Here is a 143,122-nt window from a genome sequence, read left to right on the forward strand (position 1 = left end):
TTCTTGTTGCTAACATACCTGAAAAAACCCTTCTTGTTACTCTTAACATCTCTTGCTAGTTGCAACTCCAGGTGTGATTTGGCCTTCCTGATTTCACTCCTGCATGCCCGAGCAATATTTTTATACTCATCCCTGGTCATTTGTCCAATCTTCCACTTCTTGTAAGCTTCTTTTTTGTATTTAAGATAATCAAGGATTTCACGTTAAGCCAAGCTGGTCGCCTGCCATATTTACTATTCTTTCTACACATCGGGATGGTTTGTCCCTGTAGCCTTACTTATTTGTAAGTGGAGCAAGTTTATCTAAGTACTTATATGTACCCTATGCCCCCCGCCCCCACCAGTGTAGTATCAGAGTCCATAGAAAACCTACTATTGTATTTTTACACTTCGCTTTCAGAGTAGAAATGTGCTTTAAACTTAGCTTTTATGTAGAAAAGTTATATAAAAACTAAAAATTTAACAAATAACTAAGCAGCTTACATTAGTCATGCATTACGAAAGCCTTGTCTGTCTTTATTTGGTTTTCTATACTTGGCTTAGAAAAGCCCATGGCAAAAATATCAGAAAAGGAAGGCAATTTTCTGTAGGAAGACCTCTCATTTAATGAATTTCAATAGAGCAGAGGTATATTCTTACTCCAGACCTCCCCCACTTGTCTCTAGTTATGGGTTTTGGATGCTGCCCCCATGGCCATTTTAGACATTACATATATGAGACATATTTGTGTGCATAATTTTGAAACTTTGGTGCTGAGAAACTGGCTGCCTGGAGCTGGACTCTCTGCGCAAAGCTGACAGCCTCGGTTTTCAGCATTGGGTAGCTAAGCTCCCAGCCTGGGCTGTCAGCATTCCACGCTGCCCCCGACTTAACGACACACACCACTAGCAGAAGGGGGGTAGTGGAGACATGAAAAACAGCAGTAATTACTGTGGTGGCTGTAAGTCGACATAACTTTGGTCAATTTAATTGTGTAGCAGAGTCAAGGCCTTTATTAACCCTCCACTGGGGTTACCAGGCCTTGCTTTCACAGGTCAAAACACTGAGCAGAATGCAAGAACAGGAGGACACCCCTGCAGACTGCTGTGTATGTGTAAAACTAGACTTCTCAGGGTCGTCATCACATAGATGGTTAGACAAGAGGTATGAAATGTGTGTGTAGATTTTTTAGTTGCTTTAATCCTTTTCACTGAATGCTTTGTTCCCATAGCTAAATAAACAATACTTTTGGCTTTAAGAAGGCTGTTTTGGGTCATGGAATGAGCTCCTGGTTGTAAGCTCTCAGCAGGAAGAACTGCAGGTATCCAAACCCAGTTGGACATGCAGTGTAAGAACTGCTAGTGCCCATGGCCCAGTTTGAGAGTGGAGAGTCACATGATTCCACCTTGAGAGATGTGCAGGTACAAACCCCGATACTTGAGAAGGGGTGTCCTCAGAGATCAGAGGTGGGACAGAGCCTCAAGGAGCCCTGAGCCATAACAGGCCTTGTCTATGCAATAACTTTGTTTCTGTGATCTAGAGGTGTCAAATTTTACAGTTATACCAGTATAAAACCGATCTGGGCACTCTTTTTTCAGTAGAGTGCCCTTATGTCTCCTGGGAAGGGGGTTAAGATAAAATCACTCTTACAGTGGAATAATAATGTCCACAAGGGGTGGGCGAGATGGAAATTATACTTGTATAGCTGCTAAGACTTTCCCCAGGTAGACAAGCTCCTCAGGGTAAAAGTGCTAAATGGTTTTTTCTCTCCTCCACAAGTGCTTGGAGACCTCTGACTGCTAGAAGCTGGGACTGGATGATGGGATTGCTCACTGAAAAAAAATATTGTTCTGTTCTGCTCACTCCCTCGGAAGCATCTGGCACCAGCCACTGTCACAAGATGGGATACTGGGCTAGACAGACCATTGGTCTGACCCTGTAGGGCCATTCTTAGATAAGGGCCATACATACAAACACCAGAACTTGGAATAGCCCATTATTCCAGTGACTGCTGTGCTCTACAGCTCACTGTTTCACACATTTGAAAATAGTCTTTCCTTTCAAAAAAACTATTCTACCCTAGCAAGCTGGGGAAGCTACCCTTTATAAGTGACAAAAAGAAAATCCCAGTTGGGAACTCACAAAAGTAGCTACAACTCAGGTGTAGCACATTGCTGACTTCAGCTAGACCTATAAACAGCCGTCAAACAACTTCAGCAACCCACAGTATTTTATTTACATAATTTATCCATGTTTGCATGGAAACCAAAGTCTCAGCTCATCCACAGCCTCATTCACTTTAGACAAAACCACGGGAGAAGAGACTAGATCACTAAAACCTGGATCAATGGGGTCATTTCCTGGGAGGAGGGTTGTAGCTACTGTGCAGCACTATGCCAACAGCCCAGCCACAAAATGGGAATGTCATGTCTAATCTCCTGACGACATGTAGGGATACTGAAGAGCATCCTTGAAGCATAGTTCATGTGTGTCCTGGACAGCAGTGATACTCCCATCCCATTGAGCAGGGAAAGAAATTTCCTAGTTCAGCTCCATAACTGGGGGTGGGGGAAGGGAGCCCCACAGATGGGGACTGACCTTCCAGCGATTCAGAGCTGCCCTGCACAGGCGAAGGGCAGATAGATTCTAAGGACAAGTTTCCATGGAGGTTCTGGATATGTGAGGATGCTCACAAGGCTACCCTCAGCAAGCCTGAACATAGCAAATTGCTGAGTCAACTTGCAAAGGCATCTGGGCATTGGGCAGGACCCAGCAAGTGTGAATTCCTTCAAGATAGCGAATTAACTCTGCGCTAAGGCCTAGGTCATTGCAAGGGAATCTGCCTTACTGCAAATGTAGGAGCTCTGCTTTGACCAATGAGCTTGCTACCATAATACAGACACATTAAAATAGACCCACTCTTCATGCTACTTAACCTGAGAGGTGAACAGTTGGTAATCTGCCCTATGCCTTTAAAACCATGTCCACTCCCTACAAATGGAGATGCTGTACCAAGTCATAAGATTGATGGGGCAAGGTTAATCTCAGTGCAGCAGGATGTACTTCAGCCCGATCAGCACTACCCAAATCCTCACAGAATCATGGCCTAGCAGCGCATCCCATGGCTGGAAACAATCCACATGGCAGGAAACAGGTCCAGTGAGTCAAGCTGTTGTGCACAGAAGGGCTCTAGGACTCCACCCTTTTTCTGATTTCCTCAGCAAGCTTCTCCCTAGGGATATCGACCTGCACAACAAACAGGAAGGAACTGGTCTCAGCAATAAAACTGTCTCATGGGAAGTGACCTGAGCTCCCAACAATATCAGGATGCCCACTTACCTGTCTTCTGCCATCCCTCAAACCCTCCTCTCTGTGAACTCCCACTGGAAGTGCCACCCCATAAAAGTCCATCCCCTGACCACCAAGGAGAGACTTGTGGAAGGAGTGAGGATTAGGGATTTCCTGTTCCACACCCCTGAGGGACAGGATTAGACTGCTCAGCAGAGAGCTTTAGTGATCTGTAACTCTGAGGAAGGTTCGCTGTGGACTTAGACTAGTTTGTAAAGAGGATTCAATCTGTACTGGAGCCTGGTTAACTCTAGCGATCTGCAAGCTCGCAAAGAGGCCCTAATAGCCAGGGAGAATGTTGTCTAGAACCTTTCAATGGGTTTTGGAGGCAGCCTTTGAACCCCTTAGCCTATCCCCAATATCAAAGGACATCCTCACCTCTTCCCTGCTAGCTACGACTCGTAGCTTGACAATTCCATTCTTCAGCTCCTGCTCTCCTACGATGGCTGCGAGAGGGATTCCCATGTCTTCACAATATTGCAGCTGGTTCAGCAGCTTGGGGTTCTTCTTATACAGCATCTCTGCCTAGAGGGGCAGGCAATGTGGTTGTGTTCAAGAGGTTACATAGAATATGAAGTGACAGACCCTACCCAGTTCTAACTCATTGCGAGGACGGGCTGGAAATTTGCCGATGGTTTTCTGGTGGAGAATGCAGATTAGTTGAAATCTAAACATTTTGTGGAGGTGGTTTGATTTCGACTAAGCTCCAGTGGAACCCAGGCAAGTTTTGAAACTCATCTGCTAGGCAGGTTTTCCTACCAGCTGGCCTGCCTCGTGGGCTACCAGTTCTTCTGCAGCCTACCTAGCAAGCTGACAGGGCCAAGGCCCTGAGAGCACCAGCTCCCAAACTCTGAGGCTCCTGGCTCAGCTAGAGCTCCCAGTTCCCCTTCAGCCTGCTGGGTGGAATTTCATCTGGAAATGATCAAAACTGTGATTTTTTTGGGATTCTGTTTTTGTGGGTTTTGAAATTTCTGGGTTTTGTTCCAAATTGGAACTAAACCAAATTTTGAAATTCCACATGCCTCCATGAAACAGAATTACCATTCTCCTCAGAGCTCTAGCCATTAGCACAGAGTCCCCTGGGGCAGATGGTTCCAACAGGCTCAGTACCAGCAGCTGCCTTTCTCAGTCAGAGCGAAACAACGAAGAGGTTGGCAAGTTTGGTCTTGCTGTGCCACCTCTCCCCAGAGACGCTCTCTCTCCCCCCATTCTAAGGGCTGGCTTTGAGAAGCACAACTAGGCCAGTCCAATTGCCAAGTCTTACCTTGATCCCAGAATCCCAGAGCTCAGAGATGAGTTTCAATCTTACATCAAGGAAGTTCTTCTGCGGGGTTGCCACCAGCACCTGCGTCTCAGTCGTCCGGATCTTCTCCTTAGAAACCTGGGAGCAGGAACAGAGTTGTGAATGAAACATATGGAAACATCCTATTGCTCATGAAGACATGCTGCAAGGCACGTGACAGTTGCTCCTCACCCACCCCTTGTACCTATTACTGGAGAATGCTACCATATTCCTAACACAGCCTATATAGGGGAGGATTACATGAAAAACAACAACAAAAACCCACCAAACTGTGTTCAAAGAATGTTATTTTGCAATGTCAAACTTGTGCAACCTTAATTTATCTCCCTTGGGCACATGCATCATGACTCTGGATTTCATTATGTACTATTTTTTCCACAGGATCCCTGCCTCATTCTGAACACACACTGGACTTGTCCTGGGAATGAGGCAGCTGTTCAATAATTTTTTTGAGCCTCACCAGACAATGAGTTGCCTCTGTCTTATTTACCACACATCACCCCAACACTAAACTAAATAAAGAATTATTGATTTCCTCATGGGTTTTTCCGCCATCTATCATAGTAGTATGACGTTCACAACCATTAAGTTAATTATCTTCATAATGCCCTGGGAGACAAGTATTTTACAGATGGAAAATGTTAAGGAAAAGTTAGCACATGTGACTCCATTTTGGTTTGGGGCCCACCATTGTTTAAATGCCAGCACATCATACACCAGGAGGAGTGATCCTTAGATACTGAATCCCTGTGAAAATCCTCCTCGTCTCCAGTCTGCCTTGACTCCCAGTATCTGGTTTTTGTCAGTCTCTGCCTGCCTGTCTCTTGGCCTTGATGTGAGGCCTCCCATTCTGATAATAAAAGTTACTGATGCATGGCTTTAGGACCATGCTGTGTAATTAACATACTGGTTTAGCACGAGGAATGCACCAAGCAGGGATAGGTGGTAGATAAGAAAAAGGTTTGTTTATTGGCTAAGGTTTCCGATGCACGAGGGCAACATGCTTTGCTAAAAAGTATATAACCTTTGTATAATCTGTATTCAGGGTCCCCTCCTGGCTAGCAGGGGGGCACCACGCTCGAGCGTAATAAACTTGGTGTTTTTTGGGAACTCTGCAGTTGTGGACTTTGTTTATGTGCCTCAGCCTAGATTCGAACTGTGCGTGTCCTACCAGGTTAATTCGTAGCATTTGTGTGCATGTCCTACCAGGTGTAATTTGTAGCATTTGTGTGCATGTCCTACCGGCCAAAATGAGGATGCCAATTTACAGACAGGGAAATTGACAGAAAAGCAACTTGGTCCAAGCTTCAGCTAAGGAGTGGAAGAGCCCGGAATAGAACTCAAGACCTCCTATGTCCCAGCCCTACCTTAGTGAAAATTCTAATTCAAGGGATATGCCAAGGAAACATGTAGCAGAGGACTCAGGTCTCCTGCATTTCAGTCAACCACAAGCCCATCCTTTCTTTACTACAGTCCCATGCCTCATCCACTACAGATCTTCCAATTTCTGCAACAAACGTGTCAGGTATCCTACAGAAAGTGGCCTCCTTACCTGCACCCCCTGGCTGGTCCCCACAGTGGTGGGCCATTCTGCGTACTTCTGAGTGGCACTCACCTCCACTTTCTGCTCCATGATGGAGAAGATCCGCTCGATTCCGATGCTGACTCCCACACAGGGCACCTTCCGCCCCTTGGGATCGAACATCCCCACCAGCCCATCATAGCGGCCACCTCCAGCCACGCTGCCCACGCTGAATGGCTCCTCCTTGTGGTCGTTCCAAGACTGCAGCAGGATGGCCTCGTAGATCACCCCAGTGTAATAATCCAGACCCCGTGCCAGGCTCAAGTCGAAGGAGATCTGTGAAACAGGAGGGGAATCCCATTACCAGGCACAACAAATGACCCAGTCAGGCCTGCTCAGTGTTTCTCCATCACTCACCTTATCTGCAATGCCAAACAGGGTCAGGTACTCAAACAGCAGCTTCATGTCTCCCAGCCCTTCCCGGGCCAACTTGTTCTGGGACAGCTTAGTGTCCTGGAGCAGCTGCTCAATCAGACCCAGCCCACCTGCTGAAATGAGACACACCTGAAATATACTAGGGAGGGAGACATTGTGTGGCCAAGCTCCTATGGACTCACTCCACCCAGCCTGGGTTACACCCACCTCCTCACTTCTTCAGCCTTGTGCATCTCTATCTTCCTCCCAGGGGATACCGACCTTGCATCCCACCCGGGACACCCAGGCTGCAAGTCAGCTCGGCCTGGGCAAGAGCAACTAAACAACTGGGGAACCCTGACACGCCCCATGCAGAGACCAAGGAAGCTGGAATAGCTGCTGGGAAGGTGAAGTGACCCACATGGACTCTCAGCTGGCCTGGGTGAGGCTGGACAGGGAACCAGGTCTCACAGCTCCACAGAACTCACCATGCAGTTGAACGTATTCCCCGATGCGATCCACAGCCTCAGGTGAGAGACCTTTCTCTCCAACCATCTCACTCTTCACATCCTCCCATGTTGCCTGGGGTGGAGGAGATGAGAACATTAATCACAGCTTTCCTGGCTGAATCTGCTGCTCCTGGGAATGCAAAACCCCTTCCCCAGCTTTCCCCTCCACACCAATACTACCCCATGGGTTCAGAACACACACTGAGGAAACTGCAGGAAAGGGGAGACCACTGCCTGGTGGCTAATCCAGTTAGGGATCTCCCATTTCTAGCCTTCCCAGAATAATTAACAATAGACTTCACTCTCATTTGGTGCCTTCAGTCTAACCTCTCAAAGCTATTAATGAGTTAGGCCCAGATCCTCAAAAGGTATTTGAGAGTTAGGGGCTTACTTATTTCACTGGAAGTTAGCAGACCTTTGAGGATCTGAGCCCTAATCCCTCCAAATCCCTGGAGAGGCAGGAAGTCTTATCCCCATTTTACAGACGGGAAAGCACAGGCACAGAGAGCGGATGCAACTTGCTCAAGGATAGAATCCAAACTTCTTGGCACTTGGGAGAGCCAAAGAGAATGTCAGCTCTGAAAGTCCTGCTTCAAATACGTGTTTCCATCCTACACATTTGGAGATGGATCACAGTCCTCCCACCAGAGCATGCACAGCTGAGAGCTAGGGCAGTGCTAGACAGCAGTCAGTGTCTTCCAGCCAGGGCAGGGAAATCCGCAGAGCATTACCTTGTTCAGTTTGTCCACAGTAGAGCAAGTGCTATGGAACAGGCTGTCTGGAATGCCACATACTGCAAAAACTCCATGCAAAATGCGCCGGTCGTTGACCTGGGGGTGGGAAGCAGAGTCACTCTGAATCGGAGCCCAATGGAGCCTCCCAGTAAGATTGAATCACTTCCACTTGGTTTCTATATGGCTCCAGAGGTCTGTGAAGCAGCTGTAGTCAAAATCCCCCCAGCCTCTGAAGGAAGGGATTTCTCGTACGCAGGGCACACTAGAGTAGGGGGTGGGAGGGCAGGCTCATTCTGGCCTGGGAAGACATGTAACTTTATTAAACCAGTGGGCTATGGTTTTACCTTAATGAGGAAGTCTCCGAGCTGCAACATGCTCAGGATCTCATGCACGATCTTCAGACACTCAGCATCAGGAATCATAGGGTCAAATTGGCCAGCGATGTCAAAGTCCTGGGATACAGGAAGAGGCAGTGAGAATCCAGGCAGTGTAACCCAGCTGGGACACCGCAGAGGCAGTCATAGAATATCAGGTTGGAAGGGACCTCAGGAGGTCATCTAGTCCAATCCTCTGCTCAAAGCAGGACCAATCCCCAACCAAATCATCCCAGCCAGGGCTTTGTCAAGCCTGACCTTAAAAACTTCTAAGGAAGGAGATTCCACCACCTCCCTAGGTAAATCAGGGTCCCCAGACACACAGCTCCCTGTGCTGCACCCCATTCCCTGTACCCAAAGGGGAGCCCAGGCACGTAATGCGGAGGCCTGTACTCTAAACTGTTCAAGGTAACAGAAATCCAACTCAGCCTGTTACAGAAAGCCATTGTTTATGAAAGTTAGCACAAATTGGAGGCAACCAGATTAAGATAAACTGGACTGTTTAAGTTAAACCACTGTGCTTAGGGAACTGCAAAGCTCCTGGTAAAGAGAGGGATGGAATGGGACATGTCGACTGTAAATTGTGAGCTTTACCATCATGGTTGCCACCTCCACCATCTCCTGGAATCCACCAGGACACCATTGGGCCTTCATAAACCTGATGCTGAGACAGGGCCTGATCAGACTGGGCCAGAGAGAGGGAACTGATGACATCATTGTCTCCACCCGGAACGTGAGATTTGCATTCATGCTGTCGCACTCCCTCATATGTCATTTTCCTTCTTCACCTTATTTCTTCCCTCTCCTCTCCCTTTCCTTTTTCTGTCTAAAGAGTCTGATTTAGCCTGCCAAGACAACACCATCTTTTGCAACACTGATTTGAGCCTGTGACCAAAGAAGCAAGCTAAAAGCAATGCCTTCAACAGCCCAATGCGGGTACAAGTTTGCCAGGACTCTGAGCATACTGGGTCTGATTTTCACCAGCAGTGAGGTTGTAAATGAGAGTCAGCACCCAGGACAGAAGCAGCATTTTCTACCTTTGCACTTCTGTTTTCTCTCCTTGGGTGTTTGTCTTCTTTTCTCTTAAAGAAACAAGAGTGGACTTCAACAACAGTTCCAGCCCATCTTAACTAACTTTTTCTCTTTTCCCCCAAAAGGACAGTTAGTAACATATTTAATTGAACCTAAAAGTCTGTCAAATAGGGGGTTTCCCCTGTTCAAACTCTTCAGCTAAAGGGAATAAGGCAGTGGCTCTCAAACTTTATTACTGGTGACCGCTTTCATATAACAAGTCGCTGAGTGCGACCCCCCTTATAAATTAAAAACTTACAACTTTTTTATATATTTAACACCATTATAAATGCAGGAGGCAAAGCCGGGTTTGGGGTGGAGGTTGACAGCTTGCGCCCCCCATGTAATAACCTCACGACCCACAGTTTGAGAACCCCTGGAATAAGGGATATTGTTAAGTCTGACTTAATACTTTGCATTTCAAATGCATTAACTGTTTTTCCATCTTTTCCTGTATTTTTAATAAAAGGTTAAAAAGACTGTTATGGTGGTTGTTACAATGGGAGTCACAAAACCTTGGACCACACTTAACTGTTTGATATTGTAACAGTAAAAAGGGTTTCACTGCATCTTATCCATGAGACACTCCCCTTTTCAGCACAACAGGCCCCAGACACACATGGAGCCCTCTTCCTCCCTGTCCCCTTCCCCATGCTTTGTGGGGAGCCAGAACCCAAGACCCCACGCAAGGAATTCTGGGCCCAGAAACAGATCCTGCTGCATGGAGAACACTCAGGCTCCTGGTACTCACACACTGGTAGAACTCCCTGTAGCGGCCCTTCGTCATGGCCGGATTATCCCGTCTGTAAACTTTGGCAATGTGGTAGCGCTTAATGTTGGTGATTTTGTTCATTGCCAAATAACGAGCAAAGGGCACCTGAGCACAAAGGGTTAAGGATGGAACCTAGAGATAATCTCCTGTGGCCTGGAGAGTTCAGGGCCAGTCATTCAGCCCCATTATCACTCTACAGGCAGCTGCTGGGCCAGTACAACACAACCCCACAGCAAAGCCTATGCTAAAGGTCACCTGCAAACTGTGGCCACCTGTCCTAATGGACAGTAAAATCTCAGTCCCTATGAGTGCACCTTCTTAGTAATCACACCATGTTAACAGCTAGAACAAACAGCCTCATTGGTGGGTCATTTGAACAGATGTTGCAGTCTTTTGCTGCTATGATACAAACTGGGATTACATACATAATATAGTGACAGATTAAGGGCCAGAGATAAGGGAGCAAAAATGCTTTCAGGTGAAATTTTGACAGAGCTGCAGTCAGTAAAGCACGGTCCTGGATGGATGACCCATTTGGCAACAGTAACAAAGGCAATGGCTCTTTCACTGAGAATAGGGAGGTTGTGTGAAGAATCAGAAAGGAGGCTAGCCAAGATGAGCACAGGCAGATGGGGAAGGCAGTAGAGAGAGGAGATTCAGTGTCCAGGGAGTACACTGGATGGAGCAAGCCCATGGGCGGTTTCTATGTACAGACCCTGAGGTCACCCAGAACCTAGTTTTGAGGATGGGGTGATTTAGTCACCATTCTGTGTGTCTAGTGGTGAATAGTAATTCTTCAGGTGCTGGAGTTGGAAAGGCTGGGACTTGAGCTTATCCTAGAGACGGGAGCTAGGTGGCAGGGATGGAAGTTTGGATGAGGATGAGTTGAGATAGAGGTGTCCATGGGCAATGGCATGGAGGCAGTTACAGGTAGGCTTAGAAACAAGGGAAACACTGGAGAGGAATGGGATGAATGTATACAAAGTGGCATTAGCATGCATGTTCCTCCCCAGTTAGGAGGAGGTGACAGAGACTTCAGTATGTCCTCACCTCCACCCCATGTACTCCTGCCTAAGAAACACCAGCAACCCCTGGATGAGATGGTGCTTCCCAAGGCCCGGGACTCTAGCAGGATACAGTCAGGTCGTAGCGAAGAGACAGCAGCTCTCCACCCTGGTCTTTCAGGTCATAGATGAGCTTTGAGTCCTCCCCGTATTTCCCCGTCAGAGTTTCCTACAGAAAAGCAAGACAACTGTGTCAGGCAAGAGAGGACGAGCTCCAGAAGCAGAAAGCAGGAGCAAGAAGCTCCTAGAAAGAAAGCAGGGAGAATCCTTGAGCCTGATTTTAGAGGTGATCAGTTGGATCTAACTCCGGTCAGATGATCTAACCCCCCCCTCCAGCTTTACCACAGAAGCTATTCACAGCTGAGTTCTTAGTCAGGGCAGCTGCCCTTCAGGTCACAATGAAAGCAGCTACTGCCATTTAAAATGCACCCAATAATTACAAGGGGCATAAAGCCACAAACCTATGGATCACATCTGACTCAGGGATCAGTGCCTCCAGCAGCACAACTTCCTCCTCCCAGATGTCACATCACAGACCCTACCCTCACCTTCAGCTCAAACACAGGGGTGTCGATGACCTCAGCCCCATGGCGCTTGAAGCAGCTGATGATGGTGTTGAAGACTTTCTCCCGGATGGCTGTTTGCTTGGGGCTGTAGTCCCTGGTGCCCTGAGAGCCCAAACCAAAGGGAAGTGGGTGAGAAATGTTAAAAGTGAAGAATTATAACCACCAACCTGCAACAGTAAAACCATCCAATATCTAAACTGTTCCCAGCTCCTGCGGCTGCTCAAAGCTCTGAGCCCAAAAGTTTGGCGCTATAACAAAGGTCAGCTAGGCCTAGAATAATGGAAGTTGATGATTCATTAGACCTACTGCTGTTTGAAACACTAGGGAAGTTTTAGTGCACAGGGTCCACATGAACAGTTGGCTTGCTGGAGCATTGTAGATTTATGCCCCCATTTGCTATGCACTAATTCCTCGTTTAGATATGCCCTTAGGCATAAGAGTCAATTGGGAAGAGGCAATAGAATGGGAAATGGAGAAAGAGCCATAGGCTTGAGAGGCTGGAGCTGAGGAAAAACTGTGCACCCTACCACAAAGTGCAGGATAACAAGCAGGAAAGGGGCAGTTTGTTTCAGTGGTGAAAGCACCTAAGTCATATGCAAGTAGAGATGGGGTAACCAGGAGAGGAAGCAACCCATGAGAGACCCAACTCCCTGAAGGAGGTGGGGAGTTACCTTGGGGGTTTTCAGAATGAAGTTTTTTTTCCCCTCATCAGTTCCCAGCTGTGGCTTTGGCTGCTGGAGCTTTACCACACCCTCTGCCACCTGGGGATAGAGAAAAGGCTTTTGATTAACAGAATAAGACACTGACCCCTGAGTGTCTGTCTGATGTCAATTCAACTGGTGGACCTACAAGGCTTGCAGGAGGTTTCCCTAGTTTCTAACAGCTCCACTATAAGGAGGTGGGAGTTACCTTTGGGGTTTTGAGAATGAAGTTCTTTTCCCCTTATCAGTTCCCAATCTGATTTCCTTCCCCAGACCCGAAGAAGAGCTCTCTGTAACTTGAACGCTTGTACCCTCCAACAACTGAGGTTGATCCAATAAAATATATTATCTCACCCATCTTGTGTCTCCAATATCCTGGAACCAACACGGCTTACAACAATACTGCAAATAACAGCTCCACTGTAATTCAAGTCCTTGCTTGTCCTAGTTTTTCTTGCATTTGACGTTTTAAGTTAGCAGGACAGCCAATGGATTCTTAGCAGCCCCCATTAGAATGCACAGGAATCTGGGAGCCATTGACACCCACTGACTACAGAGTAGAAAATATAGTTAGTTGTTTTAGCTAGATAAACTAGAAGGCTCCCAAATCTGGATTATCATCACTTTCTATCCAGCCTGAATAATCCCTGCCAGAACTCCTGGGGGACTCCAAACTTTGCCCACCAGAGGGCTGCACTGGCAATTTGCCTGGGATCTGCTACCTTCATCTAACCCAGTCCTTTAATCGGGATCAAGATAGAGCATCACACACTGGAACCTCTAGTCTGTGCACTCAGGTCACATCCTGGTAATAACTGTTGGTGCTCACATAGCACTTAACACCTTGAAAATCAGTTGGACACATTAATTCCCTCGGCATAGAGTTCTGTGGCACTTTATAGACTAACAGACATATTGGAGCATGAGCTTTCGTGGGTGAATACCCAATTCGTCGGATGCCTGTCATTAATTACCTCATTAACATTCACGACACCCCAGGAGATGCTTTCGCCATCAATAAAGATGGCAATAGGAGCGACACGGAGAGCGTGTCCAGCTACCCAGAACCACACAGCGTCAATATCAGAACTTGGGTTAGGGTCCAAGTGCCAGCCCCTGTTTCTCTACAGCTTCGCGGGCTCTGCCAGGCTTAGGCTCCAACCTCCCACGTCTCCTCCCGGGAATCAGAGCCCGCCTGAAAGACAAAGCCTTGTCCGCTGGGAGCGGACGGACTCTCGGGGCTGGAGCAGGACCCGCCACCCGGAGCGAGACTCACCTGGTTTTGGGGGTGGGCAGCAAAGGCCCGCAGGGCGTAGGACGGTGCCAGGTGCTGGCCCCCCAAGGGCACCCGGCAGCCCCCCGCGGCGAGGGGGCGCAGCCAGTTCATGACTCAGGAGGTAGCTGGATCTTGGCTGGAACTCGCCCCGGCCCTGCGCTGGGTGTGGGGAGACCCGAAGCTACGCAGCCGGGAGCGGGGAAACGGGGGCGAGACACGCGTAAGGGGTTGGCGCAGGCACCTCAGCTCCCCGGCCCCAGCGATCTCCGCAGGGCCACAGGCTGACAGGGAGCCCCCGGGGGAGGCAAGAGCTGCCCTGGAGCCAGGGACGCTTTTCTGCACGGACACCCTGCCCCGGGGGACTCAGCCTCACTGCCGCCATAGAGTAGAGAGTGGCTACGGATAGAAAGTTCATCCTCTCTAACCATAGAGCCTCAGAACCTCTAGTGCGTTTCCGCAGAACTAGAGCGTCCCGGAGCCAACCGGACAGAGCTGTTCCGAGTCAGCACCGGGGAAGACTATCTGGAACCATGGAGTCTCAGGAGACTTTCTAGAGAGGCACAAAAATAAGTTCAAAAGTTACTCATGCTCCAAGCACCCAGCCTGAGCAACCTTGAACATCCGCTTCCGCCAGTCACTTGCCGTCTCATCTCAAAGAACGATATTACGCTCTAGCTACCGCGGCCGCCACTCTATGGTACTCGGGAGGACTGGCTCACTTTACGACTCTTGCTGCCAGAGCACGGCCCTTTCTGGTTCCTTATTCACTTCACATTCAACATGGCGTCGGGCAGCGGGGTAGGTGTTAAGAAGGGGGCGCGAGGGGAAGTCCAGGGCTGTTCTCTCTCCCGGCCGGGGCGGAGACCCCCACTCCGAGCCTGGAGGCGCTTGCCGGGATGCTCTGTGCCGCCGCCCGCCTGGGGCCGCTTCCGGGCCCTGGCTCGGGGCCAGGTTCTGTCTTAATTGGCGCTTGCTCACTCCCTTCCCCGTGCGCTCGGGGCAGCCTGAACTCGTGGCCGGTCTCTTGAGGCAGGTTCTCGCCCTCCGTCGTGTTTCGGAGCCGCGCTCCCTCTGGCTCAGCCTCTTCTCTGGCTGGAGGGTTGTTCCCCTCTCCGGTCGCGCTGTGCTTTGTCTCTCCCAGCGTCCGCCGCTAGCTTTTGGACAGGATTCGTATTTGGTGGGAGCCTGCTTTAGCTCTTCCCATTCCGTGGCAGGGATGTTAGTTGCAGTGTAGTGTGGAGATTTTGATCTAGTTTTTCCAGATACATTAATTGAGTGGCTCTCAACTGTCTGGACGACTGTACCCCTTTCAGGAGTCTGATTTGTCTTGTGTACACCCAAGTTTCCCCTCACTTAAACTACTTGCTTACAAAATTAGACATACAAATACAAAAGTGTCACAGCTCACTGTTACTGAAAAATAGCTGACTTTCTCATTTTTACCATAGAGTTATAAAAAGAATCAATTGGATTATAAATTTGTACTTACATTTCAGTTTATAGTATATCGAGGAGCATAAACAAGCCATTTTCTGTATGCAATTTTAGTTTGTACTGACTTTGCTAGTGCTTTTTATGTGGCTTATTGTAAAACTAGGCAAATATCTAAATGAGTTGATGTACCCCCTTGTTGAGAACCACTGCATTAATTAGTGTTCTGGGTTTTGATGTAGTGTCCTCATCACTGTTTGTTTCAGTTATTCTGGGAGAAGTTTCCTCCATTGGTTGGAGGTTAATATTGGGAGATCTGGGACTGCTGTTAATCCATTCATAAGTGCTTATTCAGATTTAGATTTTGCTCCTTCACTATTTTGCAGTAGGATTGTTGCTGTTTTGGCTGAGATGGAGCTAGGAGTGCAGTGGTTGGGTTTTTTTGGATATGCTAATGAGGGTGAGGTTCATCTCACTTTTGGTCTGTGACTCCTATTCTGCTGTACATATAGAATTTTGTTTGCAGGACGGTAGGTGGAAGGTTTCTATTTAGGCTAGGTCACCACTACAGACTGTAGTCACTGTAAGGTTTCGCGTGTAGCTGCTCTATGCTGACAGGAGACAGCTCTCCCATCTGCTTAATTAAGCCACCCCCAATGAGTGATGGGAGAGAGCCTCTCCTGCCAACATAGCACTGTCTACACTGGTGTTTTTGTTGGTGAAACTTATGTCAGTCGGTTGGGTGTGTTTTTTCACACTCCTGATGGACAAAAGTTTTACCGACTAAAGTGCTAGTCTAGACATAGCCTTGGGGCTTGTGCCATTATGTATGCTTTTTCTGACAAAGTTGGACCCCAGACTTGCTCCCTTAATCAGTAGTAGAATGGGAGGCGAGTGTATCTGTCTAGTGGTTTCTTTGTGGCATAGTAGGTCCTGCAGGGGTTTCTCTAATTCTTTTATAACTAGTTTGAAATCCCCTCAACCACTTATTATGTGACTTAAGTATATGTAATTTAAGATGTCTTAAATTGCTGTTTTATTATAAATACTTTATTTGTTTTGTGGCTTTTCCTGAAAGATCAGAACTCTTATTTTATCAATGTTAAACTTTTATGTTAATATGTTGAGATCATAGAATCATGGAAGGTTAGGGTTGGAAGAGATCTCAGGAGGTCATCTAGTCCAACCCCCTGCTTGAAGCAGGCCAACACCAGGAAACAAATCCCTACTGTGGCAGTGAGAGTGCCAAATCCTAAGCACTAGACTACCAGATATGTTTCTAGTAGGTGTAAATGCTTCTACAGGTATATGTGGATGACAGCATGCTTAGATCATTCATGTGCATGAGTGTAGGTTTTATCAGTTGTTTAGTGGGAGTCTGGGTTTTGAGAATTGCTGTAGTAGACACCTGACAGGTTATAGTCTATGTAGAAGATGGTAGTGCTGAGGGGCAGAGGGACAGATTTGGGGTAACTGCTTCCTTCTTCCAACTTGAACTTACAAAAAGATACCTAGGGAGAATTCACCATTCTCTTCCCCCTCCTCTCAGAAACAAAATGAAACAAAAACCTGACCTGAGCAGAAGACAGACACTGTTCTCTGTCGCACTTGAAACCCTGCTCTTCTGAGCCACAAGTAGAAGGGGGTGGAGTTCCCCCATAAAAATGCACTTGGGCAAATATATTTATTATCCCCTGTAGAAGAGACTTTATTTTCACTAAACTTCAAGCAAAGAAGCTTGGAGATATCTTATCCCCAAGCCCAGAGATAGACTTATGCTTTCTGAAAACCCCTCAGTGCTGGGGAACCTTTCCCTGCAAATTCAGGGAGAGCTCTTAGATTCTGAGCTACTTGAGGGGCTTTTGGGGGACATGAGTCTCTCTCTCTCTCTCTCTCTGCACTTGGGGATAGGATTTCCAAATCTCTCATGTTGCTGCTGTCTTCCCTTGTTCCAGCCCTGTGTTTCTCTGGCCTCTTTTTTTTTTTTCCTTTTAGCCCCTCTGTCCTCTGATCTGTGAAAAAAGTGACAGCTTCCAGATTGGCTTTTGTGTTACTGTGTATACAGTAACGATTTTTGTTGTTCATTGCCCATCTGCTAAGTGGAGAAGCCTCACTCCCCTAGACCATATTCTTCCTGGTGCCTCAAACTGCTACCAGTTCTTTTATCCCAACACTCAGTTTAAGGGCTTGTCTACACTGGCAACTTACAGTGCTGCAACTTTCTCGTTCAGGGGTGTGAAAAAACACCCCTCTGAGTGCAGCAAGTTTCAGTGCTGTAAAGCACCAGTGTAGACAGTGCACCAGTGCTGGGAGCTACATCCCTTGTGGAAAGAAAAGGAGTACTAGAGACTCTCTAAGGTGCCACAAGTACTCCTTTTGTGGCACCTTAGAGTCTCTAGTACTCCTTTTCTTTTTGCAAATACAGACTAACACGGCTGCTACTCTGAAACCCCTTGTGGAGGTAGTTTTTTTTAGAGCGCTGAGAGACCTCTCTCTCAGCACTCTGCCGCAACCACACAAGCCACGTTAAAGCACTGCTGTGGCAGCGCTTTAGCGTTGCCAATGTAGACTAGCCGTACGTTGCTGAATCCATGCTATGTGGTTGTGAGGAGGCCATTCTGACTGCATAAAAACCCTTCAGGGCTTCATGTTGAAACTGAATGAAAGGAGCATTGGGGTCACATGGATAAGGTTGAGATAAAAGTTAAGGCATTCATTAAAACCACTTGCTAACTAGAGATCAAGACTGTTGTTTTAACAAACAAAGGTAATGCCAAAGAATCAGTTGTTAGCACCACCGGGGCGCTTATATATAATTTTCTGCTTCCTTGGCGAAGCTTTCCATTGCTTTGAGTCACATAGTGGAAAAAATGAGCAAAACAACTGGAATATTCAAGGGGCAGAATGGTCTAATGGTTGGTGCGGGAGACAGTCAGGCCCTGAATTCTATTCCTGGCCATAGGAGGATGTGATGGTCATTCGTTAGAGCAGGACTAGAATCAGGACTCTTGGGTTTCGTTTTCAGCTTTGTCTCTGTTTTGCTATGTCACATTCACAGCCATTCAACTTGTCTGTGCCCTACAATTAACATGGGGCCTCGGGTACTTTTCAGTCCTTAGCAGATGTCATCTACAGGGGAAATATCATCTGTAACCTATAAGCAATTGTTAATATAAAGATTTAGGGGCTTGCGGCAACCTCCATCCCCTGTTAGATCAATCTGAAAAAGTTCCTTTAGAATCACTAGGTAAGCCCTTGTTACAGGTCATTCAGAAGTTGGATCTAATTCATTTCACTGTGTCTGGCCTGGGGATGCTGGTAAAATATCTTCAAAAGACTACATACTTTTTATTATAAAAAGAGAGTGAAGCAGCAACGAGGTTGCCTTCTCTTAAGGCTTCAACTGACTTTGATTCGTGATAATACTGTTTTTATGTGGAAGAATCTAGAGTCTGGAAAATACCCCCAAAACATAATATTTTGCACTTTGTGAATTTCCCTTTTTTTTTTACATGGGGAGGCTGCTAATAATCTTAGTTCTGACATGTTTTACAATGCTTAGGAAGCTCTGGGAATAAATGAGAAAAGTTTTCTACCCCTTTCCAAGACATTTTTATTCCTATCACTGGATGTTCATTCCATTTTAAGGATTGCCAGGAGGGGGAAGTTTTGAATGATTGTATTGTTGCTATAATTTCAAATGTTTGTTATTTTTTATTTTTTTAATCATGATTGGAGTCTTCATTTGGTTAAGTAAGGAAAAGGTGTCATGTATTGAGGGTATATAGTGTTTCTTTTTGTTCCCCAGCTGCGAGCAGAGAAACCACTATTCACATAAATGTTTTTCTTTTTATCAAAGTGAAATTAAAAGCATGCATGCAAAATAAAATTAGAGAACAACATATATTTGATCCTAATCATCAGTTGAAGTTGTGGGGGTACACTTTTCTACAAAATGAAGTGTCTAAGCATTTACGAACCTCTTTCTTAGTCAGTGTTCCTAACTTATAACCATCTGGGTGTTGGGTCTGGTAAAGAACCTCATCTTTTGGAGCAAATGGAATATATAACTGCACACACAGAGAGTAGATACATGAGATGGAATACTTACTGATTAGAATATCCTATGTTGGCAAATATAATAGCATATTAAAATTAATTGGCTACTTAAAATGAAATTGTCTCACTCTTGGCTATAATCCTGCATGTGTTTCCTGCCAAAAATACAGTGAACTTGAGTTAAGATTGCATCGTCTACCAATACAAATTGTAAAAAGCAAGAAAATAAGCAGTTGTGATTTTTAAAGCTCCATCTACACTTTGCTTATCTGTTCACCATCTCAACTTGAACTGTCTCCACTCTTATCCTGAGCTGCAATTCTTTCTCTTTTCCACTTTACCCCCAACCTTATATCAATAACAGGCTGGGCTATAGTGAAAGGGAGCATGAAATGGTAGCATTCATGATTCTAAAGAATTGTAGGAGGGAAAACAGCAGAATAAAGATAATGGATTTCAAGAAGGCAGACTTTAGCAAACTCAGGAAGTTGGTAGGTAAGATCCCATGGGAAGCAAGTCTAAGGGGAAAAACAGACTGAGAGAGTTGGTAGTTTTTCAGAGGTGACATTAAGGGCACAAGAGCAACTATCCCACTGCGCAGGAAAGATAGGAACTATGGCAAGAGACCATGCTTGCTTGACCAGGAAATCTTCAATGATCTGAAACTCAAAAAAAAAAAAAAAAAAAAAATCTAAACAAACTACACAAGCATGCAGGGCTGTGTTCCTTGTAAGCTGTGTGGTTGGTCACGTGTGGTCGCCCAGAAGAGATTCAAGTGCTGCGCAGTTGATTAGCAGAGCCATGCACATCCAGCCAGCAATGTGTTCAGGTGCCCCCCCCCCCGCTTCTTTTCAGCCATGTTGCTCCTGCAGCTGCTCCCAGTACCCTTCTGCTGGCTGTGCAGAGTGGAGAAAGGAGGGTGCTAATGTCAGGGTGTCCCCCAGCCCCTGTACCGTATCTCCACAGAGCAGGGTGGAGGGGACAGGGCTCAGGGTGAGTGAGTGCCTTAAAGAGATAGTCCATGGTCTCTCAGACTTCCCCAGCAGCCAGCACACAGACTCTCTCTGTCTCTCACGTGCACACACACTCTGTCTATTCCCCTGCACATGTACCCCATCTCTGCAGAGCTGGGGAAGGGGGCCATGGTTCAGGAGGAGGAGAGCTTTCAGTGGGTGCCTTAAAGAGACAGCAGATGGGCATCTCTCAGAAACTTCCCTAGCAGCTGTATCTCTCTCTGTGTCACACATCTCCCAACTCTGTTGTTGTTTTTACTTCTTGGTACTTCCTGTAATGCACATATATTGTCTCTCATCCGATGAAGTGAGCTGTAGCTCATGAAAGCTTATGCTCAAATAAATTTGTTAGTCTCTAAGGTGCCATAAGTACTCCTTTTCTTTTTGCATATATTCTCTGTAATATTATTCTTTCAAAATGTGTTTTAGTTTTTTGACTGGTCTATGCATTTCATAATTTTTATTTCTGGCTGGAGTAATTATCCCTATTGGTAACTTTTTAAAAATATATATTATATCTAGGTTTTTTGTTTCTACTGGTAGCGCACATTCACACATTACCTTGGTGCACGTAACAAAATTTATTCCACACATGGGTGGAAAAAATTAGAGGGATCATTGATGTAAGGACAAAATTAGAAAGGCCAAGGCACAAAATGAGTTTAAACTAGCTAAAGTCACAAAGGGTAACAAGAAAACATTCTACAAATACACTAGAAGCAAGAGGAAGATCAAGGACTGGTTAGGCCTGTTCCTCAGTGAGGGGGGAAAAGATAATAACAGAAAATCTGGAAATAGTAGAAGTGCTAACTGATTTTTTTGTTTGTTTTTCACCAAAAAGGTTAGTCATGATTGGACGTCTAACATAGTGAATGCCAGTGAAAATGAGGTAGGATCTGAGGCCAAAATAGGGAAAGAACAAGTTAAAAATTACTTAGATAAGTTAGATGTCTTCAAGTGGCAGGGCCTGATGAAATACATCCAAGAGCAATGTTTCTCAGATGTGGCCATCAGGGGCTTTTCTTGCTGCCACAGCCTTCTGGGCTGTGATGGGTGGGTGGGGCTCCCCTTCCCTGTTGCTTCTGGATGCATTGCCTTGATGTTGGTTGCTGGGGCTACCAGCAGGGATTGGGTCCTGCCCCCCTCTGGAGTCACCTGGGGCACAATGCTGGAGGACCAGGCAGCCAGTGAGTTCCCCGCATTCTCAGGGGTGTTGGGGCTCAGGCTTTGGGCTTCAGCCCTCGGGTGGCAGGCTCTGGACATGGGGCTTCAGGCTTCGGCTTCGGGCTCCTGCCCTGGGCTCTGGCTGCGTGAAGACAGGCCCCAGACTCTGGCCACACGGCTTTGGGCTCCATCCCTGGACCCTATCCTCCAGCCACAAGGCTTCAGGCTCTTGCAGCAGGGCTTCAAGTTCCAGCCCCCTGCTACCTCCCCCAACCCCCATCTCCCCTGGTTCCCCCTGCCTTCCCAGGGCTTAATTTGTCCCCAAGCTTGCCAGGGCTGAGTAGGACTGCTGTGAAAAGTGATACTTGTATGTTTGTTAATATCACTTCACAACAGACTTACTAGCTAGCAATAAATATCTACACATCCAAATCATTGTAATTTGTTCATATTTATTTGGTTTTCCTAAAGCTAATTAGTATTTTATGGAAAAAGTGTGAGTGCGGCCACCAGCAAGAGTTGGTGGCCGTATTCTGAGGCCACCAAAATATTTGTCCTGAGAACTCCTGTTAGAATACTCAAGGAGCTGACTGAGGAGATGTCTGAACCATTAGCGATTATCTTCAAAAACTCATGGAAGACTGGAGAGATTCCAGAGGACTGGAAGAGGGCAAATATAGAGCTAATCTTAAAAAAGGGGGGAATAAGGACAATGCAGGGAATTACAGACCAGTCAGCTTAACTTTAGTACCCAGAAAGTTAATGGAGCAAATAATCAAGCAATCAATTTGCAAACACCTAGAATATAATGAGGTGATAAGTAACAATCAACATGGATTTGTCGAGACCAAATTGTGTCAAACCAACCTAATAGCTTTCTTTGACAGGGTAACAAGCCTTATGGATAGGGAGAAGTGGTAGATGTGGTATATCTTGACTTTAGTAAGGCTTTTGATACGGTCTCACATGACCTTCTCATAAATAAACTAGGGATATACAGCCTAATGGAGCTACTCTAGGATGGGTGCATAACTGATTGGAAAACCATTCCCAGAGAGTAGTTATCAGTGGTTCACAGTCAAGCTGGAAGGACATAGCAAGTGGGGTCCCGCAGGGATCAGTTCTGGATCCGGTTCTGTTCAACATCTTCATCAGTGATTTAGATAATGGCATAGAGAGTACACTTAGAACATTTGCGAACGATACCAAGCTGGGAGGGGTCACAAGTGCTTTGGAGGATAGAATTACTATTCAAAATGATCTGGACAAACTAGAGAAATGGTTTGAAGTAAATAGGCAGAGCCCTGTATGGACACAAATTTATGTCCGTGGAACCACAGGGCTCTCCCAGGTACCGCAGCGGCGAAAGGAGCAGAATATGGGGCTGCCGCTCCCAGGAGCCAGCGCCCCCTGCCGACAGCTCCTCCTGCATGGCTGTACCATCCCCCGCTCTGCCCCTGTTCCTTCCACGTAGCTGTCTGTATCTCCTGTCTGGGGATGTGCACGCTGTTTGAACACAGGAGCGCGACCAGGGACCGGTCGCAACCGGTGAGCCTGGTTCCAGCCCCAGTGGGTGGGGTTGGGGTCAGTACAGCCATGCCAGCGGAACTGCCGGTGCGGGGCGCTGGCTCTTGGGAGCAGCAGCCCCATGTTCTGCTCCTTTCGCTGCCATGTTTCCTGGGATAGCCCTGTGGTTCCATGGATACCGATTTATATCCATGGGTATACATTTGTATCTGCGCAGCACTCTATAAATACGATGAAATTCAGTAAGGACAAATGCAAAGTATTTCACTTAGGAAGGAACAATCATTTGCATGCATACAAAATGGGAAATGACTCCCTAAGAGAAGGTATTGTGGAAAGGGATCTGGAAGTTATAGTGAATCATAAGCTAAATATGATTCAACAGTGTAACACTGTTGCAAATAAAGCAAACATTCTGGGATGTATTGGCAGGAGTGTTGTAAGTAAGACATGAGAAGTAATTCTTCTGCTCTACTTTGCGCAGATAAGGTCTCAGCTGGAGTATTGTGTCCAGTTCTGGGCGCCACATTTCAGGAAAGATGTGGACAAATTGGAGAGAGTCCAGAGGAGAACAACAAAAATGATTAAAGGTCTGGAAAACATGACCTATGAGGGAAGACTGAAGAAATTGGGTTTGTTTAGTGTGGAGAGAGGGAAACAGGATAACAGTTTTCAGGTACATAAAAGGTTGTTACAAGAAGGAGAGAGAAAAATTGTTGTTTAATCTCTGAGGACAGGGCAAGAAGCAATGGGCTTAAATTGCAGCAAGGGAGGTTTAGGTTGGACATTAGGAAAAATCTTGATAACTGTCACGATAGTTAAGCGCTGGAACAAATTGCCTAAGGAAGTTGTGGAACCTCCATCATTTGAGGTTTTTAAGAGCAGGTTAGATAAACAGCTGTCGGGAATGGTCTAGTTATTACATAGTTCTGCCTTGAGTGCAGGGGACTGAACTAGATGACCTCAAGGTCTCTTCCAGTCCTACACTTCTATGATTTTATGGTAGGAGAGGGAGATTAGCTACTTGAGATGCCTCAGGCATGGGGAAAGCACCACTCCAGTTGGCTGCTGCCTTTAGTGAACCGTTTGTGGTTTGCTAGAGGGACATATATGATTAGATCAGTCTGAATGGGGCTCTTCTTTGTGTTTTAACAATTGTGGATAGGGCATAGGTGGGGGAGAGGCTCAGAGACTGGCAGAAAGGCTGAGCAGAACAGTTATCTGAAAAATAATTGTGGCAACGTGGAGACTGAATTGAATCACAAGTGCATATCTTGTCACAACCTTAATTTTGGCATCACCACTGATGCCTAGATAAAATTTGCACATCATGTGTGCAGAGGTCATATCCATGTGATGAATTATTTTCCATAATTAATCCTGTATCCTTGAACATTTGACAGTGTCACTGCCCATCTTCCCTGGCACTCACTTGAGCATTCTTAGTTTTTGATCAAAAGACATTTAAAAAAAAAAAATTCCGTTCCAGAAATGTGTTTTCTCTTCCTGTTCCCCTCCTCTCCCCCATTTGTCAGAGACGCTGGAATAGGAGAGTTACGGTTTTGGACCTGAGACAGCTTTTCTGCAAATAAAAAAAAGTAATGATTTTAAAGTCTGATATGTGACTAGGGCCCTACCGAATTCAAGGTCCATTTTGATCAATTTCATAGCCATGGGATTTTAAAAATAGTAAATTTCATGATTTCAGCTATTTAAATCTGAAATGTCACTGTGTTGTAATTGTAGGGGTCCTGACCCCAAAAAGAGCTGTGTGTGTGTGTGGGTCACAGGTTATTGTAGTGGAGGTTGCAGTACTGCTACCCTTACTTCTGTGTTGCTGCTGGTGATGGTACTATCTTCAGAGCCGGAGAGCAGCGGCTGCTGGCTGGGAACCCAGCTCTGAAGGCAGAGCCACCGCCACCAGCAGCAGCGCAGAAATAAAGATGGCATGGTATGGTATTGCCACCTTTACTTTTGCACTGCAGCCTGCAGAGCTGGGCCCTCAGTCTGCAGCCGCCACTCTCTGGCTGCCTAGCTCTGAAGGCAGCAGCGCAGAAGTAAAGGTGGCATGGAATGGTGTTGCCACCCTGACTTCTGTGCTGCTGCTGGTGGGGTGCTGCCTTCAGAGCTGGGTGCCTGGCCAATAGCCGCTGTTCTCTGGTCACCCAGCTTTGAAGGCAGAACAGAAGCAAGTGTGGCAATACCACGACCCCTCTAAAATAACCTTGCAACCCCTCTGCAACTCCCTTGTGGGTCAGGACCCCCAATTTGAGAAACATTGGTCTCCCCCGTGAAATCTGCATAGCATAGGGTAAAAGCACCCAAAGACCAGATTTCAAGGTCCATGACATGTTTTTCATGGCCATGAATTTGGTAGTGCCCTAGTGATGACCTTGCAGGGCTGGAATCAAGAGCCTTATCCCGTTGGAAAGGGGAGGTCCCTAATTTCCCATTGAAACCCAACACTCACTTCTAGTCGTGGAAGGACCAGGGATACAACTGTAAATGTGAAATGTTTATGCATAGAAGATCTATTCTAGGTTATTCTTAAGAGGCCATAGCTCACCAGAAATATGTGCAGTTGGTCTCCTGGTATTTTTGGAATCTGGCCTTTGCAATTGCAGGGATACAAAAATTTCAGGGCCCAATTAATTTTTTTTTTAAGTGCTTAGTTTTTCTACAACTTGTATTCTGTGTATGCCATACTTAGTTGGAATATTCTGTATAAGTCACTTTGGCTTTGTTTCTTGTGAATAGGGCGTCCATCTCATAATCATGTTGATTAAACCTCTGTACCACACCATCATGTACTCTATGTGTACAGGTATAGACATATGTGCACACACACCTTTGTATGCATTTATCTCTCAAGAAAAGGAGTACTTGTGGCACCTAAGGTGCCACAAGTACTCCTTTTCTTTTTGTGAATACAGACTAACATGGCTGTTACTCTGAAACTTATCTCTCAAGAGTATCTCAATCTTAGGTTTATCAGCATGATCTTTTGTGGATTCAGATTTAATTGACTTTGGTGAGAGAGATGTCACTTTTTCTGTATTATTGGGCTTTGTCACTTGGTGTTTATAAATATTTGTTTCCATAATTTTTAAAACCCCATTATTTGTCTCATAAATGGAAAATGGGGATTATTATCTCAAGAGCTCCCTAAGCTTTCATTTTTGCAGAGCCATGAAATCCTCTGCTAAAAGGTGCTGTACGACTGCAAAGCGTTATTTTCCTACACCAGCCCGCCTGCTCCTGGCTGTGGGTAAAGAGGAAGTCATTGGAGTGTGCACTTTTAGTGCACTTACTTGTTGCCATGGCCCAACAAGCCACACAATTCCAGCTTTGTCCAGGATCAGTCTTTTCTTGCTGCTAGTGGAGTTGTGCAGTGTAGCCTCACATTTTGTTTCCCTTGCAGACTAAAAACCTGGATTTCCGTCGGAAGTGGGATAAAGATGAATATGAGAAACTTGCAGAGAAACGGCTCACGGAAGAGAGAGAGAAGAAAGATGGTGAGTAGTGCACTGACTCCAGGCAGACTGTTTTTCTTGCAGCAGGAGTGTTCAAACTTTTTGGCCCAAAGACCACATCTGGGTATGGAAATTGTATGGCGGGCCATGAATGCTCACAAACTTGGGGGTTGGGGTGCAGGTGGAGTGAAGGCTCCGGAAGGGGGTGTGGGCTCTGTGGTGGGTCCAGAAATGAGTTCAGTGTGTGGGAAGGGGCTCCGGGCTGGGATGCGGGTCTGGGGATGAAGGAGTGAGGGGGTACAGGAGGGTGGGACCAAGGGGTTCAGAGGGCAGGAGGGGGATCAGGGCGTTGGGGCGCGGGAGGGGGTCGGCATGCAGGCTCTGGTTGGCGCTTATCTCAAGCAGCTCCCAGAAGCAGGGGCATGTCCCCTCTCCGGCTCCTACACAGAAGCGTGGCCAGGCAGTTCTGCATGCTGCTCCATCCGCAGGCACTGCCCCGGCAGCTCCCATTGCCGTGGTTCCTGGCCAATGGGAACTGCAGGGCTGGTGCTGGGGGAGGCAGTGTGCAGAGCCCCTTGGTTGCCCCTACGTGTTAGAGCTGGAGGGGGGGACATGCTGCTGCTTCCAGGAGCTCTGTGGAGCCACGGTATGCATGGAGCAGGGCAAGACCCCTCTCCCTGACTGGAGACCCAGAGCGGGGCAAGTCCTGGACCCTACTCCCTGGCAGGTGCTCAAGGGCCAGATTAAAATGTCTGAAGGGCTGCAGTGTGCCCACCTGTGTCTTACAGTGACTCATCCAGCCCCTTTGAGTGTGAGAGGGAAATCAGCTGGAAGCAAATAACAGGAATTCAGGGCCAGTTTGTCCTCTGTTCCTTTTCCTTTGTTTGTCATAGAATATGTTTTTGAAGGGAAGAAAAAAAAAAAAGGCCAGGAACCTTATTCCTTTCCTGTTCTATTCCATATAGAGATGGAGGAATGATCAACATCTGGAAATGGGAAGAGCTCAGATTGTGGCCCAACTGGTTGACTGGGGATTCTTTAGCAATCTTATTAATTATAAACTATCACTTACTCTTATGTTCCCTACAATGCAGGGAAGAATTACTCTTTTAGAAATGGAATCCCAGCGTGAACCAGATGGCCCAATGGTTCTCTATGGCCTTCTCCACTGTGAGCAACTTGTGATCCATTGTTTTAGGTTCCCAAACCTTTCTGAAGAAGTTCTGTTGTGTGTTTGTTTTTAGGCAAACCAGTTCAGCCTGTCAAGAGGGAACTTCTGCGGCACCGAGACTATAAAGTGGATCTGGAATCCAAGCTGGGGAAAACCATTGTCATCACCAAAACTACCCCTCAGTCAGAGATGGGAGGGTAAAGCACCTTTATTTTTTTTCCAGGCTCTCATGCGTTCAGATGTTAACAAAGAAAAAGTCTCAGGATAGTCTTACGTGCAACTAGGGTCATGGCAAAGCAAGGAACCCTTATAGAGTGCCAGTTTTTGTACGTTCTCAGCAGCACAGGAGGAAGACTTTTTAGTTACAGCAACTTCGACCAGCGTCTATATTGTGTTAAATCTGGAAATTAACTTTCTGGAATTATGGCCAGAAGTGCAGCAGTACAAGCTTCTTCCTCCCTTACCACTCCACATCAGTGTTTCTCAGCCACTCTGGGAACAACCTCTAGGCAATCTATAGCCTGGTCAGTTCTTGGCTAAGACTGGCAATAGGAGGCAAGTTGCATATTAAGATGCTTTGTGATCTAGATACTTCTCCACTAGAAATGGGGCTGAGAGCTGTTTGCGTTACAGAAATCCCCAAAGGTCTCTGCTGTAGTCGGGACTCTTGGTTACTATTGACAGGCGTTACATTTAAGCTAGTGAAAGTCTCCTTAACCCATCACCAGTATTCTGAGCCATCAAGTCTCTGGAACAAGGAGCTTTAAAGATCGCCTAGAGTAGTAATAAGCATTTCAGTAGCCTGTTGTCAGAGGAAGGTAGCAAAAGGTACCAAGAGAAATGTATGGATGGGAGAGAAGGGGTTTCCTGTTAGAAAGGGGCTGACTGAAAGCAAAAATAAGCCATCATACAGCTGCAAAGATGGGTCAGTTTCTCTTCCAGCTTTTCTCTCACCTCACCTCCCCAAATGTGGGAAGTAGGACGTGGGAGCAATCCCTTCAGACTTTATAGGGTGGTGATTCTACTAGCTCACATTGTTTCTTGGGCTCTCTATGATGTAGATAACTTCCCTTTCACCTGGAGCTATTATCCCAGAAGCTATTATCCCAGAATCAGGCTTATCAGAGTCCAGACAATACAGTTCAATGCTCCTGTGTAATGCTGGACTCCTACTTACCATATTTCTGAATACTTAGCTTACTATCTAGCATTCTAGATTTCTTTCGGTGCAGTATTTTGAATCTAGGGCTGCTGTCTGGAATTGAACCAGGTCCAGGTGAACTTCTCTCTTTAATTGGCGTGAAAGGAAAATTCTTGCAGGATGAATTTTGTTTTGTGCTTTGGAGCTGATCCCTTCTCTCTTTCTCCCCAGATATTACTGTAATGTATGTGACTGTGTGGTGAAAGACTCCATCAACTTCTTGGATCATATCAATGGCAAAAAGCGTAAGGATAATGTATTTTCTCTATGCCATGTTGTGTGATCACTAAAATATTGTTACAAGCCTTTCCCCTACCAAATGTACTTCATTCTGTGTGGCCAGGGCCTACAGTGTCAAGTGTTGGCACATGTGGAAATAAATGCTTTTGATATTAGGATTTACTCAACATTTGCTGGTGAGGGCCATGGAAATGCTGACCTGTTATCTCCTAACAACTTCTCCATGGTGCTGGAGGCCACTGGTGTGAAATGAGCTCAGGAGAAATTGCAAGAGTTATGTCCTTCATTGGATTGGGAGTGAGAAAATGCTTCAGAATTTCTGTTGTTCGAGAACCCCATTGTCAGCAAGCTGTGCAGTTCCTCAGGGAACTTTAAAAGTGGATGATAAATACCATTGGAGCATCAATGTTGGAAGGAGATTCCTAAGGAAGGAATAGGGATATGTCCCCTCATGTCTAGATCCCTCTGTTAGACGGAAGTGGTGTGAGCATAATGAATTCCTGAGCTCTGTTACCAACTCTGACCCGGTCTCCCTCCTTGGCTCTGAACAACCTCTGTGTCTGTTTCCTCATCTGTAAAACATGGATCAAATACACAGGGGTGTTGTGGGGATTAACTACTTTGTTTATAAAGAATTATTGAATTGCCTTGTAGAGCTATACTGTGCAAGCCATGTACCGGGCTCCTGTTGATAGCAACACAACCATTCAGGAGATGCTTGTGCCGAGATGGGATCAAAAGGTTCCATGACATGACATATAAAAAGCTACCCCGCATCCTCTGGTCCAACTCTCATTTCCTTTTTCTATTTGTGTGATCATTCATGGAAGTAGGAACTCCTGTTCTCTCAACTTTATCTTCTGGTTAGTTTAAATTTCACATTGGCTTAGCTTTCCTATTTTATAATTAGGTATAGCTGTAGTGTTGAATTTTTAAAATAAATTTGTAGTGACTGAGCAATTCTGTTGGTCTTGACTCTGTTGGAATTGCAGCTGACCCAGAATGAGAGGCTGGATTCACAAAGTATGTTTCTTGCTGAGTAAAATATCTGCTGTAGATCAACCTATTAGTGAGTAGAGTGCTTAGGAGAGAAGTACTGTCCCAGCAGGTGTTCATCCTGTGTGGGTTTGTCCCCCGTAAAGCATGATGGGAGTGGAGAAGGAGGTCTTCCTGATGGAGGAGGATTTGACTCCATGCCCCTACTCTTCAAAGCTGATTAATTTGTCAGTGTCTAAGTCCTCAGGTTGGAGCCTGTGTTCTCTGCCTTTGAGGTCAGCATTGTCCAGACGTTAATCAGAGGCCATCATCATCAAGGCAGGCACAGATATCGTTTTATTCAAGGAAACGGGAGAGAGTTGGGATCCATCACCTCAGGTCAGAAGTGAAGAAGGAAGGCAAGACAGATTTCTCCATTTGTTGCTATGGGAAAAAAAGTGGTGGAAAAGGAGATCTCAACATCCTAGTCCAAAGTGATCAGTCAAAGAGTTCTCAATCTAAGTAGTCCTCAGTCCTGAGTGTAGTAGGAAGAGAGCCTGAGATATAAACCCTTGTATCAGAGGCCGGGTATGAGGCCTGAGCTAAAGCAGTGGGCAGGCTTTGCTGATATAAAGCAAAGGTAGCAAAAGTCAGGCTGTGAGAAAACACCAGGCTCTGCCTGCTTGCAGGCTCACAGAGCCCAGCAAGAAGGGGGTGGGTATTGCAGAAACACACATTCCTAAGCACTGCTAGGCACAGAGCACTCCCGCAAACACTTCCCAGAAGAATGGTACCAGAATATCCCGATATTAAGGATGGTGTAAAAACATTGCCCATGGATAACAGGAACACAGTGTCCCCTCCTGAAAGATAAGGTCAGGATGACAGTGTGATGAATTGAGATGTTTTGATCGAACCACCATGTACAAGGGGGATGGGTGATAACTAGCACGTCAGGGGGCAATAACTAACTATGTCAGAGGGCAGTACATAACTTGTTTGTATCAGGGTATAAAGCGAGTGTCTTGGTCCAGCTGAGGGGGAAATGGAAAAGTCCGTCCATTCACTGAGCTCCGTCCGTTGTCGTGGGCATACATGTCTTAGTATCCTCGTAGAGTCTGCCAGGTGCTGTTACTGTGTTTTGTCGACAATATACCTGGCCTGGTGCTTTTGTACCTTAATGGATCTCGTGGACATTGGATGGTTCACTCGAGGTCTGCTGTGCCAGCTGTCTGCGCAGAGCTGGGGCAGCACACGGAGAACACACACACGCAGCCGAACATCTAACAACACTGAGAACCCATCTGTTCTGAGGAAGTTACCAGGGGTGATTTCATCAGTTCTTAAAGGTTTTGACAACTCGTTCTTCTGTGGGGGGTGACCACTGGGATTTAGTTTCCCAGTCTACACTAGTCAAGTCTTTACACCACCTAAAGGCAGAAATTTTAGAGGACATGGAGGACATACTGTCCTCTCAGTGGAGGAGCTGTTCATCTGACTTTGGAGCTGGAATGTGGATCTATAGCTCATAAGGGATTAGTATAATTTGACTCTGCTATGGTGCATAGGCACACAGAAAGATTTGATCAGTCCAAGTTAACAGAAACATACTTTGGTATTGTTCCAGGAACTGACTATAAACAGTGCCACTTTCACTAGTAGGTCCCTTCCTCATATGCTGCTTTTATGTCTGGTGCAGTGTCATACAAGAGTGACACAAACCACCATTTTAGGATGCTGTGGCAGTTGGAGGCAGCCACTGTTGCATTCATCATAAATATGGTCTGTGCTGTAACTGGCTTCAGCATCCTCTGAGTATTCGAAAGAAAGTCCTTAGAGAGAGTTTCTGATTCTAATTCCCATATTACTTTAATATCCCCATCTCCTAGAAAGAAGGAATTGGTTAAAAACTGAGGAAGGAGGAATAAGAGGAGGAAATAGAGGATTGTTGTCTTCACTGTCTGTGGAAGCTATGGTCCTTTCTTCTGTGTCACCACCCGAAGATTCCAAGGCCTTTCTAGAGATCATAGTCTAGATGCCCAGGGCTCTGGACTTTCCCCTCTTTCTAGCCCAAAATGAAAAGTCTCCGAATTTTTGATACGTTCTTGGGTGTGCACAGAGCAAAAAAAGGTTTCTGACCCAATATTAAAGGTCTTTTGGATATGGCTAGGAAGTTGTGGGCTCATCTGGCCACAGTACCAGCAATAGTAAAGGAAATGAATTGGTCAAATTCAATGATATTTGTGGAGTACTTCAGTGATACAGTGGTGGGGGCCATATAAAAATGTAGATAGATCTTCAGTCTTCCTGTTCTAAAGACCCAAATATCAATTATCTATTTTTGTTTCATTGTGGATCTCTCATGCGTTTGAAAAGGAAGATAGTGGGAGTGTAAGTCCGTTATGTCCCACTTTCATAGAGACCACTTTTTCCTCAAAGCCATTGTTCCTCAAAGCCATTGTTCCTCTATCAAAGAGCAGGTTTCATGGCATCTATAAAAGCCCCAAATAGTTTCTTTCCTCATCTGTTCCCCTTACAATACTTTTTGGGGATAGACTGCTTCATGTTTCCTTTTCCATTTCAGTCAGACACATGGGTGCTAGAAATGATGGGAAATGGCAGTTGTTTTGTATTTTCTCTCTCTTTTTAGGGGTCTTTCTCACAAGAAGGTGCTGTGGGGAAAAATTACTTCCCTTTTAAAGATTGGTACTATGGGAACAGTGTCTGTTGAGTTCAAAGGCAAAGGCTTCTATTCCCTGTACTTGTATTTTTCTTAAGTCCTTAAAAAAAAAAGTGCCTTTGTCTTATCTCTATTCTAAAAAGCTAAACAAATACATTAAGAATTAAGTCTTACATAGTTTCTCTGTCAAATATTCCTTCCATTATTTCACAGCACAGGTTTAATGTGCTCAGACATTTATTTTTGTATTTTTATAAGAGAAAGACCCAGGAAATGTCCAAAGTTCCAGTTCAGCAACAAGCATTTCCAATACAAGGTATTGGCATTTTGCATTTTCCAAAGCCTCAGGGTATTTATCTGTGGTGGCTCCTCACTTAAGAAGACAAAGTTTTCAAGTGTGTCTGCTCTTAGGATAATTTTGGCTTAGCCAGCCAATTGGCAGAGTGGCTCAAGATCTCTTGCAATCTGCCTGTTTCAGAGGCTGATCAAATGCAGAGAAAGTGCTGTTGGAGCCTAGTCAAAGTCTGACTTTCACAAAGCAACTCTGGATTTCTCAAAGGGACTGGCATTGCTGCTGCTTGATACATTTGAAGAGTTAGAGACAGTGCAGCTAGTCACAGAGCAACTAGTGCACCAGCCAGATTTTACCTCATGGTGCTGAGTGTCATGGTGCCATGAATGCTCTTAACTCCCTGAGCAAGATTATGAATGACACCTCTCCAAAACGGGTTACATTCTGGACACCGTCCAAAGTTACACAGTTTGAACGGGATTCTCTGTTTAATTAGAGGCTCGTTCAACACCGCTCTTTCGCTCTGATGTTACTTTCTAGTCTTCTGCAATGAGTGGTTTCAAAGACAATCTTTGAAGGAAAAATTGACATTATTCACGCACTAACTTATATTAATAGAATGTGTTACCTCCGCAGATCCTCGCTAACCTTGCCGCCTCCTCTCTTCCTCAGAGACATTCCTTTTGGGATGTTCTAAGTCAAAGAGGAGCAGAGTACAGATTCTGGGTGCAGTCCTTGTTTACAGTTGGGTTCTGGAACATTTTTGTCCTAGATAAGCACAGGCATCCTGGATGAATCACAACTTGAAAACCTCTGAATTCATGAACCACTGTGGGGTCATCAAAGTATTTGAATTGTCTATGGATCTGCTTCCTTACTATTGATGAAGGATGTGAATTGAAATGAGGCAATTCCACTGTTCTAGAAAGTTTAAATTGTGCATGCATCAGTTGTGAACATTTTCACCCCATGAGTTTACAATAGCAACTATATAAGACTTTGTTGTATTGCATAATAACAAATCTGAGTTTTGTGATTCTTTTTCCGTTGTACACAAAAGGTAAACTAATGGAATGGGACTGTGTAGTCTGGGATAATCTTTGGACCAGTTGCCCAATTCTGGGGAGCTAAAGGGGCATGGGAGAAAATCATAGGAGAATACTGCGGGAAGAGACGAACATAGGAAATCAGAGGGAAGAGAGAATGTTGGAAGTTTTGAGTATGGAAAAATGAACAATGCAAAAAATTTTCAAAATAAACCTATTGAAGTGAAAAGCAAGAAAAATCAGGGAAAAAAAGGGATTTTTAAGAGTGTTGAGGGTAAACCACTGTAGTTTGTTGAAATGTATTTAAATATGGCTCTGTTAGGAGAACAGGCCTATATTTGACACACATTGCGGGTCAGGTGGTGAGAGATGAATCTACATTTCAATAGAATTTGGAAGTAGAAATTCTGGGACACATTTATTTCCTCCCTGCATGATCTTCACTTATTATTAACCTCTATCCTTTTTGTAAGATCCTGGGGGAGTTGCTGATTGGGAAGGGAGGTGGTGTGCAAGGGTATCTCTCTTTTTATAAAAACTCATTCACAGAATGAAGTTTGAGAATGCTGGATGCAAAGTGAAACTGCCTAGTATCTCTGGACCACTCTGAAGCTGGTTTCAGACATGTAGCAATCTTGTGCCTGAGCTTTGTACTGCTCCTTAACTGCTGATGGCATTGGTGGTTCCAAAGCAATCTGCTGCCCTAAGGCATGTCCCAGACAGGCAGCAGACTATCTGGCAGTGTGGTGGCAGGACGCCAAGAATTCATGGTGAATTGGCCAGGCATAAGTGCTTTGGAAACACTGCCACATGGAAACTTGTTCATAATCAACTCCACTTGTTATAGAGAGCGTTGAATTACCCTAATCAGTTTCTATGAATCTGTTATTTATAATTATTTATCTTGGTGTTTCATTGGAGGATGGGCAGCTCTTTAATCTCGCTGCCTGCATTTTACCAATGACTAGAAATTCTCTGCTTAACACTTTTCAGAGTAACAGCCATGTTAGTCTGTATTGAAGTGAGCTGTGGCTCATGAAAGCTTATGCTCAAATAAATTGGTTAGTCTCTAAGGTGCCACAAGTACTCCTTTTCTTTCTGCTTAACACTGAGCTTCTACAAAATGCCACTGATTTTTTTTTCTTTTTGCTCTGTCATCACTGAAGAGGTCTGCTGCTATGGCAGAACTTGATTCTGATAAGTAGTGTCTCCCACATCAGCACTCTACATCTCTCCAGTCACTTGCACCTTTTGTGGACAGGACAGAGTTGGATTTCCATTCTCAACTCCCGACATTTCAAAATATCTGGGATGGGATAGGGGCTACCATCGTGGCACCTTTAAAGGAACAAGTCAACTTGTCACACTTTTGTGTGTAAATATTTTGTTTCCTATTATTATGAGTACTGACTAAGATTATTGTCACTGAAAAAATGAGACATGGGCCTTTCTCTCCCAACCCTCCTTTTTTAGTTTACATGTGAAACTGCTTCTTTACCAAGTGCTGTCAAAAGCACAGTTTCCCTTGTATAGTCATGCAGTTTCCCCCGTTTCATTCATAGATTCCAAGGCTGGAAGGGACCATTGTGATCATTATGTCTGACCACCTGTATAACACAGGCCAGAGAACTTCCCAAAAATAATTTCTAGAGCAAAGCTTTTAGGAAAAAACATCCAATCTTGATTTTAAAATGGTGATGGAGAATCTACCACAACCCTTGGTAAATTGTTTCAATGGTTAATTACCATCGCTGTCAAAAAAATTACACTTTATTTCCAGACTGAATTTGTCTAGCTTCAACTTCCAACCATTGGATTGTGCTATATCTTTCTCTGCTTATACTGAAGAGTCCATTAGTAAATATTTGTTCCCCTTGTAGTTACTTATAGACTGTAATCAAATCACCCGTTAACTTTCTTTTTGTTAAGCTAAATAGATTGAGCTCTTTGATTATCACTATAGAGCAGGTTTTTAATCCTTTATCATGACTCTTCTCTGAACCCTGTCCAATTTATCAACATCCTTCTTGAATTGTGGGCACCAGAACTGCACACAATATTCCAGCAGCGGTCACACCAGTGTCAGATACAGAAATAAAACTTGGTAAGGCAACTCCCATCTTTTCATGTGCTGTATATTTATACCTGCTTACTGTATTTTTCACTCCATGCATCTGATGAAGTGGGTTATAGCCCACAAAAGCTTTATGCCCAAATAAATTTTAGTCTCTAAGGTGCTGTAAGGACTCCTTGTTGTTTTTAGAGCTAAAATAACCTCTCTGCTCCCACTTGAGAATTCCCTTTTTATGCATCCCGGGATCACATTAGCTCTTTTGGCCATGGTGTCATTGGGAGCTCACGTTCAGCTGATTATCCACCATTACCCCCAAATCTTTCACTCATTGCTTCCCAGCATAAAGTCCTCCATCCTGTAAGTATGGCCTCTGTTCCTCGCTGTATACAATTTACATTTAGCTGTACTAAAATGCATATTGTTTGCTTGCGCCCAGTTTACCACGCAATCCCAATTGCTCTGAGTCAGTGACCTGTCCTTTTCATTTATTTACTACTCCCCCAGTTTTTGTGTCATCTGCAAACTTTATCAATGATGTTGTGGTTTTCTTCCTGTTTGTGTGGCTCTTTCACACAGACATGGAAGAGAGAGAAACAATAAAAAATAGATACAGGTGATTGTAAATCCACACACACTGGTTTGGGGGCTCAGGTGCAGGTGTGGATCTTAAATATACATTTTAATTTTGACTAGGTTTTAGAGCAGCGGTCCGCAAACTGTGGGGCGCGCCCCCCGTAGGGGGATGTGGAGAAACATTCAGGGTGCAGCGGAGCCTGGGTCAGCCCCCCCTTCTTCCCCCCCCCCCCCCGGGGTTGGGAAGGAAGTGCCACCCAGCCCGACTCCCAGCTGAGGTCTAGCTGCAGCACCAGCCCTGTTCCTGACTGCAGCCCCTGGCCCTGGTTCCCAACTGTAGCTCCAGGTGCGGGGGGCAGGACTTGGACAAAAAAATGTGGGGAACCACTGTTTTAGATTGTGGAAATATCCCTTTAAAACTCATCACCTGTCAGACACTGCAAACTGCACAGAATGTGGAAACCAGGGGCTAAAATGGAGACCGGAGCTCTAATTTGCTGTCTAGTAGCACAGAGCTCTACCAGCAAATCACTTCTGGGGCATTTTTCCCTAATTGATCTTTCAGAGGTTGCACTTGTGAAGCATTGGCAGTGAGCACATTGTGGGCTGGATTTACTGTTGCCCTGTTAGTGCGAAGTGGGTATAAAGTGCTACTAATCAGAATGGCAGCATTTTACATCTGCTTTGCATTTGAGTAAATGACTACACAAAGTACAGGGCAACAGTTAATTGGGCTCTATGGTGGCACTCAAAATGGGCTGGGGAACACTGGTGCAAGGGGATGTATGGGGGTGGAATGGGAATTGGAGGAGGTTAAAATGACACTGTGTGTTGAAACTTCTAATTTTGGGTCCTGGAATAGGCTGTCTGCGGATATTTAATGGGCACTGAAGTAGAAGTAACATGGCTGCTCTGTCCATTCCTGTCCCCTCCAGATCAAAGGAATCTGGGCATGTCCATGAGGGTGGAGCGCTCCACACTAGATCAAGTGAAAAAACGCTTTGAAGTGAACAAGAAGAAAATGGAGGAGAAGCAAAAGGACTATGACTTTGAGGAGAGGATGAAGGAGCTCAGAGAAGAGGTGAGGCAATGGCAGCATTTCAACAATTTAGCATGACCTGAAAGAAATGACATCTTCATTGAAGGAATCATAGAATATCAGGGTTGGAAGGGACCCCAGAAGGTCATCTAGTCCAACCCCCTGCTCGAAGCAGGACCAATTCCCAGTTAAATCATCCCAGCCAGGGCTTTGTCAAGCCTGACCTTAAAAACCTCTAAGGAAGGAGATTCTACCACCTCCCTAGGTAACGCATTCCAGTGTTTCAGCACCCTCTTAGTGAAAAAGTTTTTCCTAATATCCAATCTAAACTTCCCCCACTGCAACTTGAGACCATTACTCCTCGTTCTGTCATCTGCCACCATGTGTCTAACTATCAAACAAAAATGTGCAAAGAATGTTGGCAGCAGGTGCTCCCAGTACACCAGGATCTCTGCGGGGTTAAAAGAAGGTCTTCTCTTCTCTCTCCCCCAAAAAAGTCCTTTATCTGAATTGTCAGAGTAGTTGTTTTCATACAAAACTGTCATCCTCATGTTTTCAACCATAGTGACACTGATCAGAATATATAACATTCAATATATAACTCCCATAACCTGCATGTGGTCCCAGGGCTCAGAAACTGGTAATTAAAGCTGACTTTTCATATATTTCCTTATATATTTCCATACTGCCATGGCTTCTGGTGCTGAGGAAGGAGAGGAACTTCTCCTATGTTTACCGCATCTATGCCACTCCCATGGGTGCCAGAGCTTTAAGAAGCTTGAAATGTGCACACAGGAACTCTGTTAAAATCAAATGCCCCATGTTACTTCCTTCCCTCTTGAACATGTTTTTAAATGGCAAAAGCAAAGCCCTAGAATGAAGATTTGCCTCAGATTTCATTTCAAAATAACCAGGAAAGTTCTTCTGGGAGTTGAAAAGCATCTTGTACGTGCCTGAGCTCTTTGATGCTTTTATTTCCTATGAATGGTCATTACAAAAAAAAGCTCCTGATACATAAGGCTCCCCTGCCACCTTGGTTTCCAGATTCTCTGAGCTTTATTCTACAGCAGGGGTTATCCACAGGGCCACCAACGGAATCCTAAAACATGGCCTCCAACTGTATTGGCTTGGTTGGGACAAAGCTGGTCAACTGCAGGTTTTGTTGCTGATGAACCCAAGGAATTTTTATTAATCTATTTAGGGAAATACAAATGCAGAGACATATTAGGGGTGCAGGAAATTCCTTAGGATGAAAAACTGATGGAAGTCTATATATTCTAAAAAATAAGCAGCTTATTGCTGTCACATACTACTGAGTATGGCTGTTTTAGACTAAATCCCCTGTGTTGGAGTTACAAAGCGATAGACATGCAGGTGGTGATGGAAAACACTGAGAGACCTTGAGCTCCAGCACCAACAGGAACTGCTGCTGAGTTGGGGGCTGAAGTCACACTTCTGCATACCCCCAGCACAAGTCTGGCGCCGTTCCAGGGCCTGCGATCTTTGTAGAATGCTCTAATCAGAATGTTTCAATGAAAAACCCTTTTAAGCCACCCTTTATTCCCCCGAGCCACTCAGAACTCAGCTTATGTTCCACTGAGCAGCTCTCACTCTGCTGCATCAAAAGCCGTCAGACAGTGACATTGTCTGTAGCTGTCATTCAGCACCACAGTTGTTGGAACAGGGCATCAGTACAAGATAAATGTCTCCTGTTTTAAAAACAACTCTCCTTTTGCCTTGTTGAATTTCCGATTAAGTCTTTGGCATTTGTTTAACAGGGGAAGCTGAGAATCTCACAAAACTATTGCAGTATAATCCTCTTAGGTGTAATTTACCTGTTAGGATCACCGGACCATGGCCTTTCCCTGTGGGAAGCCACTCTCCTCCAAGTCCACCATTTTCCTTCCATCCATTGTCTGTCCTTCAGACTGAAAAGAATCCTGTCTCCCTATGTTGGTGATAGAAATTAGACTGACTGATAAGTGTCCAGACCTTCTATCTTAAAGGGTTTGTGGTATAAGAAAGTTAGAATCACACTGCATTTCTTTCCTTGTATTGCAGGAGGAAAAGGCCAAAGCCTATAAGAAGGAAAAACAGAGAGAGAAGAAGAGGAGGGCAGAGGAAGACTTGACATTTGAAGAGGATGATGAAATGGCAGCTGTGATGGGTTTCTCTGGCTTTGGCTCTACCAAGAAGACTCACTGATCAGTTCTGGACTTTTCTCTTTCTTTATAAAGATTGTTTATACCCCCAGGACTCTGGAAAACTCTTCAAAGACTTGACGGAGAATTTGTATGTAATTCTCCCCCTAGACGTTGGCTGGAGGAGTTGGGAAGCAATTTCACGTTCAACTTGTGCTGCAGAACAAGCTCTGTCCCCAGTCATTAGTGCCCCACTGCCTGCAGAGATACCATAACCTTAGCCTAGCTGGCAAACCTCTAAATTCCAAATACAGACCTTTCAATTAGCATCTTCTCCACAAACTCCCCCTGTCCCATCCTGCAGTAAATTCTGTGGAGTTCTCCTGGTTTCTGTCTTTGATTCTTTTCATCTTTTGTGAGGAGTCTGCAAGCTGAATGTTTCTTTTGGAAACCCCATTGGCCTTTAGCCACCTCATTCTTTGTACTAGTCCTGGCTGCTTGTCACTTTGTGTTCTGTGGCCTTGTGTGTGTGCCGGGAAACATCCTGTTGGGTACCTTTTAGTGTTAAACTAATAAAATTCTGTACAGATGGTATGGTTCAGGAATTGCTCGTCCATCTGAGAAATGAGTATACTTTTTGTTTGCTTAAAATACAGATAATTCTTTAATATTTTTTAGAATGTGTAACTAAAGGAATTACACTGTAATGAGTGTTTAAATATGGATTGTATAGGTTGAATTTTTATTTCGTTTGTTGAGAAGAGCTTGAGGTTTTTTGGACACTGGGTTTGCTGAAACTTCTTTTTGTATTTTATCTGCAATGGGCTCTATTTTTATTTTCACTGTTTTCCTTGTGTTCAGTGGTGTAATCAGAATTTCTTTAGCTTAGGTAACAAATACCTTTCTGGGACTTACCTAGGATAGAGCTAAAGGGAAAACAGCAGAGAAATATGTGGAATTTTGCCTAAAATAAATAATTTTTTTTTTTGTTGCTGGAAACTATCAGATTGTTTTGTAGGGAATCTTGTTTTTATTCTTTTTAAGTAAGGACTTGAGAACAGAACAGTAATGGCTTTCAAAGCGTGTGTGTGTGTTTGATATGTGGGTTTTGTTTTGTGTGGGGGTGGGGGGGGCGTTGGCGGGGGTGGAATCTTTGGGTCTCCTATGCATGTTGGTAGGAAATCCCAGATTGGAGTTTCTTGCCTCAGCTGCAATTAATGGACTCTAGTATTTAATGGCCGTTGTAGTATGTCCCTAAATATTTCTGATCTTATTTGGAGCTTTTTCTTTCCCATCTTGCATCTGGTTGGGGACCTGCTTTCTGAGCAACTTCCGATCTCCTATTCCCCAAATCCTTTTCATTGCTCCTTTTATTTACTTCAGTCCAACCCTCTGTGACTCAGCTGCTTTTTCGGGTTAGGAGGATTTACATCTCGTGTCGCTAATTTTCATAGTGCCATCCTTTTTATATTGATGGAATCATTGTTCTTTTCGCTCTCTGTACCTTTGTGAAGTCTCAGACTCAAGGAAGGGCTGCAGTGTATTTAGCTTTCTCTTTCTAATACACACAGAATAAATCCTGTAATGTTTTTCTGCTGTTTTTAATTCCTTAATTTTAGACTGCTGACAGCTTCATTGCCTCAGATATTTCCACTTCAATTCAGATTATAATCCCCATTGAAGATGCTATTGAAATGATATACAGCCAGTAGCATTGCCAGCTGAGATACAACTGTCCTTGGTGATTTGACCCTTGAAACCCAAAAATCCTTTTACTGTGGCTCAGGAATGTCCTCAGTGCACAAAGTGGAAAAATGAATTTCATTCCAGCCACGTACCTGTCCCTGTTCAAACCAAAGCCTCAAACTACATTTAAATGAGCAAGAGAAAGGAAGCTTGTGATTGTACCCACAGTGCCTATTGGGTGGGGGAGAAGGGATTACACTGCCATGGAGCTGTTTCATGCACATTAAAAGTTTCGGATGTTTTAGATGAGATTTTTTACATCAGCCATTTTACCCTGGGTAATGGCTTTGCAGCAGGCTAAGGCCCTTCGATCTTTTGCTCAGACACATTTGCAAACCACTCATGACTGCAGACTGAACTAATTAAGTTTGGTTTGTGCTGATGAAAAGCAGCATGGTCCAGTGGACCATGGATAGAAGTGGGAACCAGGGCAGACCTCCTGTGTCCCTGGTGCTGGCTCTGTTCTTGATTTGCTGCATGACCTTGAGAAAAGTAACTTCACAGGTAGGTGCCTCCATTTCCCTTTATGTAAAATGAGCACGTGCTGCTATGGGGATTAACTAATTAATGTCTGCATAGTGATTATGTTGTAGATTCCCTGCCCCCAAGACACACAGCCCTCGCTCCTTGGAGCAGGCAAAGAGGGTGGCGTAATCTCTGAAGGAATAGTTGGCAGTGCAATGGGGCAGGGTTGTGGCCATTCTCCGGTTAGTCCAATTAAAGACGTTACGTCACCCAGCTTGTCTCAGGTTAGCACAAGACAACTGAGGTCTAGGTGAGTTCTTGACTCAGTTTGGTAGCACTTGCGGATGTGGCCAGTAAAGGATTACCAGGCCAGGGATGTTACTTTAGTGGGAGAGCTGACCCCCAGTGTCACCGTACCTGGCTATCTTTGGGTGTGTGCATCGTATTTCACTAGCAGGGATGGATACAGCTCTGTCTCCCAGCTGCCCTGGAGAAGGGGGGAATCCCTTGGAAGAATAGTGGGGGGTGGGTAGGAGCTGTTTTTCATTTGCATTTCTTCCCCCTTCTGCATTAAAAGCCTTTTACCTAAACCCAAGCCTGAGGCCATTTCCCTCTGCTGGGCCTAAGCTTCCGCCTACACATGCCAGTATCTCTGCCTGCTTCCTCAGTCCCAGTGCTGGGGCTATGCTCTCAGGGGGAAGGCTCTTTGTCTTGGTTACTTGCTGGGAGCGGTGGAGTGTGCAGTGGCAGAGATACAGGCTTGTGCTGGATTCCCAGCAGCAGGAGCTGCCTCCAGCCAAGGATGAAAAGCCAGTTTCATGGGAGGAAATAATATTTAGCAAAAAAAAAAAAAAAAGATAATCCACTGCACTGAGCATTAACCCTCTGCTCCCCTGCCTGCCTGGCACTGAGCATTAACCCTTCATTTCCCTCCCTCCAATCCCCCAGCACAGAGCATTAAGCTCCTCTCTCTCCACCCCCCACCCCTGATGAGTATTAAACCAAGACCCTGTTGGGGTGATATTCCTGGGGTGGGGGGAGGGAGAGGCACAGCCTTCCTACAAGGCAGGAAATGCTTTCTCCAGGGTTTAGATCTAGCACAGGACTGGACATGCTCCTTCCCCAGATAGCCATGCACAATGCCTGCTTGCCTCTTGCAATGCCGAGGGCGGTGGCTGCTCCCCACTCTTCCCCAAGCCTTTATGCCACACCAATCACCCCAAGAAAGCTGGAAGGCATGGAGCTGGGGGGGAGGCCCCCTGCCATCACTGCCCACCCTACTCCCAGAGCTTGGGGCGCCTTTCCATGGAACTCTCACACTAGCTTGGACTTGGACATGGGTGGGGGTGGGGTTCACAGCCGCATCTCCTGCCCTCTTCACTGCACCCCACCCCATATTTGCATGTATTTTACCTGGAGCAGGCTGGGTGCTTCTCTTCACCAGCTGCTATAGCTTCCCCAGGCACTTCTTGCTTCCCGGCTGGCTCTAGTTCAGCCATTACTTTGTAAATGCTCTGGCTGAGCAAACTCTGCTTGGATTTCAAGTCCTGTGGGCACTGCCCTGGCTTTCACCTCCCAGGAGACCATTGGGAGCCTGGAGTCAGAGTAGCCACCTCAGAGGAGCTGGTCAGGGCCAGGGATTGACCCTGGGAGCATGAGAAAGAGTGGAATTTGCATCTGTAGAGTAACACTGTAGCTGGGTTAGTTCCAAGATATTAGAGAGACAAGGTGGGCAGGTGAGCCAGACCTGAAGAGCTCTGCATAAACTCAAAAGCTTGTCTCACCAACAGAATTTGGGCCAATAAAGGATATTCCCTAACTCACCTTGTCTCAGCTCTATAGTAAAATACGCAATGGGTGTGGCTGGAGCCCTGGCCAAAGCGGAACTGCACTGAAGGGAAGGGTGCTGTGTTAGGCAGGGAAAATGACCAATTACCCCCCTTTCAAATACCCACTCAATCTATTGTGATTTGTGCCAGCCCCAGTCCTGTAGCCCTTGCTCAGGTAGAGCTGTCTCTAGCTTTGCCTGAGAAAGGACTCAGGGCTTCAGGATGTGGCCAGCTGTAGGGGATTCTCGTACTGCTTAATGCAATGAAATATTTATAGGAGCACTTGGAAAAAAGCATAGGCTTTTATGTCAGCCTATGAAAAAAACCTCAGCTTTCACTATCTCTCTAGTTCATCTAAGCCATCTATCCCAGCACTTATTCTGGCCTCATAACCATGATAGCTGAGTGCCTTACAGAATTACATAGATCTACCCTGTGGCCTTATCACTGCTGATGTTCTCCACACTCTCCTCCCCACGAGAGGGCAGAGTGGATATCGTTTTTAATATTGCTGCTGTGAGAAAGCTCAGGTGATGAGAAACCCTACAAAACTCTTGACAAGGGTGAGAGAGCTGCTGTGCTGCACTGGCTGCTTATTACACTAATCGAAACGGCCTCGCTGTTACCTTGTGGTTCCACATCTGTTTGTTGTAACCATCTTGTGTGTCTAATGTTTTATAGGCAGACTGTAATCTCTTTGGGGCAGGGACTTTCTTTGTCTTATATGTGTGCACAGCACCTAATACATATAGGGCCCTGATTAGGCCCCATGGGTGCTGCTACAATACAAATAATGATAATAATGTATGTGTTTTGCCCTGTAGGAGGTGCGAGTTGTGGTCATTGTGACTTCTTGGGCAAGGGAATTCCATAAGCTGGAACCGTGACCCAGCTTTGCAAAGGTATTTAGGTGCCAGAGGTGGTGCTTGCCCATTGGGGTCCTAAGCAGGAATATTTTTGGTCCCCTCTACACAAATTAAAAAAGAGAATAGGGGGCCCTCTTGAGCTGCTCATGGCCCTAAACATATACTTAGTCTGCTTATACCTAGTGCTGGCTTGGTTAGATACCTAGCTCCTATGGGAGTTAGGTGCCTTTGTGGATCTGGGCCCATGTTGCTCGATGGCTTCTAACCTCTCTTGCCTTTGATCAAAGTCACTAAAACCCCATTGCCCTTGGCATGAGCCTGAAGAATACCCAGATGAATACACCTCAAGCTTTACTTGGCAATTTTGGTATTAAAAGACAAGATTTTAGTATTTCACACCCGTTTAACACCTACTGACTCAGTGTTTAACTACTTGGTATTAGCTACATTCCTTCCCAATTAGACAGAACATATGCTAATCCTGTCCCAATTAAGTAACAGCTATTCACTATCAGCTTTCATGGGAGACATCCTGGTAAAACAGCCATCCTGATTTATTTTGTCCCAGTAATGTTGCATATAGAGTCTACCTGCCATACTAAAGCACTTTGGAAGTTACATATATTCAGCAATATGGAATTGCAGCAGTGTCTGGGGGTGAGGGATGGAAAGGGTAGCAGATAACTATCTGGTAAGACACTGCGCAACAGTAGGGCAGGGACCAGTGGGCAGATTCTTACGCTTACTAAATACCCCTTGTGTGCTGTGTGTAGACATTAAAGAGTCTATGATGTATGTCTCTATCCAGGACTCAGACTCAGGCTTGAGCCCAACCTCCCCTTCTGTCTACACACAATTCTATCTGACTTGAGCCTAGCCCCCTGGAGCGAGCAGGAATGGAGGGTTTGAGCCCAGGTACTCAGGTCCAAACTCCATTGCTTTGCGGTGTGAACACAGCTCGAGCCTGGGCACCCCCAGACTTGGGTTGTGAGAGTCCACTAAAGCTATACCACAATCCCATGGGACAGTGTCTTTAGTTCTTTCTAACCCAAGACTGGCCAATTGACTCTCAGGAAATGGAAGCCTCAGCCCTGGTTCACGTAGAGCTGCTCAGTGTTTAATCCTTCCATTTTATCTGGCTGCTGAGCGGCAAGGAGAGTGAACTTTAGCTATGATCACTGACGCTAAGAAGTCCTTTGCCAGTATGCTGCTAGCTGGTCAAAGGAGCTGTGATGTTATCTGATTAAAATATGACCATGTAGATCATTGTTGCTACCACTGTTCTATAATTGCAACACATCTTGTACAAAGGTTGTCAGGTAAGATGTCCCTGGAAAGGGTATGACTTGCTGAATATGATTATGCTATTTGTATGCATGTATCATTTTTTTATTTGAAGTTATGACTGTTGGCTTTATACCTGTATTCAAAATGTTTGCTCCTGGATAGCACCCACAAGATAGTTAGCCAGCTCATCTTGGAGGGACTATTCAAATTGAGTGGCCCATCAAAAGAACATTTAACTCACAATGGAAGATTCCCATCTACCCTGAATGGACTTTCCTGTGAAAGTGCTGTTTGAGGTATAGGTAATGACTTCTACTATGACTAAGGGCAAGATGCAGATGTAGAGCACTGTGAGTTTAAACCAGCCCTCGGCGAGCGCAGTAGGGAAAGTGCTGCAGTGTGTCCACACTGTCAGATTCAAGTGCACTGGCGTGGCCACATTAGCAGCTCTTGCAATGGCCACAGAGAGCAGTGCATTGTGATAGCTATCCCAGCATGCAAGTGGCTGCACCGTGCTTTTCAAATGGGGGGAGGGGTGGAGTGTGACAGGAAGTGTGTTGTGTGTATGGGGGGGGGAGAGACCATGTCAGCATGCTGTGTTGTAAGTTCAGACAGCAACACACCCCTCTCCCCCCACCTCTTGAGCAACATTTCACACTAATGGTTGCTTTGTCCCGGAGCAGATAAGCATGTCGGCTTTCAGAAATGGAGCTTCAAAAGGGCATATCCACATTCCTGCAGCCGATTCCAAATGATGACAAGAGTGGCCACTTGACTTCAGGGGATTATGGGACCGATCACAGAGGCTGATCACAGCACAGTAATGTAACGCCTCATTCACACTGACGCTGGGGCGTTTCAGCCGAGATGCACCAAGCGTTATGCTTCTCGTGGAGGTGGATTACCAGGAGCGCTTCAGCTGCAGAGTCCAGGCGCTCTAAGTGCCTTGCCAGTGTGGACAGGTTGTGAGTTAGGGCATCCAGGGCTGCTTTAATGTGCTCTAACTCTCAAGTGTAGCCATGCCCTAAGCGTAATCATGCATGGACATGTGACTTGCCCATGTGACTCCAAACACCATCTTGTCACCTAGCTGGGCTGAGGGCTTTGTTTGAAACAACAGTTTTCCCTCCACATAGCAAAAGCTATAAAAGGCCCTGGAAACGCCTCCATTTTGCCTCTTTCCTACTCCAGCCTTTTTCCAGCTCAAACCTCTGGACTATGGATTTATACTAATGGGAGCATTCTAACCAATGGACTGAGGACCTTCCAATGATTTGGAAGCAACCAGAGACTTGACTTAAGCCAGCAGTTTATTCCATCCCTGCTACAATCCTGAATCAAGAACTTTGAGGTTACTGTATGCATTTGATTCCTTTAACCAACTTTAACTCTCACCTTTCTTTCTTTTTATAAATAAACCTTTAGATTTTGGAAACTAAAGGATTGGCAACCGTGTGATTATTGGGTAAGATCTGAGTTACATATTGACCTGGGTAAGTAGGTGGTTTTTTTGGGATCAAAAGTACCTTTTTGTTTGATAAGACTAGTTTTAAAGAACCACTCATCTGTAAGTCTAGTGTTTTGGTGGTGATACAAGGACTGGACTACCTGAGGAAACTGCTTTTCTGACTTCTTGTTAGCCAGTGGGGTGAGACAGAACTTTACTTTTGTTGCTGGTTTGGTATATCTTATGGGGGAATACACCCCAAAACTGGTGGTTATCTGCCCTATTTCTCAACAGTTTGTCCTGAATTTGGTATTCTCAGTTGTGACCCACTGAGGCACCGTTACAGGAGCAGTCGGATTTTGGTTAATCTCCAGTGTGAGGTGAGCAAACAGTTCAATTTTAGCCTGGGCAGCAGGTAATGGAGGCTGGGTGTGGGTAAGCCTCCCCAAACCTCAGCTAATACTTCCCGCTGCAGCCCCAGGGCCAGGTCGTGGAAGGACTCCGAGCTCCTCTGGGTGGCCCAGGCTCAGGGCTCATCCCTGGCTGGGGCTTGGGGCTCCTTTGGACTGCTCTGGGGGCTGGCCCAGGCGTGGGGCTGCTCTGGGCACTGGTGGGCCAGCCAGGGTTCAGGGATGCTCTGGGCACCAACCACATTTCCAGGCTGCACCAGTGGGCCAGCCAGCAAGATCAGGGAGGGGGACGCCTTGGGCAGAAGAGGCAGGGCAGGAGGGCTAGCCTCCTTGAATGGGGGTGCATGTGCTGCCCATGAATTTTAGTGAGAGTTTAATGAAATAGCCAGGAAGCTGGAAGCGTTGGGGATTCATTGGAGCAGTGACCAGTACGGGGAGCACTTTAATCAGCTCGGGAATGACTGCTGGAAAGCCAGGCATGAGAACTGCACCTCTGGGAAGTTGCCATCATCCTACGCCTTTTACGAGGCATTTGACCAGGTGCTGGGTACTGCACCGAGCCACTAGCAGTTCACGGTAGCCTGGTCAGCCAGGATGGCAACCTTCACAGCCCTGAATACAGTGTAGGAAAGCCAGCAAATGCCACATGAGGTTGCCAAAGTGATTCTTGTGCTCAAACCCATCCCCAAGGACAGAGGCACTGACTTTCCACTTTCCCCAGGGGTGCTCGACCCCTGCTCCTCCCCAGACCCTGCCCCCATTTCACCCCTTCCCCCAAGGCCCCACCCTGCCCTGACTCTCCCCACTCCTCCCCCTCCCTCTAGTGCACCCCACTCTCACTCCTCCCTCTACCCCACAGCACCTCCTGCACACTGCTGAACAGCTGATTGTGGCAGATGGGAAGTGCTGGGAGGGAGGGGGAGCCACTGATCGGTGGGGCCTGCCAGCAGGCGGGAGGCACTTGTGGGAGGGGGAGGAGCTGATCAGTGGGGCTGCCAGTGGGTGCTGAGCACCCACTATTTTTTTCTTGTGGGTGTGCCAGGCCCAGAGCACCCATGGAGTTGGCACCTATGCCCAAGGAGGCTTTGCCTCTGGAACACATTCTGGGTCCCTACTCAGAGGAGCTTTTTGAACCCCCCTGGAGTAACAGCCTGCCACAGAACTGGCAGCAAAAACCGAAAAGGCAGAAATAGCCCTTCAGCCTGGTAAGTTTCTGGTTCCATGTTTGTTGTTACTGATGTAGGGATGAGAGGATTTCTGGTTTATGACTCAATGCAAAATGTACAACAAGCTGTGGGCAGCAACAGGTATCTGCTAGTGGCGGATCACACATCAGTGCCTTGGTGTCACTCCCCTTCCCCTATATGAAGTGCATCTGGGCCCCCGGAGCACGAGCTTAACAAGGAAACCTAGCAAAGTGGACCATGCCGGTAAAGGTGAATGGGATAGAAATGCTGGGGCTCATGGACTCAGGGTATGCCCAGACCCTCATGTGGAGCTCTGTGATTCTCAACTGGGGGCAGCATCTTGTTACAGCATGTGCATGGAGACATTAAGTTGTATCCCTGCATTTAAGTGATTTTAGTAGTGGTGGAGCATACAAACCCCCTGATGGTTGGCCTAGCCCCACCGTTCGCCTGTCACGTTATTATCAACCTAAACTAGAACTATTTTGGGGAGTTGTTTAACCCTCTCCAGAGATCAGGCCTCCTAGCCTCCACCCAAAAGCCTGCCTGAGCCAGTGAACTTGCAGGGGTTGGGGAGATTGCTGATCCTGGGGAGGGAACATTCAGCTAATCAAAGTGACCCTGCAAGACAAGGCCCCATTCCAACCTTATGGGAAGGCTATTCCATTACTTGAGTCTGAGATTCTGACCCAGTTGTCCAACTTCGAAGAAGAACAACAGGCAGACGACACTCTGAGCAAAGCATGCACCCATGTGGCAGCAGTAAATGGGGAAACCATCAAACTCCATTAAGAGGCATTGTCCCCACACTTAGAAATTCAGGGTGACTGCCTATATCACATTGAGAAGGACCGGCAAACCGAAGAAGTTTGGAGACAGATTCTGGTGCCCTGACCTTGTCAGAGGGAGGTTATGTGGGTGGCTTATGCCATACCCTTTTTGGGACACCTCAGGAGGGAGAAGATGTTAGTCCAAATTCTAACCTAGTTTTTTCTGGCCCAGACTCTACAAAGATGTTCTGTATTTTTGTGCCTCATGCCCAGAGTGACAGCTCACAGCCCCATAGCCAACAGAGAAAGCTCCCTTGATTCCCCTCCTGCTAGTAGGCACACCCTTTGAGCAGATTGGAATGGACATAGTTGGCCCACTGGAGAAGAGCACCATAGGCTACATAAGTTCTTTTTAGTTATAGTGGAGTATGCAACCAGGTATTCTGAAGATGTACCATTACACTCTATGAATGCCAAAGTGGTTGCTGCTGAACTTAAAAAAAAAATCTTCATTTGGGTTGGGGTGCTGCGGGAAATCTTAATGGATCAGGGAACAAACTTAGATGGACATCGTACCAAAAGGACTGAAGGTAAAAAATCCATTACAATCTACATACCACACAGACTATGCTGACAGCTTGTGCCACACGCTCTCAAAGAAACTGCGGAATCACCTGATCAACATCCTCTACAGCAAACAGGGAAAGATTAAGAATGAGCTCTCAAAAATGGATACTCTCATAAAAAACCAACCTTCCACACAAACTTCTTTGTGGCTGGACTTTACTAAAACTAGACAAGCCATTTACAACGCACACTTTGCTTCTCTACAAAAGAAAAAGGACACTAAACTTTCTAAACTACTACATGCTACAAGGGGCCATAGCAATGGTTCCCTCAACCGACCTAGCAATATTGTTAACCTATCCAACTATACTCTCAGCCCAGCAGAAGCAGCTGTTCTATCTCGGGGCCTCTCCTTCTGCCCCTCCACCCCCACGAACATGATACAGTTCTGTGGTGACCTAGAATCCTATTTTCGACATCTCCGACTCAAGGAATATTTCCAAAATACCTCTGAACAACATACTAATCCACAGAGGTCTCCCTACCAACACTACAGAAAGAGGGATTCTAGGTGGACTCCTCCTGAAGGTCGAAACAGCAGACTGGACTTCTACATAGAGTGCTTCCCCCGACGTGCACGGGCTGAAATTGTGGAAAAGCAGCATCACTTGCCCCATAACCTCAGCCATGCGGAACGCAATGCCATCCACAGCCTCAGAAACAACTCTGACATCATAATCAAAAAGGCTGACAAAGGAGGTGCTGTTGTCATCATGAATAGGTTGGAATATGAACAAGAGGCTGCTCGGCAGCTCTCCAACACGAGTTTCTACAAGCCATTACCCTATGATCCCACTGAGAGTTACCAAAAGCAACTACAGCATTTGCTCAAGAAACTTCCTGAAAAAGCACAAGATCAAATCCGCACAGACACACCCCTGGAACCCTGACCTGGGATATTCTATCTACTACCCAAGATCCATAAACCTGGAAATCCTGGGCGCCCCATCATCTCAGGCATTGGCACCCTGACAGCAGGATTGTCTGGCTATGTAGACTCCCTCCTCAGGCCCTACGCTACCAGCACTCCCAGCTACCTTCGAGACACCACTGACTTCCTGAGGAAACTTCAATCCATCGGTGATCTTCCTGATAACACCATCCTGGCCACTATGGATGTAGAAGCCCTCTACACCAACATTCCACACAAAGATGGACTACAAGCCGTCAAGAACACTATCCCCGATAATGTCACGGCTAACCTGGTGGCTGAACTTTGTGACTTTGTCCTTACCCATAACTATTTTACATTTGGGGACAATGTATACCTTCAGATCAGCGGCACTGCTATGGATACCCGCATGGCCCCACAGTATGCCAACATTTTTATGGCTGATTTAGAACAACGCTTCCTCAGCTCTCGTCCCCTAAAGCCCCTACTCTACTTGCGCTATATTGATGACATCTTCATCATCTGGACGACGCTACAGTGCTAATAAACAATGGTCACATAAACACCACCCTATACCGGAAACCTACTGACCGCTATTCCTACCTGCATGCCTCCAGCTTTCACCCTGACCACACCACACGATCCATCGTCTACAGCCAAGCTCTGCGATACAACCGCATCTGCTCCAACCCCTCAGACAGAGACAAACACCTACAAGATCTCTGTCAAGCTTTCTTACAACTACAATACCCACCTGCGGAAGTAAAGAAACAGATTGGTAGAGCCAGAAGAGTTCCCAGAAGTTACCTACTACAGGACAGGCCTAACAAAGAAAATAACAGAACGCCACTAGCCGTCACCTTCAGCCCCCAACTAAAACCCCTCCAACGCATTATTAAGGATCTACAACCTATCCTAAAGGATGACCCAACACTCTCACAAATCTTGGGAGACAGGCCAGTCCTTGCCTACAGACAGCCCCGCAACCTGAAGCAAATACTCACCAACAACCACATACCACACAACAGAACCACTAACCCAGGAACTTATCCTTGCAACAAAGCCCGTTGCCAACTGTGCCCACATATCTATTCAGGGGACACCATCACAGGGCCTAATAACATCAGCCACACTATCAGAGGCTCGTTCACCTGCACATCCACCAATGTGATATATGCCATCATGTGCCAGCAATGCCCCTCTGCCATTTACATTGGTCAAACTGGACAGTCTCTACGTAAAAGAATAAATGGACACAAATCAGATGTCAAGAATTATAACATTCATAAACCAGTCGGAGAACACTTCAATCTCTCTGGTCACGCAATCACAGACATGAAGGTCGCTATCTTAAAACAAAAAAACTTCAAATCCAGACTCCAGCGAGAAACTGCTGAATTGGAATTCATTTGCAAATTGGATACTATTAATTTAGGCTTAAATAGAGACTGGGAGTGGCTAAGTCATTATGCAAGGTAGCCTATTTCCCCTTGTTTTTTCCTACCTCCCCCCCCCTCCCCCCGATGTTCTGGTTTAACTTGGATTTAAACTTGGAGAGTGGTCAGTTTGGATGAGCTATTACCAGCAGGAGAGTGAGTTTGTGTGTGTATGGGGATGGGGGGGTGAGAAAACCTGGATTTGTGCTGGAAATGGCCCACCTTGATTATCATGCACATTGTAGGGAGAGTGGTCACTTTGGATGAGCTATTACCAGCAGGATAGTGAGTTTGTGTGTGTGGTTTTTGGGAGGGAGGTGAGGGGGTGAGAGAACCTGGATTTGTGCAGGAAATGGCCCAACTTGATTATCATGCACATTGTGTAGAGAGTTGTCACTTTGGATGGGCTATCACCAGCAGGAGAGTGAATTTGTGTGGGGGGGTGGAGGGTGAGAAAACCTGGATTTGTGCTGGAAATGGCCCAACTTGATGATCACTTTAGATGAGCTATTACCAGCAGGACAGTGGGGTGGGAGGAGGTATTGTTTCATATTCTCTGTGTGTATATAAAGTCTGCTGCAGTTTCCACGGTATGCATCCGATGAAGTGAGCTGTAGCTCACGAAAGCTCATGCTCAAATAAATTAGTTAGTCTCTAAGGTGCCACAAGTACTCCTTTTCTTTTTGCGAAGACAGACTAACACGGCTGTTACTCTGAAAACTGTCTGAGATGATACAGCAACTTTCCTAATTATTGAAAACCAAGGTCCTCAGAATGTCTGGCCACCATCCCCAAATAGACAACTTGGTGGAATGGTTCAACAGACAAAAGGGTGTTGGCAGATCCAGCTCACACCAGAATCCCAGGAAAAAACAGCTTTTTCCACCCCCTTCGTGCTCTTCCAGTTCTGAACAATGCCCTTTAGACTACATGGGGCACCAGCCATGTTCCAACAACTAACGGACCGGGTCCTCCAACCGCATAGCCATTATGCCACCACATACCTAGATGTTGTTATAATCTATAGTTGAAACTGGCAAGACCACCTAGAACATGTGACAGCCATATTACAGTCCCTCAAGGAAGCCGGCCTGACAGCGAACCCTAATAACTTTAACTTTGGCAAAGATGAGACCACCTATCTCAGGTACACTTTGGGAAAAGACACAGTGCGACCCTTGATCAATAAGGTCCAGGCCTTCCAGACATACCCCACACCTTCCTCGAAGAAACAAGTACACCGGTTTTTAGGACTAGCTGGGTACAGCCATCAATTTATTCTGGGGTTCTCAACCATTGCAGCCCCTCTTACCAATCTTCTCAAAAGTCTATCAGAGGATCCAGTGGACCAAGGCTTGTTCCCTAGGGAGAGAACCCACTCTGTGATTGAGAAAGAGGCGTTGGCAGTGCAAGGGGCTATGGGCTCCCTCCGCTACCACCTTCTAGTCACAAGCCATCCTACGGAGGTGCATGGATATGTGCCATGAAGGATACTAATCCCTGAATTCTGAGGTGGTACCTCTCCCTCCAGCCCTTCTCTTTCTGCATCCAACACCGGGCAGGAAGAACCCACATGAATGCTGACTTCCGTTCACAAGATGGAGGAGAGCAGATGGGGGGACTGAGGAGTCAAACTCCAAATGGGTTCATAAAATGTGGGGATGTGTGATGAGGCAGAGAAACTGCCCACAAGCATGCCAGGGGTAAGGAGAGCCTTTGGGCCCAGCTAGCCCCACCCTGTTATGCCTGCTTTCAATGCCAGGCTTGGAGAGGGGAGAAAAGGAGACAGTCCGGCTCAGTTCGGGGCTTATTGGCAAAGAGGCAGGAGCTAGCTGCCTCCCTGCCAGAGGGGAAGGGTCACTAGCCTGCCAGCCAAGGCAGTCACCAGGGAGTAAGTACCTTCTCCCCAGCCAAGGGAGACTGTGGAGGAGATCTAGAGCCTTTGGCAACTGAGGTAACTGCGTGACTGAAGCACAGAGACATTGCAGGTTTGGCCTCACCAAACATATAGCTGCTCCACCCATAGGAGCCTGGGACTGGGGCAGGGTATCGCCCAAGATCCACGAGGGGATGCTCTGGGGAGGGCCCCCTGTTCAGGGATTGACTCACACAGGGCCCTGGGCTGGGATCCAGTGGAGAGAGAGGGCCCAGGTCACCCTACCCCACTGCCTGAAAGGCTGAGGCACCTTGACCAGGAAAATGCAGGGCCTGAGGTTGGGTGCTCCAACCACTAGGACGCCTGGCCCTCCAAACACTCTGCTATACACCTCTTGGGGCAAACTAGTATTTTACAGTTGTTAATGCTTCTCTCCTATCTGACAATTTACAGTTGCAGAGCAAACTTGTAAATATTATCTGAAAGATGGGATACAGATGTTATAAGTGAGATTAATGCATGCAGCAACTCACAAGTGTTCCATAAAGTCTAAACACATTTTTAGAACTAATATCTATTTTAATAATACTAACATGCAGGTGAGTGTGAGTGGTTCCAGCTATGTATGTCAGGGTTCAGTTGGGACCTAGGGGCCTTAGCATGAGCTAGTATCTGGTCTGCCAGCATCACAGAAGCACTAATACAATAATACACTGTTTGATGTCTGCTTTTATGCCCTTCAATCCTCTGCTGATCCTTCCACCTCGGCTGCATGGGCCCACTCCAGCAGGTCCCGACGATGCAGAACTGTCACAGACCACTCCAAGCAGAAGTGTTTCTGTGGTGAACTTATGGTCAACATTCTGGCATGGGCCACTCAGCAGGTGCAGTTCCAGAGGGAGAAGGATTCACAGCTAGTGGAAAGGCACAGCCAGGCTGCAGAGTGAAAGGAGAGAATTTCAGCGTGCAAGGAGAGGTTTCTAGCTCAGTTTCTGGAGCAGGAACGTCGGCTGAGGGAGTAATATAGACTCAAGCAGAGAGACCTGTTTGAGAGCTGCTTATACTTATGGCTGCCAGAGTGCAGACTCCTGCTGTACCTGTGCCACATCTGGAGTTCGCTGCACAGTACCATGTGCTGCAGACCGGAAACACTTGAGACAATTCCATGGTCGGGCCTATACAATTGGGATTTAACAGCAGTGGGACAGGGCAAATCTACCCCATGCAGTGCTCCCCCAATGCAGGCCCCTTCCTCCTTGCATTTGTCCATCCCCATGTTGACCCCCTTTTCCCTGCAGTTTTCCACTCCAATGCAAACTTCCACTTCTGTGAATACCTCCACCCAACTACAGAGGTGCCAAGTAAGTGCTAAACATGGAAGGAAGGAAGGGAAAGGAGAATGGGGTACCAGGGGACACACAGCAGTAGGGGGTTTAGTTGTTGGCACTGGTTTCACTGTTCATCGTTTGATTTATGCACTTTGTTTTATTCCTGGTTTGCTGTTGGTTTATTACTGGTGGTTTAGTTTGCTAATGGCTGCTGGCCTGTCTGGCAATGGTTTAATTTTTTTTTTCTAATTCATGTTCAAAAATAAAGGTAATAAAATTTATACAATGTGTATTGCAAATAGTAAAGGTAAACGTGATGGAAACCAGTAAGCGGTATTGTGACAAAGTTCCTCCTCTACCTTATTGGGTCTCGCGCTTATTGGCAGATTTGCTCGCCTTGGAGCTTCACAGCAGCCCTCAGTTTGGCCATTTTCGTGAACCCACAATCCAGGTCAACTCCTCCTGTGTCTGACCAGTAGTTGGGAGTTTTGGGGAGAACCTGGGCCCGCCCTCTACTCCAGGTTCCAGCCCAGGGCCCTGTGGAATGCAGCTGTCTAGAGTGCCTCCTGGAACAGCTGTGCGACAGCTACAACTCCCTGGGCTACTTCCCCATGGCCTCCTCCCAACACCTTCTTTATCCTCACCATAGGACCTTCCTCCTGGTATCTGATAATGCTTGTACCCCTCAGTCCTCCAACAGTCCGCATTCTCACTCTCAGCTCCTTACAAACTGAAGTGAGCTCCTTTTTAAACCCAGGTGCCCTGATTAGCCTGCCTTAATTGATTCTAGCAGCTTAATTGTGGTTGGCTGCAGGTGTTCTAATCAGCCTGTCTGTCTTAATTGTCTCCAGAAGGTTCCTGATTGTTCTGGACCCTTCCCTGTTAAGGAGCCGGAATCGTTCTTCACTCGCTCCTGAGCTATTTGCTTTCCTTTCTTTCCTAAAGCCCCCCGGCCCGGATTTTTCACACTTTTCCTTTTGCTTAGTTTCCCCCCCCGCGTTTGGGCCGGACGCTTTGTTTTTTTGGTTTCGTTTTTTCCCGTTTTTTTGAGCTGCGTTAGTGTGCTGGCCGGTCGCCAGCACTCCCCCCCCCCGATGCCTGCTTTTGGACTTTGCTCCTTGCTTACTTGAAACCCCCGGAGGAGGGGGGGAGGACTGCCAACCTGCTGTCCGGAGAGGGGAGTGGACCCCCCCAGACCCAGCTGTTTTGCTTTTTGCCTGGACTTTTTCCGAGAGCCTTGGGACAGAGCCAACAGCTGTAGCAGACGCCAGAGGCCGGAGAACTCCCGGGCAGCTATGAATCATCGTGGAGAGAGGCCGTAAGACTGAGGGATTTCTTTTGAATTTCTACCCTCGGGGGGGGGAGTTGACTGCATTTCAGCTGCGCCTGCGGCGGCACAGGGGTGTAGCAGGGAGCTACCCCCAGATCCATCGGTGCCCCCAACCCCCCCCCACCACTATTACAACTATCACGGCCCCCGCTGCTTCGTCCCTGCTGGCAATCTGCCATCTGCCTTCGGATCCAGCTGTTTGCTTTGGACTTTGCCTTTTGGACCAGGCATAACAACCAACCAAGCGAGACTCTTTGGACACTTGTGGTGGGTTGTCCTCCCCCCCCCCCCCCCCGGATTGTTTACCCCATAGCCTACCCCTACTACCGGACCCCGATTTTTGCCCCCCCCCCCAGTGTTTCCCTGTCTCTCCCTGCTTACAATGGCAGAGAAGGAGGGACGCAAGGCCCCTCCACCGAAATTGGTTGCCCCTTCCCCATCTACCCTCCTGCCCACCCCTCAAGATTTCCCCACCGCCTCCATTGTTAGAACCCCTGCCACCGCCCCCGCTGGGGCATCGGCAGTGGGAGGCACCGGGGCGATTACTACTGCTGCTCTGGTTCCTGCCCCACTAGATTCTAGGAACGCCCCCCCAGTTAGACGGAAAAATCGAAGCGGGCCAAAAGGGAAGGGCCCCGCTAATGCCGCTGGACCCTCCGTGGCAGAGGCCGCCCCCACCACAGTGGCCTCGTCATCGATCGCGGCACCCCTCCCAGCTGTTCCCTCCACCAGCTCTGCGACCATCCCTCCCCCGGCCCCCAGGACGTATGCCCGGGTGGCGACAGGCCCCCCCTCACCTGCCGCCTCCTCATCTCGCCCTCCCACTGCCTCCGCTGCCATTACCAGTAGTCGGGGCCCTCTTCCCGCCCTGACCAGGAAGCACGGTGTTCGTTGCCTCTTAGTACCCGCCTCGCCCCACGTGGAGGCATACGTGCAGGCGTTGGCGAAAGTGGTAGGACCCATGGCCATTGTGGCGGCCTCCAAGATGTATGGGAAGGTCGTTCTCTTTCTGGCCTCGGAGACTGCCGCCCAGGAGGCGGTGGAGAAGGGCCTAGTGGTGGGGGGGGTGTTTCTCCCCCTAGAACCGCTAGAAGATCTGGGCGTTCGCTTCGTCCTCACCTCCGTTCCTCCCTTTTTACCTAATGTTGCCCTGTTACCTGCTCTTTCTGCCCTGGGGAAGCTTGTTTCTGTTATTAGCCCTCTCCCGTTAGGCTGCAAGGACCCCGCCCTCCGTCACGTCCTATCGTTCCGCCGGCAAGTGCAGATTTTACTGCCGGCGGGGGTGCGTGACGGAGAGGCGCTCGAGGGGTCCTTCCTAGTTCCCTACCAGGGAGCCCGCTATAGGGTCTTTTATTCCACCGGAGAGGCCCGGTGCTACCTCTGCCGCTCGGCAGGGCATGTCCGCAGGGACTGCCCTTTGGCCCGGGGGAGAGGGGCACCTGAGACCCCCGAGACCCGGCGGGATATCGGCCCTGTTGTTGCCGACACCCCTGGCCACCCGGCACCCGACACCACCCCCCCTCCCACCCGATCCACCGCTGCCCCCGTCCGGGCCCAAGAGGCACCCCTCCAACAACGCCCGGGCGACCACGGGAGTCCCACTCTTGCCGTAACCACCTCGGCAGAGCCTATGGAGGGGGGTGTGGCAAAGCTTTTACCGGGTGCAGGAGAGGGCTCGCCCCATGGAGAACCCCCCGCCCCTAATGCTGCCTTACCGCTACCCCCCCAAACCCCTGAACCTCTGCCTCCGCGCCCCGCTCCGTCCCCTGCTACTCAACCCCCGGACGACGCCATGGAGGGCTGGACTGTAGTCCAGGGGAAGCGAGGCAAGCGGAGGGCTCGAGCCCCGCTGCATTCATCTGACGCGGAAGCCCCCCGGAAGACCAGGAAGGGAGGTGCCGACCCTGAGCCTCCCGCCTCGGCCACGAGTGAGATCCATTCGCTGGTGTCGGGAGGTGAAGATAGACCAGCATTGGAGGGTGGAATCCCCCCTCCGCGGGGGACCCTCCCCTCCGAAGCCCCGGGGGAAGCCCCTTCTAACCAGATACCACCTGAACTCCCAACGAACCCCGACGTGACCGCCGAGGCGGGCCCTAGCGGAGAGGCCCCTGGGGTGGTGGGAGTTGGCCTCTCCTCTGTGTACGCAGAGATTGAAGCCCTGGATTTGACCCCGGTCACCCAGGGAGGGGATGATTTACTGCCGGCCGGCCTCGATTTGGGCAATCTCACCCCAGGCCCCCTCTCCCCATGCCCTTTCCCCCTGACTGCCTTTCCGGGTGAGCACCCCACGGAAAGTGGTTTACCGCCTGGGGCCATGGCTGCCACGACCACCCCGGAGCCAGTACCTAGCATTCCTCGGAGCCCCCTCCCTTGCCCCTTCACCCCCGACCCTGCTCGGGAGGCGCCTTCTTTTCGCTGTGCGCCTCCTGAAGCCCAGGGCCTTACCTCTGCCCCTGCCCCCACCCCTATTCCGGTTCAGTCTCCCTCCTCCTGCAAGGCTACCGCCGCCCCTGGGGTTATTTCTTTTCCGCCTTTTGCAGATTCCCCCCAGGGAGCAGTCTTTATGTTTTCTAGTTGCGACTCCCCAGGAGTTGCACCTTTCCCCCTGCCATCCCCGTCCGCCCCAAGGCACGAGATGGAGTTAATAACCCCAGCCTGTCAGACACCCCGTCGGCGGTCCGCACCCTGCCTACCCGCCTTAGCGGACCACGAAGCTGCATCAAAAGCCCCACCAGGGACTGCTCTGGGAGTTGTAACCCTACCCCCCCATGAGCTGCAGCATGCATTACGGGAGTTCTTGAAACGATGCCGTGGTGCCCGCGATAGGGCACAGCTGGCTCTCCAGCAATGGGGGGACTTTGATCGACTCCTTCGGGCCGCGAGAGCCCTTATGAGGGAGGGTAGAGGGCAAGGGAGGGGCGGTGCCGCGGCCTACGAGCGGGCCCGCAGCTTCCGGAAAGAGTTACTTACTCACGGGATGGGACACGGGTTGCTACGCGACCCGCCGGGGGCCATGAGTACCCCCACCCCTGAGAACTCCCCACCCCCCCAGCCCTCCGCATGACACCTCTCATCATTGTAACCCTGAACACCAGGGGCTGTAGGATGGCTCTCCGCAGGTCCCAGGTGCTCTCCTACCTTCGGGAGGGGAGGTACTCTGTGGTTTTCCTGCAGGAGACCCACACGGACCCAACCGCCGAGGATAGGTGGCGGCTGGAATGGGGGGACGGGGTATACTTTAGCCACTGCACGGCTTGGCAAGCTGGAGTGGCGACCCTGTTCTCCCCCACCCTGCGGCCCGAGGTGCTCGGAGTCACTGAGGCCGTGCCGGGCCACTTGTTGCACCTCCGAGTTCGTTTGGAGGGGCTCGTGGTCAATTTTGTTAATATCTATGCCCCGCAAGTGAGCTCACAGCGGCCGCAATTTTACCAGCAGGTGTCCGAATTTCTCGACACCCTGGATTCACACGAGTGCCTGATCCTGGGAGGGGACTTTAACACCACCCTCGAGGAACGGGACCGCTCGGGGGCCGAGCCGAGCCCGGCCGCCGCGACCATTCTTCGAGACATAGTCGATTATCACTCCCTAGTGGACGTCTGGCGTGACCATCACCCAGATGATACTTCCACGTTTACCTTCGTTCGGGTGGAGGCCCGTCGGTCGCACCGCTCTCGGTTAGACCGTATTTATCTATCCCGTCTCCATCTTTCACAGGCCCACTCCTCCACCATTCGGCCGGCCCCTTTTTCCGACCATCATTTGGTTGCCGTCACGGTCTCCCTCCGTGCAGAGGGACCGGGGCCGGCTTACTGGCACTTTAATAACAGCCTGTTGGAGGACGAGAGCTTTGTGATGTCCTTCCGGGAGTTTTGGCTGGCCTGGCGGGAGCAGTGGCGTGCCTTTCCCTCGGTGCGGCGCTGGTGGGATTTAGGGAAGGTGCGCGCCAAGCTCTTCTGCCGCAACTACACTCGGGGCACCAGCCGACGGAGAAATGCGGCGATAGAGCAGTTGGAACGGGAGGTCTTAGAGCTGGAGAGGCGCCTGGCCGCCAGCCCCGGGGACCCGTCCCTCTGCGGAGCGTGCCGGGAGAAGCGGGAGGAACTTCGAGCCCTCGAGGACCACCGGGCCCGAGGTGCCTTTGTCCGGTCCCGCATCCGCCTCCTTCAGGAGATGGATCGCGGCTCCCGCTTCTTCTACGCCCTGGAGAAAACGAGGGGGGCCAAAAAACACGTCACCTGCCTTCTAGCGGAAGACGGCACCCCCCTCACGGATCCGGAGGAGATGTGTGGGAGGGCCCGTGACTTCTACGCAAACCTTTTCTCCCCGGATCCGACCGATCCTGGCGCTTGCGGGGTGCTCTGGGAGGAACTCCCCACGGTCAGCGTGGGCGACCGAGACCGGCTAGAGCTGCCTCTCACCCCGGCCGAGTTCTCGGAAGCCCTCCGTCGCATGCCCACCAATAAATCTCCGGGCATGGACGGGCTGACCGTGGAGTTTTACCGCGCGTTCTGGGACATCCTTGGCCCAGACCTAGTCACTGTCTGGGCTGAGTCCTTGCAGGGCGGGGTCCTCCCTCTCTCGTGCAGACGAGCGGTGCTCGCCTTGCTGCCGAAGAAGGGGGACCTCCGCGACTTACGAAACTGGCGTCCCCTCTCACTCCTTAGCACGGATTATAAAATCGTAGCGAAAGCAATCTCGCTGCGGCTAGGGTCCGTGATGGCGGACGTGATTCACCCAGACCAGACCTATACTGTCCCGGGTCGCAGCATTTTTGACAATCTCTTTTTAGTCCGAGACCTTTTGGAACTCGGGCGGAGAGACGGTCTGTCGTTCGCCCTCCTGTCTCTCGATCAGGAGAAAGCGTTCGATAGGGTAGATCATGGGTACCTCCTGAGCACCCTGCGAGCGTTTGGATTCGGACCTCAGTTTGTGAGTTTTCTCCGGGTGCTGTACGCCTCCGCGGAGTGTCTGGTTAGGCTCAACTGGACCCTGACCGAACCGGTCAGCTTCGGGCGAGGGGTGCGGCAGGGGTGTCCCCTCTCAGGCCAGCTGTACGCTCTGGCGATCGAGCCTTTCCTCTGTCTCCTCCGCAGGAGGTTGACGGGGTTGGTGCTGCGGGAGCCGGAGCTGCGGCTGGTCCTGTCGGCGTACGCCGATGACGTCCTCCTCGTGGTCCAGGACCCGGGCGACTTGGCGCGAGTGGAGGCATGCCAAGCCATCTTTTCGGCAGCCTCCTCCGCCCGAGTCAACTGGGTCAAGAGCTCTGGCTTGGCGGTGGGGGGCTGGCGGCAGGTAAGCCCCCTCCCACCCGCGCTTCAGACCATCCGGTGGAGTGCCGGCCCTCTGCTCTATCTCGGCGTTTATCTTTCTGCCACGCACCCTTCTCCGCCGGAGAACTGGCAAAATTTGGAAGGCGGCGTGATTGAGCGGATCAGGAAATGGACGAGGCTACTCCGATGTCTCTCCCTTCGGGGGAGAGCACTGGTGCTTAACCAACTAGTCCTGTCCACGCTCTGGTACCGGCTCAACACCCTAGCCCCGGCCCCGGGTTTCCTGTCCCACCTCCGGAGATTGATTCTGGAGTTCTTTTGGTCAGGATTGCACTGGGCCCCTGTCGGGGTTCTCCACTTGCCCCTGAAGGAAGGAGGGCAGGGCCTGAAGTGTCTGTACACTCAGGTCCGCGTTTTCCGCCTCCAGGCCCTGCAGAGGCTCCTTTATAGTGCAGGTAGTTCGCCGTGGAGCATATTGGCGCATGCCTTTTTACGCCGCTTCCATGGGCTCCGCTATGACCGACAGCTCTTTTATCTTTGTCCGAGAGGTTTTCCGCGAGACCTCTCCGGGCTGCCGGATTTCTACCAGGACCTCCTCCGGGCCTGGAAACTGTTTTCAACGACCAGGTCCGTGGCGGCCATCGTGGGGGCAGATCTCCTCACGGAGCCCCTGCTTCACAACCCCCAACTTTGTGTGCAAGCGGCGGAGTCCCGCACGGTGCGCCAGAGGTTGGTCCTGGCGGGAGTTACGAGGGTCGGGGACCTCCTGGACTACGACCGGGGGGACTGGCTGGATCCCCTGACGCTCGCTCGACGCATGGGGCTCTCCAGCCTTCGCACCCCCCGGCGCGTGCTTCAGGAGGTGGAGGCCGCTCTGACCCCCGCCGCTCGGGCTTATGTTAGCCGAGCCTTGTGCGAGGGCGCGCCCCGCCCATCCCTTACCCCAGGCCCGCCGGACCTTTCCATCGGGCCCCTACTCTGTCGATCCCAACACACCCCTCATCCTTTCACTGCGAGCCGGCTGCATGAACTGCAACCGGTCGGTTTTCAAGTTGCATCACGGAAATATCTATATACACTCACGCTCCATACCCTTCATGCCCGCACCCTGGTGTCCCGCCCCGATACAAAGTGGCGAGATCTCTTACCACCTTTGGAGGGTGAGCAACCTCGGTGGGCCAGCCTGTACTCCACCTTGGTCCCGAGGCCCGTCGGGGACATCAGTTGGCGGCTCCTTCACGGGGCTGTGAGCACGGGCGTGTTTTTGACACGTTTTACCTCCCTTCCGGAGACTTGCCCTTTTTGCAACGTGAGGGAAACCCTGGCGCACGTCTATTTAGAGTGTGCCAGATTGCAGCCTCTTTTTCGGCTCCTCACAAATATTCTTTTGCGCTTTTGGCTTCATTTTTCTCCCCACCTCTTTATCTATACACTCCCCATCCGTGGCCCCACCAAGTCGCGGGATCTCCTGGTTAGCCTCCTCCTAGCCTTGGCTAAAACAGCCATTTATAAGACCAGAGAGCGGAGGTTGGCTCATGAGGCGTCCTGCGATTGTGAGGCCGTTTTCCGACTCTCAGTACATTCACGTATCCGGGCGGAGTTCCTCTGGGCAGCGTCCACCGACTCCCTTGACACCTTCGAGGAGCGGTGGGCGCTGTCCGGGGTTCTCTGCTCGGTGACCCCGTCCGGTTCCCTCCATCTGACCCTCTGATTGAGGGAAAGAGCGAGAGCCGCCAGTCACAGCCGTTAGTTGCTGTGAATACCATCATTACTGTTTTCTAGGAGGGGTCCTATAATACATGGGTGTACCCCCCTCCCTCCCAACCACCCACCCCGCAGCCGTGCCCATCTTGTCGGGCACTCTCAGGAGAGGGAGGGTCGGTGACCCTGGGCGCGGCGCTAGGTAATTCGAGAGCCCCCCCCGCTCTAGGCCACCAGGTAACTCAGGAGGGTGGAAGACCACGAGTGTCGAGGAAGCCCCCCCGCTCTGGGCCTGGGCTAACCTGAACACCTCTCCCTCCTGAAAGCTGTTGTGTTATACCTTTTGATTGCGTTGTTTTGTTGCTAAGTTTTTTTTTTATCCCTTTGTATTCTTTGTAACTGTTACAAATAAATTTCCTTTCTGTTTCAAAAAAACCTTCCCTGTTAGGAAACGGAATGTCTTTTGCTTGCTCCTCAGCTATCTGCTTTCTGTTCTTTCCTAAAGCCCCCTGGCCTGGATTTTTCTTACTTTTTGCACCTGCCTTAGTCCCCCCCGACCGGGTCAGACGCTTTTTTGTTTTTCTTTTCATTTTTTGTGTTTTTTTTTTGTCTACGTCCTTCGCCGGCCATCCCCCCCACGCCTGCTTTCGGGCGCAGCTATTTGCCTCAGCTGAGCCCCCGGAGGGGGGGGGGGGAAGATTGCCGATTTTGCTGTCCGGAGGGGGGAGTGGAAACCCCCAGACCCAGCCGTTTCGCCAGTAGCTCGGACCTTATAGCATTCTTAACATACCGGAGGACTTGGAACACAGCCAACACAGCCGGAGACGGAGATTCCATCGGACAGAAGAAATAATATAAATCATCGTGACGGAGGCCGTAAGACTGAGTAACTTTCTGAATTATACTCTCGTGGGGGGGAGTTTGACTGTGATTACTTGCGTTTGTGGCGGCACAGGGGGTGTGGCGTGGAGACCCCCACCCCCGATCCATCGGTGCCCCTACTCCCCCATCGTTATTACAACTGTCACGGCCCCCCCGCAGTCTGTCCCTGCTGGCGATCTGCCATCTCCCTTCGGATCCAGCTGTTTGCTTTGAACTTTGCCTTCCGGACCGGACCTAACAACCGACCAACCGAGACTCTTTGGACAAACGTGTGTGGGTCTGCACCCCCCCCCCCGGATTGCTTATCCCACAACTTGCCCCTTTTATTGGACCCCGATTTTGTTCCCCCCCATCCTCCCAGCCCCCCTCCCTCGGCATTTTTTCCCTTCCCGTCCGCAGCCAGCGGAAGGAGGGGCTATTCCGCCTTTTTCCCTCCCCCCTCCTTCTTCCGGTGTCTCCCTGTCTCTCCCTGCTCACAATGGCGGGGAACGAGAGAGGCGAGACTGCTTTAATAAAATTAGTTGTCCCTTCCCCACCACCACCCCTGCCCAACCCCCAAGGGTCCCCCCCTACTACTATTGTTAAGGTACTTACCACCCCCCCTGCTGGGGCACCGGTAGCAGGAGGCACCAGGGTGATTGCTGCTGCTGCTGCACCCCCCCCCCCAGATTCTAGGAAACCCCCCCCGGTTCGCCAGAAGGGCCAGGGCGGGTGGAAGGGAAAGGGCCCCGCTAAAACCACCGAGCCCTCCATGGCAGGGGCTGCCCCCACCGCTGCGGCCTCGTCATCAACCGTGGCGTCCCTCCCAGCGTTTCCCTCCACCAGCTCTGCGATTGTCCCTCCCCCGGCCCCCAGGACGTATGCCCGGGCGGCAGCGGGCTCCCCGCTGCCTGCCGCCTCGTCATCTCGCCCCCCCCCCCCTGCCTCCGCCACCATCACCAGCGGCCGAGGCCCTTTCCCCGCCTTGACCAGGAAGCACGGTGTCCGTTGCCTCCTGGTGCCCGCCTCGCCCCACGTGGAGACATACGTGCAGGCGTTGGCGAAGGTGGTAGGACCCACGGCTATTGTGGCGGCCTCCAAGATGTATGGGAAGGTCGTTTTCTTCTTAGCCTCGGAGGATGCCACCCAGGAGGCGGTGGAGAGGGGCCTGACGGTAGGGGGGGTGTTTGTCCCCCTAGAACTGTTAGAAGATTTGGGCGTTCGCCTCGTCCTTACCTCCGTTCCTCCCTTCTTACCCAATGCTGCCCTGTTACCCGCTCTTTCCACCCTGGGGAAACTTGTTTCTGTCATCAGCCCTCTCCCGTTGGGCTGCAAGGACCCCACCCTCCGTCACATTTTTTCGTTCCGCCGGCAAGTGCAGCTTCTACCACCGGCAGGGGTGCGTGACGGAGAGGCGCTTGAGGGGTCCTTTCTAGTCCCCTACGAGGGAGCCCGCTATCGGGTCTTTTATTCTACCGGAGAGGCCCGGTGCTACCTCTGCCGTTTAGCGGGGCATGTCCGCAGAGACTGCCCTTTGGCTCGGGGGGGAGGGGCACCCGAAACCCCCGAGACCCGGCAGGACATCGGCCCCGTCGCTGCCGACGCCCCTGGCTGCCCAGTACCTGAAACCAACCCTCCTCCTGCTCGACCCATCGCTGCTCCCGTCCGGGCCCAAGAGAGACCTTCCCTACAATGCCCGGGCGAGCAAGGAGTTTCCACCCTTGCTAGTACCAACCCAATAGAGCCCATGGAGGAGGGTGTGGCAAGGATATTATCGGGTATAAGAGAGGACCCTCCCCAAGGAGAAGCCCCCGCCCCTCATGCTGCCCCACCGCTACCTCCCCGAACCCCTAAACCATCGCCTCCGCCCCCCGACACGACCCCTGCTAACCAGCCCCCAGATGATGCTATGGAGGGCTGGACCCTAGTCCAGGGGAAGCGAGGCAAGCGGAAGGCTCGAGCTCCGCTGCATCCACCCGACGCGGAAGCCCCCCGGAAGACCAGGAAAGGGAGCACTGCTATCGAGCCTCCCGCCACGGCCATGAGCGAGATCCATCCGCCGGTGTCGGGAGGGGAAGACGGACTGGCATTGGAGGGCAGAATCCCCCCTCCACGGGAGACCCTCCCCTCCGAGACTTCTGAGGACACCCCTTCTGCCTGGACGCTACTCGAACCCCCCGCGGACCCCGAGGCGGACGTTGAGGCGGGCCCTAGAGGAGAGGCCCCCGGGGTGGCAGGAGTTGGCCTCTCCTCCGTGTATGCGGAGATTGAGGCCCTAGATTTGACCCCGGTCACCCAGGGAGGGGATGATTTGCTGCCGGCTGGCCTCGAGCTGGGCAGCCTTACCCCAGCCTCCCTTTCCCCATACTCCCTCCCCCTATTTGCCTTACCGGGTGAGCACCCTGCAGAAGGCGGTCCACCACCTGATGCCATGACCGCTAAGACCACCATGGAGCCAGCACCTGGCATTATTGGGAGCCCCTCCCCTTCCCCCTTAACCCTTGACTCTGCTCAGGAGGCACTTTCCTTTAGCTGCTCGCCTTCTGCACCCCAGAGCCTTACCCCTGCCCCTGCCCCCACCCCTGCCCCCGCCCAAGGTCCCTCCTCCTGCAATGTTAATGCCGCCCCTGGGGTTATTTCCTTTCCGCCTTTTGCAGACTCCCCCCAGGGAGCAGTCTTTGCACTTTCTAGTCGCGACCCATTAGGAGTGGCAATTTTTCCCCTGTCATCCCCCTCCACCGCAAGGCGTGAAATGAATTTCATAACCCCAGCCTGTCAGACGCCCCCTCGGTGGTCCGCACCCTGTCTACCTGCCTTAGCGGACCACGAGGCTGTATTAAGAGGCCCATCAGGGAATACCTCGGGAATTGTAACCCCACCCCCCCATGAGCTGCGGCATGCGCTACGGAAGTTCCTAGAGCACTCCCGTGGCGCCCGCGATAGGACACAGCTGGCTCTTCGGCTATGGGGGGACTTTGATCAACTCCTCCAGGCCACAAGGGCCCTTATAAAGGAGGGCAGGGGGCAAGGAAAGCGCGGTGCTGCGGCCTACGAGCGAGCCCGCAACTTCCGACGCGATCTACTCACCCACGGGATGGGTCATGGGTTGCTGTGCAACCCGCCGGGGGCCCTGAACCCCCCCGCCAATACGAGGCCCCCACCCCCCCAGCCCTCCGCATGACGCCTCTTATTATTGCGACCCTGAATACCAGGGGCTGTAGGATGGCTCTCCGCAGGTCCCAGGTGCTCTCTTACCTTCGGGAGGGGAGGTACTCTGTAGTTTTCCTGCAGGAGACCCATACGGACCCGGCCGCCGAGGACAGGTGGCGGCTGGAGTGGGGGGATGGGGTATACTTTAGCCACTTTGCGACCTGGCAGGCTGGAGTGGCAACCCTATTCTCCCCCAACCTACGGCCTGAGGTGCTAGGGGTCAATGAGGCCGTGCCGGGCCACGTGCTGCACCTTCGAGTCCGTATGGAGGGGCTCGTGGTAAATCTTGTTAACATCTATGCCCCGCAAATGAGCTCCAGGCGGCCACAATTTTATCAGCAGGTGTCCGACTTTCTCGGCACCCTGGATTCGCACGAGTGCCTGGTCCTGGGAGGGGACTTTAACACCACCCTCGAGGAATGGGACCGCTCAGGGGCCGAACCGAGTCCGGCCGCTGCGAATATTCTCCAAGGGATAGTCGACCATCACTCCCTAGTGGACGTCTGGCGTGACCATCACCCAGATGACACCTCCACGTTCACCTTTGTCCGGGTGGAGGCCCATCGGTCACACCACTCTCGGTTGGACCGTATTTACTTATCCCGTTTCCATCTTTCACAGGCCCACTCCTCCGCCATTCGGCCGGCCCCATTCTCCGATCATCATTTAGTCACTGTAACGGTCTCCCTCCGTGCAGAGAGACCGGGGCCGGCCTATTGGCACTTTAATAACAGCCTGTTGGAGGACGAGAGCTTTGTGATGTCTTTCCGGGAGTTTTGGCTGGCCTGGCAAGAGCAGTGGCGTGCCTTTCCCTCGGCGCGGCAATGGTGGGACCAGGGGAAGGTGCGCGCCTGGCTCTTCTGCCGTGACTACACTCGGGGCACCAGCCGACGGCGAAATGCGGCGATAGAGCAGCTGGAACGGGAGGTCTTAGAGATGGAGAGGCGCCTGGCCGCCGATCCCGAGGACCCGTCCCTCTGCGGAGCGTGCCGGGAGAAGCGGGAGGAGCTCCGGGCCCTTGAGGACCACCGGGCCCGAGGTGCCTTCGTTCGATCCCGCATCCGCCTCCTTCGGGAGATGGACCGCGGCTCCCGCTTCTTCTATGCCCTGGAGAAAACGAGGGGGGCCAAGAAACACGTCACCTGCCTTCTTGCGGAAGACGGCACCCCCCTCACGGGTCCGGAGGAGATGTGTGGGAGGGCCCGTGACTTCTACACAAGCCTTTTCTCCCCGGACCCGACCGATCCTGACGCTTGCGAGGTGCTCTGGGAGGAACTCCCCACGGTCAGCGTGGGCGACCGAGACCGACTAGAGCTGCCTCTCACCCTGGCCGAGTTCTCGGAAGCCCTCCGTCGCATGCCCACCAATAAATCTCCGGGCATGGACGGGCTGACCGTGGAGTTTTACCGCGCGTTCTGGGACATTCTCGGCCCAGACCTAGTCACCGTCTGGGCTGAGTCCTTGCAGAGCTGGGTCCTCCCTCTGTCATGCAGGCGAGCGGTGCTCGCTTTGCTGCCGAAGAAGGGGGACCTCCGCGATTTACGAAATTGGCGTCCCGTCTCACTCCTTAGCACGGATTACAAAATCGTAGCGAAAGCAATCTCGCTGCGGCTAGGGTCCGTGATGGCGGACGTGGTCCACCCAGACCAGACCTATACTGTCCCGGGTCGCAGCATTTTTGACAACCTCTTTCTCGTCCGAGACCTTTTGGAACTCGGGCGGAGAGATGGTCTATCGTTCGCCCTCCTGTCTCTTGATCAGGAGAAGGCGTTTGATAGAGTAGACCATGGGTACCTCCTGAGCACTCTGCAGGCGTTTGGATTTGGACCTCAGTTTGTGAGTTTTCTCCGGGTGCTGTATGCCTCCGCGGAGTGTTTGGTTAGGCTCAACTGGACCCTGACTGAACCGGTCAGCTTCGGGCGAGGAGTGCGGCAGGGGTGCCCCCTCTCGGGCCAGTTGTATGCTCTGGCGATCGAGCCTTTCCTCTGTCTCCTCCGCAGGAGGATGACAGGGTTGGTGCTGCGGGAGCCGGAGCTGCGGCTGGTCCTGTCGGCGTACGCCGATGACGTACTTCTCGTGGTCCAGGACCCGGGCGACTTGGCGCGAGTGGAGGCATGCCAAGCCATCTATTCGGCAGCCTCCTCCGCCCGAGTCAACTGGGTCAAGAGCTCTGGCTTGGCGGTGGGGGACTGGCGGCAGGTGAGCTCCCTCCCACCCGCACTTCAGACCATCCGGTGGAGTGCGGGTCCACTACTCTATCTCGGCGTTTACCTTTCCGCCACGCATCCTTCCCCGCCGGAGAACTGGCAAAATTTAGAGGGCGGGGTGATAGAGCGGATCCGGAGATGGACGAGGCTTCTTCGATGTCTCTCCCTCCGAGGGAGAGCACTGGTGCTTAACCAACTAGTCCTGTCCACGCTCTGGTACCGGCTCAACACCCTGGCCCCGGCCCCGGGTTTCCTGACCCATCTCCGGAGATTGATTCTAGAGTTCTTTTGGTCAGGACTGCACTGGGCCCCTGTTGGAGTTCTTCATCTACCCCTGAAGGAAGGAGGGCAGGGCCTGAAGTGTCTGTACACTCAGGTCCGCGTCTTCCGCCTCCAGGCCCTGCAGAGGCTCTTTTATAGTGCAAGTAGTTCGGCGTGGAGCATACTGGCGCACGCCTTCCTGCGCCGTTTCCAAGGGTTTCGATATGACCGGCAGCTCTTTTATCTTTCTCCGAGGGGTTTTCCGCGAGACCTCTCCGGGCTGCCGGTCTTCTACCAGGACCTCCTCCGGACCTGGAAATTGTTTCTAACAACCAGGTCCGTGGCGGCCACCGTGGGGGCAGATCTCCTCACGGAGCCCCTGCTACACAACCTCCAGCTCCGTGTGCAGGTGGCGGAGTCCCGCTCGGTGCGCCAGAGGTTGGTTCTGGCGGAAGTCACGAGGGTCGGAGACCTCCTGAACTACGGCCGGAGAGACTGGCTGGATCCCCTGATGCTCGCTCGGCGCATGGGGCTCTCCAGCCTTCGTACCCCCCGGCGCGTGCTTCAGGAGGTGAAGGCCGCCTTGACCCCCGCTGCTCGGGCTTATGTTAGCCGAGCCTTGTGCGAGGGCGCACCCCGCCCATCCCTTACCCCGGGCCCGCCGGACCTTTCCATCGGGCCCCCACCCCGTAGATCCCAACAAACCCCTCACCCTTTCACTGCAAGCCGGCTGCACGAACTGCAGCCGGTTAGCTTTCAAATTGCTCCACGGAAATACTTATATACACTTACGCTTCACACCCTTCACGCCCACACCCTGGTGTCCCGCCCCGATACAAAGTGGCGGGATCTCCTGCCACCTTTGGAGGGTGAGCAACCTCGGTGGGCCAGCCTGTATTCCACCCTGGTCCCAAGGCCCGTCGGGGACATCAGTTGGCGGCTCCTTCACGGAGCTGTGAGCACGGGCGTGTTTTTGACACGGTTTAACTCCATTCCGGACACTTGTCCTTTTTGTAATGTGAGGGAAACCCTGGCGCACGTGTATTTAGAGTGTGCCAGATTGCAGCCCCTTTTCCGGCTCCTCACAAATATTTTATTACGCTTCTGGCTTCATTTTTCCCCCCACCTCTTTATCTATACACTTCCCATCCACGGCCCCACAAAGTCGCGGGATCTTCTGGTCAACCTCCTCCTAGCTTTGGCTAAAACAGCCATTTATAAAACCAGAGAGAGGAGGTTGGCCCATGAAACGTCCTGCGATTATGGGGCCGTTTTCCGATCCTCAGTACACTCACGTATCCGAGCGGAGTTCCTCTGGGCGGCGTCCACCGACTCCCTTGAAGCCTTCGAGGAGCGGTGGGCGCTGTCTGGGGTTCTCTGCTCGGTGACCCCGTCCGGTTCCCTCCGTCTGACCCTTTGATTGAGGGGAAGAGCGAGAGACGCCAGCCCCAGCCATTGCCGCTGTGGATACCATCATTCCTGTCATCTAGGAGGGGTCCTATAATACATGGGTGTCTACCCCCCCCTCCCTAAACTGCCCACCCCACAGCCGTGCCCATCTTACCGGGCACTCTCAGGAGAGGGAGGATCGGTGACACTGGGCACGGCACTGGGTAACTCGAGGGGGTGGAAGACCACGAGTGTCGAGGAAGCCCCCCCGCTCTGGGCCCAGGCTAGCCTGAACACTTCTCCCTCCTGAAAGCTGCTGTGTTATACCTTCTGATTGCGTTGTTTTGTTGCATAGTTGTTTTGTTTCCTTTGGTAATTTTGTAAGCGTTACCAATAAACTTTCTTTCTGTTTCAAAAAAAAAAAACAAAAAAAAAACAAAAAACCTTCCCTGTTAGGAAACGGAACGTCTTTTGCTTGCTCCTCAGCTATCTGCTTTCTGTTCTTTCCTAAAGCCCCCTGGCCTGGATTTTTCTTACTTTTTGAGCCTGCCTTAGTTCTCCCCCCCGACTGGGCCAGACGCTTTTTTGTTTCGCTTTATCTTTTTGCCGTTTTCTGCTGCCGTTGAGTGCTGGTCAGCTGCCAACTTGCCGCCAGCACCCCCCCCACGCCTGCTCCCGGGCGCAGCTATTTGCCTCAGCTGAAACCCCCGGAGGAGGGGGGGGAAGACTGCCGACCCGCTATCCGGAGGGGGGAGTGGAAGCCCCCAGACCCAGCCGTTTTGCTGTCAGCTTATTTCTGCAATTTTTCTCGGCCTGCTGAAAGCCTTGGAACACAGCCAACACAGCTGGAGAAGAAGAAGATAACAGACAGAAGAAATCACCCAGGGAAGCTACAAATCATCTTGGAAAGGGCCGTAAGACTGAGTAATTTTTTGAATTATACTCTAGTGGGGGGGAGTTTGACTGTGGCTTAATTGCGTTTGTGGCGGCACAGGGGGTGTAGCATGGAGCTGCCCCCGATCTATCGGTTCCCCCCCCAACATTATTACAACTGTCACAGCCCCCCCCACCGTCTGTCCCTGCTAGCAACCTGCCATCTGCCTTCGGATCCAGCTGTTTGCTTTGAACTTTGCCTTTCGGACTGGACATAACAGCAGACCAAACGAGACTCTTTGGACAAACGTGCGTGGGTCCACACACACCCCCCCCGGACTGTTTATCCCACAGCTTGCCCCTATCACCGGACCCCGATTTCTGCTTTTCCCCCCCTTCCAGTCCAACCCATTTGGTAACCCCCCCCCACCGCCTGCAGCCCAGCAGAGAGGAGCGGTTAATCTGCTTTCCCCTCCCCCCTCCTCCTTCCGGTGTCTCCCTGTCTCTCCCTGCTCACAATGGTGGGGAATGAGAGGGGCGAGGCCCCTTTACCAATATCAGTTGTTCCTCCCCCCCTACCCAACCCCCGAGCCCCCCTCACCACTGTCAAAATACCTGCCACCGCCCCCGCTGGGGCACCAGCAGCAGGAGGCACTGGGGCAATTACTGCCACTGCTACGTCCATCACCCCCCCAGATTCTGGGAACCCCCCCTCAGCTGGCCGAAAAGGCCAGGGCGGGAAGAAAGGAAAGGGCCCCGCTAAAACCACCAGGCCCCCCATGGCAGGGGCTGCCCCCACCGCTGTGGCCCCGTCATTGACCGTGGCGTCCCCCCCTGCTGGTCCCTCCACCAGCTCTGCGAATGTCCCTCCCCCAGCCCCCAGGACATATGCCCGGGCGATGGCAGGCTCCCCCCTGCCTGCCGCCTCGTCATCTCGCCCACCCACTGCCCCCGCTACCATCTGAGAAAGACGTGGTAGCACCAGAAAGTAGTGTCTCCCCTCCATGGGAGACCCTCCCCTCCGAGACCCTCGAGGAAGCCCCTTCTGTCCTGACACTACCCGAAGCCCCTGTGAACCCCGAGGCAACCGTTGTGGCGGGTGCCAGTGGGGAGAACCCCGGGGTGACAAAAAGTGTCCTCTCCTCCATGTTTGAAGAGATCGAGGCCCTAGATCTGACCCTGATCACCCAGGGGGAGGACAACCTTTTGCCAGCAAACCTCGATTTGGGCGACCTCACTCCACCCCTCTTTTCCCCATGCTCCCTCCCCCTAACTGCTGTTTCTGATCCCACCTCCGAGGAGCCCCTGAACTTCTCCATCAACCCGGCCGCTGATGGCACCCCGCTGACGACTACCGAGGCTGCTCAGGTGACAGCCAGTGCCACACGGCCGGGGCACGAGCCACGAGGGGCACCCCCCGTTGGTGCGGAGCAATTGATTTCCTTCCCTGGCGGGGGCCCAACAGAAGATAATCCACCTCCTAATGCTGTGGCCGCTAAATCCACCACAGAGTGTGTGCCCAGTGTCACAGAGAGCTCCCTCCCCACCCCCTTAACCCTTGAGCCTGATCGGGAGGTGCCACCATCCAGCTGCTTGCCTCCTAAAACCCAGAACCTCGCCCCTGCCCCTGCCCCTGCCCCTGCCCCTGCCCCTACCCAGTCTACCCCCTGCGATGTTATCGCCGGCCCTGGGGCTGTCTCCTTCCCTTTTCCAACTGATGACCCCCAGGGAGCGGCCTTTGCATTCTCCTGCCCTGACCCATTAGGGGCTGCTATTTTCCCTCCACTGCCCCCTATCGCCCCAGAGCTTGAGGCAGGCCTGGAAGCTCCAGCCCCTCAGGCACCCCGTCGGGGGTCCACACCCTGCTTGTCCATTTTAGTGGACCACGGGGCTGCATCAAGGGCCCCGCCGGGGAACAACCTGGAAACCGTAACCCCACCCCCCCATGAGCTGTGAGGAGAGCTGCGGAAGTTTTTAGAGGATGTCCGTGGCTCCCGCAACAAGGTACAGCTTGCTCTCCAGTGATGGGGGGATTTTTTTCAAATCCTCCGGGCCACAAGGACCCTCATGGGGGAAGGTAAAGGGACGGGGAAGCAGGATGCCGCGGCCTACTGGCGGGTCTGCGTTTTCCGTGACCAATTACTCACCTACGGGATGGGTCAAGGACTGTTGCGCTGCCCGCTGGGGGATGCGAGCGTCCCTGCCAGTGAGGACCCCCCCCAGCCCTCCCCATGACACCTCTACCATCGCAACGTTGAACACCCAGGGTTGTAGGATGGCTTTCCGCAGGTCCCAGGTGCTCTCCTTCCTTGGGGAGGGAGGGTACTCTGTGATTTTCCTGCAGGAGACCCATACGGATCCAACCGCCGAAGATAGTTGGCGGCTGAAGTGGGGGGACAGGGTCTACTTTAGCCATTCCACGATTCGGCAGGCTAGAGTGGTGACCCTGTTCTCCCCCGACCTACGGCCCGAGGTGCTAGGGGTTGCCGAGGCCATTCAGGGTCACCTGCTGCATCTCCGGGCCCATATAGAGGGGCTCGTGGTTAACCTCGTTAACGTCTATGCCCCGACATCGGGCCCGGAGCAGCTGCAATTCTATCAGCAGGCGTCCGCCTTCCTTGGCACCTTAGATTCTCATGAGTGCCTGGTCCTGGGAGGGGATTTTAATACCACCCTCGAGGAGCGAGACCGCTCGGGGACCGAGCAGTGGGTGTGACCACCACCCAGATGACACTTCCACGTTCACCTTTGTCCGGGTGGAAGCCCACCGGTCGAGCCACTCCCGGTTGGACCGAATTTATCTATCACGCTTCCATCTCTCATGAGCCCACTCCTCCAGCATTCGGCTGGCCCCATTTTCTGACCATCACCTAGCCACTGTGACAGCGTGATCACTTAAGGTGAGCTATTACCAGCAGGAGAGTGGGGTAGGGGGAGAGATTGATCGCGTGACCAGAGAGATTGAAGTGTTCTCTGACTGGTTTATGAATGTTATAATTCTTGACCTCTGATTTGTGTCCATTTATTCTTTTACGCAGAGACTGTCCAGTTTGACCAATGTACATGGCAGAGGGGCATTGCTGGCACATATCACATTGGTGGATGTGCAGGTGAACGAGCCTCTGATAGTGTGGCTGATGTGATTAGGCCCTGTGATGGTGTCCCCTGGATAGATATGTGGGCACAGTTGGCAACGGGCTTTGTTGCAAGGATAGGTTCCTGGGTTAGTGGTTCTGTTGTGTGGTATGTGGTTGCTGGTGAGTATTTGCTTCAGGTTGGGGGACTGTCTGTAGGCAAGGGCTGGCCTGTCTCCCAAGATTTGTGAGAGTGTTGGGTCAGCCTTCAGGATAGGTTGTAGATCCTTAGTAATGCGTTGGAGGGGTTTTAGTTGGGGGCTGAAGGTGACGGCTAGTGGCGTTCTGTTATTTTCTTTGTTGGGCCTGTCCTGTAGTAGGTGACTTCTGGGAACTCTTCTGGCTCTATAAATCTGTTTCTTCACTTCCGCAGGTGGGTATTGTAGTTGTAAGAATGCTTGATAGAGATCTTGTAGGTGTTTGTCTCTGTCTGAGGGGTTGGAGCAAATGCGATTGTATCCCAGAGCTTGGCTGTAGACAATGGATCATGTGGTGTGGTCAGGGTGAAAGCTGGAGGCATGTAGGTAGGAATAGCGGTCAGTAGGTTTCCGGTAATCTCTCTGGTCACGTGATTACAGACATGAAAGTTGCGATATTACAACAAAAAAACTTCACATCCAGACTCCAGCGAGAAACTGCTGAATTGGAATTCATTTGCAAATTGGATACAATTAACTTAGGCTTGAATAGAGGTTGGGAGTGGCTAAGTCATTATGCAAGGTAACCTATTCCCTCTTGTTTTTTCCTACCCTCCTCCCCCTCCTCAGACGTTCTTGTTAAACCCTGGATTTGTGCTGGAAATGGCCCACCTTGATTATCATACACATTGTAAGGAGAGTGATCACTTTAGATAAGCTATTACCAGCAGGAGTGGGGTAGGGGGAGGTATTTTTTCATGCTTTGTGTGTATAAAAAGAGCTTCTACACTTTCCACAGTATGCATCCGATGAAGTGAGCTGTAGCTCACGAAAGCTTATGCTCAAATAAATTGGTTAGTCTCTAAGGTGCCACAAGTACTCCTTTTCTTTTTGCGAATACAGACTAACACGGCTGCTACTCTGAAATTTAACATCAGTGTTATTCCACTGATTTCAGTGCAGCTAAGCCAGTGTACAGCTGGAGTAACACCCTTGTGAATTAGACCCTGACTCTGTAAAGGATGACTGTAGTGGGAGACACTGGTTGCCTTATGTAGTGTGTTGTCACCTTGCGCTCTCAAAGTGCCTTAACCATTAGCCCAATTTCACAGCTAGGGAAACGAAGGCACTTAATTTAACAATGTATTTGGAGCTTATCACAAGTAGCTAAGATGTGTGTCTAACTGAAAGGAGACCTGGGTTCCAAGACCAGCCCTGCTTCTCTCTGTTATCTTAATCTTTAAGGGGGGAGGGATAGCTCAGTGGTTTGAGCATTGGCCTGCTAAACCCAGGGTTGTGAGTTCAATCCTTGAGGGTGGCATTTAGGGATCTGGGGCAAAAATTGGGGATTGGTCCTGCTTTGAGCAGGGGGTTGGACTAGATGATCTCCTGAGGTTCCCTTCCAACCCTGATAGTCTATAAGACTCCATAACCCTGGCCCAGTTCTTCAAAGACACTTAAGTGTTGCAATGCCTAACTTTTAGGTGCCTAGCCACCAGGTGGAATCCACAAACCCTGGGTCCGTTGCCTAGGCTTCCTACACCATGCATAGGGAGAGATAAGCACCTGAGAATAGGATCCACAAAACCCCTCTGAAACCTGTACACTAGGTGGGGAGCTGCCTAAACTAGCCAATAGCAGATGCTGATGAGAGGAGTGTCCTCTAAGCACCGCTCCTCTCAGGGAGTTAGGCGCCTAAGTCCAGGCTAAGGGAGGCACTTATATCTGCTTGCGATCAACAGCGAGAAGGAATCCCCTCCGGGAGTCAAGTGCTGAAGTTTTTTGGTAAGAACAACAGTGATACGTGCTCAGGTTCTTACAAAATGACCTGGGGGAAGGGTAACAACTTCCTTATGGTTATGGAACTTACCCAGGATGTGGGAGACATCCCCCCCTTGTCTGATGAGGAGAAGGGAGTTGGACATGGGTCTCCCCATTCTCAAGTGAGGGCCCTAACCACTGGGCCATGGAATCACTCTCTCACTCTTTCTGGCCCAGTGCATATTTAATTATTTATACAAAGTGGAATGGCTTCAAGAGGAGAGATTGAGAGAGCCCCATATCAGAATATCGCATAGTCCTGTGGTTAGGGCACTCAGCTGAGAGGTGGGAAACCCTTGTCCTCATCTGGCAGAGGGGGAAAATTGAACCAGGGCCTGCCATATCCTGCATGAGTTCCCTAAGCACTCAGCTAAAGGGAGGGCCTCCTTTGCTTGCCCTCCCTGGCCGTTTGATATGGAGTTAGGCATGCTCTGATCAGGCCACCCAGGGGAGATAGGCAGGGCAATGCCTCCCTTCACCTGGTTTGAGGATCTCACTGGGGCTTAAGTGTGAGGTAGGCATCCAGGCGCCTATCTGAGGCAGCAGTTTGCATGCCCAGAGGCAGAAATTTACTGTCACAGGGAAAGGAGTACTTGTGGCACCTTAGAGACTAACCAATTTATTAGAGCATAAGCTTTCGTGAGCTACAGCTCACTTCATCAGATGCATATCGTGGAAACTGCAGCAGACTTTATATATACACAGAGAATATGAACCAATACCTCCTCCCACCCCACTGTCCTGCTGGTAATAGCTTATCTAAAGTGATCATCAGGTGGGCCATTTCCAGCACAAATCCAGGTTTTCTCACCCTCCACCCCCCCACACAAATTCACTCTCCTGCTGGTGATAGCCCATCCAAAGTGACAACTCACAAAGAGTTGTCACTTTGGATGGGCTATCACCAGCAGAAGAGTGAATTTGTGTGGGGGGGTGGAGGGTGAGAAAACCTGGATTTGTGCTGGAAATGGCCCATCTGATGATCACTTTAGATAAGCTATTACCAGCAGGACAGTGGGGTGGGAGGAGGTATTGGTTCATATTCTCTGTGTATATATAAAGTCTGCTGCAGTTTCCACGATATGCATCTGATGAAGTGAGCTGTAGCTCACGAAAGCTTATGCTCTAATAAATTGGTTAGTCTCTAAGGTGCCACAAGTACTCCTTTTCTTTTTGCGAATACAGACTAACACGGCTGTTACTCTGAAAACTGTCACAGGGGACTTTCTGCAACAAAAACTTAAGTGCCTATAGGGTTAGGTGGCAGCTGAGCAGGGGCTTTGTGGATGACAAAGCTGCCAAAATCTTGGCTTTGGGCTCCTAATCCTTTTGTGGATCTGGGCCTCTATCTTTAAAGAGGGATAATTATATTTTCCTACCTCATAGAGATGGTGTGAGGCCTGTGAATATTTACAAACAGGTTTGTAAAGTGGCAAATATTATAATGCCTGTCACTGGTAGAAGTGGGAATAAATATCAGTTGCTTCTGACTCCCAGTCTTAAACTTGCTCACCCAGGGTCAGGGGCCAGTTGGGAGGCTGAAGGAGAAGGATATATATGCTAGAGATGAGCTCCTGGTATTGGAAGTGCTGACAGGTTCAGAGCAGGCCAGTATATTAGGCCTTTTTTCACTCATACTCAGCACGCCAGTGTTTAACACTGACTCAAAGTAGAAGGGACTTTTCTACTGGGCATGTGCTGGGGCACATGGTAAAATGGAATCAATATTCATTGCTCAAAGTCAACTAAAAATCATCTTTATTTCACACTTTTAATTCACAGGCCAAGCGTGAACATTTTCAGTCTGAAAGGTGGTTTCTAAAAGTTTTGAGCATCTGAAAATGGGGGGGGGGGGGTTAAGAGAACTGATTTGTTGCTTTAACTAGTTTTTTGCTGCCAGATGTACACTAAAATAATTTTTAACACATAGTGTGCATGTTCCCAATGTGTTTGTTTATTTATTATTAAAATTGTACCTAGAGGCCTGCGTCAAAGATCTGGGTTCCATTGTGCTAGGTGCTGTACACTCATTACAAACGTGGTCCCTGCTACAAAGGTCTTACAATCTAACTGTAAGATAAGAGACAACATGAGGGAATATAGCAAACTAGACAGGACACTGGGGTGTGGGGAGGAGCTTTGGTCTTTCTTTTTTTCTGTCTTCACTTCTCTCACTCTTTCTTTCCTCCTCTTTGTCCATCACTTTATCCCTCTCTCTCTTTCTTGGTACTCTTTGCCTCAATCTACGTGCCTAAATTGCATATCTAAAAAAATCAGTTTCCCCTCACCCAGCTTCATCCCTCTTCCATCCCTTCTTCAAATGCTGCATCCCTTCAGCTTCTTCCCTTCTCTCACTCTTTCTCCAAACACATTCTTGTTTCATTTTTCTGTTGACTTTCCCATCACTTTCCTCCCCTCCCTCCTCGCTTTCACCATCCCCTCGTTTTCTCCCATTTCATTCTCTCACTTTGTCTCTCTTGCCCCTTCTGTGACAGTTTGGGGATCTGTCTGTGTAAACTTATGAATTCTATTTTATTTATTGGCTGAGTGAAGCGAGATCTTACACTCATTTGTAATGGTCTGTAGATGGAAGAGCCGGGTGATGGCAGCCATTAACACCTTCCAGCATAACACCACCCTATCCCAGCTCCACTCATCCACCCAATGGAATTTAAAAGGTTGACAGCCTGAATGATTTATTTCCCAGACAGAAAGTAGAGAAATGACGATGGGGGAGAAAGCAGGAATGGAGGATAAAAGAGGGGACACAACCCCCCTGGCATGATGGGGTGGGGAGAATGGGGGAACTTGGTATAGGGAGAGGTGGTGTCAAGTTGCTTGCAGTGACTCAAGAGCATGAGTACCAACCTCAGGGCAGACTGTTAAGAACCAGGGCACAACCCCCAAATTGGTTGTGAATTCTATACTTAGATTTCACCAACCAATTATCAAGTGGAAACTCCTCAGGCACTGTAACAGCCTTATCATGAAGTCACAGACAGTCTCCTTGGGTACTCTAATCTAGTTAGCAAACCCAGAGGAGCATACATTTGTGACAGATGGTCTCTTACACCTAGCATCCCAGCAATATGCAGGTTACACAAAGGACTGTGCACTTACCCCAGGTCAATTGCTTCTAAGAGCTCACACCAAAGACAATGCTTGTAGCTAATTCTATAATAAAACTATATACAAATGTATTAATTACTAAAAGGAAACAAGAGAGTTTTTACAGGGCTAAAGCAGGTAAACATATCTACACACAAATGTGTTCCAATCTTAAATTTCAAAAGGCAATAGAAGCTTCTATAATGAGCAAGCTCTGTAGGTCCTTTAGGGCTAACCCAGGCTGAGCACTGGGGATCGCTTGCTTATGCGTGATAAACCTGGCACTCCAGAGTCCAAGCAGCATAGACATACAGTTCCTTCTTGTTAGAGGTTTTTATCCCCCTCCTCCCATGTGCTCTGAGCTGCAAACTCAGCTGATGGGAGGAATCCACTTGCTTGACTCATCTCTATGAGGCAAGGGGAGCTGGCAAAACAGCAAATGTCTTTTGTTCTCCTTATCATCTCACGATAGTCCATCTGGTGTCGATGGACCTTTCCTGTTGGGCAAGACATATCACCTTTTGTTGGAGATCAGCACTTCACATTAGTTAATGTGCCTCTCCTGTCCGGTGATTTACACAGTCACAGAGGCTTACAATACAACTGCTCAAATATTACTTTACAGTATGGGATACAGATGTTATGAGATTAATGCATGCAGCAACTCAGACGCATTCAATAAAGTCTAAATAGTAAATACATTCTTATAATTCTAACACCCAGGTGAGCCAGATGGATTCCAGCCATGTATTTGAAGCATGGGGATCTTGGCATGAGCTGGCACCTGTTCTGCTGCATCATAGGGTGTAGAGGGGCAGAGAGCCCCTGGCATTGTGGGGGAACTGGGGGACCTTGGTATGAAGAGAGGGGGAAATGGGAGAACAGAGAGTAGGGTCAGTGTGAGGGAGAATGGAAGACCCTGTTATTGGATGAGAGGAGAATTGTGGGACACAAGAGCCCCTGGCATGTGGCAGAGGAGGGAATGGGATGGCACAGGGCTGCTGACATGGGGGGAGAATGGTTAACCCTGGAGGTGGGGGATCAGGAATGGGGGACCCACAGAGCCCCTGACATGAGGGAGGGCTGGGAGGATAGTACACAGGGTGGTTGTAGGCCAGATGAAGGAATACAAGGAGCCCCTGGTGTATGCAATGAACTCGGCCTAGAGAAACAGAGTTTGCGACCCTCTAGTGAGTATAATCTTTAGTGTGGATTAAAACTTCCATTTTGTGGCAGACCGTATCAGTGAATCAGAAACAGGGCCAGCAAGCACCACCAGCAACGGTACAAGCCTACCCTGGTGGGACAATGGGGATTGCTAGAACTCTCTGCCAGCACTCCTACTCACGGGCTGGAGAATGGAAAAATCCTCCAGAAGAAAGGATGAAAAGGTGTCAGAAACCAGCTGGGAGGGAGTGTGTGCGCACATGTGCGGTAATCCCCTCACCCCACTCCTCCCGCCCCAGCCTGAGCATGTGGTTCGAAGAGCTGCCATTTTTCTCCTTCTGATCACATGACATGGCCTTGCAGACTGTTTTGTACTAAAAAGACGTGACTTCTGATCGATAGGGCCATTCCACCACCACCAGCAAAAGACACAGCAACAGACATGGGGGAAGGAGGGACCTGCCCCCCTAACGGACACTGACCAAAATCCAAAAGACTCTCAAGAGTAGTGAGGGCACTGGAAGGAGGGGTTTGGATCAGGTGTTTGTTGCGTTTCCATAATCTGTACCTCTCCTATGCCTTCTAAGAGTAAAGTGTGTGTGTGTTTAAGAAATTCCTTTGTAAAGTTTGTGCATTACTTTCTTTAACTGTCACATGGTCCCCAAAGAGTTAAGCTATACACCAGCATGCCCAAAAGGGACAAGATCTGGGGAAGAGTGTGCATAAACTACTGGTGGGGCTCAGGAGGGCTGAAGCACTGGTCCCATTGCCAAGAGAGATGTCAGATCTAGTATCTGCACCTGAGGAGCACACCTGAGTGATCCAGAGCTTGGAGCAATGACCAGTCACTCACCAGGCCAGGGAGCTTGAAAGCATGTGGGTCTAAAGGCAGGGTCTGGTTATAACAGTCTGGCAACTGCTGGCAACTGCCCACAAGGGGGCAGACAGGGCTATGATACCTTCCCCTTTCCATATCTTTTATCACTTGATATCTTGACTCATAGAATCATAGATTATCAGGGTTGGAAGGGACCCCAGAAGGTCATCTAGTCCAACCCCCTGCTCGAACCAGGACCAATTCCCAGTTAAATCATCCCAGCCAGGGCTTTGTCAAGCCTGACCTTAAAAACCTCTAAGGAAGGAGATTCTACCACCTCCCTAGGCAACGCATTCCAGTGTTTCACCACCCTCATAGTGAAAAAGTTTTTCCTAATATCCAATCTAAACCTCCCCCACTGCAACTTGAGACCATTACTCCTCATTCTGTCATCTGCTACCATTGAGAACAGTCTAGAGCCATCCTCTTTGGAACCCCCTTTCAGGTAGTTGAAAGCAGCTATCAAATCCCCCCTCATTCTTCTCTTCTGCAGACTAAACAATCCCAGCTCCCTCAGCCTCTCCTCATAAGTTATGTGTTCTAGACCCCTAATCATTTTTGTTGCCCTTCGCTGGACTCTCTCCAATTTATCCACATCCTTCTTGTAGTGTGGGGCCCAAAACTGGACACAGTACTCCAGATGAGGCCTCTCCAATGTCGAATAGAGGGGAACGATCACGTCCCTCGATCTGCTCGCTATGCCCCTACTTATACATCCCAAAATGCCATTGGCCTTCTTGGCAACAAGGGCACACTGCTGACTCATATCCAGCTTCTCATCCACTGTCACCCCTAGGTCCTTTTCCGCAGAACTGCTGCCTAGCCATTCGGCCCCTAGTCTGTAGCAGTGCATTGGATTCTTCCGTCCTAAGTGCAGGACCTTGCACTTATCCTTATTGAACCTCATCAGATTTCTTTTGGCCCAATCCTCCAATTTGTCTAGGTCCTTCTCTTTATCTCCTTCCTCTCCTTCTCCTGAACTCATTTTCTTTGCAGTCCATTCTTCTGCCCTTGGAAGGTGACAAGGGGCTTTCTTCTGCTCTCAGCCTTCCATACACAGAAGGGAGCTGGCTGGGTTTCCATGGGGAAGTTCAGTTATCAAGAACTGTTGGGATCACCTCTCCCAGAGTACAAATGGGGAAACTTCATAGATTCATAAAGTTTAAGGCCAGAAGGGACCTTAGATCATCTTGTCTGATCTCCTGTATTATTGAATTACACTGTTACTCCTGTACTGAGACAAATAACTTGTGTTTGGCTAAAGCATCTTCCAGAAAGGCAGCCAGCTGGATTTGAAGACATCAAGAGATGAATACATTACTTCCCTTGGTTATTTGTTCCAATGGCTAGTCACCCTCACTATTAAAAAATGGTGCCTACTTTCTAATTTGAATTTGTCTGGCTTCAGCTTTCAGCCATTGGTTCTTGTTCTGCCTTTCTCCTCTAAAGGAAAGACCCCTGTAGTACCCAGAATTTTCTCCTTGTAAAGGAAATCATACACCATCATCAAATCACCTCTCAGTCTTCTTTTTGAAGAACTAAACTGACTGAACTCTTGTCTCTCACCGGGCTTGTCTCCACTTGAAATGCTACCATGGCACAGCTGTGCCGCTGTAGCATTTCAGCGTAGTCACTGCCTATGCTGATGGGAAGGAGTCTTCCATTGGTGCTGAGGCAGATTATGGTTTTGTCAGGCCCCTGGGCCACAGCAAGTGGGGCTCCCCACCCCTTCCACCTGCAGTCTCCCCAACCCCATTTTCCCAGCAGGAGTGCTGGGGAAATGGGGTCAAGGCACAGGGCTTGCCCTGCTCCACCTGCCCACCCAGCAGTCCTGCCAGGAAGCGGGGTTGGGTCAAAGGGGCACCCATTCCCCCCAATTCCACCACTGCATTGGTGTAGGTAATCTCCTCCCTGAGAGGTGGTAGCTAGGTTAATGAAAGACTTCTTCCATCAGCCTAGTGCTATCCACACCAGGGTTAGGTTGCTCAAGGCACACCCCTGAGCAATGTAGCTGGGTCAACTTAGCTTTTTAGTGTTGCTCAGGCCACTGTAAGGCATTTTCTTCAGCCCTCAAATCATTTTTGTGGCTCTTCCCTGCACCATCTCAAATTTGTCAACAACCCTTTAAAAATGTGGGCATCATAACTGAATTCAGTATTCCACTATCAGTCTTACCAATGCCATATGCAGAGGTAAAACCACCTCCCCTACTCACTAGTCTCCTGTTTATACATTGTGACAAGATGGCAGATGGTAATATGGTGGATCCTGCACTTTTCTTGGCAGGGGGCTAAGATACCCCCCTTCCCCCTGCTCTTGGGGCACCAAGGGCCTGGCTAGTAGCCCAGGAAGGTGATAGAGGAGGGAAGCACAGGAAGGATCTGGATTTGCTCCCCAGCCCCTGCAGGTTCTTATCCTCCTCCCCCTTAGGTGGGATACCTTTAGTCCTTAGACACTGGGGAAAGGGCACACTGGTTTTTCAAAACACTCCTCCTCCTCGACTACCTGAAGCAGGGAGGTTTATTAGGTTCCTGACAGGGCCTTAATTGACTACAGGTGCTCCAAGTAATCTGTAGCCACCCTCCCTAGTCTACAGGGAGCCTCACCTTAATTAGCCTAGGGTTTATATATTTCTCTTCTACCACTGCTCACTGGCTCTCCTGTATCACAACATCCAAAGATCATTAGTCCTTTTTGCCACAGCATCACACTGGAAGCTCCTGTTGAGTTACTTGTGCATTATGATCCCTAAATCATTTTCACATTCACTGCCTTCTGCCTGGGGATGTATAATACTCACCGCTCCCCCAGGCAGAAAGCTGTTGTGTGGGCACACTGAAGAGGGGGAACACAAAGACAACATCAGGATAAGGGAGAATAGGGAGTTGTCTCTCCCTGCTTTTAGCAGAAGGGGCTTATGCTCCTTTAACAGGCACCAGCAGGGAGGGGGGAGTGTTGACCTGGAAATGTGGCAAGGGAGTTAAATGGAGACCTGAGAGCCTTTAACTGGAGCCAAGAGGGGGAGGGGGAGGTAACACCTCTGCCCAGGAATGTGAACAGAGGCTGCAGGAGAGAGCCTGCTGGGTGGGGGGTTAGTTTCAGTTTGGTGCTGGGTGGTGGAATGCAGGGAACCCCAGGGCTGGGGTCTAAGCTCCCTGCTCCCCCAGAAGAACTTGACTGAGGGGTCCTGGTTGTACCCACAAGCTCTGCTTGAGACTGTGTTCCTATTGTTCAATAAACCTTCTGTTTTACAGGCTGGCTGAGAGTCACAGTGAATCCCAGGAAGAGGGGTGCAGGGCCTGGACTCCCCCACACTCCATGACACCCCCTCCCCATGGAAACTGCTGCTTCTCTGGCAGGGACTAGCACCTGCATCTTATGGGGGAGCAAAAGAAAACTGCTGCTTCTGATTCAGGTGGAAGCGGAGGAAGAATTGCCCTTATGTAACCTGGAGGGAGTAGATGGCAGAAGACATCTACTGAAGATTTGCCCTGTCTGTTGCTGAGAGAGGTCAGTGCCTCAGAGACCTGTTGGATCCATCACTGCTCCTGAATTCCAAGACCGTGGGGATGTTTTAATGCCACTTCCCACCTATGGCTGGCCAAGAGGATGCAACTTGTCCTCTCTAATAAAAGGAGTACTTTTCTTTTTGCGGATACAGACTAACACAGCTGCTACTCTGAGTCCTCTCTAATGTGGTCCTTGTAGCAGTCATCCACCTCTCTGGCTCTGCAGTCTGAACTACTGCATTTTGCTTCCCATGCGACTTCTCTGTAAGACCTCCTGGAAGCTTCAGAGAGGAAGCAGACAATTATGGACATTCCTGCAAGGTGCTGAGCAACTCCTGGTGGCTCTGAGTGCTTAGTAACAGGAGTTAAGGATGCTGAGCACTTCTCACAGTTGTTCAGCACCTTGCAGGATCAAGTCTGTGAGGTCAGGTTTTCTAGGGCTCAGCGCCCTGCAGCTCCCCCAGTGATAGTTATGGCCAGGCTTTCAAAAGAACTCACCTGAAAATCCAGCCACTTACACTGATACAGAAGCTGAGCTCTTTTGGAAATGTGGCCCTTAATACCATTGCTCAGACCTTTGTATCTCTTCCCTGCTTGCTTTTGAGCACAATTCAGGATGTTTATAACAACTATCAGGGCTCTGATGTGTCTAGGAGCTGGCTCCCTGAGAGAGGCCTCACAGATTCTGCCCCATTGTGGCAGCTGAAATCAGCTGATCCTTTTTGCTGTAGGTAACTGGAAATGAACTCTCCAGGAGGGCACCATCCCGCCTTTCAAGCCAGAGCCTGTGCTTGGGACCCTTCAGGGCACAATAGAAGACATATTTATTTGCTTTTTCACTTGATTGCATTTCATTTCTGCCTTTCATCCCTGACTAACATGGGTTATTAGAGACTGTGGCTCTGAGCACTGGTGCTGCTAGCATTGTCTGATGTGTGTGCCTTTCAGATTTTGCATCCCAGCACATGGAGGCAAGAAATCTGCCCTATAAGAGTTAATAAATACAAATTCCTCATTGACACAGTCACCTCACTCCCCTAAAGGCGCTGCTGTTTATTTTACCAATTTAATCCAGGGAGTCAAAGCTCCTGGAGGGAAGGATGGATGACGATTAACTCACAGAGGCACCTACTTCACATAACATATCCACTTAGCGAAAGCAGCCCTCACCAAAGGGGAAATGGCCTGCTTGTCATTTGGCTCCACAAATGCAACCTGCAAATGAGTCACCAAATTAATACAATATTGTGGGTCTCACAAACAAGCAGTGGCCTTTATAATCTCCATATATGTGCTCCCTGTGGCAGCATCTGCCTTTCAGGCAAGTCTCAAGCTTTACACTGCTGACATTTCAATGGGAAAATAGAGTAACACACACACACACATTTGTGTGGATGGTGGATTTTATACCCAAGTTAGAATGTTCAATACAGGCATAAACAGTCAGCTTTTGTTTAAATTCCTCAGCGATTCTTCTAATGGTTTGTTGAAACAAATAATGTTATAACTGTGGTGTGCATGGAAGTGGAATAACAACATAGGCCAGGCAAGGCTGAGTGCCAGCAGGCAGCTGGAGAAGCTTCCCCCATGCAGCTTTGCCAAGGCAGCTCAATCCTAACCTGCAGCACCTCTGCTATTTCCAGCCTGGTCCCTCGCACAACTCTGCCAATGCACATCAATGCTGACCTGCAGCATGCCTGCTCTTCCAGCCTGGGCCACCCACACAGATCTGCCTGGGCACATCAATTCTGACCTGTAGTAACTGCTATCTCAGTCCTGGGATCACCACACAGGTCTTCAGTCCTGATCCGCAACCCTCCTGCTGTTCCAGTCCTGGGCCACTTCCAGAAATAGACTTTCAGTGGTTCAGTGGTTCTGCGGCACAGACAAACAAACCATGGAATAGGATGAAGCCAGATCTATTTCCATGTGTGACGTAGTCAAAATTGACAGATTTCAGAGTAGCAGCCGTGTTAGTCTGTATTCACAAAAAGAAAAGGCGTACTAGTGGCACCTTAGAGACTAACCAATTTATTTTATGCTCAAATAAATTGGTTAGTCTCTAAGGTGCCACTAGTACTCCTTTTCTTTTGGTCAAAATTTGAAGTTTAACTTTACAGGTGACATATAAGTGCATTGAACCAGCACATGGCCTAACTCCAGGACCTAACCACCACTGTGCCACACTTCTTCTCCCCACCTCTGCAATGGACTCCCACACCCCCCAATCCACACGCAAGAAGCAGTGGAGCAGAGAAACTCGCTCTACACTTCAATCCGCCAACAATCCTCCTCAGTCACTACATGGAGCCTCCCACGATACAGAGCAGTTCCAGAGCCCCTGTCCCATTGTGCTTTGGACCCCCTGGTCCCCCTCCAATACCCTTACCTCCCGCACTGTGCCCCTTCTGCTGAATCAGGACCCTTGTGTTCCACACTCCACTCTATGGAGATCTCTGGTTCTGCACTTCCTTCACTGCGCTGTGCAGCTCCTATCCCCAGCCTTCACTCAGCCAGCACCCCCACTTTCCCTTGCTCTAGCAAGCCCTCTACTACTCCCTTGCCCATGGTTTCTCCATTGCGTTAATCCCCTTAGATCCCAGATACAAGGGGAAAATAGAGATGGGGTGACAACAGGAAAGGGGGTAGTTGTGCAACAAGTAGGGAGCAGCAGAGAGCCATCATAAGAACATAAGAATGGCCATACGGATCAGACCAAAGGTCCATCCAGCCCAGTATCCTGTCTGCCGACAGTGGCCAAAGCCAGGTGCCCCAGAGGGAGTGAACCTAACAGGTAATGATCTAGTGATCTCTCTCCTGCCATCCATCTCCACGCTCTGACAAACAAAGTCTAGGGACACCATTCCTTATCCATCCTGGCAAATAGCCATTAATGGACTTAACCTCCAAGAATTTATCCAGTTCTCTTTTAAACCCTGTTATAGTCCTAGCCTTCACAACCTCCTCAGGCAAGGAGTTCCACAGGTTGACTGTGCGCTGAGTGAAGAAGAACTTCCTTTTATTTGTTTTAAACCTGCTGCCCATTAATTTCATTTGGTGGCCCCTAGTTCTTATATTATGGGAACAAGTAAATAACTTTTCCTTATTCACTTTCTCTACACCACTCATGATTTTATATACCTCTATCAGATCCCCCCTTAGTCTCCTCTTTTCCAAGCTGAAAAGTGCTAGCCTCTTTAATCTCTCCTCATATGGGACCCATTCCAAACCCCTAATCATTTTAGTTGCCCTTCTCTGAACCTTTTCTAATGCAAGTATTTCTCTTTTGAGATAAGACCACAGCTGTGCACAGTATTCAAGATGTGAGCGTACCATGGATTTATATAAGGGCAATAAGATATTCTCTGTCTTATTCTCTATCCCTTTTTAAATGATTCCTAACATCCCATTTGCTTTTTTGGCTTTTTTTCCCATCAACAAGGGAAGGATGGGGAGGAGAGATACTAGGCAAGGGAGAGAAAGGGGAAGGCACCGGCAGAGGGAGGGAAACCAGGGGGAGGAATAGGGTAGGTGAACCATCTGGGAGCAGGCAAGGGGCCTGTAGAATGAGCAGGGGGAGCTTACTGGGGAACAGGGATGCAGAACCACCAGGGGGCAGGAGGAGAAGTAACTGGGCCCCCACAAAAAACAGAGAGGTGGCAGCCCCAGGAAATGCCAGGAGGAGGAGAGCAAGGAAAGTGGAAGGAGAAACAGCAGGGAGGCTACAAGGGGATGCCATAGTTTGCGGGGAAGGAAGGTCCCTGGGGAGAGGGAAAGCTCCCTCTGAGAGCGCTACCAGCCAGCGGAGCCTAAAGGAATAGAAATAGAAATAGTGCAAAAATTAAATGAGGAGAGAAGAGCAGGAAAGGAGGAGGAAGAGAAAGAACAAAGGGAAGCCAGGCGAGATGGGGAGACAGTGAAGGAAAACGCCTGGGAAAGCGGAGAGATTGCAACTCTCTGGAGTATGGAGAGAGAGAAGACACCGTGTTTCCATGGGGGGAGGGGTGCATGCACACAAGCAACGAGGATGAAGCTGAGAAGCAGATTGAAAGGGCCAGGAGGCGTGGAGGGGGAAGGGAGACCCAGACAAAAGGGTACATTTTTTTTATTTTAAAAAGATAAAAGGAAGAGATTTCGGAGGGATTTTGTATTGATACTGTTTTTTGTCCGTTTGCAAAAAGTCTGGTGTTGGGGAAACCAAACGCATCTGTGCTCCGTGCCAATAACCCCAAAGAACAAGTGGCAACAGAGACCCAAGAAGGAGGATGCAGGTTGGAGACGTGTGTAGACGTGACCATTCCCGGGGCCCTGTGTCTATAGGGTAGAATTCAACCCCAATAACATCACCGGCCCAAGCACGAAATACTTGAGTAAGGACCCGATTCTGCCACTGTTCTCCCGTTGCTTCCAGGAGTATGGTACTCTGGAGAGTGGCAGCCCCAGGCTCTTGGTGGGCCAATGGGAAAGGCTGGGATGGCGAATGGAGAAGGCCAAGGTTGTGGTCATGGCGAGCTGGAGTGAGCGATGCACTGAGTGGGAAATAGTGAGTGTTGCCGATTAAACGCTAGAAGGATTTGTTGGCTTGACGTAGTTGGGATTGTAAAGGATCCTTGACTGGTAGGCGGGGAGGTCCTGGGGCTGGTGCCTTGTTCAGCTGGCAAATTAGGGACAGGTGCCGGGCGTGGTGGATCCTTCTCTGGGGCCAGGCGAGCAGGAGAACGGCTCCAGTGTGAGCTGGGAGCACTGTTGAGTGCTTTCCTGCTCCTCTCGGGAAGGTGCTACGGCAAGTGATTCCTTTTAACTCTAATTAGGTGTGAGTGCTGGAGAGTCGCCTTACCCTGCTCAACATAAGAGGGAAGCTACAACGGCCTATTTTAGGGACCTCGTGAGGCGGTGGGGAGGAAAGTTTGGAAACCCTGAGTCCAGGGAGGCTTTGCTCGCTAACGGGCGGGGGAGGGGGCGGGGGCGGGGGCGGGGGGGACATAGTGATGGTACAAGTGAGACTGGGGACCCACTCTGGAGCTTGTATTCCAGCCTCGTGTTGAACAGGTCCCTGGCAGCTGTTATCGGAGATGCTGGTGCCAAGGGAAACCTCTTTGTGTTGAGGGTCTTCACATTGAGCAGCATCCTGGCACAAGGTGTCGGGAAGCTTTTGGTTTCAAGCTGGTTTGTGGGGCTCCCTGCATCATACAGCTGCAATGGGATTATAGGGAGAGGGACCTGAGAGTCAGCATCTCCCTGATCCACCTGCTTCCCCCCGCTAGCGACGGACCCTTCCCCCTGGTTCCCCTAGTGAGTCCGCCCTAAGCTCCCCAGCCTGGCGCTGAGCTGTGAGTCACACACCTAGCCTCGCCAAGACAGCAACTGCCCCGCGCTGTACCGGTCCCATCAGTCCCCTCGGGTTTTTGCTGCACCACTATACCAAGGGGGCCTGTGCTGCGCCCCTGCGGAGCCCCCCAGCTCCCCACCAGGACCGTCTCCAGAGCTGTGGAACTTCTCATCCCGCTAGCTGCCCCTATGCCTCCCCTCCAGACACTCCTCGCCCTGCCGCCAGTCCTAGCACGCCTCCTGCAGCGCCCCGAGCACCCAGAGCTTACCCCCTGCCACCAGGAGATACTGACTGCCCATCCCGCTCTCACTCCCCAGTGCTCCACCGGGACTTCCCGGGCCTCCCACTGGACCACCACTGAGCACATACACAGCCCCCGCCCCGTCCCCACTGACCCTTCCAGCCGCCACCGCTAGCCTCCCAGGCCTCCCCACTGCTCCGTCGGGAACCTCCCTCTGTGCCGCATTACTTCACACCCCGCCCCGTCACCGACCCCCCCTCCGGTCCCACCCCACCTTTGGTATTCCACATACCCCCTCCCCTCCTGCTCTGGACCCAGAGCACCACCACACCCCTGAATCCCCTCACTGATCCCGCCCAGCTCCTTCACAGCCGGGCGGCCTGGTTTGTACTTGGGTTGGCTGGTGGGAGGGGAGCACCGAGCGTGGGAGCTGGGGATCTGATAATTTCATAGAGACAGCAGACATCTCCCGTCCCGATTATTCAGCACAAAGCCTGAGCAACAGACAAAGGGGGGAAGCGCTCACACCGAGCTGCGTTTTGTAAAACATCACCGCAGAAATAAATCTCCTCTGAGATCTGCGCGTCTCCCAATCCCTTAAATCGATTAACGGATTATCCCCTTTAATCAAGTCATCTGGAAGGATCTGCCACTAGGGGGCTTCCCGTGACTACACAATATCCCCTAATTAAAGCCTGGAGAAGTCGCTGGCAGTTTCCATCCTTCTCAACTAGGAAGAGGATAAGCGAGTAGTTTCCTGGCCAATAAAAGCCGGTACCATGTATGGAGGTTTCTGAAGAAAATGTTTAAGTGAGCGCCGGATAATCCAATGGAGAAATCTTAATTGGGTGCCTCAGGGAGAAAAACAGGACGTGTTTCAAATAAAATGAGTTCTATTGGGAATCGCCATCACAGCTGGGCTTGCTGCTCACATTTAGGGGGATCAGAAATGTGGCCCGGGTGTGAGAAGCCCTCTCGTTACGCGGACCCCTGCCCCAGACATCCCCAACCCGGCTGCCCTCCCTTTCGGGAGGGGCGGCTGAGACACCTCAGCAAAAGATGCAAATGTGGAGGTTTAAGGGCGAAATTAACAAGCAGAAAGTTGGCCTCAACCTCCCACCGGCAGGCGCTGGCTGGAGCCTCAGCCCGCACTGCAGGTGTGTGCCCTGCTGAAGAAAGGTGAATGTAAAATCTGTGGAACGGCCAGCCACACGGAGCCCCCTTCGGGCGCTTTCCGCCATCTCTGCTCTCACAGCGGGGGACTCCGCTGGATTAGGGACTCTTTGGAAATCCTGCAGGCTCGAAGTGGGCAGGGTGTTGGGGAAGCAGAAGGGGGGCCTTTCTCCATGTCTCTGGGCTGATGGAATCAGCCTTGAGCCGGCTGTCTGGGATGTAATCCCCTTCTCTGGTAATTAAAAAACTCAGCATTACAAGGAAAACGGTGTGCAGTAAAATGTAATCAATTCTGTGGGAGCTTAACCATCTGTTAAAGGTTAAATCCATGCATAGAGGCTGATGTCAGGATATTTATACGGAGGATTTGGTTTTCGGTGTGTTTCGGGCTTTTTAATCTACCACTAGGATGAAGAAAACATCTGTGGGAAAATATTACTAGCCTCATATTCATCTGCTCAGGGCTCGAGACGCTGTCGCCCAGTAACATAAACTTCCTCTCTCCGGGCCGAGAGGCGAAGGCCAGACAATGGGTCCCCGCGGGGGTGGGCCCTAGTGGGCGGTGTGTTCAGATTTAATGGGAGTCGTGTTCTTTCCGTTCAAACAGGTTTTTTCTTTGCAATAAAGTCGCTGGGGCGGAATCCGTCTCCGTCAGGCAGTTCCGTGCCACGCTGGGAAGATACCTGACCTTTTCCTGTATGGAAATGATTGCAATCTCCCGGGCATTAGCATGAACACATCGCGCTCTCTCCTCCCTCCCTGCCTCTCTCCCTCCCTTCGCCCTGGTCAGCAAAGGGTTAACCATTCCGGCAGTAATTACAGCTCTGGCTTTCGACTCCTCTGTCCACCAATGCGGTGCTGAAATGCGAGGCGGGTCCTCCCTCCGCTGCTCAGTCTCTGAGCCCGAAAGTAGTTGGAAGTCCAAGTGTTGGACAAACGCAAGTGGGGGAGCGGCAAAGCAGCAACGGCGGCGCTCTCAGATCCAGGCGAGCCACCGCACCCTTCGCTTCCGACGCCTTCTGCCCCGGGAGACAGCGCAGGCTCCCGCTGGATGGCACGGGTGGTCTTGGGTGAGTCTTATCCCTGGAGGCGCTGCCGGAGCAGGGGCCCCGGCGCTATGGGGGCTGGAGTCTGGGGCAGCGGCTGGACTTGGAGCCGGCAGATGCTGCTGCTCCTGGTGACTTCTTGCCTGGAGCCGGCGGCCGGCCAGCTGCGCTACTCGGTACCCGAGGAGCTGGAGCACGGCGCCTTCGTGGCTAACATCGCCGAGGACCTGGGTCTGGACGTGTCCAAGCTGTCGACGCGGCGGTTCCGCATCGTGTCCCGGGCCGGCACCAAGCAGCATCTGGAGGTGAACTTGGAGAATGGGATCCTCTTCGTCAACGAGAAGATCGACCGCGAGGAGGTGTGCGAGGCCGGCGGGGTCTGCCTGCTGCACCTGCAGCTGGTGATCGAGAGCCCGCTGGCGCTGTACCGCGTGGAGGTGGAGGTGCTGGACATCAACGACAACGCGCCCAGCTTCCCCTGGCCGGAATACGTGCTGGAGGTGACCGAGTCGGCGCTGCCCGGCGCCCGCTTCCCGCTGGAGAGCGCGCAGGACCCGGACGTGGGTACCAACTCCCTGCGCACCTACCAGCTCAGCTCCAATGGCTTCTTCTCGCTCGAGGTGCAGACCCGCAGCGACGGCAGCAAGTTCGCCGAGCTGGTGCTGGAGCGAGCCCTGGATCGCGAGAAGCAGCGCAGCCACCGCCTGCTGCTCACAGCCCTGGACGGCGGCCTCCCGGAGAGGTCGGGCACCGCCGGAATCCTCGTCACCGTGCTGGACGCCAACGACAACGTGCCGGCCTTCGACCAGCCCTCGTACGGGGTGAGCCTGCCCGAGGACGCGCCGCCAGGCACGCTGGTCATCAAGCTCAACGCCACGGACCTGGACGAGGGCACGAACGGCGAGATCGAGTACTCCTTCAGCGGCCATGCGCCGCCCCGGGTGCGCCAGCTCTTCAGCGTGGAGCCGCGCAGCGGCCAGGTGCGCCTGGCCGGCCCGCTGGACTACGAGCGGGCGCGCCTGCAGGAGCTCTACGTGCAGGCCAAGGACCGCGGCCCCTCGGCGGTGGCCGTGCACTGCCGGGTGCTGGTGCACCTGCTCGATGTCAACGATAACGCGCCGGAGGTGAGCCTCACCTCGGTTTCCACGCCGGTGCTGGAGGACGCGCCGCCGGGCACCGTGATCGCCGTGATCAGCGTGCTGGACCGGGACTCCGGGGACAACGGGCAGGTGAGCTGCGAGATCCCCCGCAACGTGCCCTTCCAGCTCCAGGCCGCCTTCCGCAACTACTACACGCTGGTCACCACCGCGGCGCTGGACCGCGAGGCCGTGCCCGAGTACAACCTCAGCATCACGGCACGGGACATGGGCTCGCCAGCGCTGCTCACCAGGAAGACCCTGACCGTCCAGGTGTCGGACATCAACGACAACGCGCCCCGCTTCCTGCAGCCCTCCTACAACGTCTATGTGCTGGAGAACAACGCCCCGGGCGCCTCCATCTGCTCTGTCAGCGCTGTGGACCCCGACTGCCGGCAGAACGCCTATCTGTCCTACTCCATCGCCGAGGGGCACATCCAGGGCATGCCCGTGGCCACCTATGTCTCCATCAACTCGGACAGCGGGCACATGTACGCGCTGCGCTCTCTGGACTACGAGCAGATCCGCAACTTCCAGGTGCAGGTGCAGGCGCAGGACGCGGGCTTCCCCCCGCTCAGCAGCAATGTCACCGTCAACGTCTTCATCCTGGACCAGAATGACAACGCGCCGGTCATCGTCTCGCCCGTGCCCCGCAACGGCTCGCTTGCCACAGAGGTGGTGCCCCGCTCAGCCGACCCCGGCTACGTGGTGGGAAAGGTGTCAGCCGTAGACGCGGACTCTGGGCAGAATTCCAGGCTCTCCTACCAGATCCTGCAGGCCACTGACCCCAGCCTCTTCAGCGTGGCCCTGTACACGGGCGAGCTCCGCACCATCCGAGCCTTCCTGGACAAAGATGCCACCAGGCAGCGCTTGGTCATCCAGGTGCGGGACAACGGGCAGCCGCCGCTCTCCGCCTCTATATCCCTGCTGCTGTCCGTGGTGGAGAGCATGCCCGAGACCCTGTCCGATTTCAACGAGCTCTCCCTGAACCCCGAACTCTCCTCCTCCACCCTCACCCTCTACCTCATCGTCTCACTGGGCTCCGTGTCTTTCACCTTTCTGGTGGCCATCATCATCCTCACGGCCATCAAGTGCCACAAGGACCGGCACTCCCTGCATGGCTATGGCTGCTCCCTCCCCGCCTGCTGCTGCGTGAGGGCCAGGGCCTCTGCCAAGGTCTTCAAAAATTCCAACATCAAGCCCCAGCTCTCCTCGGGCAACAAAGTGCCCACCAACTGCCTGGACGTGGCAGGCAGCGGCCCTCCAGGCTACTGCTACAAAGTCTGCCTGACCCCGGAGTCCGCCAAGAGCGACTTCATGTTTCTAAAGCCCTACAGCCCGAGTCCCCCGAGGAACAACGAGAAAGCCGCCGAGGACTTACCAGGGCCGGGCAGGAAGGCCCGAGAGGCCAATAACACCGTCAGTGCCGCCAGCCAGGTAACCCCGCGCTGCAGTGCAGGCGGTGGGGCTCAGTGAGGCGCACGGGGAGACAGTGCCATGAGAAACCCCTTCAAGAGTTAGCCCGGCTTTCCCCCTTCTTCTCTCCCTCCCCCGCCCCCTGGAAACGCATCTGAGCGGGGAGAAATCCTTTCATTCAGGCACAACTTTTTAAAGATAATTACCGGACCCTTTGATCAAGTGGCAGTGTCAGAATTAGTACCCGTCAGACAGCAGGGAATTCTCCAGCACGCTCCTTACTCATTCCAGTTAATGATTTGGGGAACGTCAGGCTCATTTTAAATTAGGGGAAGTAGCAGAAAGCGCTCAGAAGCAGCAGCCCAGCTCCTATTAAGACTGAAATAGGGACCGTGCCCAGAAAGCCAAGGGCTGTCTCAGGAGATAACTGTCTTTTGAGGGCTCTCGCTTAGCCTCCGATCGCGGCTGCACTGCCCCGTAGCCTTCCTTCAAGAGAGCCAGACCTTACACCGGGGCAGCAAAGCAAGCGGTGGTTTAAGCCTCTTGAAATTTTACTGTCTATTCCGTATTTCCCCTCCGCACATATTACAGGCGGCACGAATTACTCAGGCGCTCGAGTGGCCCATGGGGCTTTTCAGCTCCTTTGTCTCAACAAGAAATTCAGGCAGATACACCCGGCTCAAGCAGATTCAGATGCAGTCGCTGCCCAGTGCTGCATCAGTACCCGCACCCAGTGCTTTCCTACTAGTGATGATCCTTTTCGGGTTTTATTATTATTTATAAATCGCCCTAAGTGGCTTTGTTGGAGGGCGGGGGAGGTTTCATGTGGTGATTAAAATCCTTCCCAAACTAACGAAGGGAGCGAAGGATGTCATGCTGCAGGATTGCCTCTCCAGTCCTTACACTTGAGACCTGGTATCTTGTTTGGTTCTTTCAGGGGCATCTCCTTGCCTTTGTAACTGAGATACTTCGCCATTACCCCATTTCCTAAGGACACCACTTTTCTCCTGGCATCTCTTAAAATTAATGCTGAAATATTAGCTGGAATGCTGAAGAGGAAGAGCACTTTGCAGAAGACAAATGCCTGACATTTCAGTGAACTGATCACTAGATGGTGCAAAAGCCCAGACTCTGCGCTCGGAGAGAAAAAAAGATTTAAAGAGATTTTTATGTCAACTTTCGTTAGGTATTTAAATGAATAACGTCTAATTGTTTAGATGAAATACTCTTTCAATAACGCGATTACTGGGGATGGATGGGGATGAGAAGTCTAATCCACTTACAAACATTTTACTTTAACAAAATATCCCTTTTTAAAATAAGCACAAGACATTCTGTAGACAGGTTTTCTTTTTACATTTTCCCTTGGATCATTGGACACAGTTGTCTAATATGTTAATGCGATTTTCCTCCAGTCAGTTACAAACTCCCTCTAGTGACATTCCGCACACAGCTGATTTCCACGCCTTTCCGCCTCAGGCGGGTGTAGGGAGATAGCAGACTAAGCGACCTCAATCGAAACTAACTAACTAATAATAATGAAAAATGTTTACAAATATTAAGAGAAAAAAATCTGTAATGAAAGAATGGATCCAGATTTACAGACTGGGGTTGGGAATTAAGGTGTGAAAACTGGGATGGGGGCAAGAGGGAGAAGAAAGGAAGTGTGATCTAGTGGGGGGAGACAAGTCTGGAAGGCTTCGCTTTCGGCTCTGTCAGAGATTTCCTGTGTCTCTGTGCCTCAGTTTCCCCTCTGTAAAATGGAGATAGTATTACCTCACAGAGGTGCAGTGAGGTTTAATTCTTGGATGTCCGAGGGGCGCTTTGAGAGCTGATGGATGGCTCTGTTAAGGGGCAAAGCAAGTTGTTGTCAAACCTAGGTTACCAAGTGTCAGTAGAACACTAGAGGGCTCAGTTATGTCCGAACAGTTACTTTGGTTACTACCACGGGCTAGTTGGCTTCAGAGGCGCATTGCTTTCGGAACCGAGTAATTGGCCTGATTCTTACCTCACTCCCGCCGCCGTAACTCCACTGGCTTCTTTCTCTTGCCTGTTTTCTGGAGCTAGGGTGGGCGGGGGGCGGAAGGAGATATGTCCGGAGCTCACCCCTAATACATTTCCCACCCCTCATGCTGCCTCCCAAGGCAGGAAAGCCTGGAATTTGGAGGCCCACTAATCTGCCTTTTCAGTTACTGTCACCTCTACGACATTTAAGTTTTTACCCCTAAATCCTCAGAAAAGGCTTCCCTGATTCGGACTCGCTTTTGAACTCACACCTAGTCAATTACCAGGATCAACTGCACCCAGTTGGCTGAGAAATCATTGACAGGACAGGTACTGGAGCCTTCCAACGTCTGACTAAATGACAGCGAGGCAGGCATATTAAATAAACCTGTGGAACAGTAGTGAAATAATTGTGTTTTTTTAATGCAAGCCAAATCAGCTGCAGCTTCCATTTCACAATCCAGGGAGTCTGACACTGAGATTAAAAAACCGCTCTGGCTACAGCCAAGTTGGAGTCGGACCGAGAAAACAGAATACAAATGAACCTCTTTGAAAGCCCTGCTTGCTTCTCCATTCGGGTTTGTATCTGATGTTCCATCACCTTCTATCCTTTGAAGGAGACGGATTAGAAGAACAAGCAGATTATTTAGACCGGCAACATATTTACAGAGAGCAACTGAAGTGGGTTAGAGTGCGGGCCAGAGAGGGTTTTCAGTGGATTTCTGGAAGCAGAAGGCTTTTTGCTTCACTGGTGAAACATAAAAGATAAGACAGCTCCCTTTGTTAGTTGTTCTAAACGCAGAAATCATACAAGCAAGCAGCAGCTTTGTTCCTGCGCTTTGGCAGGACAGTAATTAAATATTGTAATCTGAATGAGATCCGAAAGCAGACCAATAACTGGATGCGGAGTGACAGCTTTAGCTTTCAGTGGGAAAGGTAAATATTCCTCCCCCGGAACAAGGAGAATAGGGCAGCATTGCCCTGCCATTTGCCATGTGTCTCTGCCTTGCACTTTTCACTCCCCGCGTAGAGTCAGGTGTATGGGTTCTTGGAGGTGATTTTTTTTTTATCAGAGCTGGAGATTCTGTCGAGTGATCAGTTTCACACCACCCTAGGAGATATACCTAGAAGGCATCTCACTTCTCTTGCTCTAGAGATCATTTCCCACCTCTTTCGCAGTGTAGCTAATTCATCCCCTGACCACATGGAACCTGGACCTTCAGTGGCTTCTCAATTCGCCCGAAAAGCAGGCAGAGTTCATCTAGCTCAAACCAACACAACCTGAGCCAAAAGGATCTAACCTAATTCATTCGATTCCCTTTGCAGTGAGCATTAAGCACTCAACGTTTCTTTGGGGGGAGATGATGGGTATGGCAAATCCATGCGCCCTAAAGATGGAAATTCCATGGGTCTAATGTTGTATATTTCCTGTATTTTGCAGATCAAACAGCCCATTGTGGACTGGCTGCCTACAAAAACCCAGCGATCAGCCCTGAAAAGGTACCAGAATCCAATACTTAGAGGGCATGGGGTAAACTGGGAGGGGCGGTTATTGCTGACCTGAATATGAGTGAAGTCTTCATGGCGTCTTTGTTGTCTCGCTGGTTCTCTTTAGTTCGCAGAGTCTGGAGGACGTAGGGGGAGTCCGCAGAGGAGTCCAGAAAGAGCACGACAGGCTGCGTACCCTGTTCACTCCAGTCTCTGGTTAGTGTTGGGTGGTGCAGAACATCACATGCCTAAAGTCTAACCCGGCAACTCCCAAAATGGCTGGGGGAACCGAACCAGGCTGCCAGTCTAAGGCCATACCTGAGCCTTTCATTCCCCACCGGCGCTGTAGGTGCTTTATCCCTTATCCGAGCCCGGGCTGCTCCAAACCCTAGCCTCCCCCGAGGCCAGTGCACCGCCAGGAATGGGCGTGGGGAGCGGTGGTGGGAGCACTGGGATGTTGGAAACGCATCATGGTCGTGAGAGGAACCTTTCTATGTACCAGCCACAACAGCTGTAGGGAGCAGAACTAGGGATGTAGAGCGGTAGTCCGGCGGCACCGGCCTGCAGCTCAGCCCCTAGAACGGATTAATTTCTTCCTACCCCAGGCTTGTTAAAGGCCGATTGAGAGAGAGAGAGAGTGAGTGTGTGAGAGACTGATCCTCTCTGGTCCCCAGAAGCTTTTCCCGGCGCTAGCTAACGTTTGCTTTCTCCAGAATTCCAGAAGGCACCCAGGGCCTCCAACAGCATTTGGACCCCCAGGTACGGCCCCCTGTATCCGCCGCACATCCCACCTCTGGATTACCAGCACAACGTTTATATACCAGGGACCCCAACCATGCTGGCAAACAAGGAGGGGCCCCACTGCCTGGATCCGGAGGACAAGAACAGCTTCTCCACTTTTGGGAAGAGAAAGAAAATGGCCACCTATTGCGACATAGGCGATAGCATGATTATCAACAATGACTTAAAATAATGGCTGCCGGAGGAGAGCGCCGGGCCAGGGCAGCTCTGTCCGTGTTCCTGGTGAAGCTGAGATGGGGACAGTTGCCTTTTCCAGCCTGCAGCTTTCATAAAGTGTAAGAAGCAGTGGGTCCTTCTGTAGGAAAAGTGCCCTCCTTGCTAATCGGCTGAACCGTGCGATGCATTGCCTGCAGCCTAGGTACCTACTGTTGTAATTTAACCAAGTCCAGTCTCCGGCCTGCAGCTGAACAGAAAGGGAGATGGATTTGCAGCACTTGAACCGAGAGAAGGAATGAAATGGGAGATTGGACGAACGATATTAAGATTCTTCCCATGTCATTCTGCAGGGGTGGTAGCTGGTCTGTGTATTAGTGGGTACATGACCGTTCAGTAGTGGGTGAGAGGATTACAGAAAGGATTTGCCTTGTGTTAAGCACATCCCCATGCCGATTTATTCTGGGGGTCGGAAGTCCGAGTAGCCCTCGGCTATGTCTCGCGCATTTCAAGAAGCCTTTAGCAAGCTCAATTTTGTAACTATTGTAACTTCTTTCCTCGTGCGGCTGTGTGAATGTATCAAGTACACGTGTATGTTTCTGACTGTTTAATGCACTGGAATAGCTGCAAAATGCCATGTTAAAATCAAGAGGGCTGGGAGAGCTACTCGGGTTAAAGCAAACATATATACTACCTGCAGGAGAACTCTCTTTCCATAAATTAAGGAATTATGGAATAATAATTTATTGGACCTGGATCTCAGATCTGTCACAGGGGAGACATGAAGGCAGGGCACAGCATGCTGAAACCAGCCAATTGTTTCTGGCCTCACTGACAGTTAAAACACATAACTAAACAACTGCCAGGTGTTGTAATTTTTGATCCGCTCATCTGAAACGCAAATCTCATCTGGTAAGGCTGGTTTTTATTATTAAAATTATAACTGAAAGTTTCCAGGATCTTAAAGAGTTCTTAAAGAGAGAGTTTATGGGAAAGTCTCGAGTTCCCAGGCGTGGAAGGGACCCACACTTCCTCCTCTTTGTGGTCTGTGATGTGGAAGGGGGGTGGAGACTGGGTAGCCGGGGGACGCACAGAGTGGGGCTAGATCATCTTTTCTACTTAGCCTCCCTCAGGAATCTCAGGAGTACTGAAGGCAGAGACCCTGGTAATGGTACCGGGGTCTTAATGAAACCAAGTTGCCATGTAGCCGGGGACCCCGCATAGGGGTCAGACATCGTACAGGGGCTCAATCTTCTACGTGGATGGCGTTGGCCTCCTACAAGCCCCTGGAATCCTCTACATTTAGTGGAAGGCTCTGCTGTCCTTTCCACCAATAACAGCTCCCTTGGTGATGACTGTGGGGTGGATCTCAGCGAGATTTCCTTCCCCAGAGCCCACTCTTGTTTTTTTCCTCTATGGGAAGTGTAAAAAATAAGCTCCCCCTTTTGACTAATGAACAGTAGGCTGGGACCCTTCTTTAGATGGGGTGATGATCTCCTGCACACAAGCACATCACTGCTCTAGCTGCCCTGGCAGATCAAAGAGAAGTTTTCACTCCACCCCACGTTGCTTTTTAAGGTATTAAACACACAATCAGGCAGAATCCCAAATCAAAAAACAGGTCTGCCCACCTCCAACAAACTGCTGTGTTAGTTGTACTCATCCTAGAGTCCGAAGAGTATATTTCCTTTGAGAAACTCAAGGGAAGATGATTGTCCATCACCACGGAGACAGTCCAAGCTTGTTCAAATTTGCTACGCAGGTGGGAGTGGGGACACAGCTCAGATCCGGTGATTCTAGTTTTGGCTTGCTTGGGACTAGCCCCCAAGAGCCCAAAGGTCTCTGAATCTGAATCTTCTCTTTGTTGACAGATTTGAACTGACAGACCTATTTAAAATAACGCAGAGGAACAATTTTCCTGGAGAGCTACTCTTGGTCTGTGGGCATGGAAACCGTGTGGAGAAGTGTGCCAGAGTCACAGAAGGAAGATTGCTAGGCTTTTGAATTACAGCTAATTTCGAACAATACATGCAGTGCATCAGAAATTCTCTTTCAACAAGTAGTGTTTGTTTCACAGTGTTTGCTTTATACCAATAAAATTGTATTTTAATAGCTCAGACAGCTCCATGGCTTTTCTGATGGGCAACAAACAGCAGCCACACTGACAACGGTTTCTCTGATGGTTTTGTTTTTCACCTTTCATTGGGCAGAATATTATCATTGCCTCTGAACAGAGACTTGGCCAAAGCTTGCTGGAGATCTTTTAAAGCTCTGTAACTTGCCGCAATTACCATATTGCGAGCTAGCAATATTAAAATGCTTAATCTTGTCTTTTCCACAGAAGAAGTTATATCCCTTGCTTTCCTTTTAAAAATCTCTGCTGTGTGCACTATTGCATTCCTCACCTGTACGGCTTCCTTTCAGCGATGTCTGAAGTATCCTTGTACATACTTCGCCGGACTCTTGGCCCCTTTGAACCACTTCAGTGGTAAATTGGGGGCTATCAAGTTTCCTCCCCCACTCTGAACGCTAGGGTACAGATGTGGGGACCTGCATGAAAACCTCCTAAGCTTATCTTTACCAACTTAGGTCAAAAAGTTCCCTAAGGTACAAAATATTCCACCCTTTGTCCTTGGATTGGCTGCTACCACCACCAAACAAATACTGGTTGCTGGGGAAGAGCTGTTTGGAAACATCTTTCCCCCCAAATACTTCCCAAAACCTTGCACCCCTCTTCCTGGACAAGGTTTGGTAAAAAGCCCCACCAATTTGCCTAGGTGACTACAGACCCAGACCCTTGGATCTTAAGAACAATGAACAATCCTCCCAACACTTGCACCCCCCTTTCCTAGGAAATGTTGGATAAAAAGCCTCACCAATTTGCATAGGTGACCACAGACCCAAACCCTTGGATCTGAGAACAATGAAAAAGCATTCAGTTTTCTTACAAGAAGACTTTTAATAGAAAAAGGAGTAAATAGAAGTAAAGAAATCCCCTCTGTAAAATCAGGATAGTAGATACCTTACAGGGTAATTAGATTCAAAACATAGAGAATCCCTCTAGGCAAAAACTTAAGTTACAAAAAAGATACACAGACAGAAATAGTTATTCTATTCAGCACAATTCTTTTCTCAGCCATTTAAAGAAATCATAATCTAACACATACCTAGCTAGATTACTTACTAAAAGTTCTAGACAACTAAAAGAGTTGTCACTTTGGATGGGCTATCACCAGCAGGAGAGTGAATTTGTGTGGGGGGTGGAGGGTGAGAAAACCTGGATTTGTGCTGGAAATGGCCCACCTGATGATCACTTTAGATAAGCTATTACCAGCAGGACAGTGGGGTGGCAGGAGGTATTGTTTCATATTCTCTGTGTATATATAAAGCCTGCTGCAGTTTCCACGGCATGCATCTGAGGAAGTGAGCTGTAGCTCAGGAAAGCTTATGCTCTAATAAATTGGTTAGTCTCTAAGGTGCCACAAGTCCTCCTTTTCTTTTTGCGAATACAGACTAACACGGCTGTTACTCTGAAACCTAAAAGTTCTAAGACTCCATTCCTGGTCTATCCCCCGCAGAGGCAACATAAAGACAGACCCACAGACCCTTTGTTTCTCTCCCTCCTCCCAGCTTTTGAAAGTATCTTGTCTCCTCATTGGTCATTTTGGTCAGGTGCCAGCGAGGTTACCTTTAGCTTCTTAACCCTTTACAGGTGAGAGGAGTTTTCCTCTGGCCAGGAGGGATTTCAAAGGAGTTTACCCTTCCCTTTATATTTATGATAGGGGTCCTCAAGCTTGTTTCACCAGCTCCCTGAGGATTCCGTCAGCGTTGGGGGAACAAGTAGGTGGACTAGCCATTCTCCTCAACCCCTCTTCTGGCCGTGGGGAGAAAGGAGGCGTGGCTGGAGCAGCTGCAGGTCCTGGAGATCACCAGCTGGCAGAACAACCCCACGAGGCTGTTCTAAGTGGCACAGGTTACTAAGGTATCTCCTTGCCCCTCTCAGGGTTAGGGAGCTGCAAAGGTTGCAGAAAGTCGCATTTGCTCACCTGCCCAGGCGCCGATCCTACAATAAGGGGTCTAGCCCTTTCAGCTGTGCTAGACCCGGGGAAGTCAACCACTCTCAGAGGAAAGCACTTCAGTATCCTTCTGCCTGAAAGCTGCAAGCTAAATATAATGACCTATTAGTTTCCTTTGCGTTGTTTCTACTATTCAGTTAAGCTTTTCCTGAGATACTCGCCACCCACAGCTGGCATCTGGACTAGCAGGAAGACTGGCACCTGTCCCTGGATATGTGCCAAACTCAAGGACGTAGGTGTCTGGAAGCAGATGTGTCAGATTTGCTATGGAAATATCCTCCCCTCTCCAACCGCTTTTTCTTTCTTTCTTTCTCTCTTTCTCTCTTTCTACTGAAGTTCCCTGGCTAGCTGCAGAGCTTGGGCAGCGTCAGTGCAACTTTCTCAAACACGGAAGTCAGACTGAGGGGGGAGGGAAGGGGAGCGAGGATAATCAGGTACTCTCCTCCCAAGCTCCAACCACAACACACATTCCACCTGGTGGTGAGCCCCAAATGAGAGGACTCCCACAGTTAGACGGGGCAGAGTTTCATCACTTGATCTTCCCGCTTTCTCCCATGATTGATCAGCAATGATTTTTTAACAACGTTGACGTTAAATTGTCATAATTAGGCTTTAGCACTAACGCTTAGTGGAAATGAATTGGGTCAGCCATTGTCTTCTCTGCCGAATCTGTCAGCTGTGGGCTAACCAGTGCCAATTCTACAGCTGGTTTTGGGGATGTAAATGATACTTATCTGTTCGGAAATGGACAGAGATCACCAAGTCACTGATTCATAGGGGCCACTAAACAGTGGCCAGGAGGTAATCTTCCAGGTGAAGCATGATCTTGCAATTAAGGAAAGCAGGCTTCGAACTCCGGAGACCTGACTTCTATCCACATTCCAGCCACATGATCTTAGGTAAAATAATAATAAAAAATCACTCTGTGCTTCAGTGTAAAGTGAGGCTACTGATATGGCCTTATTTCATAAGGGAGCTGTGAGGTTTCAGTCACCTAACATTTATAAAGGGCTTTTGAGATCTTCAAAGAGAAAGTGTTTTAGATGTTTTATTATTAATTGTTTTTGGTCACTATTAATTTTTGCCAGATTCAGAGCAGGTTCTAGAAATGAAATCTTCATATTCAAATTTTACAGTTTGGCATATAATTTTGTGGTCATAAAGGGGTGGTTTCGTGGTCTATGAAGAATGTTAAGGAAAAACAAAAACTCCAGGAAGAAGCTACAGTTTTACAACCTCATATGAAATTAGATGGTTTACAGAAACCTGATTGCTGCGGAAAGTAATACAATCAAGAAGCAAGAACTCCATTACATGGACTTAATTCCCTATAAGACTTAGTGGGCATGTGCCAAATTCAGGGGTGCAATCCAAACCAATGAGGGGTTTTGTCACTGCCTGCCTTGTAATCTCGAGTGCTTCAAAATGCTCTGCTGCTGTAGTGCTCTTGACTGGATGCTTCTAGCCAGCATAAAAACATGCAGTCAGTGTCTGTATATTAAGCCCTGTTTCAGTTTTCTGTTCTCTACAGCCTGCCTACAACACAGCAGCCCCAGCATGGGTACACCTGGCAAGATGACCTGAATGCATCAGAGTCCTGAATTTTCCCAAAACTGTGGTATCTGCAAAGTGGAGCCCTCTCCTGGATCATCAGAGAGATATTAAGGTTCTTTTGTTCCTTATGAAGATACAATGCCGAGCATTACCACATTAACTGGAGTTAACATTCACTTTAAATCAAACACAGTTCTGGCTTGGTTTGATGAAAAGTAAATCAAGTTTATTAACAAAAAGAAGATAGGATTTTAAGTGAGTTCAAGTAGAAGGAGAGTTAGAACTGGTTACAAGCAAATACAAGTGAAAAGCCCTTTCTAGGAGGCTAAGACTTAACAATACAAGCTACAACCTTTGTTCAAGGTAGTTTCTTTACCAATCTACCTCCCAGCAAGATGGCTGACCACCCCCACCCCCCTCAAGCTCTCCCACAAAGTCCAGAGTACTTGGTTCAATTGTCTTCTTAGGTGAAAGATCACTTTTGGTTTTCTGTCCCTCCCTTTTTTTAGTCCTCTGAGACTTTGAAATGGATTCTTCTGGAGGTTACCCCCTAAAGTAAAGTTCATTCAAGCCAGGAGGAAGGTGACAGAAGTTCCACTATGGTTTCTTCCCCTGCTTGTTTGTTAAAATGCAAATCATTCTGTTTCCTGCAATCTCCTTCCCCTCTTGACGTTCCCATGTAATTTACATTCCCCTTGTCTCTTAATCTACCTTGGAAATACCTTCCAAGTGGCAGAACCACATTCCTTTGTCCAGGGTGGAGTTATTTTAGCCAAAGGCATATTGATTTTGAATTGTCCCAATGCTAGGAGTTCTGCATGCTCCCCGGGGGGCAGGTCTGCCTGTTAACCCATACTTCATCTGGCTAGAGAAATTTAAGTCCCAGTATCTCTCTTCCGCATGTATTCTTTACCATTCACCCTGGCAGGTTTAATAAATCCCATGCCCATCTCCAACAGGTCAGAGCTCACAAAATTAATCAGAGGACCTGCGGGTACCTCTTAGGATCCTGTGTTAAATACAGTTGCATTAACTTGGGCTGTACTGTATGTGGACTTAGCTTCTTTCAGTTTAGGGCAGTCCCTCAGGTGTTCAATGGACTCATGGGTGAAACACCTTCTTGAACTGTTTGCAACCGTGCCTTAGTGGGTTATAACTGAGAATGCCAAATTCAGGACAAAATGCTGAGAAACAGGGCAAACACAACCCAAAACTGGTGGTTATTCTTTTATAAGATATACGAAACCAGCCACAAAAGTAAACTCTTGTTTCAACACACTGGCTAACAAGAAAACATAAAGGCAGTTTCCTCAGGCAGTCCAGTTCTTATATCACTACCAAAACCAATGGATTCAGAGGTGAGTGGTTCATTACAACCGGTCTCATCAAATAATAGGTTCTTCTGATCGCAAAGGACTAGCCACACACCCAGGTCAATATATAACTTAGATTTTACCCAAAAATCACGCTACTGGTGCCAACCCATTAGTATCTAAAATCTAAAGGTTTATTCATAAAAAGAAAGAAAGAAAGGTGAGAGTTAAAATTGGGTAATGGAATCAATTACATACAGTAATGGCAAGTTCTTGGTTCAGACTTGTAGCAGTGATGGAATAAACTGCTGTCTGAAGTCAAGTCTCTGGAGTACATCCACAGCTGGGATGGGTCATTCAGTCCTTTGTTCAGAGCTTCAGTTTGTAGCAAAGTTCCTCCAGAGATAAGAAGCAGAACTGAAGACAAAATTGAGAAGATAGTCTTTTGCCATGCTGCCTGTGCTTCCTTTGTTTCAAACACAAGCTGCTCAGCACATGGCTTGGAAATGTTAGAGTTCTGTCCATGGGCATGTCTCTGCATGCCTTGCTGAGTCGTAAGGTGTATCTGTCTTCTCTCAATGGGTCATTTGTATAGCTGATGATCCTTAATGGGCCATCAAGCAGGCTAGGCATGGCTGATGCAAAACTGTCTGGGGGTGTCACCCAGAAGCATAGCACAAGTTTGAAATGCAGACATACATATCTATAACTCATAGTGCAAAGGTGATACGGACATATAAACAAGATTATCATATCTGGCAAATTATAACATTTTTGCAGATATCTTGCATGGCATATCTGGCTGTGACTGGTGTCCCAGGGGGATAGCTATGGTCACTCAATTAGGGTGAACTGCAAAGAATGGGGCAGACAATCCCCATAAAGCTAGTGGATAGTCCAATACCTATAACTTCACATACAAAAATGATACATGCATACAGATAGTATAATCATAACCAGCAAAGCATAACCTTTTCATAGACACATCACTTGACAATCTTTGTACAATATTTGCTGAAAATATATAACAGTGGTTGCAACAATTATCTATATGGTCATATTCTAATCAGATAATGTCACAAACGGTTCCTTGGAAATAGAAGTGTAAAGTGCCTTCTAGAGACTAAGACTCAACAAAACAAGGTACAACCTTTGTTCAAGGTAGTTTCCTTACCAAACTGCCTTTCAACAAGGCAGAAAGTGACACAATCCCTCACTGGTCAGAACTGTACCCCAGAACATGACAGTATATTGTGAATATCTTAAGTATAGGACACTCTACCCTTCCCAATCAACTCTATCAACTCTTATTTTCAACTTCTTTCCCATAATTGTACACTGAATAATGGGGACTGTGATGATGGCAGACCAGGTGCCAGCTCATGCCAAGGTCCTCCTGTTTAAACTGAACACTGACAACTACATAGCTGGAATCAGTCTGACTCATCTCAGCGTTAGTATTGTTAAAATAGGTATTAGAATAATAAGAACGTGTTTAGACTTGATTGAATGTGTGTGAGTTGCTGCATGCATTAATCTCACTTACAACCTCTGTATCCCATATTGTAAGGTAATATTTCAGCGAGTGCATTGTGAGCCTCTGTGACTGTGTAAATCACCAGACAGGAAGGAGACATTAAGTAGTGTGAAGTGTTGGTCTCCAACAGAAGGTGTTATGTCCTGCCCAACAGGAAAGGTCTATCAAATGGACTATTGTGGGATAATAAAGAGGACAAAGTCATTTGTTGTCTCCCTCCCCGCAAAGATGAGTCATGCAAGTGGATTCATTTAATCAGCTGAGCTTGCAGCTCAGAGCATAAGGAAGGATGGTGATAAAAATAAGCAGCAACTGTATTTCTGTGCTGCTTGGACTCTGTGGGACAAGGTTTGTAGGCATAAGCAAGAGATCCCCTGGGATAGCCTGGGTTATCCCTAAAGGACATATAGAGCTTGCTGATTATAGATGCTTCTGTTACTTGTTGAAACTTAAGATTGTAACTAATTTGTGCATATATTATTTACATGCTTTAGCCTTGTGCATAAATTTCATTTATTTTTCCTACTTAATAAATCCTTATATAGTTTATTATAGGATTGGGTACAAGAATTCTCTTTGTTGTAAGATCTAAGGGGCAATTGACCTGGGATAAGTGACTGATCCTTTGGGACTGGAAGTAACCTGAATATTGCTGTGATTCTTGGTGGAAGAGACCATTTATCACAAAAGTATGCTCAGATGGATGGTGAGATAGATCTGAGTACCCAAGAGGCCTGTCTGTGACTCCATATTAAGGCTGTTACAGTGCCTGAGGAGTTTCAACCTGATAATTCGTTGGTGAAATCTAAATATAGAATTCACAACCAATTTGGGGTTTGGGTGCTGGTTCTTAACAGTCTGCCGTGAGGTTGGTATGTGTGCTCTTGAGTCACTGCAGGGCAGCATTACAGGGACCATTACAGAATTCATGTTAAATTCCCCTCCCCCATGTCACCATCAAAGAGAAAGGAAATTTAATCTCATTAACTCTTCAATAGAGACAAATCATTATCTTTACCTTGACTCTTCATGCATCCGATGAAGTGAGCTGTAGCTCATGAAAGCTCATGCTCAAATAAATTGGTTAGTCTCTAAGGTGCCACAAGTACTCCTTTTCTTTTTGCAAAGACAGACTAACACCGCTGTTACTCTGAAACCTTGACTCTTATTACCTTTGAAATGATAGTGCACACCCTGTATTTTGTTATGCTACCAAAGCAAAAGACAGCAATACTCACATACTATAATTGCTATGTATCAATTTGGATAGGTCAAAAAGTTGTTGCTCTCAGAAGGGTATAATATAAAGAACTCAGAATTCAGGCCCTGAATCACAGAAGTTAGAAGTGGAAAAGATGTTGAGCAGCCAAATCAACTCCTTGTAAATAAAGGAATATAGAAAGCTTCTTATCCTGGGACACCATTTCATTGTATAATATATTTCACTGTCAGGATTTTTCTCATATTATTACCTTAATTTAAATTCAACCTATTATACCCTTGTGGATCACACTAATTTTTGTCTATCCTTAAGGTCAGAAGCAAATCACTTAATTAAGCATATTTCAATATATATGTAACAGACTTCTTTTCCCATGCCCACCCTAATGACACAGCCTGAAACCTTTAATAGCTTGCCAAGGGTACATCACAGTTCTGGAAACTCCTATCTTGCCATATACTGAATATAAGAAGAAGTCAGGGCTGTGGTTCAAACACTGTTCTGACTATTCTAACTAATGTGGAACCAAAAGAGCCATCTATAGTGGAGATGCTTTGGGAATTAAGTGAATAACTGGATGAAAAGTCTTTCCATTATTGCTGAAAGTTAAGTGGCCCCTTTATGGAAGGCAAAGAGGATGTCTCCAACCAGGAACTAATTATAGTTTCTCCTCTTATCACCCCTTGAATTCAAATGTTTTTCATGGAAGGTGCTAAGTCAATATAGCTTAATGTTTTCCTTCCAGTTTCAACTGCAGAGTTCCAGTCCCAGAGGGAGCAATGATTCAATAAAATAAAATATAATTAAAGAAAGGGACATCTTAGTTTATCACCTGAATGAATTGTACTTTTGCATAGTGCTTTTACTCTCAGTATTTACATCATTTTACAAATATTGTTTCTCTGAGCCAGGCATACAACTTCCTGAAGGTTAGGCAGCATAAATGGTGAAAACTTCAGTATCATAGAACCCCAATATAACAGATTCCAATTTCTGTGATCTTCTTTTATCTTGTTGGTGGAAATCAAACTACAATGATGAAGGCTCAGTTCTGATCTAATTTCTGCATTGGCATATCACAAAAGGAATAGCATTTAGTTTTGAGTGGCAGAAGAAACCTCTGCTTAAAAGTATACCTGCACCAGGATATTACAATCTTTGTAGAGAACATGCCTGGTCAGACACATATATTCAATATGTCTCCCTTCTTTGAAGATCTCCCACATGGTCTGCATATGATTACAAAGGGAAGGTCTTAGACCTGCAACCTTGTTATTTTTGTGTTCCTTCTTGAACGAACTAGTGCTAGGGCACATCTCATGAGCATTAACTATTTTAGATATTTTTGAAATGTACACTGCACATAAGCCTCCTCAGAAATATAGTCAACAGAGCGCTGTCTTTTTACATATGGTTTTGCACATTTTGAAGATAACTCAGAGATCAAGAGGCAAAATCCAGCACTCAGGGACCCAAAAGCCAGATTATGATAAAAATGCATGTGTAAAGGTTGTGTGTGTCTTGCGGCTCTTGAACTTCTGAAGATTAATGGATGCGGCTCTGAGGGTCAGTAGCTTTGGACAACCTCTGTAATATGCTTTTACTTCAGTGAGAAACATGTCAAATAAGGCAAAAGGCTGTAACCTAACAGAAAAATGTTGCAGGTCATATTAGTTAGGTACACAGTGCTTCTGGTCTCAAAACACAATAGGGTTTATTTTCATGCTCATGCTCTAGTTGAATAGGCTCTTTGGACTTGAAAAAAATTATTTCTTCATAATAACTCGAAAGCCTATTCTGGATTGGATAGCCAACATGAGTCCAGAGCTAGATACAAAATTGGAATGTGAGATAGATGGCTCTGAACCTGCAAACACTTAAGCGGGTGCTTAACTTTATTCATGTGAGTAATGTAAAGACATTACAGGACTGTTTCAATCAGGCCCACAGGTTACCTCATGGACCCAAGGAAAGCAGACAAACCCACTGCTTAGGCAGACAAACCACTAAGTTCTTAGAGCCAAGGACAAGGTTTTATTTGCATAGGTACAGAGGGTTACACCCCAGTGATCAAGTGGGATGTTGCAGGCTAGTGAACTGGTATAATCACAAGGAGAGAGGCAGAGACTTTTATACACAATATTACACATCCTCTTTTATCAACACCCCTTTTTCTCCTTTGCTTCCCCAAATTTTTCCTTCCGTATTGGGTAATATTTATTGTCATACACGATGTTCCAAATTACACAATTTAGCAATAGCAAAACTACCAACCCTATTATATGAAAGAGATTTTGTTTTCCCTAGATAGCCCCAAAACTTAATATTGGATGTCCAGATGTTAATATTCTTTGCCAGGAACCTTTGTTCACACTTTTCTATCTCTAAAAGGTTATACAGAGGTTGTAACAACCACTTGAATACATAGGTCTGCAATAAGGCACACATTCAGTTTAATTGTGTTGCCCTCTTTTTGTGAGTACAGCCCTGGAAATGTCAATGTGAGATCAGAGGTTATGGCCATAGGCCTGGTCTAAAACCCACTGAGGTCAATGGGAGTCTTTCCATTTACTTTAATGGTCTTTGGATCAAGCCCACAGACTGATGGTTTGGATCAAGCCCATTCAGAGGTGGTTTTAGTGTCTCCAATGACAAGATTTTTTTCACAAAGATTAAAATCAGATTAGTATTCCCATATATAGAAGGGACTGGGCCCAGTTATAGATTGATTTCCCTTGAAAGTGCATCAGTGGCTCAACATGTCTCTTAGCCCATTCACTAGGACAATTCAGCATTTTGGGTCAACATTCACCCCTCTATTTCCTTCATATTATTCTATCACTTGTAGTTTTATGTTAATAAATGTAATTATATATGTATTTCTGATATTTAACCTTTGCCTCAGATTTAATGGCTGGAAAATTGCAAGGTAGGATTGTCATGTGCTGCTCTCTCTGCTCCTTTTCTTTTCTCTTTTACTCATCTGAAAACATCTTATGCTACCTTCCCCATAGAGATAAAATGTAGAAACAGGCCTGAGCTGAGTGAACTGCATAACTCCCAGTTTGCCTATAATGCATTTTCAGTCTAAATGGTGGAAATGTCACAGACTCTGTTTGCAGTGTTCATTCTAGTGGAATGAATCTTTCTTGTTAGTGATAATAGGAATTAATTAGCTTAATTATTGTGAGAATAAGTAGACACCTTTGTGTATTGAATAACTTATGACATTTTTGTTCAAAGAGCTCAAATCAAGCCTTAGAAAATAAATTAAATATGACCCTAGTGCAGCCTGCACTTTGCCTAATGACTTGTCTACCATGAAATTCAATGATGTACAAAGATTACAGTTAAATAAATGATATCTTTTTTGCATGTTTTAAACAATAGGAGCAATTTTATTACAGCATTCTGAATTCAAAGTATTTCTCCAATGCCAAGAAATAGGGCAAACAAGTTCATGCTAAACTGATTGAAAAATAAAATATTTGTGCAGTCTACCATCAGAAATGCATTCAACAGATCTGGAAGCATGTGTGATTAGTTCTTTTTACTTCGTTGCTAGGGAAATCTACAATAACAGGTGAAAAACATAACAAGAAATAAGGAGAGAGTGAAGACTCCTGGAAGAGTCAGTGAGGTCTCCATATCAAACCTGCTTATTTTAATAATGTCTTTAATAGGGAATATCATTAAATAGCTACAGAAATGTCTTATCATACATTTTGCCTGTGCAGAAAATAAATCATGTTGACACAAAGAAAAGATAAGGGTAGAAAAGCAGGAGAAGTTTTATGAGTATTAGCAGGATTTCAGATAGGCTGGGATGTAGAGTATGTATGAAAAGGTAGCTGCATCTGGAATACGAGAATTGGGGTTAAATTGCTATATGAACCTGGAGGAAATGATGGGCTATCTGAATTTACTCTGTTCTCTTACAGTGAGTCACCACATTTCTGTACACAAATCTTCATCTAAATAACACTGCTGTTCAACAATTCCATAGCGGTAAAAACATAAAGGAAGATATTTATAGAAGGATTTAACTCAGTCCTTTTTAATCTATCTGAAATCCAGGTGTTTTATGAGCACCAGGAAATACAGCTGCACTAGTTTAATTCCTGCTGTGACCTGACAGGTTACTAAACATCCCATGGTGACAGATAGTGATCTCGAAATGAAAAGTTAAAAGATTGAAAGCTTTGACTTGCTCGTGGCATTAATGTGTTACCCATCACAAATAGAGTGGTTTTGATTCTGCTGCTTTTGTTCTAAAGTTTTATCAAACTTTTATCAGAGGTCTAATCCTGACCCTGCTGAAATCAATGGGAGGTTTGCCATTTGATTCAGGGGGAGCTGTTTTATGGTGCTATGAGCTCAATGCTGAACATCATCATCAATGATGTTCTAGCCCCAGTCCAGCAAAGCACATAAGCACACCTGCTTAATTTTAAGCATGTGAACAGACCCACTGAAGTCAAACACATGTTGAAGTGCTTTGCTGGCTTGGGGTCAGAACGCTCTGCACCTTGCAGAATGGAGTTGGTAAATTACAAGGAAGCATTGCAGTTGTGTTGCTAGGTTGCAAAGATGCCCCCTTATTGCAGCCTTCCTATCCATGTCTCACACAGCCTGTCTCAAGGTAAATATCTGGTTGACAATTGAATGGCCATGTCTAAAGCCTCACTGAGTATTCCAGCCTTTGCCATGAAGCGCATTGCTGATTACCTTGGGGATAATAAAATTCTACAAATGTGTGATCTTGAACCTTTCAGTGTCCAGGGTGTTGTGTGTATTAACCGAAGATAAGGAATCTTTCCGTCTAGCTACTCAAATTGTGCCCATGCCATTTGCCTCCCTGGATGCCTAGTTTGGCCCCTCAAAGCCCTGTCCAAAACTGTATCTGATTGTTTTTCTACTCCTATTTCTACTCATGCTGTATTTCACCGACATCCTCTCCTCTACACTAATGATTCCAGCCTCATTTCACCATTCTTTTTCTTCTCCCACTTTATTTCATGTCCCCCCTTATGTCTGGAATTACCTCCCCATTCCAATGACCTTCCTGTCCCTACCCCATTGCATCAGGTTCCCATCCTGTATTCTGTCAAATCCCCAGTAAAAATCTACCTCTTCCATGCAGCCTACTGCCTGGTCTCAATAAAACCACACGGGATCCCCAATCTGTACCACAAACAAACACAAATATTTGGGAATTATCACCATTCTGTGGCCTAGACACTATAGGGATGGAAGCTTTATAAATACCATGGCTACTAGCTAGAGAGACACAGACAGAGAGCTGGATTGTTTGGGTCATGCTTTTCTTGTCTGATCTTTGTCTCTTAGACTGAAAGCATCTATCTATATATCTTGCACTCACACCATGGTAAACAAGTGCCTCCTAGGGGCAAGGAACTTGTCATCACTTAACTAATAATAAAATTATTAATCATAACCAATCAATGATCACCAAAAACTTGTTGCTGCATCTCTTAGTGCTACTTATCTATGTCACAAAGGATGATAACAGGGAACAGAACACATGCCCATTATCAACCATGAGGACTTTTGTCTGGTTTCACTGGGCAGTGGAAGTTCCACTCTGCAGTGTGGAGACTCTTTGAAGATCCATCCAACTGTGTCCTTGGGCCCTATGTTTGTTTGGAAGATTCAGAGTCACCGATAAGAAGCTCGGGTTATTGATACATGTAACCAGATCTGGGCAGCCTCAAAACAGTGGGACTGAGGTGATCTGAGGCTTTGGGCAGCGATGAGTAACTCAGGAGGATCCCTGTTTGCACAACAAAAATATGGTTAAGGATTTGATATTGGCATAATATGGAGAGCTGAGGGTTCAAGTAGATTTGAATGCAAGGGGTTAAGTCTTGCCCTCACTTCACTGGGGTTCCCGGGAGTTTAGTGTGTGCGGAATTTGTTCCCCAAGTCTTTGCAAACAATCTTTCTTCTCCATTATGTATATATGTTTATTTTATTTTATATTCCTGAAGCATTTGTGGAACAAAGCACTAGCTGACGATGCCAAATGAAGCCCGGTGCTCTCATTCTGCCTGTTTGTTATGAGCTGTGTAGCGGGGCAGTTACCCTGCTCCAGAGAGGAAAGCTAGGCTGATTGGGGATAGCAGCCAGAGCTGGGGCCATGCCCCAATCAGGATACACCTGGCCCTGTTATAGGGGCTCAGGGAGGAGCTGGGTGAGTCTCTCTCTAGCTGTGGAGAGAGAAGGACCTCGCTGCCTGGGAGAAAAGGGTACCTGAAGCAGAGCAGGGCTGGGGAAAGGCAAGAGGAACTGGGGAGCTCCAGCCTGGCATCTCTGCCTTGTTAAAGCCCTTGTAACAGGCCTTGTTAAAGGCCCAAGGCAGGTACTGGGGCTAAAGAGGTGTAGCCCAGGGATAGGAAGAGGCAGCTGGTCCAACCCCCTTGCTGATGATGAGTGGCCATTACAGACTGCAGTTTGCCCCAGTGAGCAGGGGCTAGATGACAACTGGCAGTAGCCACTGAATCATAGAATATCAGAGTTGGAAGGGACCTTAGGAGGTCATCTAGTCCAACCCCCTGCTCAAAGCAGGACCAGATCCCTAAATGGCCCCCTCAAGGATTGAACTCACAACCCTGGGTTTAGCAGGCCAATGCACAAACCACTGAGCTATCCCTTCCACCCCACTGAGGCAAGGTGGGGTAGAGGGCTGGGGTTCCCCTGGGAGAGGAGACCCAGAGTGTGGGGGTACTGCTGGGGCAGAACCTTGAGGTAAAGGGCACCGGGATCCGAGAGGGACACGGGGCCTGAGGCAGGCGAGATACCAGCCAGCAGAGGGCACTCTGACCCTGGAATAGAGCTAATTCCTGAACCACCAGAAGGAGGTGCAGGACTGGTGAGTTTTTGCTCTCCTACAAGCAGGCTATTTTCTCCTTGTGTCTATCAAGAAGAGTTCAGACTAGATTGTGTGAACAGAACGATCCAAGTGAAAGTGTCTCAGGACACACAAGACTCTTAGACAGTTTAAACAGCTTCTGATGATTGGATTTTTATTTGCTCCTTTCCCCTTGTTTACCCTTTCATCTGGAGAATGAAGCTGTTTAAGGCAGGGGTGGGCAACCTCAGCCTGAGAAGGAGCCAGAATTTACCAATGTACATTGGCAAAGATCCACAGTAATCCGTCAGCAGCCCCCCATCTGCTCTTCCACCCCGCTCCCAGCACCTCCTGCCCACCAGCAGCCCTGTTGATCAGCGCCTCCCCCTTCCTCACCACACCTCCTGATCAGCTGTTTCCTGGCATGCAGGAGGCTCGGGGGGGGGGGGGGAGCGAGGGTATAAGAGGCTCAGGGGAGGGGGCAGGAAAGGGTGGAGTGAGGGCAGGGCCTGTGGCAGAGCCAGGGGTTGAGCAGTGAGCTCTCCCCCTCCACACCCCCGAAGCACATTGGAAAGTTGGTGCCTGTAGCTCCAGCCCCGCAGTCAGGGGTGCCTATACAAGGAGCCGCATATTAACTTCTGAAGAGGCGCATGTGGCTCCAAGACACAGGTTGGCCACCCCGATTTAAGGAATTATATATAAGAAGAATTTTCCAGGGTTAGATCTATAGCTATTTGCGATCAGTGTGAATGGACACACTCTTTTGTAAAGATCTGCTGAAGTTCCAAAACATGCGTTACAATTCTAATAAAAAATAAGTGAGTGCCATAATGTATGGAAACTCTAGGTGTCACGGTTGACCAACAAGAAACTGAAATCTGTATGTCTGTCTGCTTTGCTAATTCAGAGACAAATTTAGAAATTTACTGGTGCTCTGCTAGTGTTAGCATCTCAGGATACGAGAAAAAGCAACTTGGAGACTTTATTGTTAAATGATTGCTTCTTACACAATTTGGGTCTGAATTATAGAGGACAATCCTCAGTGTACAGTGGCTGAATTAAGCTAAGAGAAGGACAAAGAGGCAATTCTTGTATTTTCTCCTCATGAGTTGTTTCCTAATAAATATACAGTTCAACAGCCAAAGAAATGAACAAAGAATACAAGTGAAAACTGTCCTGAAAACCATATTATGCTAAAGACCTGCTTTGCTCAGTGCTTAGGCGCCATGAAAAAGTTCCCCCACAATGCTTTCAAAGGGAGGCAGTAAAAGTAACTAGAGCGAGAAATGAGACTGAGAAGAAGATGAGATCATAACACTTTGTGCTGCCTGAAGCTGGAGTTTAAACTTAAAAATCCAGTTCACGTATATCACCTTACTGAAGGGACTCTGAACGTTGCAGGGTTCTGAACACAAGGCTTCTTCTTAAGGGAATTCGCATTAGGTACCCCTATCAGTTTATCCCTGAATCTCAGCATCAATGTCTGCACACACAGAGAGTTATTAGTTTAATTTTGTTTTGAATTACAACAGGAAGCAGAGAGAATCGGAAAAGAAAATACGTTTTTCCAGCCAAGAGGCTGGAAATGAGGCCGTTTATCCTGGTAAACGTCAATGGGGAACCAATTCCCAGTATTTCTGGGGGTAATTGCTAGTCGATGAGCAGCGACTTGTAAAGCCAGTAAAAAGGGGTGAAAAGAAAATATAAATTATTGGCCTATGGGCTGATGTGTTTATTAGGTTTGTGTGTCTGATTTCATACTGGTTCATTTGATAAGACGTCATGAACAAAGCATTAGGTTGAGAATGATGGGGGTTGCTTAGTGGACTGTCGGTCTGTAGGTTGTGTAGATCTGAGAACAAGTAAAAAATATATATTCTCTCATACTACAGAACCTGTGAAAAGTTCCCCCTACAAAAATGTATTGTCTTGAGAACTTCCTGTGGGAGTGGGAAAGGAGGAAATGGAAAAAAGGGATTAATAAAATAAAGGCTACAGAGGCAGTGAGATTTCCTGAATATCCTCTCCTTGTGGAATTATTGGAGACAGTATCATGTTTCCTGGCTTGACTCTCAGGAGCTCCAGGATTATTCCCACTAACCTAGGAATGTTGCTACTCTACAGACAGTATCAGTGATGATAAGTCCTGTGCTGGGATATGGAATGCCTACAGTCACCTGTTAATTGCCAGTGATTACGAAGTCATTGCATTTGTGCTTTGTAATTTATAGCCTTATCACATTCACCTGTGAAGATTTCATGACCCTTTCCTGTGTGTGACACAAATTCCACAAAAAGAGTAGATTAAATGTAGACAGCATAATGCTTAGTGACAGGCCCTCTCAGAGGTCCTGAGAGGCCTGGGCCACTTCCAGCTTTTGAGGCCCCTAGCCATAATAAAAATAAAAATTGACAACATGTAAACAAAATAAGGCACCAAAAAAAGAGGGAGACATAATTTGAATATTTTTTTATTTTACAAATGCTTTTCTAGCCTTTTTCTGTGCAAATGCATTAATTATTGAGGAAAAATCTAGCTCTTTTCCCTTAGTTGAATAGTGACAGTTCTTTACCTGCTTCAACACGTTAAAGGTGCATTCACCTAAAGCAACTGATGCAGGGAAACTGACAAAAATACACAATGCAATTGTGATATTAGGAAACACCCGAGAGAGTCCAAGTTAGAGTATTTCTTGAAGCAATTCCTTTGGCTTGCAATCCAATTAAAGTTTGTGGAATATATTCGTTTGAGGTAGATGACCTTGTCACTGAGATTATTTGAGATTTCTTTGTTGTACTGTTGCTGAAATTGTTCAGCTGCACAAAGTAGATCTTCATTACTCAGTCTGTTGAACTTCCAAAGAAACCCAAAAAGGGTACAGATTAGTTGCAGTGACTCAACTCGACATGTAAGACCTGATTGAATAGAGTCAATGATGACAAGGAAGAGATTGACCCTACGATGCTGCTCGGCATCGGATTCAGTAGGTAAGTTGTGATTGGTGGAGAACTCGGATGAAATGCCAATATTCTGTGCTACTAATTTGGACTCAGTCAGGATTGCATCCCATTGTTCACAAATCTGTTGAATGTCATTGATAAGACTTTCAATGTTATCCCTCTCAACATCAAGTGTAGCATTGCATGCTTCAATTACCAGAGTAGTTTGGTGAATCATTGTAAGTAGCTTCATCCACAAAGATGACATCAGAGTGCATTCAAATTTGGACATATGCTTCTGAATAGACTGAAGTTCAGTTTGAGCCTGTGCAGTGAGATTGAGAGATTCAAGCTCATGTAAAGCCTTTCTCACTGAATTCAAATGCTGCGTAACTGGTTGAACACCATCAATCTGTGCAGACCATCTAGTTTTCGACATCCCATGCTGTGAAACAGGAAGATATTGCTTCAGAATTTCCCATCTTTGTGGACTGCTCCTGAAGAGATTGTACATTTGCTGAACAGTTCCAAAGTAAGTAATTGCCTCCGTGCATGATTCAGCACAGTCAACACCTACAAGGTTTAGTGTGTGGTTTCCAGAGCTGGAGAAAATACAGTCTGAATTATGCTCAAGCAGAACTGCTTGTACACCTTTGTACTTCCCAGCCATATTAGATCCATTGTCATCGACTTGACCAATGCAGACTTGAAAATCTAACTTAAAACCTTCTAGAATTGCTAGTACTCGAGCAGCAATTTCTTTTCTAGTTTTTCTCATGAAATTATCAAACAAAATAAACCTTTCCTCAACTGAAAATTGTGAGCTGGCTACAATCTTAACATATCAAATAATCAAAGTAGTCTGTTCCTTGTGAGAACAATCTGGAGTGGCATGAACAATGATTGAAAAATACTTGGCATTTTGAATCTCATCAAGAATTGTTGTTAGTACAAATGACCCACATAGGTCAATAAACTCGTTTTGTATGCATTTAGAGAGATAAGGAACTTGCATGCGCTTTTGACTCTCTTGCAATTCTCGAACACATTTAACATGCTCTGATAAAAGTGGGTCATATTTGCTGAGAAGTTCAACTATGCCTAGAAAGTTTCCATTTGCACGATCACCAATACGTTGACTAGAACCAAAGAAAGCCAATCCCTGCTCAGAAAGAGAAAGGATGACATTCAGGATGCTCTCAGGAAGCTTTTTCCAGTTATTAGTTTCTGTAGAGAGTTCAGTCAAGAGTAAATTCTCAACTGAACTTTCAGCTGATGCTGCCCTACTGGCTGATTTCCATGCAACATAGTTTTCTCTGTGTGACATTGAACTCTCATGTGATGGTATTCGGTCTTTCAACTTCCTCCAACCTCTGTTGATGCTCCATCCTGATTGATCAGAGAGAACTGATGCATTTGAAGCACTTTTGTTCAAAATGAAGCAGGGTGTACAGTACAGAGATTGTTTTTCTATACTCCAGCATAACCAGTCTCTTGTGCAGGTCTCACCATTAGGAAGAGTTTTTGTCAGCAGATGAGTAGGGAAAGCATGATTATCAGCATTTCGTGGAGTGTTACTTGGAATTTCAGAATAACTAATTTGAAGAAAAGTTTGCATTTGGGCAACATTGCTCTTGTCAATAATTCCAATGTCAGTCACAGTGAAACCTGTAGTACCCATGAATTGCTCTTGCTGCGTAAGATCTACATCAGAGGTTCTCAAACTGGGGGTCAAGACCCCTCAGGGGGTCACGAGGTTATTACATGGGGGGGGTCGTGAGCTGTCAGCTTTCACCTCAAAGCCCGTTTTGCCTCCGGCATTTATAATGGTGTTAAATATGTAAAAAAGTGTTTTTAATTTATAAGGGGGGGTTGCACAAAGAGGCTTGCTATGTGAAAGGAGTCACCAATACAAAAGTTTGAGAACCACTGATCTACATCTTCCTGTTGCTGTTGCGTTTCTTGATCATACACAGGATCTTGAGCTGCATCTGTTACGGTTGGCACATCTCCTTCTTGACTACTGTCCTCATGTTCAGGTATTGGCATTGAAATATCACCTGTTGCAGTTGCAGAGTTTTCATTATCTGTAGCATTGTTTGTTGGGTAAGGTGTGTTTTCCAGTGGTTTGAGAAATGAAGTTATTGGCTTTGAGCTCTTAGCTGCTGCATCACTCAGTTGTTTTTGCGGTCTCTTGCTTGCACCACTTTCAAATCTCCTCTTCATAGTGATCTATCTGGTCAATATGTAGCCTATCCACAGTTGAAATATTCTGCTGTAAATAAGTAGCTTATCTACACTTGAAATCTTCTACTGTAAACATGTACACAAATGCTGAATGGTACACAAATGCTGAAAAGACTTAAAATGAAGGAATTAAGAATTAATTAAGAACACAAAATGAAACAGACAGGTTATTATCCTTATCATGGAATCAAAACTCAAGCATGCAAGGTATAATATAACAGGCTGAGCTGAAGACAAAGGGATGACATATATATATATATATTAAACACAGACATGGGTATAGACAGAGGGATAATGTCCAAAAATTTCAAACCTGTGTCCTCACAAAACTCACTCTACGAGATTGTCCTCACAAATTTTCACCTTGAATCTGGGCCTATAGACTATGAAAGCCTATGATGATGGCCAACCTACCAAGCTATGGCTCAATCAACCAACCAGTCACCTCTTTTAGCTACCATATGAAGATAATAATGAGGAATTCTCACACATAAATAATCCCTAAGTTAACTAGATGTAAAACTATAAGGATACTAAAATGTAACAATTCTCTACCATTCAACACGCACTTGATCCAGCACCAGCCACTAGTAGTGGTTTGTTTATATAATCATCTGATCTGAGAGGACATGTTGATCATTGTCTAATCTTGCGCCATCAGAACTGATATATTTTATGAACATTTTAAACTCTTTAAAATGACAAAATCTATATCAGTTAACAAAAAATGTCTTTTACCAAATCACATCTCTTATATGCTTAAATTTGCAGCTCTAAACTGAGAGAGTGTGACACATTTTGGTCCGATAGGGATGTGCATAAAAACAAGTTGCAAAATTAATCAAATCCCAAAAAATTAACAAGTGTCTAAATTTGAGGCCCCCTTTGAGCTTGAGGCCCTGGCCAAATGGGCCTCCTGTCCCCCCCTCTGATTGGCCTGCTTAGTGATGCACCAGGCCACCAGGCAGCTTCAGTGCTATTTCGCAGACTAAGGGTTTCTAGGCTAATTTAATTCTATCTTGGTATTTACAGTCTTTGAAATAAAGAAAAAATTGTATCTGGTGAATATGTAGAAGATGGAAAATACTTGGAAGGCAGGGATGTGGAATAACACTCTAAATGTCAGGATCTATGAAAAATGTAACAGAATTTCACTTTCTTCAGCAATGATCTCCTAAAGTGTCTCTCACTTATATTCATAGTAAAGCAAAATACGGATTTTTTCCGGGGCAAAACATTCTACTATATGAATGATCTGCAGGTTTCCATGGCTTCTTTCATGTCTTTACTGAAAATAACCTATCTTTTGATTCTAACACTGTTTTACCGCCAACTTTCCCCTTTTACATTGACCCCTCCCACTAAACGTTAACACTTGGTTTAAACCCTCACCCTTCCCCTAGAACTAAACCAAGACCCAAATTGTAACCCGAACATTTATCCTAGACCTTTATCCCCAACCTCATTTTACAGCTAGCCCCTAATCCTAAACCCTAATCCCTATTTTAAAGACCTACAGTGACAGGGTTTGTGAGGCACCTCTTTGTAAAGTGCTTTGAAGATGTAAAGCACTCAATAGAGGCTGAATCTTTCCTCCTGAAGCTATCCCGCACACTGGCTTATTTTTCAAGATAAGGTGTTTTAAGTAGCATTCTTCAGAGAGATGCTTTTGGTTTATTTAGTAGTATAAACAAAGGGGCTCGTGTTCTCCCTGCCATAGATGGAAAAGCCCATCTCAGCGCATTCAAGTTTAATGCAGTGCTGCTGACAGTTCCCAGATCGGTTGCCCTGGGATCTGACTGAAGTCACTGTACCGTCCCGGCGACAGGAGGCCAAGCTGCCTCCCTCAATGTACCCCACCAGCTTTCCTCCAGCCTTCTTTGCTAAGAGCCTCTCTACCGACGGGGGGAGACTTGGTCTCCGAGTTCCTTCACCCCCCGACCTCGCCCTTCCCAAGTGCCGGCGGGAGGCCAATTAGCGCCAAGGGCGATTCTGAGTCGCGTGATGGACTGCTTTAATTTTCCCTTTGTGCTGCAGGCGACCTGCTTTGTAAAACAGTTACGAGAAACCGCGACTGTCACTCTGCAACCCAATTAGACCGGCCCCTGGGAAAGAACAGCCGACGCACAGATAAATCCTGAGCCTGGTAATTTTAATACAAGTCACAGCTTGTCGCCCTCTCTGCTAGGCAGTGGCGACAGATTTCGCTAATGTTCAGCTCGGTCTCTAGCGCACCTAACAATGGGATGTGACAAAGCACCCGAGGGAGGGACAGAAGCTGCGCCGGGATCCTGGCCTGATTGGAAGGGGAAAGCACCTTTCCAGCCCGTGGCGGGGTTGCCGGGCCTGACCGCTGCACATCGGGAGACAGCAGAGTTGGCTTCTCTGCAGGCGCTGGGCGGCTTTTAGGAAGAGCTGGGACCCAAGGGCGCTGGTGGAAATAAGGGACAGGAACGGCGATTGCCTTTAAAACAGCTCAGGTCTGATCGGAACAATAATACCACCCGCTGGGGTAAATACACACCGGGGCTGATTCTGCTTATTCACCAAGGCTGGACAGAGAGCTTAGTTGAGTGCTCCAGATTGGGAGGCTCATCTGGCACTTTGCACAGTCCAGAATAGATCCATTGGTTTGGGACCTTAGACACAAAAATCTCCTTCCCGGGGTTTGTTTTCCACCAGAAAGCCCACAAGGCCCACAGAGTAAAACTGAATCCTGTTTCAGACGCTGATGATTCAATTACCCGAGTATTTCCTCCCTAGTTTGAGGGCCTGGCACTGTTACCCCAGCTAAAATCGGGCATAGGAAAAAAGAAAAGGAAAAGGCTTCCTCTCCCCTTTCCTCCCACCTAACTTCCAGGATTGTTGATGTTCATGTAAAGGTACCAGTACCAAAAGGTAAATTAACAACTCTTTCTGGCCCCAGGTCTGAGCAATCAGGGAATGTAATCTGTGTGCTGGAAAGTGCCCCAGCAGCTGGTAGGTTTTTAATAAATTCTATGCAATCTGTCCAGGATGAACCTCGGAATGGGCATCTAAACCATCTGCTCTAAGGTAGTAATCCTAATGGTGTCTGGGATCTTTTGGAAATGGACATAGAAAATAAATGGACATAAACCTGCTTTGCTTACAAGGGCTGAAAATGTCAGGTAGTATGGTCACAAAAGCAAGGGACTTCTGAATTCAGCAGGAATTTTGGATGTGCACAGAACACAGACAGGACTGGTTCCCGCATGGTTACAGAACTGGAGTAAAGTGGAACAATTTTCAGCTTGTGTGATTGGAGGATATCTGGATCCATATTATAAGACTGTCCTACATAAATGAGGAAAAGTTGAGGTGCCTTTGTTATTCTTTTGTTCCACTCTTTGTTTCTACAGGGAATTTGCCAATGCAATATTACTGTCTTCCTTTTAAACAAACAAAACTAAAAAAAATGGAAATGGCTGTTGAAAATAGCAATTCCAGTCCTAGTTAGCACTGGGGAGATGCCAGCATTTCTTGCTCAATTTTGTTCTACTTTTTCTACAGCAAGTTACAGCGGATCAGCATATTTGATTTGGGCAAAATGAAGTAACAGCAGCCTAAATTGAGCTTGAGCACTCCTGAATTTTAGGAGTGTTCAAATCTGGAAGGCAAGTGCTAGATTCCCTTTCTGAATATTAGATAAATCTGGAAAGGAAAAGCCAATTTCTGCTTCTATGGCTCAGATGTGGAAATCCTCCTAAGTGCCTGGTACTGTACCTAAAGCTGCCCAGGACCTCTAGTAGATCCTTCCCTCCCTTACTCATCATTTTAACTTCTGGTGGGATCCACATACCTCCGTGGCTAGGCTTCAGATAGTGTCCATTTAGTCCACCCAATTTCTTCTTGGGGGCTGCTAGGCAAGGTCACACCAGCATCCCTAATCCAGTCTGGGGAAGTCTTCTGAAGGTGATATCTGGGCCAAAGCCTTCTATTCCTTGGGCATACTTGTTCCCCATTCACAGTGCTACCCCCTTCTAGCATCCAGCTCTCCATTCACAGCAAGCTGCAGGGCATGGGGTCTCAGCTTCCCCACTCCCTCCCACTCCCATTCCTGTTGATAGCTGACAAGGAAATGCTGGGAAATGTAGTTCCGTCCCTGCTCCAGGGCTGGCTCTATAGGCAGGGAGCTGGCCAAGGAACTATAGCTTCCACATCCCTTTGGGTTCTCAGTTCCCATGCTGGATCCCTGCTTCTCCGAGGCTCACTCTTAGGGCCTCCACTTCTGCGAGAGGGGAGGAAGTGAGTGTTATGGGGCCCCTTTTGACCTTGGGCCTGGCGCTATGGAGCCATTGGCGCCATGGTAAATCTGGTACTGCTAGGGTAGAGTCTCTGATTGTTACCATTAACAGCCTCCCTGAATGTTGTAATAATCATGGAGAATGTCCACTCCTGAGGTGAAGCACTGACCACTGTTACTGCCTGTAACTGTGCCTTACTGGGTCACAACTGAGGATGCCAAATGCAGGACGAACTGCTGAGAAATAGGGCAAACGCAAACCGAAACTGGTGGTTATTCTTTTATAAGATATGCCAAACCAGCCACAACAGTAAACTCCTGTTTTACTACACTGGCTAACGAAAATATAAAGACAATTTCCTCAGGCATTTGGGTTCTTATATCAGCACCAAAAACATTGGATTCAGAGATGAGTGGTTCTTTACAACCGGTCTCATCAAATAATAGGTTCTTCTGATCCCAAAGGACCAGCCACACACCCAGGTCAATATATAACTTAGATCTTACCCAAAAATCATGCTGGTGCCAATCCTTTAGTATCTAAAATCTAAAGGTTTATTCATAAAAAGAAAGAAAGGTGAGGGTTAAAATTGGTTAAAGGAATCAATTACATAGAGTAATGACAAAGTTCTTGGTTTAGGCTTGTAGCAGTGAATAAACTGCTGACCTAAATCAAGTCTCTGGAGTACATCCACAGCTTGGATGGGTCATTCAGTCCTTTGTTCAAAGCCTCAGTTTGTAGCAAAATTCCTCCAGAGGTAAGAAGCAGGACTGAAGACCAAATGGAGGTGTTTCCAGGGCCTTTTATAGCTTTTGCCATGTGTAGGGCATCCCATTGTTCTTATTGTGGAAAATTACAGCAACAAGATGGAGTTAGGAGTCACTTGGGCAAGTCACAGGTTGTCATAAATATAAAGGGAAGGGTAAACACCTTTAAAATCCCTCCTGGCCAGAGGAAAACATCCTTTCACCTGTAAAGGGTTAAGAAGCTAGGATAACCTCGCTGGCACCTGACCAAAATGACCAATGAGGAGACAAGATACTTTCAAAAGCTGGGAGGAGGGAGAAAAACAAAGGGTCTGGGTCTGTCTGTGTGATGCTTTTGCCAGGGACAGAACAGGAATGGAGTCTTAGAACTTAGTAAGTAATCCAGCTAGATATGCGTTAGATTATGATTTTTCTTTAAATGGCTGAGAAATTAAGTTGTGCTGAATAGAATGGATATTCCTGTCTGTGTGTCTTTTTGTAACTTAAGGTTTTGCCTAGAGGGATTCTCTATGTTTTGAATCTAATTTCCCTGTAAGGTATTTACCATCCTGATTTTACAGAGGTGATTCTTTTTGACTTTTTACTTCTATTAAAATAGTTTTCAGAAACTGAATGCTTTTTCATTGTTCTTAAGATCCAAGAGTTTGGGTCTGTGGTCACCTATGCAAATTGGTGAGAATTTTTACCAAACCTTCCCCAGGAAGTGGGGTGCAAGAGTTGGGAGGATTTTGTGGGGGGGGGAGACGTTTCCAAACAACACTTTCCTAATAAAAATAAACCCAGATAAACGTTTGGTGGTGGCAGTGGAAGTCCAAGGGCAAAGGGTAAAATAGTTTGTACCTTGGGGAAGTTTTAACCTAAGCTGGTAAAAGTAAGCTTAGGAGGTTTTCATGCAGGTCCCCACATCTATACCCTAGAGTTCAGAGTGGGGAAGGAACCTTGACACAGGTTCATGTCCAATTTCCCTCAGTCATTGCAGGAAGCCATTACCTACATTCCAGACAGCACAGTTTACATGACAGTCCACTCAGCGTAGATGGGCATCTCCCATAATCCATTGTCAATCAAGTGTTTCTTGCTGAACCACTTAATTTGAACACTCCCTCCAAAATGTGGTGGCTAGCTACCTTGTGGATGTTACTCCAGGAGCAAACATTTGATATCCAAGTATAGAGCCAATACTTATAACTTCACATAGAAAAATAATACATGCATACAGATAGCATAATCATAACCAGCATATCAACCTTTTCATAGACACCTCACTCAACAACCTTTGTACTATATTTGCTGCAAATATATAACAGTGGTTGAAACAATGATCTATATGGTCATATGTTAATCAGATAATGTCACACTGCCAGAACAGGCTGCCCTGTTGTAGCCCATCTGGAAGATCTCCCGGCCCTTTTCCTGGAAAGGGTGTAAGGCAGCATCAGATGGGAAAAGCTTGATAAATGCAAAGTTTATCAAGGAAATGCAAAGTTTATCACTAAATGCAAAGTTTATCACTAAGGAAAACATAATCCCAACTCTACATATAAAATGGTGGGTTCTAAATTAGCTGTTACCACTCAAGAAAGAGAACTTGGAGTCATTGTGAATAGTTGTCTGAAAACATCCACTCAATGTGTAGTGGCAGTCAAAAATGCAAACAGAATGTTGGGAATCATTAAGAAAGTGTTAGATAATGAGGCAGAAAATATCATATTGCCTCTATATAAATCCACGGTATGCCCATATCTTGAATACTGCGTGCAGCTGTGGTTGCCCCATCTCAAAAAATGATATATTGGATTTGGAAAAGGTTCAGAAAAGGGCACGATAATGACTACGGGTATGGAACGGCTTCCGTATGAGGAGAGATAAATAAGACTGGTACTTTTCAGCTTGGAAAACAGATGAATAAGGGGGGATATGACTGAGGTCTATAAAATCATGGCTGGTGTGGAGAAAGTAAATAAAGAAGTGTTATTTACTCCTCATAACACAAGAACTAGGGGTCACCAAATGAAATTAATAGGCAGCAGGTTTAAAACAATCAAAAGGAAGTATTTCTTCACATAACACACAGTCAACTTGTGGAACTCTTTGCCAGAGGATGTTGTGAAGGCCAAGACGATAACAGGGTTCAAAAAAGAACTAGATAAATTCATGGAGGATAGGTCCATCAATGGCTATTAGCCAGGAGGGGCAGGGATGGTGTCCCTAGCCTCTGTTTGCCAGGAGCTGGGAATGAGCAACAGGGAATGGATCACTTGATGATTACCTGTTCATTACATCTACGGCACTTGACACTGGCCGCTGTCGGAAGACAGGATACTGGGTTAGATGGACCTTTGGTCTGACCCAATATGGCCATTCTTATGTTCTTCCTGTTTGATGAGTATATTACCCTGGCAATGAAAAGTGGCCACCCATGTGTGATTTACAGAAGCAGTAGCTGCTGAAAAGGATAATAATGCTTCCTACAAACAGAAAGCTCTTTCTGTATTGTCCTTTGGCCTGATTAAAATTCTGGGTGGGTCAATTTAAGTATTTGAAATATTTTTCAGGATCTAAGAGTCAGAGAGGATTAGTGGAGTGAAGACTGGCCAGAAGTTAGAACCCTCTGAGCTGGAGGTTTGGCAATTTATTCTCTCAAGTAAGTCACTTATAATTTCTGTGACTTAGTTTCCTCACCTGTAAAATTAAGATAATACTCTTTTGAGGTTGCTGTGAAGGTTAATTAGTGTCTGTAAAGCACAGTATAAGGGCTAAGTAGTCATCTTATTATTTTCCACTGGAAAAAATCCAGCTTTTAGGCCACTGGCCTTGATTAAAGGTTAGATTTATTGGGAGGATCTTCATTTATATATAACTCACTAACTCTAACTTGCGTAACTCACAAGTGTCTCATAGTTCCATGAAGCTGTAATTGGTGACCTCAACTGGATGGGAAACAAATATTTTAAAAGGACTTTGTCTCTTCAAAAAAATGGATCTTGATCCCTTTTAAAAAGTGGAGACTGTACAGATAGTCTTTCAGAAAAGAGTCTTTCGTCTCACTAAATAATATCCTGGAACCTTTTGAAATCAGATGGGAGGTATTGGGGAGAAAGAAAAAGAAGAATCCACAGCAGAATCAAAGCCACAAACAGGAAGAAAGGAAAAATATACACTTTTCCTTCTCTTTAATACCTTTACAGGTATCTTCTGTGTCATTTGGAACTCTCTATTTTCTCTCTATTTTCTATTTACCCGTTCCTCATTAATTACATTCCTCAGATATTATAATGTACTTATTTATATGGGCTGCACAAAATAATGCTATCCTTTAATTTAATACAGTGACCAATACTGCAGCATTCCAGATGGAGTTTAATAACTGCCACATAGATGTCATAGTTTTATTTTCTACCTCTAATTAAATCTAATATGTTCTTTGCCTTTTACTGCAGCTGTGCATTGGCCAGTGATTTGTCTGCAATGATACTTTCATTGGTTGCCAGATTCGTGTAATGCTGCATGATTATTCTATTTAGTATAAATTAATTTGACTGATTCTTTGCTCATATAGGGCCAGATTGCAGATCACTTACTTATCCAGGTGAGCAGTTACCTACACCAGCAGTCTCATTGAGGCCTGTGAATCATCAAGGAAGTTTGTGAGTCTGACAAACTAATCATCAATGAGTTCACAATCTGGGAGCATATATTTAACATTTTTTCAACACGGCTTTATTTGCCTTCTATTGACAAATCCTTTGAACAGAAACATCCTTTGTGATCGTATCACAGAGCTTTAAAATGTGATGCTGGCTGAATTGAGGGGTTGTGCTCCTATAATCTCTGAACATAGCAAAAATACAACATATGTTTGTTTACATAAGCATGATAAAAAGAAAAGAAAACAAAACATACAAAATACAATTTCAAAAGAAAAAATTACATTTAATTGGATGTGTGATATCTCTATATGGCTTTATTTCTGATAATGACCACTTCATGACATCTATGAATGTTCCAAAACCATTATCAGATATCAATATTGATATTGTCAGTCTTTGGTCTGCAAGTATGCCATAATTGATTTGTTTCTAAATGGATTGAAGTAGCTGACACATTACGTATCAGCATGGAATTATTGTTACATGTTTGGCTTAAATGCAGTCATAAAGAAATCTGCATGGAATTTTGTCTGGCTATAGATCCAAATGTATTTGATGAGAATTTGGTACTTTCTTGAAAGCGTGACATTCAATGCATATTTTTTTTCAGAACATAACCCTTATGACAATTGGGAAAATGAGATAATAATAACTTTGAAAATGTTCTCTAAAAACATCTGCTCAATGTGCTGTGGCATTCAAAAAAAGCTAACAGAATGTTAGGAACCAATAGGAAAGGGATAATAATAAGACACAAAATACCATAATGCCACTATATAAATCCATGGTATGCCCACCCCATGAATACTGCATGCTGTTCTGGTTGCCCCATCTCAGAAAAAATATATTAGAATTGGAAAAGGTATAGAAAATGATTAGTTTCCATATGAGGAGAGTTAAAAGACTGGGACTGTTCATCTTAGAAAAGAGACGACTAAGGGGGAATATGACAGAGGACTATAAAATCATGAACTGGGTGGAGAGAGTGAATAAGGAAGTGTTATTTACCCCTTCACATAACACAAATGTGATAGTGGCAGACCAGGTGTCAGCTCATGGCAAGGTACCTCAATTGAATACTGACAAATGCGTAGCTGAATTCAGTTTGGCTCACCTGTGTGTTATATTGTGAAAATAGGTAACAGAATTTTAATAATGTGTTTAGTGTTTAGACTTTATTGAATGCTTGTAAATTGCTGCATGCATTAATCTCACTTATAATATCTGTGTCCCATATTATAAGATAATATCTGAGTGTTTGCATTGTAAGCCTCTGTGTAAATCACCAGACAGGAGAGAGACATTAACTAGTGTAAAAGGAAAAGGAGTACTTGTGGCACCTTAGAGACTAACCAATTTATTTGAGCATAAGCTTTCGTGAGCTACAGCTCACTTCATCTTCAAATAAATTGGTTAGTCTCTAAGGTGACACAAGTACTCCTTTTCTTTTTGCGAATACAGACTAACACGGCTGTTACTCTGTAACTAGTGTAAAGTGCTGACCTCCAACAGAAGGTGTTATGTCCTGGCCATCACAGAAGGCCCAGTAACACCAGGTGGATAAGAGGGAACCTTAAAGAAGACAAAAGACTTTCTAGTTTACTCTTCCTCTCCTCCCCCGAACTCTCACGAAGATGAGTATTGCAAATGAATTCCTCCATCAGCTGAGTTTGCATCTAAAGCAGGGGCATGAGAGGGTGTGGGTAAGGGAATAAAAACCCCTTGTAAATAACTTCTAATTTCTTTTTCCAGTATAATAAATTCTTTAGATAGTTTATTAGAGGATTGGCTACATATGTTGTCTTTGGTGTGAGATCTAAAGTGCAGTTGACTTGAAGTAAGTGACAGGTCCTTTGGGGCTGGGAGTAACCTGAATATTGCTGTGATCTTTGGTGTAAGGAACCATCTATCACAAAGCTAAGCTTACCTAGTTGGCAAGACAGACCCCAGAATACCTGGGTGGCGAGGCGGATGGGGACTGTCTCTGACTCCATGTTAAGGCTGTTATAGTGCTTGAACATAAAAAAATCTTGACACAATTCACAGTCAACATGTGGAACACATTTCTAGGGGATGTTGTGAAGGCCCAAAGTATAACTGGTTTCAAAAAAGAATTAGGTAAGTTCATGGAAAATAGGCCGGCAATGGCTATGAGCCAAGATGGCCGCAACGCAATCCCATGCGCCAGGTGTCCCTAAACATCTGCCTGCCAGAAGCTGGGAATGGATGACAGGGGATGAGTCACTTGATACTACTCTCCCTGTTCTTTTCATTCCCTCTGAAGCATCTGGCTCTGACCACTGTCAGAAGACAGGATACTGGACTAAGTGGACCATAACTCTGACACAGTATGGCCATTCTTAAGTTTTTATGTTTTTGTCCTAAAGGAATATGTATTTTGCAGAAAAAGAAAACAAGCTTTAGAAGTAGATTGCAAATTCTTAATTCTTTATTTTCTTTATTAACACAGGTCTAAAGTGTACGGGGAGATGTCAGCAAACCAGTAAAGTGCCTGAAACCACTATGGCTTATTGCTAAAAGCAGCCAAGTCAGCAGGCTGTAAATTGGCCATGTCACAGCCTCAGCTTGACAAAGGCAGGAGGGGAGGGGATTTGGGTGCCACATAAAGGGCAGCTTGACCCCATGTCCTTCCTGATAAGAATTGTGTTGAAGCTGCTGATACATGCATCTTAGAAGAGCAGGATGTACCCTCAGGAATGTGTCTAACAGGGTCTCAAGGCTGCAAACTCTGGGAAAAAACCCACACCTGGTTCATCAATAATCATAAGGAAGCCTCTTGCTTGACCATTGGAACTGCTTGCTTAACAAGTTTTCGTTAAGGGACATGTCATTCTATTACTAATGTATAAATAAGGGGGACAAGTTTGAGGTAGTTGGACTCTCCCTCTGGATACATCTTGCAGTCCCCAGCGGCAGACGGGCTGCTGCTGTGCCACTCGAGAGCCAGACTCAGCTTCGGTAATTATCGAGGGTTCGGCGTGTTTTGCTAACCTGCTGTGAATGTGTGTAAGTGCTTGAGGCTAAGTAAAGTTTAGCTTTAAGTGAAAGCACTCTTGTGTTGTCCTGTTTGTGCCAGCCATCTATTGGTTGGATGGCTGCGTCTCCCCTGATTTATTTCCTGACACCACCTCACACAGAGTAAAAGTTACCAAGAGCTTTGGGTTGAAAGAGCCCCAGGTAACAAAAGAACTTGCAATTACAGCAACATCTCTTCTGAAATATTTACAGGGGTTAAAACTCAGGACCAAATTGCACATTGCTGGGAAGATTCACCAATAAACAGTGCCAATCAAAGAACTTCGAAATTCAATTTTTTTCAACAAAAGAGGGACAAATTGAAAAGTTAGTCCCTCTTTTTGACCAGCTGTAAATGCAGGTGAGATCCAGGAAGATTTCTCATTTGAAGGCTGGAAGAAATAAATGAAGCTTCTTCTTTAACTGAGTTACTTCCAGTGTTCCAACCAGTGAGTCTAAATACACAGAAAAGAATCTGCTCAACCACCTGCTAACTAGGTCCAAACCAGTGGAAAATGCCAGGGCACTCTGATCACATGGATCATTTTTAATTCCCCACTAAAGCAGAGTCAACCAGCATCTATACTCAAACAGGTGGTGATCCCTCCAGCCCTTGCTCAAGAAACCATCTTTTAACATTCATGCTCTTGACAACTATTGCCATAACATTCTTTTCTGAGACTTACTATTGAGAAGGAGGCAGTGGGCCATCTCCAGTACCATAGAGCATCCTCTAAATCTTTGGACACCAGCAAGTCAGATTTCAATCCTAAATGTATGTGAAAATGTAATTAAATTTGGGTGTTCTCTTAATACTGATAGGCCCTTACACTGCTTTTTGTACTCTAGGGCATGAGGTACTTTTGTCTGTGGAACCTGGCAGGGATGAAAGTAATCACTTTAAATTGGTTTCGCCTATTCCTTGTGGAGAGAGACTGGAGGCTGATGATGTGTGACTGCTCCTTAAATTCCAACAGAACCAAAGAAATAACACTTAGTGAATTAGAAGAGTCCAAGAGAGATTTAAGGAATAAATGACTGTGACGTTCTGTACCTTGGGGGAACACCCAGCACCCCCATATTCATCCATATAATATGATTGTGTGGTATCTAACGCAAAGTTTGTCATGTCAGGTGTCTTTGGAAGGCTCATAGTGTACTGAGCATTGTTGTTATAGTAATCGTTGTTACAGTAATGTTATAAGTTGTAATTTCATGTATATAGTTATGAGGCTGAAAATGTGTCCCCATGACTTAAAGCAAGTCCAGGCAAAAACTCTCCAGAAGCAGAGGGGCAGTTTACACCTCATCAGGGCATGTGTGGGACAAACCCAGCCCAGCCTCACAGGAACAAAGGACACTGGCCTGGGCAATAACAAAGGATCTGTTGGACTCTCGAGTGAATCACCCCACTTCCTTTGGTCAGTTTGGGATTGTGATAAGGTAATGCTCACCTGCCTCTGAAGTGGGGGGGGGGGGGAGGAAGAAAGGACATGATAAAAGGGAGAGATGTTTGCTGTGCTCTTCCTCTCTCTTCCACCTCCATCTAGAAATATCACCACCAAGTGACTAAAGCGCTGATCAAAGGGAAGAGCCTGGCTGAAGGGCAACCAGCCAGCCTGTGGTGAGAAACATCTAAGTTTGTAAGGGCATTGAAAGTGTTAAGATCAGCTTAGAATGTGTTTTGCTTTTATTTAATTTAACCAAATCCGACTTGTTATGCTTTGACTTATAATCACTTAAAATCTATCTTTGTAGTTAATAAATTTGTTTGTTTATTCTACCTGAATCAATGCGTTTGGTTTGAAGCATGTCAGAGACTCCCCTTGGGATGACTAGCCTGGTGCATATTAATTTCTTTGTTAAATTGATGAACTCATATAAGCTTGTAGTGTCCAGCGGGCATAACTGGACACTGCAAGATGGAGGGTCCTAGGGTTGTGTCTGGGACCGGAGATATTGACTAGTGTCATTCGGTTGCACAATCCAAGGAGCAGCTTACATGCTAGAGGCTGTGTGTGAACAGCCCAGGAGTGGGGGTTCTCACAGCAGAGCAGGGTAAGACTGGCTCCCAGAGTCAAGGATTGGAGTGACCTAGCAGATCACTGGTCCAGATAACACCAGGGGAATGTCACAGTAGTGCAGGGTGTATGTGCAGCTTGTTACTCCAAGTGAAGTTTATACTTTAAGCACTGATATTTGTGATTTTAAATGAGTCTTAAGTGCAGTGGCTAAGAACAGTCAGGAGGAGGTCACAGTTTTGTTATTTTCTGTTTGTTTATTTCGGGTGAGGGAAATAAGCACGAGAAATGGCTAGTGTCATTTGGTTGCACAATCCAAGGAGCAGCTTACATGCTAGAGGCTGTGCGTGAATAGCCCAGGAATGGGGGTAAGGCTGGCTCCCAGAGTCAAGGATTGGAGTGACCTAGAAGATCACTGGTCCTGGTAACAGCAGGGGAACAACAGAATGAAACAATTGAAAGGGTCCCAAATTCAGGACAAATGATTGTAAAATAAATTGACACAGAAAAACAGGGATCTACAAGATGTAGTAACCCAGTGGATAATCCACAGCAAGAAATATATACCCATTGATTGCCACACCCTTGAGAATGCATCATTAATTTACATTTAATACATTGGGAGGTGTTCCTGAGGAAATTTCACATCACAAAAACTTGGCTTGTTGCAATCAGTGAGAATCAGTGAGTAAGAGGCTATCCATTGTGGCAAATGGACAATATAGTTTTTTTTTTGGTGTGTGCAATGCCTGTCACAATGGAGCCCTGTTCTCAGACGGCTTAAGTGTACATAAATAAATAAATAAATAAATAATAGGGTAAAGATATGGCACATGATATGGTTAATAAATCTGGAATTATGATACCATTTTGATATGGGGGAGTTTTGCATTAAAACCCTTTTTATTTTTATTTTTATTATGCAAAAATACAGTAACACAATATGATGTGTGTGATGGGATGGATTAGGCCCATAGGCCCCCTGTTGGAGGCCTCAGGGTCCTGCCACACTCTGTCCTAGAGGGGAGCAGAAGAGAAGTCCTCCAAGTGGCCTAGAGTGGTTGCAGGGAAGCAGCCAATGAGGGTGGCCATACGGAGCAGCCAATCAGGGCCCAGCAAACTCACATAAAAAACATTCAGGGCCAGAGTCAGTCAGTTGCTGCCTAGAGCTGGAGGAGTGAGTTCTGTGTTCCTGGCTGGCTGAAGGAGCAGCAGGACTAGAGCAGTAGGACTATGGACAGAGCAGTTGCTGGTAGGGACTGGGGGAGCAAGGAAGTGCTCCTGACTAGCTGCTGGGACTGAGCCCAAGCCAGTTGCTGGCAGGGACCAGGGGAGGAAGAGGGAGCTCCTGGCTGGCTGCTGGGACTGGGTAAGGACTGAGCCCAGGGAGGGCTGCAGGAACACAGTGTCTCCAAGGAGTAAACCCTTGGGATACGGCCTCATACCAGGGCCAGGATTGGTTAAAGACTGAGCCCAGGGAGGGCTACAGAGATACCAACAGAAGGCTAGTGGGATAGGCACCTGGTGGACTGTATGCCCTGGAATGGGTCTGTTCTGTCTCAAATACAGATGGTGTGTGTGACTTGGCTAGAAGGTTGAGTCACTGAAAACCCACCTGAGAAACCACCAACAGGGGCCATCACAAATTGAGAGAGTTTAGGCACATGCACTTCACCAGGGGGCACTCACGAGAGGTGGATGCCACCCCATTAAATTGTGGCCAATTATATAAGCATTTTTATAGTCAAATTTAATTTTTCTGCCCTTAGTTGGGTGAGGATAAAACCATTGGCTTAAAATAAAGCTGTGTGCATGCCTCTGAGTGCAGAATTTGGTCCACACAATATGAATGTTTGTTACAATGTCCATTTCAGGTTATAGTCATAAAATAGATAGAAGGAAAGACAATAGATGGTTCACAGAACATCTGCCATTCTGGGGAGGGAGACTGATATGATGAGATCAAATAAACATTATTTAGAACAGATTCATAGATTCTAAGGCCAGAAGGGGCCACAGTGATAATCTAGTCTGACCTCCTATATAACACAGGCCAGAGAACTTCCCCAAATTAATTGCTAGAGTAGATCTTCTAGAAAACATTTGATCTTGATTTTAAAAAAGGTCAGTGATGGAGAATTCACCACAACCATTGGTAAATTGTTCCAAAGAACAATTACTCTCACCATTAAAAAATTATTCCTTATTTTTAGTCTGAATTTGGCTAGCTTCAACTTCAACCCATTGGATCATGTTATAACTTTCTCTGCTATATTGAAGAGCCCATCATCAAATATTTATTTCCCATGTAGGTTGTCAAGGTTCCTTCCCCACTCTGAACTCTAGGGTACAGATGTGGGGACCTGCATGAAAACCTCCTAAGCTTACTTTTACCAGCTTAGGTTAAAACTTCCCCAAGGTACAAACTATTTTATTCTTTGCCCTTGGACTTCCACTGCCACCACCAAACGTTTATCTGGGTTTATTTTTATTAGGAAAGTGTTGTTTGGAAACATCTTGCCCTCCCAAAAAATCCTCCCAACGCTTGCACCCAACTTCCTGGGGAAGGTTTGGTAAAAATTCTCACCAATTTGCATAGGTGACCACAGACCCAAACTCTTGGATCTTAAGAACAATGAAAAAGCATTCAGTTTCTGAAAAGGATTTTAATAGAAGTAAAAAGTCAAAAAGAATCACCTCTGTAAAATCAGGATGGTAAATACCTTATAGGGTAATTAGATTCAAAATATAGAGAATCCCTCTAGGCAAAACCTTAAGTTACAAAAAGACACACAGACAGGAATATCCATTCTATTCAGCACAGCTTATTTTCTCAGCCATTTAAAGAAATCATAATCTAATGAATATCTAGCTAGATTACTTACTAAATTCTAAGACTCCATTCCTGTTCTGTCCCTGGCAAAAGCATCACACAGACAGACCAAGACCCTTTGTTTTTTCTCCCTCCTCCCAGCTTTTGAAAGTATCTTGTCTCCTCATTGGTCATTTTGGTCAGGTGCCAGCGAGGTTATCCTAGCTTCTTAACCCTTTACAGGTGAAAGGATGTTTTCCTCTGGCCAGGAGGTATTTTAAAGGTGTTTACCCTTCCCTTTATATTTATGACATAGGTACTTACAGATTGCAATCAATTCGCCCCTTAACCTTCTCTTTGTTAAGCTAAATAGATTGAGCTCTTTGAGTCTATCATGATCAGACACGTTTTCTAATCCTTTAATCATTCTTGTGGCACTTCTCTGAACCCTCTCCAATTTGTCAACATCCTTCTTGAGTTGCAGGCACCAGAACCAGAAACAGTATTCCAGCAGCAGTCACACCAGTGCAAAATGCAAAAGTAAAATAACCACTCTACTCCTAATTGAAATTCTCCTGTTTATGCACCCCAAACAGGGCTGGATTAACTTTTTGTGGGCCCAGTGCCAAACATTTTTGTGGGCCTCCATGGGGAATTATTGTAAAAAGGGCCAGGGGCAAAAGCACAGTGGGGCGGGAGCTAGGGTTGGTCTCTTGAGCAAGGGAGGGGCCGTGGGTAAACTGCAAACACAGCAGGGCTGGGGAGGGGGTAAACAGGATCCCCTCCCCAGCCCCTGCCCACATAGAGAGGGTACCTACCTGGTTCTAGTCCATTCTCTTCATCTCTCTCTGCACTGAGCTGCCCCTCCTCCCGCAGCAGCGGACAGGTTCTCTTCCAGCCCTCTGGGGTGGGTGTTGGGAGTGGGAGGAGAGGAGGCTAATGTGTTTACTCCTATAACTGGACTCTTAGTTTCCAGTCCGCACTGCTAACCGGACACTCAGGTCCTGTTTTCTACTGGATTTTCCAGTCTAAAACTGGATACCTAACAACAGGGCTGCCAGAAAAGTCAGGGTGGGGTGGGGGGGAGGGACAAGCAATCATTTTTAAGTGGGGGGGAAGCAAGTGGTGGGTGGGCTAGGGAGAGGAGAGGAGCTAGTGGGCAGGGCCATGTCTGTTGTACTGCTACCCAGGTAGGTTGGAAACTGGGGGGATCAGTTGACACAGTATCCCCAGCCCAGGTGATGTGAAGCCAGTGGTGGATTTAGAGTTAGTGGGGCCCCCTGGCACTGTGCTCAGCTTCACTTTTGGGGCCCCTCCTTGGGACTCAGCCAAGAAAAAGAATATTCTCTTTTATCTCCCCCGCCCCCATTTTTCATTCTTTCTTTCTTCATCCTCCTCCTATAAGTAATAGCAAGTAAATGAAAATAAAGTGAGGTACCTTGATTGTTCTTGTAATCTGACTTATTTTTCCACAGATCACTTGAAAATCGCTGGGGGTCTTGGTGGACACTTAATTATCTTTCCAAATATTGTTTGTACCATTAGCTAACTATTGTAAAGTGCATTGGATGAGAGCGCTTTATAAAAAAATATAAAAAAACCTTGGGGTGTGGGGTCTGGCCAGGAGCTAGGGTGAGGGAGGGGGCTCAGGGTTGGGGCAGGAGGTTGGGGTGTGGAGCACCTACCTAGGGAAGCTCCTGTTTGGTGCCGGGCTGCAGGAGCTCCCGTTTGGTGTTCAGCGTGGGGGTGGGGATGGTGGGGTGCAGGAGTCAGGGCATGGGGTGTGAGGGGGGATGGGTATGTGTGGGAGATGCAGGAGTTAGGACAGGGGGCTGGGGAGATGTGTGGGGGGTGCAGGAGTCAGGGCTGGGGGCTGGAGGTGTGTGAGGGGGTACAGGAGTTGGGGCAGGAGGCTGGGTTGTGTGTGTGGGGTACAGGAGTCTGACAGGGAGCTAGGGGTGTGGGCTGAGGTCGTGGGAGTGCTCACGGCAAGGGTCTGGAGGGGGTAACCCCGATTCCAGCCCCTTCCCCAAGGTCCCAGCCCCGCCTCTTCTCCTCCTCCTTCTCCCTGGAGCAGCAAGCACACTGAGGCTCTGCTCTTCCCCCTCCCTCCTGCTGGCAAACAGCTGATCGGTGGCAGGGAGAGGGGGAGGGGAGGGAATGCAGCACGCTAGGAGAAGAGGCGTGGGGAGGAGCTTGGCTGCCAGAAGAGCCTGCCCTGCTGCAGCAGGAACTGGCAGCATCAAGCTTCTTCCTCCACAGGACAGAGCGGGGGGCAGAGAAGAGCGGGTAAGGCCGGGGCCCCTTTGGACTGTGGGGTCAGCACCATGGCACCACTGGCGGCATGGTAAATCCAGTACTGACCCCAAAATCACATTAACTCTCTTGGCCACAGCATCACTCTAGGAGTTCATGTTTAGCTGATTATTCACCACAACTTCTAAATCTTTTTGAGAGTCACTGAGTCCCACGATAGAGTCACCCATCTTGTAAAGTATATTCTTTGTTTCCAGGTCAGGTGCATATGTAAAGCTGCCTGCAGTGATTCAAGAGCGAGAGTACCAAACTTGGGACAGACTGTCAGGAAGAAGGGCATAAATGACAAACTGGTTGTGACTTCTAGACTTCGATTTCACCAACCAATCATCAAATGTGAACTCCTCCGGCACTATAATGACACAGGATTTTCCAGCTGCTCTCTGTGCTGAAAACATTGTTCAGCACTACGCGCTGTCCAACATCAATAGTGCTGATCTGTCATCATTACAGGTGAAGCATGGCGAGATGAGATTTCGGTTTATGTAAATGAATGAAATTGGAGTGGTGACAGTGAAACTGAAATATGTAAATGACAAGGTCCCCTGCTTCGAATCCTTTATTATAGGGAATATTGCCGATGAGCTGGGGCTGGGTATCAAACATGTCTCCTCGCCGCGGCGGACTGTGTTTTGTGCAGGGAACTGAACGAAAGCTTGGAGAAGTGAATTTGCAGAATGGGGCCCTTCTTGTCAGTGAGACGCTGGACAGAGGAGAGCTATGTGGGCGAACAGGAAGCTGTCAGATGAAATTTGAGCTTGTCATTGAAAATCCTCTCTCCTACACTATTGTCGGCTGGCAGTCCTGGTTCCAAATGACAGCTCGAGCAGATTTCTCCAGAGTGGAGAAGTATCGCTCCCAGGAGCTGAATCAGCAATGCCTGGCACGGTGTTCCCACCAGTCGGCTCTCACGATCCGGATGTTGGGAATACTTCTTTGGCCCCTTACAAACTTAC

At 47.9% G+C, this 143,122-nt stretch overlaps 3 protein-coding genes across 6 annotated transcripts; 2 read left to right on the forward strand and 1 right to left on the reverse strand.

Moving 5' to 3' along the window:
* Nucleotides 1–2,190: 2,190 nt before the first annotated feature.
* On the reverse strand, nt 2,191–14,173 carry LOC311524685 (histidine--tRNA ligase, cytoplasmic-like). Of its 4 annotated transcripts, none has more exons than XM_084636041.1 (13): nt 13,633–14,173; nt 12,327–12,416; nt 11,638–11,757; nt 11,163–11,258; nt 10,005–10,130; nt 8,153–8,260; nt 7,806–7,904; nt 7,054–7,147; nt 6,569–6,696; nt 6,245–6,487; nt 4,591–4,707; nt 3,705–3,851; nt 2,191–3,224 (listed from the first exon to the last, which is right to left on the reverse strand). In XM_084636041.1, exons 1-13 carry the CDS (start codon nt 13,741–13,743, stop codon nt 3,168–3,170), a joined length of 1,536 nt encoding a protein of 511 aa, XP_084492167.1. In that variant the 5' UTR covers nt 13,744–14,173; the 3' UTR covers nt 2,191–3,167. The 4 variants fall into 4 exon arrangements, with proteins under 4 accessions (XP_084492167.1, XP_084492166.1, XP_084492169.1 ...); XM_084636040.1 differs by having other exon boundaries at nt 6,569–6,699; XM_084636043.1 differs by lacking the exons at nt 10,005–10,130; nt 11,163–11,258.
* A 99-nt stretch (nt 14,174–14,272) lies between these two features.
* ZMAT2 (zinc finger matrin-type 2) lies at nt 14,273–41,320 on the forward strand. Its single transcript, XM_084636058.1, has 6 exons — nt 14,273–14,430; nt 26,248–26,341; nt 27,544–27,667; nt 28,843–28,916; nt 37,487–37,632; nt 39,652–41,320. Exons 1-6 carry the CDS (start codon nt 14,413–14,415, stop codon nt 39,793–39,795), a joined length of 600 nt encoding a protein of 199 aa, XP_084492184.1. The 5' UTR covers nt 14,273–14,412; the 3' UTR covers nt 39,796–41,320.
* A 53,163-nt stretch (nt 41,321–94,483) lies between these two features.
* LOC311524673 (protocadherin-10-like) lies at nt 94,484–103,645 on the forward strand. Its single transcript, XM_084636030.1, has 5 exons — nt 94,484–97,114; nt 100,539–100,597; nt 100,713–100,801; nt 101,299–102,451; nt 103,411–103,645. Exons 1-4 carry the CDS (start codon nt 94,547–94,549, stop codon nt 101,556–101,558), a joined length of 2,976 nt encoding a protein of 991 aa, XP_084492156.1. The 5' UTR covers nt 94,484–94,546; the 3' UTR covers nt 101,559–102,451; nt 103,411–103,645.
* Nucleotides 103,646–143,122: the final 39,477 nt, after the last annotated feature.

Source organism: Lepidochelys olivacea (assembly GCF_965140295.1).
Source record: "Lepidochelys olivacea isolate rLepOli2 genome assembly, chromosome: 8".
Taxonomy (NCBI): Eukaryota; Metazoa; Chordata; order Testudines; family Cheloniidae; genus Lepidochelys; species Lepidochelys olivacea.

Bases quoted from the DNA above. Each gene is read 5' to 3' on its own strand.
- LOC311524685 (XM_084636040.1), bottom strand. From the start codon at position 13,743: ATGAACTGGCTGCGCCCCCTCGCCGCGGGGGGCTGCCGGGTGCCCTTG. The intron at 11,259-11,637 runs GTGAGGGTAGGG...GCTTTTCTGTAG, and splicing joins CCCCTGTGTTTGAGCTGAAG to GAAACTCTGACGGGGAAATA. The intron at 8,261-10,004 runs GTGAGTACCAGG...CCTGTATCCCAG, and splicing joins ACAGGGAGTTCTACCAGTGT to GACTTTGACATCGCTGGCCA.
- ZMAT2 (XM_084636058.1), top strand. The intron at 27,668-28,842 runs GTAAAGCACCTT...CTTTCTCCCCAG, and splicing joins CCTCAGTCAGAGATGGGAGG to ATATTACTGTAATGTATGTG. The intron at 37,633-39,651 runs GTGAGGCAATGG...CTTGTATTGCAG, and splicing joins TGAAGGAGCTCAGAGAAGAG to GAGGAAAAGGCCAAAGCCTA.
- LOC311524673 (XM_084636030.1), top strand. From the start codon at position 94,547: ATGGCACGGGTGGTCTTGGGTGAGTCTTATCCCTGGAGGCGCTGCCGG. The intron at 97,115-100,538 runs GTAACCCCGCGC...TGTATTTTGCAG, and splicing joins CCGTCAGTGCCGCCAGCCAG to ATCAAACAGCCCATTGTGGA. The intron at 100,598-100,712 runs GTACCAGAATCC...GGTTCTCTTTAG, and splicing joins CAGCGATCAGCCCTGAAAAG to TTCGCAGAGTCTGGAGGACG.